General features: G+C 48.8%; 1 protein-coding gene and 1 pseudogene across 6 annotated transcripts; one reads left to right on the top strand and one right to left on the bottom strand.

Annotated features, from left to right (window-relative positions):
* Positions 1-9,305: 9,305 nt before the first annotated feature.
* Positions 9,306-115,900, bottom strand: CTDP1 (CTD phosphatase subunit 1). 6 transcript variants are annotated; one of them, XM_037805668.1, is made up of 14 exons: positions 115,050-115,678; positions 97,019-97,102; positions 96,588-96,681; positions 87,544-87,672; positions 84,023-84,173; positions 80,230-80,320; positions 77,069-77,235; positions 75,467-76,280; positions 75,219-75,343; positions 53,905-54,046; positions 52,724-52,954; positions 43,588-43,750; positions 27,254-27,435; positions 9,306-10,089 (listed from the first exon to the last, which is right to left on the bottom strand). In XM_037805668.1, exons 1-14 carry the CDS (start codon positions 115,361-115,363, stop codon positions 9,960-9,962), a joined length of 2,817 nt encoding a protein of 938 aa, XP_037661596.1. In that variant the 5' UTR covers positions 115,364-115,678; the 3' UTR covers positions 9,306-9,959. The 6 variants fall into 6 exon arrangements, with proteins under 6 accessions (XP_037661596.1, XP_037661599.1, XP_037661595.1 ...); XM_037805671.1 differs by lacking the exon at positions 115,050-115,678 and adding an exon at positions 115,882-115,900 and having other exon boundaries at positions 75,219-76,280; XM_037805667.1 differs by having other exon boundaries at positions 75,219-76,280; positions 115,050-115,675.
* A 5,335-nt stretch (positions 115,901-121,235) lies between these two features.
* Positions 121,236-126,693, top strand: LOC119511870 (annotated as a pseudogene).
* Positions 126,694-144,179: the final 17,486 nt, after the last annotated feature.

The raw sequence follows: 144,179 nt of genomic DNA on the forward strand, positions 1-144,179 counted from the left end.
CTCAGGGTGAAGTCGTGTCATCTTTCTGTCGTTCCACATTGGTAGCTGCCTCCAGTCCAGGGCACACGGGGTGTCACAGCTGCCGTTTTGAAGTCCATCAGCATTTTATAAAGAAATGGGAAAAATGAGGCGGAGTTAAGGTGAAACGCTGGATTCTTGGGAGAAACGTCCCCGGCCTCAGGCCTTTGAGAAACTGGCCTGGGGGAGCGGGCTTCAGGATGGGGGTCCCGGACGAAGGAAGCGCGAGAGGGGAGATGACATCCTGCAGTGCTTTCTGAGGCCGGAGGTGTGCCACGGAAGCCCTCCTCTCCTCCCGGATCGGGCCCAGGCGGTGCTGGGCAGGGCGGCCACGCACGTGTTGGCCCCGTGCTGTGCAGCGCAGGAAGGAAGCACTCACTTCCCCGCTGCCTGGAGACGTGGGGCCGGGCTGCACCTTCCGTCTGTGCCCCCACGGAGGGATCGCTGGGGCTGGATAAGCTCTCACAGGAGCCTGTGGTCCCGGTCCGGGAGGTCCACCCAGGGTCTAAACTCGGACATGCGGCCTTCTACCAGGACAAGGACGGGGCTACTTTCCAGAGCTTTGCCTCCTCCAGGCTGCCTGCCGGTCTGTGATGGCGCTCGGCATTCCCGCCTAACTGGGGTGCACCTGCCAGGAAACGGCACCTGGCAGCGTCCGTCCGTGCCAACACGAAGCACCTGGGCATTCGGCACCGCTGCGTGACCAACGGCGTCTTCCCAGGGAACGTCCGGGAACGAAGGGGGATGTGAAAAGACACTGAACACTCCTCAAAGCCGCTTCTCTCCCCTAGTTGCCTGTCTTTTCCCTGTTTAGGGCGTAAGGCAGAAGTCACCACTTTCTTTCCCCTTCTTTCCTGATTCTTTCAAATCACTGTAAGAGTTTCCTGGAGAATTGTACTTTTTAAAGAAATTGCCTTTGAGAAATACATAACCCAACCCGAGGTTTTTAATCTTTGACAAAGACGGCTCACCTCTGAATCATCACATCTGCTCTGACGGAGCCTATTTCTGGCTCTCTGACAACCCAGCCCTCCCCAGGGCTCCCAGTGGAGCACCTGTCGCCTCGTGCTCAGCCGTCTCGCCTCTGACTCGGACTCTCGAGTGACATTTAAAAGGCAGAGGCTTCTCGGTGGCGCCTTCGTTACTGAGTGGTGATGTCACTTGCTTGCTGACATGCCTTTCCTTCTTTCTTTGCTGCAAAATTTAAGAAGGGATTTTTAGAAACTAGTTTTAACAGGAACAACAAAAATGATCCTGGAGGCTAACCCTTTTGGACACCTGGTTTCCCCTCTCTCCCAGCCTTGCAGAGCTGGGGCATGTGAGTTGGCGCTGTTGTCCTCTCTGTACATCACTGTTGCCACTTGGCCAGGGCAGCCCCGGGTCGGGGTTCTCTCCCAGGCTGGTGCTTGGCGAGGGGGGCTTCCGGTCTGGGATGCCAGACTTGAGGGTGCAGACTGCCAGCGCGTCCTTCTGTGGAGGCCTCTGGGGGCCAGGAACGGGCAAGCGTGTTGCTCACGAGGAGGCAGGAGGCCCAGTTGCCAGCTCCACGGTGCTTTCGGAGGTGTTTACTAAATCCACAATGGTCTCCAGACAGCAGTTTCGAGGCACGGGAAGGCCCTGGGGTGTGGACCCAGGTGTCCCCGTGCCTGAGGCGTGTCCCCCGAGGCCTGCTTTGGAATAGTCTCCAAGGGGGGCAGGTGCTGTCCCTGCAAAGGGCGAGGCCGTTGTTGGCAGGCTCTGTCCTTGGCCCCATCCCAGCTCATTCCCGTCCTCAGGAGGGTGCCCCTCGTCTGCCGGCCTCTCCCATCCGCAGCCCCTGCAGTTCCCCCACGACTCTGTACAAACACAAGCAGGAACAGGGCTGCACAATTTAAACATCAAACCTGTCTGCAGCTGTGAATTATATAATACGAAAAGCAAAAGGGGAAAACGAAGCCTCTTTCCTGAGTCTCCACCATGAACTGTAGGCCGGGCCCAGGGGCCCAAGGCCTTCGCCTGCGTGACCCTGCGTCAGGCCTGGATGTGTGCGCCAGCGCCCCTTGGCCCCGGACCCTACCCCGCTGAAGACTGGACCTGGTGTGGGCTGGACCCGTGGGGCCCCTGCCTGCGTCCCCTCCCGCCCCTGGGCCCGTGGCCCGGCCACACTGTGGACACTGCGGATGTCTGGCCGCCCCGTCCACCACCGTCTGCAGCTCTGGGTGTCAGGGCTGTTTCTCCACATAAAGCAGAAACGAGTGACTGATTCCAGCCGACCGATGGAGATGGAGGGTGTGCATGGCTGTCATTGAGGCTGCGGGGAGGATCTCGGCACCGCAGCGAACAGAGCCACGAGGAGACGAGCCAGCTGGGCCCAGCAGTCAGGCCTGGATCCAGTGAACCTCCAAACGGATCACTAATTTAAATGTCAGGGACAGGAGAGCTGCTCAGCAACAGCAGGGGTGGGGTGCAGGGCGACCAGCAAATTCCAGGCAATGGAAACCTTGTAGGACAAACCCCCCACTTCTTCAATAAATAAATCACAATGGAAAAGAAGAGTCTGGGGCAGAGACTTGAGGGGTTTATCAACCACATGCCAAGTATGAACATTGTTCAGATACCAATTCAAGCAGAAAACTGTAAAAACAAAACAAGATATTCATGACATTTATGTAGTGATTAAAATTTGAACATCAATTAGATATCTGATACTAAAGATTTATTGTAAACTTTTAGTTGTGAAAGTGGGATTGTGGTCATTTTCCTTTTAAAGCAAAGGTCCTTTTCTTTTTCCATGCATGTCGTACTCATCTGTCCACACATTGGGTAAAGGTGGGATCAGCCACGAGGTTTACACAACCGCACAGTCACACGATGAAAGCTGTAGAGTTATACAGTTATCGAGGATCAAGGCTACTGGTGACAGTTCAACAATTTCAGGTATTTTCTTCTGGCTCTTCTGATATGCTAGAAATTTAAGAGAAAAACCCGTATGATGAGTCAGCAGTCCTAGCCGTTTGTTAAATCCTAACTTGCTGTTACAACAACTCCTCTCATTTGATCTTTCTCCCAGTCTTCAGGGTTATCTGGGCAACGACCTTTTTAGTTTCTTCATGCTGAAAAGGAGTCGAGGAATGAAACTGGGTGATGTTCTTGGAGAGGCTGGGACTTCCAGGTTTCAGGGCTTATCTGGTGTGAGATCAATCTGGAATGTCCTTATTTTTTAAAGATACAGAAACATTTGCAGATTGAATGGTGAGATGTCTAGGTTTGCTTCAACATAATAGAGAATGGGGGAAGTGCGTGAGGGAAAAATAAGACTGTTCTTAGATTGACAATTGTTGAAGTTCAGATACTATTATTTGCTTTTGTGTATAGCTGAAATTTTCCAAAATTAAGAATGTTTGAAAACCCCAACAGCCACTCAGACAGAGCCTTTGCGACCCTTTTTGGGTTCTGCATAGAGGGGCTTCCCTAGGGGGTGTCATGGCTTGCTGTCCTGAGGGGCAAATGCACCAGAGGGCCGGCGGGGGGAGGGGGGCATGGGGGATCGTGGGGGATTGGGGGAGACTGGGGGTGCACGTGAGGGGGTAATGGGAATGGTTGGGGAATGGAAGGGGGTTGTGGGGGGCATGGGGGTGTCTTGAGGGCGTCTGACAGTGATATGCAGGGTTGTGGGGGACACAGGGACATGGGGGGACGTGATGGGGCAGGACAGGCGTGGGGGGATTGAGGGCCCTCGGCCTGGCCGTCCCTCTTACCCGGGCTCCGGTCTGCACCCCTGCAGCCGCCTCGCAGGGAACTTGCCCCCGAGACCTTCCCGCCTCCCACCCTTGAATGCAGGGAGCTGAACCTCAGCGGAGCGCGTGGCCCCCAGGGGACACATCCTGGCTCTGCGGGAGGCTCTGGCTGGCTTGGAGACGCAGTGGGTCTCGGCTGGGGGCCTTCCGGGATGGGGGCTTCAGTGGGGTGGGTGGGGGGTGTCAGGCAGTCTCACTCGGGGCCTGGGAGTGGCCCCTGCCCTGCCCTGTCCCACTCTGCTCAGCCAGACCCCTGGGGCCGGTCCTCTGGCAGGCCCGCGGCGGGCACCGTGTCCACTGGGGAGCTGCGTGGCCCGCACCCCGTGGAACATCGCAGAAGAGAAGCTGCCGGCAGCGCCAGGTGGGGCACGGCACCCAGGCCCTGTGCACGGCCGGCTGTGGGGCAGCTTCCAGTACAGCTTCCGTGGCAAGGGGCAGGGGCAGGGACACTGGCAGGCTGCTGGCGGGAGCAGGCTGGTGCCGCACACGTACCCGGGAAACAGCTGGCACAGCCTGGATCCAGGAATCCTACTCGCTGCGTCTGACCCCGGGGACCTGTGTTGCCGGCACGAGCGGACGTTCCCTGAAAGCTCCACTCGTGGGCAAGGACTGGAGGCAGCCACATCAGTGTCCACTGCCAGAACCAACAAACCAGGGTTGGAGTACTGGGGGCAGAAGACATTAACGAACCACAGCCACGTGCATGGCATGGACAGATCTCAGAAACTTAATGCTAAGCAAAAAATAAAAGATTCTCTCAAATTCAAAAACAGACAAAACTAAAAAAACATTATCACTCAAAGATACACACACATACAGTAAATCTACGAGAAAAGAAATCAGCAACTAACCTGCAGTTCGGGATTCGGCCGTCAGCGCAGCGGGGGCCCCTGTGCACGCGGAGGTTTTGGGAGCGCTCGTTTCTCAGGCAGGTGCCGGCCCCAGGTTGTCTTGTGCACTTAAAGGACACGCGTGTGTCTGTACGTGAGAAACAATTCACAGACCACACGGTTCATCCCTCTCAAGCGCACGTGCAGTGGCTTTCAACGTCTCCCGTTTGCGAAACCATCGCCATGATCTAATTCCAGAACACTTTCATCATCCCAGTGGAGACCCCGTGCCATCAAGCAGTAACGCCCCAGCCCCAGCCCCTTGCGGCTTCCAATCTACTCTCCCTGTGGCGTTTTCCAGACTCTCACATGGCCGGAACCGTGGCCTGGAGCCTGGCCTCTTCCACACAGCACGTTTTGAGGTTCATCCACATTTAGCAAGTGTATTAGCCAGGGTTCTCTGGGGAAAACAGAACCGGCAGAATGAATATATTTATGTAAAATTTATGCATTATATATATCATGAAAACGTTACGAGATTTTTTTATAGGAGTTGGCACACATGTCTGTGGGGTGGGCAAATCCAAGTTCCGTGCGGCAGGCTGCGAGCTGGGAACCCTGCTGGAGGTTTCAGTGAGCTCCCCGGGAGAAGCCGAGGGGGAGAGAGAAATTCTCCTCCCGACTGCTGAAACCCTCACTTCTCCCTGTAAGGCCCTCAACCGACGAATGAGGCGTCTCTCACTGCTGAGGGCAAACTCCGCAGCTGATTGTACTTGTCACCATCCACAGACCCTATCAACTTACTGACGGTTTAAGTCCACGAGATACAGTCACGGTCAGGCCAGGGCATGCTTGACCAGACAGCAGGACACCTCACCTGGCCAAGCAGACACACGACCTTCCCATCACAGCAAGTATCAGTGCTTCATTCTTCTTTCACGGCTAAATGATGCTCCACGGTGTGGAGAGACCTCACTTGATTTTTCAGTCAACTGTGGAAGGATACATGGGTGTTTCCACTTTTTGGCTATTACGAACAATGCTGCTACGAACGTTCGGATACAAGTTTTTGTCTGGACGTAGGTTGTGGATTCCATTGGTATATACCTAGGAGCGTGATAGCTGGGCACACACAGTAACTCTATGTTTAACTTTTTTGGGAACTACCAGACTGTTTTCCAAATTGGCTGCACCATTTTACATTTCCATCAGCAATATATCCTCACCAACATTTTTTGTTTTATTAATAATAAACGTTTAAAAACAAAATTTAAATGCATTTAAATTATACTATTTATAATAATTTTGTCATCTTTATAATTAAATATGCCTACTTTATTATAGTGTGGTTTTAATTTGCATTTCCCTAATGCCTAATGTGTTGAGTATCTGTTCACATGCTTGTTGGCCATGGGTCTCTTCTTTGGGGCAATGTCTATTCAGAATCTGTTGAGGATTCAATCATGTCCCCCCAAAAGGCATGCTCAAGTCCCAACCCTGGTCCTTTGGGAGTGATCCCATTTGCAAATGGGACCATTAGAAATGTGCCTAGCCCAAGCCTTGAAGTTTTACCCCTTTTCTTCTAAGAGTTTCATGGTTTTTGCTCTTACATTTAGGTCCTTGGTCCACTCTGAGTTTATCTTTGTTTAGGTGAGTAGGATCCAACGTCGTGCTCTTGCACATGGTTGTCCAGTTGCCCCAGCAGCATTGGTTGAAAAGGTTTTCTCCCCACTGAATCTTCTGGACACCCTTACTGAAAATTAATTGGCCATAATGCTAAGGCTTTACTTCTGGACTCTGAATTCTGTTCCAATGACCTACAAGTCTAGCCTATGCCAGTACTACACTGTCTTGATTACTAAGTTCTGAAGTCAGGACATGTGATCCCTCCAACTGTTTAAGATTGTTTGGGCTGCTGAGGGCCCCTTGCAATTCCATATGAATTTTAGGATTATCTTGTCAATTTCTGCAAAAAAGACAGCTGGGATTTTGACAGGAATTGCACTGAATCTGTAGGTCAGTTTGGGGAAAACTGCCATCCCAACAGCGAGGTCTTTCCATTTAATCAGGTCGCCTTTAATTTCCTGCAACAATTTTCTTTAGTTTTCAGTGCATGTGTCTTGTACTTTTGTTAAATTTATCCCTAAGTATTTCATTCTTGTTTCGATGCCATTGTAAACGGTATCATTTTCTTAATTTCACTTTTGGATTGTTCATTGCTGGTGTTTAGAAATACAACTGCTTTTTGTATACTGATCTTGTACACGGCAATCTTGCAGAACTCCCTTATTAGCTCAGTTTCATTGTGTGGATTCCCTAGGATTTTATATTCAAGACCAGGCCACCTGGAAAGGTAGTTTTATTTCTTCCTTTCCAGTCTGAATGCCTTTTATTTCTTTTTCTTGCCTAACTGCTTGATTGTTTTATTTACTTTTATTCTTTGAAGAGCATGCACATTTCATATATATAGGTGCTTCTGCATGTCTTATGTTTCGCATCAGACGACGTAAGACCTGCAGCCAGCAGGAGGGGCTCCTTGGCCATGCGCCCACCCGCCCACCTCCCCGCCCCGGACAGGGGCTTTGGGCCAGCCTGAGCTTGGTGTGAGTGAAGGTGGGGAAAGGGGGGCTCCGCTGGAGGGTGGGACAGGAGCTGAGCTGAAGGACTGTAGGAAATCCTGGAGGGAGCCGGAGCGTCCGACAAGCACCTGCAGGACATGGGAAAGGGGCACTTGACTCCCTCAGCACATTGGGTGGAGCACGAGTCACGGGCCAGGCAGCGTCCCTGCTGCCACGGAGCTCAGTGTGGGGAACGGGCCCCACAAAAACACCCTCCACCCCCCCCATGAGTGGAGCCGGTGACGTCTCCCAGGGAGGGCAGGAGGAACCCGCCTGGCACCTCCAGAGCCCCGGGAAAGGGGCTGAGGGGCTGGCCGGGGCCGCTGCACATCCCCAGGCCTTCAGCTCGGCCGGTGCAAATCAGAGCTTTGCTGTTATTTGGAGAAACCTACCATGAAAAACTGATTGAATAGGAAATCCCTTCATGTTATAAATCAGCATTACATTTCTCAATAAAAGAAAAGGAAGAGAAATTTTATTAACCAAGCGTTCCAGATTTTTGAGTGTAAAGACATGGTTTAGAATTTACTGCCTATTTGTGCAAATAAGGTTGCTGTGGACTTCGATGAATAGCTCTTCAGTTTCTTAATGTCTTGATCAGAAACTCTGACTGCAGAAAACATGACCCATATAAAAGTTACGTTCAGGAAAGGAACTTGAAATTTCTTACTAGAATTTCTGAAAACGATTTTATTTGGAATAAAGTATTTTGTGTTTCCTGTCTTTCCTGAACTTGGTTCTCACGCAGCATGAATTACACGGGGCAGGTGTCCGCTCCCCTGCCCAGCCCCCAGGTTCTCAGGGTGCCCCCGGCTGTGGCCACACTGGCACCGCCCCGGGCAGCGGAGGAAGACACCAGCCCTCACCCCCGAGGCGGCTGAGCCCACGGAGGGGCTGCGGGTGGGGGCGAGGAGGGCGGCGTGGCCGAGCGCTGGGGGCCCGGGTCACCGGGGGGCAAACCGCAGACAGACAAGGCCAGGGGCACTTGGGAACGCAAACGTCACTGCTCGTGGCTTCCAAGGTTTTTTGCCTGTGTTAAAAGAACTGTGGTGTGGGTGCACAGCACCCCCATGGTGTCCTCTGCGGAGGGAACCCTGTGGGGTCCGAGCAAAGGGGAAGCAGAGCAGCCCTGCTGGGGGTCCTGGGCCCGAATCCTGGTCCCCGGGGCCTGTGGTCGGTGGCCCTCACTGCAAGTGGTGACCCTCCCGCCGCCCTCTAGCTGGTCTTTAACGTGTCCCCCGGGGGGAGTTCCAGTCCCCTGGGTTCAAAAGAGGCCTCTTCTTCACCGGGGCCAACAGGAATGGCACAGACATGCAGTGTGATGTCAACAAAGTCAAGCAGAGGTGAGGAGGGGCAGTGTGAAAACGTTTGTCCAGATGTGCATCTCAGGGAGCCAGAGAGGGTGGTGGGGTGGCAAGGACTGGGCAGCTGCTGGGGGGCACGGGAACCCGAGGCCAGGACCCCGGCTCTCCTCGCTGTTCTGGAAGATGCAGCGCCTGGGTCATGGCCCCCTGAGGTGCCCACTGCCTCCCTGCAGCTCCTCCCTGCCACTCCTGGGACCCCACTGGCCCCGTGGCCCCCACCCACCCATACTTACGCTTTCTGTTAAGAGGAGGCCGGGCCAGCTGAGCAGTGGGGGCGAGCCCTTCCTCAACTGCACCCTGAGCCCGTGATCCTGCCCCACGGTGGAGTTACCCTGGGGCAATACAGACCCCCTCAGTCCTCCCCAACAAGGTGCCCACTAAGGGATAAACCAAACAGCACACCACTTTGCTTTCTTTGGGATGAATATTATTCATAAATTTAGCTTTTGGCCAATTCCCCTGAGATGTCGGCCCCGGGCGCCAGTGCCCAGGCCCCCGCTCACACGGAGAACTTCATGCCCGCGATGAGGACAGCCTGACGGCGCTTTTGTTTGGACAACGAGTCTAAAGCCGTGAAGAGCATGCAGCGCGCACCGACTGCTCCTGCGCCCATCCCACCCAACAGCACGCGGCCCATGGCTGGGGCGCAGCCGCGGGGGTCCAGGGAAGGGGCTTCATGCTGCAAAGTGCCAGAGGACAGAACTTACAAAAAGCATTTTTATTAAATGAAAGAAGAATCTGTTCGGTGGGTCAAGTACGAAATAGGTGTACAAAACTTGACGTCAGCTCTCGAGGGGGGAGAACGCTCCCTCAGGGAGCCCCCCGGGAGACGAGGTGCCGGGGCTGCAGGTGGGGACCCCCGGGTGTCACACCTTCCCCCGGGGAGGTCGGGGGTCAGGGGGTGCTCATGGGGCATCAGTATTTCATCCACATATAAATTGTTCTGTTCCATTTAAAAACCCTTTAATATGCTGGTAGCTTTAGCTGTGAAAAAAGCATTGACAAAAATATGAGGTTCTTGCTACATCATTTTTTATGTCTTGTCTGATCCCTCAATTCTTTGCCCTAAATATTATGCTGTGATATTCAAAGGGAAATACACCCCCCCCCCAAAAAAAACAAAAAAAACCCCAACCACTCACTCCGAGGACCGACCCCAGTCTCGCTGCTGGTGACGTTCTGCTGAGCTGAAGAATCTTTGGCGTGGCACACCAACTCCCCCGGAATACTTCTGTCATTTAAAAAAGTATACTTTCCTGTAGTAAAATTTCTTAAAAACACCCACTTCTGTAAAATAACGTGTTTCTGTGTGTGGAGCCCTGGAGAGCGGGAGCCCCGGCGGCGGCTGACGCGTCACATGAAGTCCCCGAGCTCGGCCTCCAGCGCCGCGGCCATCTCGTCAGCCTCCGAGCTGCTGCCGTCCCCGTCCTCGCTGCTCGAAGCGCTGGCGGCCTCCTCCTCCCTCAGCTTCCTCTTGTGGCCTCTGCAAGAGACACGGATGCGTGAGACGCGAACTCGCTCCCACCCGTGCTTTCCGTGCGGGAAAGAGGGGCGACCCCGAGGCCGAGGACGCGCACGGGCCAGCGGACGGGGCAGCACCACGTGGCCCGCTCAGGCTGCCGGAAAGCTCCAGGGAGCTGCGCAATCATGCCAATGCATCTCTCCCTCCAAAATGCTCTCGGGGAGAAAATACACATAATTCTAGAGGGCATGAGAAAGGGAAAATAGCCCCGAAAGTTAAAATGAAACTAGTGATCAACTCGGTACACAGAACACACCTTTCATGTCCTGAAACTCGGCTCAGCAGATGCTGAGGCCAGCTGCCCGGAGACGCGGGGTGGGGGCCCACGGAGGAGGGGGCCTGGGGGTGTCAGCTTCAGGGTGGCCGGCGCCCGGATGCTGACGGGCGGCACCTGCCAGGTGAGCCGGGCGAGGAGCAGCTGCCGCCGGCGCCGTCTGTCCCACTGCGCTGCCAGGTGGCCCTGACTGGTCTCCACCCCAGACCAGACACAAATCCTTTCTTTGCCTCACAAAGCTCAAGGCACTGACAGACTTTGGTCAACGTAAAGAAGCTGCAAACGCATGAACACGTGCAGAGCACTGGGCTGTCTGTGATCATAACCCTGAGCGAAGCACCTGGAAGCCCCGGGGGTCCCTGCAGCGACCCCCCGAGCCTGCGCCCCACCAGCACCGGGTGAACCTGACGCAGCCACCGGCACAGCCACGAGAGCAAAGGCAGGGACGCTGGCAGCATCCCGGGGGCCTCGGCAGCCACTGGCCTTCGCTCAGCAGAGAATCACTCTACCGCCTCCCCCCACACAGCGGGGTCGGTTCGAGCACCGCCGAGGACTGCGCGGGCAGCCCGGGGCCCTCGGAGAGGCTGTCGGCCGCCGCCAAAGCGGCACAGGCGGAAACCATGGGGAAGCCCATCTCCGGCCGGCGCCTCTCCCACCCACAGGGGAGCCTGCTCTGTGCACAGGAGAGTCTTAGTCACTTTGACCTGACGGTTTCCTCGTTCACCTTTATCCCATTCTCAGGCTTGTTTGTAGCAACGGGGGAAGAAATGGGAATCGATGCTCAAATCGCCTGTGGGTGCCGGGGAACGTGCCTCCATACAAGGCGATTCCAGAACAGGGGGACACGAAGGGCAGGGTGGCCTGCGCAGCTTCCCAAGCCCCAGCTCTCGGTCATCTCCAGCCCCCTCCCGGCTCCAGGTGACCCCACCCGGCGCAGGGTGGGTCTGGGGGCCGAGAAAGGGTGGGGGTGAGGACTAGGGTGTGCCTCGTCTACCCCCAAAGCTTACGAACCTGCTGCACTCAGCGAGGGGTGCGAGGGGAGCACCCTTGCCGTCCCAGAGTTCACACCCCCTTCCCCCACAGCAGCCCGGCAGCTCAGAGCGGCCTCCAGCCCTGCCCGCAGCCAGGAGCCAAGGGGACGGGGACCAGGAGAGGATGCCCTGGCCGGGCTCTGAACCCCGGGCTGCTCGGCTCGGCACAGCGTGGAAAGCTCCGAGATGCCCTCCTGTCCACGATGTCGTTTGACTGCACTCCCAGGACGTCACCACCCAATCCTGGCATCCCGGGCCAAGCACCCCCACCCTCACTGGGAAACGCGGCTGCCCGCCCTCGACAGAGCTGGGACGCTCCTGGGCCCCAGGGGCTGGCGAGTGCCCATCCGCAGCGAGGGCAGGACCGGGGTCAGCAGTTCCTGGGACCCAGAGGCACCAGGCATCTGGCACCTGCCGGGCATCCCTTCCCGAGTCTCAGCTGGGCCTCCCGGTACAAGCCAAGGCAGACATAGGCAGGCCAGGGGCCGCGTGACACGCCGATGCCAAAGCACTCGGCAAACGTGAAACCCGGACTTGCAGGACGGCCCCAAACAAAAAAAAGATGTTATTAGGCACAATCTGAAACTGCTTAGACGTTCTCCCTTTATCAGCTGACAATAAAGACAGACTTGGAAAGTAAACATACACAGCTAGAAAGTAAATCCAAAAAAATACCTCATGTAGAACATCAAATGGCCATCTAATTACGTAAAAGGTAATTAGAAAATAACCTAAAATAACCTAACGGCAACTCTAATGCCCTCCACAGGCCGAGCTGCCGCCCTGCACGTCCCCCAGGCTGTGTGTCCATGGGCCCCGCGGTGGCACCTGCCACAGGCCTGGGCTTCCCTGGAGACGACGCGGCCAGCGAGCAACCCGCTGCCGGAGGAATGAAGCGTGCCCTGGGCGACTCCTCCGAGGGAGATTCTGCTTGCTTCCTTTCACTGTAACAAACGGTAATCCCGAGTAAATCAGCCTGGAAGCCCGTGAGTCCTAGCAACTCCCACGCCTGAAGGGCTCTTGGGGTGCCCTGGCCAAGTACCGGGGCGCCCGTGGGATGTGCTGCCGCGTCTGCAGGCACCAACGCCAGGGCCGAGGGACCTGGTAAAATGCGGAGCTGGGCTCAGACGCCTGGAACGAAGCAAAAATGCTCACATGGCAAAGACTTAAAGATGTATGAACTGCTCCCATCTCTAGGAAAGAAAGTGGGTGCGGCCCCTTCCCTGGGTAGAGCTGCTCGCAGAGGGGACATGCAGGCCACGACCCCTCAGGGCCTGCAGCTGAGCCCCTCGGCACACAGAGGCCCCTGGAGATGGGCAATGTGGATCAGGAGCCTGGGGAAGGCCCAGGTGAGCAGGGAGCCAGAGATCGCGCCCCAAGTGGGAGAGGGTGAAACAGCTGCAACCCAGGGGAGCAGCAACTCTGGAGAGAGGCGGGAGCAGGAGAAGAGGAAAAACGGCGACGGAGGCTTGGGAGCCAGGAGGGTGTGGGAAGAGAGACCAGGGGAGCAGAGAGGAGGGAGGAGGGGTCATCGGTAAGAACAAGTGCAAGCAGAGGGCTTCCCGAGGGGGCAGCAGGGCCCGGGGGGAGGGGGGAAGCAGGGCACAGATTTGTAGAAAATGCTAACAGCCTTAATTTTGGAAAAAATGGAACACTTGAAAAATCATGCCAAATTCAATGTGGAATAAAGCAAGAACTTGGAAAACAGACATATGACTTTCTCGCAGGATCTCCCATTTTCTGAGCAATGTTGCCACGGCACAGATGAATTAGTGCCGAAAGTCTGCTATCCAACCAGGTACACGGTTATTCCAGTAACTACGGCAAATAAACAGGCATCTAATCCAATGAGAATCAAACAAAATCCACAGAGTAGATATTTTCTGATTGCTGCTTGGTTTTTCTGGAAGAGACAAAAACCAGCTGTGCTGCACGCAGAAGGGGCAGGGCCGCGTGGCTGGACAAAAACCAGCTGTGCTGCACGCAGAAGGGGCAGGGCCGCGTGGCTGGAGCACCACGCAGCGCTGGGCAGGGTGGACGCTCTCCCGTCTCCACGCCCCGAGAAACGAGCCCAGACAGCACGCGGCTCCCTGGGGCAGCGACGGGCACCGTGGGCAGGGCCAGGGGTTGAGGGCCCACGACACGGTCGCCCCCCCCGCTGACAGCCACAGGCTTCCCGCCCCGTGGATCCTGAGCACAGAGGGGGCACAGGAGAAAGGGGGGCCGCAGCCAAGCGCTCCCTGAAAATCCCAACTTTCCCCGCAGGAGAGGCAAGGGCCTGCTTCAAACACACTTGATTTGACTCAGCAACTTCTTGCTAAGATTCTAAACGCAGAGCACCTTGGCAGAGGCCCCTCACGGCCAGGAGACACACGCTCATGAGTCCAAGAAAATACGACGGAGTGACCGTCACGACAGGAGAACCAAGGAACCATGTGCAGGGAAGAGAAGACACACTCCCCGACGGAGCCACACCGGCGTGAGACCCGGCCAGGCCGGGCTCTCAGTGCGCTCGTCCGGGACGCAGGCCACAGTTGCTGCAAGTGACAGGACAACAGGACAGCCTGGACCCAGAAGGCTCGAGCCGCAACCTCAGGCGTCCGTCAGTCTGTCCCCAAGAGAAACTCCACGCCCAGGCAGCTCCCAGGCCTCGCCCCAGGGATCCCTCGCTCTGCGCTTGAACAGACCCATCCACCACGCCTGCGAACGGAAGGAAGTCTGCGGCCGAGCCCCCAGGTGCAATGCGCCGCGATGTCCCGGACGCCGCCATAGCAGTGACTTGGTAGAGAGCTCAGAAAACGGGAGCTGGCAAGACCCAGCACTGGTGAAGCTGCCGAGGACTAGTTGCTGGGAAAGACGTAAGGGACTAGTTGAAAGTAAACACCACGAGTGCCTCGCAAATGGTTCTGGAAACACAGTGCCCCTTCCGTGGAGACAGCAAACCGGCCTGGGAAGGGAGATGCCGGGTGAGGGCGCCCCGGGCTCCGGGTGCTCGGCCCGGCTGGGAGGCTGAGGGCTGCGCACACCGAGAGCCGCTCTCCAAGCGCCGCCGCGCTCCAAGTCGAGAGGGATGAATGACCGCTGCCTTACTTCACTAAGATGCTGGGGTGGAAGAAAATGGACATGGAAATACCTTACAGGGTAAGAATGACGGAGAGATCTTTCTGTAAAAGACGGCCCATGAATTCCCGCCTGAGCCCCGGCAGGCAGGCGGGCAGAAGAATACTCAAAATAAACCTGCAATGCGGCCTCGGATCCTCCTGCCGGGACTCGGAAACCGCGAGCTCCTCCGGACGCCTTCCTGGCGGGAGGCCCTCGGCGCAGTTCTGGCAAACACCAACACGCCCGGCTCCGAGCTTCCGCCCGTTTACACCGTGATCTGAGCAAACTCCGCACGAGGCGACGGGCTGGGACGGAGAGGACCTCGCGAGCGGGGCCGTTCCTGGAGGCCGGGGGCAGGCAGGAGACTCAAGCCCGTCTGCGCGGTGACACACCTCTCGTTTTGGGAACGAGACTACAAAACACCCGTTTCGGTCTGGAGACAGAGTGGTAAAAAGCGATGTGACTAAAATTAGAAAAATGGTGCCAAATTCACAGGAGGAGAGAAACGCATTTGCTCACCAAGGACCAGAATGAACACTGAACCAGGGTGTGACTCCCGAGGCCGAAAAAGGACCACCCAGGCCACGGGGCACGTCGCTCGGCTGTGCACCCGGAAAGCACCCAGGGGCTTCCTCAGGGAATTCAATAACCTTGGGGTAACAGACAAGTTATTAAAGCAAACTTGGCTTTGGGGCTGAAATCTCACAACAGGAACTTTCTGTCACTGACAGAATAGGAGAGTTGGGCCCGGGCAGCCCCACTGCAGCCTTTGACCTTCTGGATGTGCTTCACACGCCTGGCAGTGCACCCATTCCACTGGTTTTTAATACAGTCACAGAAATGTGCACTTCAACAAGAAACCTGGGGCTCTTTAACTATCTTCCCCACCCCCCAGCACCGGCAACCACCCATACTCTCTGTTCAGGATTTGCCAGTTCTGGTCACTGCACAGAAATGGAATCACACCCCGTGACCTTTGTGAGCAGCGTATTTCACTCTGCATCGTGTTTTCAACGAGCATTCAGTGCGGCAGGGTTCAGCATTCATTTCTTTTTATGGCTGAATGATGTTCCATTGCAGAGAATCTACATTCTGTTTATTCACTCATCCGCTGATGGACATTTGTATTCTTTCTACTCTTTGGCTATTATGAATAAGCTGCTATGACATTCAGGCACAGGTTTTTGCATGGATACACATTTTCACACCTCACGGGTACATGCCTAGGAGTGAGTGTAACTCTGTCAGATGGTAACTCTGTCAGATGGTAACTCTGTGCTTAGCATTTTGATAAGCTGTCAATTGCCAGACTATTTTCCAACCATATTCCATTCCCACCAGCAAAGTACATGGGTTCCAACTTCGCCACATCCTTGCCAGTGCAGGGTTTGTCAGTCTTTTTGTATAGAGCTGTCCCGGTGGGTGTGAAATGGTACCTTGTGGTTCTGAGTATCCTGTCATATGCTTCTTGGCCATTAACGTTTTTTCTTTGGAGAACTGTTGTAGTGGCTTGGAACTATGTATCCCAGGAGAACACACTCTAACTAATGATCTAGTCCTATGGGTGTGAACCACCTGTAGCTAGGAACTTTGAAGGTGTCACTAGTTCCAGTGCCCAAACCGAGTGCGGGTGCCTGATCCAATGTGGCTGGAGCCCTCACACGCAGAGGCCGTGGGACCCGGAAGGAGAGGCTGGAAGTCGGCAGAACCTAGAGGAGAAAAGCAACGCTATGTATGCACCGCCAGTGATGGCAAAGCCGAGGTGCCCCAGAACGCCAGTCCTCAGGCCTGGCGGACACTTCACCTGTGGACTTCTCTTGGCCTCAAAACCATGAGCCTAAATTCCTGTTACTGGAAAGAATTTGTTTCAGCAGCTGGAAAACTAAAACAAGTATCTATTTGGATCGTTTGCTCACGTTTTTGTTGGGTTGTCTTTTTACTGCTCGGTTGTAGGAGTTCTTTATTCTACATACAAATCCCTTATCAGATATATGATTTGCTAATATTTTCTCCCATTCTGTGGACTGTCTTCTCAATTTCCTTCCTGATAGTGTCTTTTTTTTAAAAATTCAGTTTTACTGAGATATAGTCACATATAATTCAATCACCCGTGGTGTACAATCAACTGTTGATAGTCTTCTGAAGCACAGTTTTTAATTTTGATGAAGTCCAACTGATATTTTTTCCTTTGGTTGCTCATGTTTTGGTGTTATAGCACAGAAACCATTGCCTAACACAAGGTCATGAAGATTTACTATGTTATCTTCCACTAATTTCGTAGTTTTATATCTTACACTTATGTCTTTGATCTATTTTGAGTTAATTTTTACTTATGTTGTGATGTAGGGGTCTACCACCATTCTTTGGGATGCAGGTATCCAGTTGCTCCCATATCATTTGTTGAAAAGACAATTCTTTCCCCATTGAATGGTCTGGATGTCCTCGTGAAAAACCCACTAACCAAAGACATGATGGTGTATTTCTGGACTTTCAATTTAATTCCACCAGTCTATAGGTCTGTCTTGATTACCGCAAATTTGTAGTAAATTTTGAAATGGGGAAGGGTCCTTGCATTTCCATATGAATTTGAGGATCAGCTTGTCAACTTCTGTAAAGAAAAGACAGCTGGGCTTTCGACAGGGACTGTGGTCAGTCACCTGCGGATAACGCCACCTCATAACAGTAACCCTCTGAGCCACGAACATGGAACATCTTCCCAAGTATTTGCATCTTCAATTTCTTTCAACAGTGCTTTGTGCTTTTCAGAGTACAAGCTGTATACTGTAAATGGATGGGTGTTCTAGTTTGCTAATGCTGTCAGAATGCAAAACACCAGACATGGACTGGCTTTTATAAAAAGGGGGTTTATGTGGTTACAAAGTTGCAGTCTTAAGGCCATAAAGTGTCCAAGGTAACGCATCAGCAATCGGGTACCTTCACTGGAGGATGGCCAACGGCGTCCGGAAAACCTCTGTTAGCTGGGAAGGCACGTGGCTGGCGTCTGCTCCAAAGTTCTGGTTTCAAAATGGCTTTTTCCCAGGATGTTCCTCTCTAGGCTGCAGTTCCTCAAAAATGTCACTCTTAGTTGCACCTGGGATATTTGTCCTGTCTCAGCTTCTCCGGAGCAAGAGTCTGCTTTCAACGGCCATCTTCAAACTTGTCTCTCATCTGTAGCTCCTGTGCTTTCTTCAAAGTGTCACTCACAGCTGCACTGAGTTCCCTCTGCCTGTCAGCTCATTTATATGGCTCCACTGATCCAGGCCCACCCTGAATGGGTGGGGCCACACCTCCAAGGAAATATCTCTATCAGAGTTATCACCCACAGTTGGATGGGGCACATTTCCATGCAAACAATCTAATCCAAACATTCCAACTTAATCCCCACTAATATGTCTGCCCCACAAGATTGCATCAAAGAATATGGCTTTTTCTGGGGGACATAATACATTGAAAATCAGCACAATGGGTTTTCTTAAATTGTATTTTCAAATTGCTCACTCACAGTTTACAGACATACAATTGACTTCCATATACTGGTATCATGTCCTGTACCTTGCTGAACGCGTTCTAACAGCTCTAATTGTTTTTTAACTGATCCCTTAGGACTCTGTATAAACAACATCATGCCATCTGCAATAGTTTCATTCTTCCTTTTTAACCCGGATCCCTCTCTTTTCCTTTTCTTGCCTAATTGCTCTGTCTAGGCTGCCAGTACAATGTTGAATAGAAGTCGAAAAAATAGACATCCTTTTCTTCTTCCTGATCTTAGGGGAAAACATGCAATCTTTAATCATTAAGCACAATGTTAGCTGTGGGTTTTTAAAAAAAATTTTTTTTATTTAGACAAACATTCCCCCACCCGCATTCCCAGTAACCTCTAATCTGCTTTCTGTTTCTGAAAATTTGCTATTTCTCATCATCTCTTGTAAGTGATATCATATCATACCATTTTTGTCCTTATGTATCCTGCTTATTTCACTAACACAATGTTTCCAAGGTTCTTCCATATTGCAGCCCGAATCACTGCTTCGTTTTTCCTTAGGACGGAACAACATTCCATGGTGGGGATGTACTATGCTTTGCTCATCCACTCATTTCTTGACGGACATTTGGGCTATTTCCAGCTATTGGCTATTGTGAATTATACCGCTATCAACACTGTTACACAAGTATCTGTTTGCGACCCTGTTTTCATTCTACTGGGGTATATACCTACAAGTGGGATTACCACATCAAACGTTAATTCTGAGAAACGGTAATTTTGAGGAACCTCCGTATTGCTTTCCACAGCGGCTATGCCATTTTACATTCCCACCAATAATGTGCTTTAGTCCCAATTTCTCTGTATCCTCTCCAACATTTATTTTCCACTTTTAAAATGTCAACCACCCTTGTGGGTGTGCAGTGCCATCTCATTGTGGTTTTAATTTGCACTTCCCTAATGGCTAATGATGTTTAACATCTTTCACCTGTTTATTGGTCAACTGTATCTCTTCACTGGAGAAATGTCTACTTATGTCCTTTCCCCATGTTTTAACTGCATTGTTTTGTCTTTTTGCTGTTAAGCTGTAAGAGTTCTTTATATATTCTGGATATAAAACCCTTATCTACTATATGGTTTGCAACTATTTTCTCCCATTCTGTAGGTTGTTTTTTCACATTCTAGATAATTTCCTTTGATGCACAAAAGTTTTTAATTTTGATTTAGTTCAATATAACTATTCTTTTTCTTTTGTTGCTTGAGCTTTTAGTGTCATATCTAAAGATCCATTGCCAAATCCCCAAGTCATGCAGATTTGCTCCTGTGCTATCTTCTAAGAGTTTTACAGTTTTGGCTCTTATATTTTGGTCCTCGATCCACTTTGAGTTGATTTCTTTTTTGTATTTGGTATGATGTAGAGGTCTAACTTCATTCTTCTGTATGTGGATATCCAATTTTTCCAACACCATTTGTTGTAGAGACTATTCTTTCCCCACTGCATGCAGTTAGCTTTCTGTCAAAAATCAACTGGCCACAGATGTGCAGTTCTATTTCTAGACTTTCAATTCTGTTCCACTGATTTATACGTCTATCTTTTTGCCAATTCCACACTGTTTTGATTACTGTCACTTTGTATTACAATTTGAAATAGGCAAGTGTGAGTTCCCTAACCCTGTTCTCTTTCAAGACTGTTTTGGCTATTCTGGACTCCTTTCAATTTCATATGAATTTGAGGATCAGTCCTTTCTGCAAAAAACACTACTGGAATTTTAATAGGGATTGCATAGGGTTTTTTATCCTGCTTTGTGTAATACTGGCATATTAGCCAAGTTAACTCTTCCAACCCATGAACATGAGATGTCTTCATTTAGGTCTTTAATTTCTTTCACCAGTGTTTTGTAGTCTGCAGTATACAAGTCCTTTGTATCCTTACATTTATTCCTAGTTATTTTATTCTTTTAGAAGCTATTGTAAATGGAATTGTTTACTTAATTTCTTCTTTGGATTGTTCATTGCAAGTGTATGGGAACATACTTGTTTTTGTGTGTTGATGTTATACCCTGCTTCTTTGCTGAATTCATTTATTTAATAGCTTTCTTGTGGATTCCTTTGGGTTTTCTGTATCTAAGATCATGTTGTCTGCAAAAAGTGATAGTTGTAGTTCTTCCTTTCCAATCTGGATACTTTTTGCCTTTTACTTTTAAATTGCTCTGGCAAGAGGTTCTAGTATAATACTGAGTAGTTCCTTTCTATTCCAGTTTGTTGACTGCTTTTGTCGTGAAAGGGTACTGGATTTTGTTGGATGCTTTTTCTATGTCTATTGAGATGTCTTTTCTCATTTTGATATGGTGCACTGCATCAACTGATTCTGGGGCGTTAAACCAACCTTACATTCACATGTTGCTGAATTCTGTCTGCTAGTATTTTGCTGAGGACTTCTGAGTCTGACTTCAGAGGGCATGTTTATGTCATTTTCTTTTCTAGTGACGTCTTTGGTTTTGGTTCAGGGTAACACTGGCCTCCTAGGATGAACTGGGGAGCATTCCTACATCTTCCAAACTTCGGAAGAGTTTGTGAGAATAGGTGTTTTTTAAGTGTTTGGTAGAATTCATCAGTAGCCTTCTATAGTGGACTTTTCTTTGGAGTTGTTTGTGTTTTTATTTTATTTATTTTTACTACTATTTTTGTCTCTCCCTACCGGTTCTATCTTTCCTCTGATGAATTTTTCATTCAGTTGTTGCACTTCAACCCTGGAACGTTGGTTTGGTTCTTCTTCTACCTTTTACTGATGTTCTGTATTTGAGGAGACACCGTCCTCACAGCTTCCTTCCGTCCTTTAAGCAGGGTTTCCTTCAGTTTCTTGGACCAACGTACACTGGTTCTTTGAAGCCTCTGTTAAAATGTGACGCAGCTACTCTCACAGGCAGTTTCTGATGCCTGGGTCACAGTTTCCCGGGTGTTTACCGAAGGCCCTTCGGGGTGGGGAGCATCTGCCGAGGCACCTGGAGGATGCAGCCTTGAGCGCCGCACAGTCCATAAAAGAAACAGGAAACACCAAAGCAAATTAAAACGCAATGATATTCTTTATCTGTCAGGTTGCCAATGGGCAAAAACTGTGTGGGAAAACGAGCACACTCACAAACTGGGATTGATCTCTGTGGAGGGTGACTTGCCAGGATCTGTCAAGTTAAAAAGGCAAAAGCTTTCTGATCCAGCAATCCTGCTTTTCGGAATTTATCTCATTAATATATCCACACATGCAAAACAAGCTATGCACAAAGACATTCATTAAACCACTGTTTATAATAGCAAGAGACTGAAAACAATTTACAAGTAGGTTAATCAAACTAGGATACACACATACAGTGGAAGACCAGGTATCCATTAAAAGGAAAAAGAATGAGGAAGTGCTTAGAAAGCGTCTCCAAAGCGTACGTGTGATGCAGCCGTCTCGTGAGGAAACAAGAAGGGATGTGTGTCTTACAGCATCCCGAGTCCCAAGCCTCCTCTCCCTCCAGGTTCAGCAGAAAAGCACCTACTGGGTGAGGGCCAAGGGTTGGGGGAAGAAACAAGTGCCAAACACTTACACTCTGGCCTAGCACTGCCAGCTCTGCTTGTTGAACGATGAATTATCACAAAACTGTGTTTTCTCCATGTATCTTTCCCAAGCGAATCCCTCTGGAATTGGAGTGAAATGGACACACTCCCCCTCCAAGAAGGAGAGGACGTGCTGGAGGCTCCTGCGCATGGACGCACAACACGTACCGGCGGAAGGAGCAGCTGCCGCTGGGGCACTAATTACTATTGTTATTTTCCTTACGTGTTTGTCACTGCATCGGATGGGATGGGGGAAGTGCCAAGACTCAAATTTCTAGTACTTAAAAGAACAGCCTTTGGGGAAGAAAAAGAAGATATCATCACTGTCATCGGATAATGAATCACTGCTACCTCTTGTGAGAATGAGATTAAGTTTAGCTTTCACACAGGACAGATGTGCCTAGCAGGGTGGGGCAGTTAAGGAATTGGTAGAAGGTTAAAAAAAACAGTGATCCACAGTCAGTCCCCCTGCTTATCCGCCCACTATCCACAGTCAGTCCCCCTGCTTATCCGCCCACTATCCACAGTCAGTCCCCCTGCTTATCCGCCCACTATCTATTTTCCTTGCAGGGTGGAGCCTCGGAACAGAGGTTCTCAAAATAGCCTCATAACTTGTTACCAAACTAGCCCCTCCTGGCTCTAAAGAGGCCTGGGCATAACCACTAGTCAGGGGTGGGGATTTGTTCCAACAGTTCCTAATGTTGCAAATTTGCAGGCCAGAAAGGTATTTCAAATGTTTCCAATTTGGGCTGGCTGCATGTTTCAAATTTGCGTGGGCTAGTTAGGCTTGTCCAATAGAATGTGACCTCTGGAGTATCCAGCCAATGGAGAAACAGGGGAGGGACTTGCGGTTAGGTTTAGGGAATAAATACTGCTGAATCTATTGTTCTGGGCGCCAACCCACATATTTGGTTGGGCACCCCTTCTTGCAAGACCGTGAATAAATTCTTTTCTTCTCCACAATCGGGTGAGCGTTTATTCCTTTTTAGGAATAGTGCTTGTTTCTCACACACTGTCCTTTTTAATTTTCTCTAACATAGAAGTAACCAACTACCCTATCCTGTACTTTTGGGCAGTTAATTAAATATTGTCCTTTTCACTTCCCAACAAACTCTAGAAACAACGTGAAGGAAAAGACCTTGTCTCATGTCTTCAAAACTGCCCACGGCCAGCCAGGACTTGTCCTCCCACCAACAAAAGCAGGAGGCACGGGACAAGCTCTCACTGACAGATGGACTGGATGTTAATGATCTCAGATACTTTGGGCCAGTGCTGAGTTTACTCATTATTTGAAAATAGTGGTGATGATGTATCTGCCTGGTATTTTAAACATTTTGAAGATATCTTGTTTGGGCAAATATTTTAAAAAAGATACTGAATTTCTCCCTAGAAATTTACTCTAGGGCATGAAAGTGCCCAGAAAATTGCCTTGTATATAACAGATATGTAATGTTTACTGGTTTTTTGAAAGATGAGTGAATCCACCATCGGAAATCATTTTCAGGTGAATCAAGATTCTGTAGAACAGCTTGTCCATGTGAAATCAGCAAGATACGGAGCCAGCCAGACACTTATGTAAAAAAACAAACCTTTATTTCAGTACAGAACGCATCGTAGCGCATGGGGAGAATCACAACGATCCTAAATGTTTTACATGTAAAACCAAAGAAACCAACAAAAAACCCAAGCCATGTGTGATGGTTAGGTTCATGTGTCAACTTGGCCAGGTGATAGTACCCAGCTATCTGGTCAAGCAAGCACTGGCCCAAGAATTGCTGCAAGGACGTTTGTGGCTGGTTAGTAAACCAACAGGCTGATTGATTAAATTATCAGTCAATTGGCTGCAGCTGTGACTGATGACTCACCAGAGGGCGAGTCTTCTGCAATGAGAGAATGCAATTGCCTCGATTTAATCCAATTAATCAGCTGAAGACTTATAAGCGAGACAGATAGAGGACCTTCTTCTTCGGCTGCCCAGTGAAGTGTTTCCTGAGGAGTTCGTCGAAGTTGCCGGTTTGTTTCCTGAGGCGTTCATCGGACATCTTCCTTGGAGTTGACAGTTTGCTGACTGCTCTACAGAATTTGGACTCGTGCATACCCACAGTTGCGTGAGTCACTTTTATAAATTTTATAGTCACAGATAACCTCTCATTGATTCTGTTTCCTTAGAGAACCCTAATATACCATGTGTTACCTGATTTCAAATAAAAACACTATTATGTAAAAAAATTTTAAAAAGCCACACATGCAAGTCTGTTGCCTACGAATAACCAGAGAACTGTAATCACTGAGTTTCCCATTTTGGAAGGAGAAAGATTCCACACCTAAGAGACCTGACACTGACAAGTGCTCATGGGCCTGGCAGCTTCTCCAGTCACGGCTAGAGCCAGCGTCCACGTGCCCACTGGAGGTCCCTGGCAAACACTCGATCTTCGTCAGATACAGGAAAAACGGATACATACATGGCAATGAAGGGAAAAAGCAGGTTCTTCTTACAATGAATTGCTATGAACTGAATCAGACTTGGTGACAAACAAAAGGAAGCTTTGTAGTAAGGTAAAAGCTACGACAGGGCTGTATAAAACAAAGCTTAATTTAACCAAGCTTTTAGGGTGCTTCATTTTTCGGATCTCAAATTCTACAAATCACCAAAATCAAACACATAAAACGTAGAGTCAGCGTACAATTAACAGTCTTAGAATTAGTCAAGTGTTCTCCAGAGAAAACAGAACCAACCTGATACCTGGGTATGTGTTTACACCTGCGCACACACAAACACACCCAGAAATATTTTAATATTCGGGTGTGTGTTTACACCTGTGCACACACAAACACACCCTTACACACATACAGATTTTAATATTGCAATAGGATTGGTCTGCATGTCTGTGGGGCTGACAGGTCTGAACCCCAAAGGGCAGGCCCCAGGCTGGAAATCCTGGTGAGATGACACTGGAGCCCTGAGTCTGATTTCTTGGGGGAAGCCCACGGGGTGGCAGCTCAAGGAGGAGGGCACTGCAGTCCTGAGGCAGCCTCAGCTCTCCGCTCGCTAAGGCCTGGCTGAGGCTTGCCCGCATTTCTGCCCTTAAAGTCAACCGAGGTAGGTGCCGACCCATCTACAAACAACTCCACTCAGTACCCAGGCTGGCATCCGACAGCCGGCCAGGCCCTGACCCAGCTGCCTCTCCAGGAGCATGTCCATTCCACTGCCCACGTGCCTGCTAGCTCCGCACCCTACCACTTCAAAACCCCAAGGAGACATAAGCAGAAACTAGAAATGTACCATTTATTCTTTATTATTAATAATTTGATTTTCTAATATCCAAACTAAATCCCTGTTTACACTTTCACCCCTGTATAAATAAGCTTCAACTTTGAGATGATCGCTGCTTGTTCTGACACGTCCCCTCTCAGGCAGGAACGTTTTCTAATAATGCACTTCATTCCACTGACGATTATGTAACAGGGGAACCTTTTATGTAACAAATCAGGAGATGAAGACAAGCACTTTTATTAAGCTCTGTGGGAACGTAAACGTTTGCCTCCAATTAACTGACGTCCTCTTTTCTAAAAGCCCTGGGTCCAGTACTTTCCGATCCCCAAGGTGCCCATCTCACTTTGGGCTGTGCTCCCCACCCCCTCCCACGCATCCACAGCTGGAACCACTAGCGACTGGAGCAAGGCCCAGCACGGGGCCGAGGCCCAAGCAAAGGAAGAGGGAAGGAGCAGGAGGGGCACAGGCAGGCGGCTCATCCGCGCCCCACCCGGGGGCTATGAATACGCACTTGGGGGCATCAGCACCTGTGTGACCACAGCGCCGGCTGCCATGCACCCTCTTGGAATTTCAGACAGCAAGGATGGGATAAAACTCCTGAAGTCTCCAGAGAAAAAAAGACACCAGGCTCCTCGTCAACAATGTCGGAAGCAGAAAAAGATAGCACCAGGCCTTCAAAACGAGAGCAGGGCGCGTCCTGCTGATGACCAGTCAGACACCCAAGGGGGCTTCTGCCTCTCAAGTGCGCTTCTGTGAGGCTTTGGAAGATGCGCTCACCGAAACGAGGAGCAAACAAGAAGGAGGGTGTGGGACAAGGAAACAGGGCCTGCACCCAGAGGCAAGAGCAGAGTCTGTAGGGACCCCTCAGGGCAGGCCACAAGGGGGACGCACAGCAGAGGACTCAGGAAAAACGGAGCCGAGAAACTACTTTAACTGCATGGAGAACTGAACTGAGAGGCTGTTGAGGGTGTGGGACAACTTAAAGATAAAGCAAATAAAATCGACGTAATTACTAAATCCAAGTAAAACAAAAGAGGACAAGGAAGGAAATAAAATCAGTGTCTTAGCTGACTCAGTAAACCTTTTTAGTTATAATCAAGAAACTATAGAGTAATCCCACTGCCTAGAGCTGGGGTTTGCTCATACAGGGGGAATCGAGGGCATGGAGATGGGGTTCACTAGAGCTGATGCCCACAGCCAGAACCCGCAGGATGGAGAGCTGCCCCCGGGAAACGAGCTCAGGGTTCCCTGTGGAGGGGGCAGACTGGCAAGTGGGCACGGCGCAGGGAGGGCGCCAGAGAACACTCTTTTCCATCAGCCTTTAGTGTCTGCAGAGTTCACTTGTGCTCGTGTCTCAGCTGCACAGAAGCTTTTTAAAAAAGGAAACACTTATTTATTTGGATTATATTTACAAGCACATACACACACACACACACACACACATCCTACCATTTGATTCTAGCACACGAAGAGATCAAAAGAACAAAAGAGAAAGCTTTATAAAGAGCCCTAGGTACATGGGGAAATGTAACTTATAATGAAAATGGCATTTCAAGTTGCTGAAGAAAGATAGATTCTTTAATAAATTGTGATGGGACTATCACCTACCCAGTTGGGAAAAAAATACAGCTGGATCCCTATCTTATTTTACTAAAATACATGGATCTTATTTTACTAAGATATATACGAACAAAAATAAAACCATAAAAGTATCAAAAGAAAATATGGGAAATTAAGATTCTAGCTTGGGGAACAGGTCGGTAAGTGAGCCCTAAAACCCCAGAGCCATAAATGGAGAGAATGATACATGTGATCATTAAACTTTGGCATGGCAAAAACATCATAAACATGAAAAGGGGGAAATATGGCATGTGTGCCAAAAGGGAAAGTTTCTTTACACTATGTAAAGCTATCTCACTCAGCAGAATGAAAACCACTAAGCAATCGTTAGGAGGAGGGCGGGAGGGCTCGCGGTGAGGGCGGACAGGGCAGCGCGGGACCAGCGCGGACCCTTCCACGGGGCCCCCTCGGAGGAGGGGTGCGCGCGGAGCGGGGCGCGCCCCCCAGGCACCCCCGCCTGGTCCCAGCGCAGCCTCCGCGGAGGAACAGGGGAGGGTGGCAGGGGCCAGGCAAACGGACGGGCCGTGTGTGGGTCCAGACCGTGCCGTGCCGGCGCGGAGAGCGAGAGGCGGCCTCCCCGCGCACCTCACTGCCCGGACGCACGTGCGCTGAACTGCCGCTCGGCAAACACGGGAACCGCGCGGGGGACACACGCCCAGGCTGAGGGGGTGACCCGGGCGTCAGGAGCCCACCATGCGCCGCAGCAGAGACGGACACCCCGCCCCGCGGGCCCCTGGGGCGCTCACCTGGACGTGCCGCCGGCCGCGCTCCTCTCGCAGCCTGCCCCCGCAGACCCTGCCCGCTGTGCCGGGGCGGCCCCCCGCGCCGGGCTCCTGCCGTCCCGTGCCGCCTCCTCCTCGTCCTCCTCTTCCGGCTTCTTCTTGTCGCTGTCGCTATCGTCACTGCCTTCTCCTAAGATGTCGTCGACCTGCGGGCAGCCCAGAATCAGCATCTCTCCAGTCACCTCCACCGCCCCGCCCACCCCAGGGGTCACAAACCCGCCGCCGGCGCGCATCTGGGGCCGGGGATGCCCCAGCAGGGACCATCTCCCCTGCACTGGTGGCTGGTTCCGAACCCTCAAGACCAGCGGCCTCCGGGCCAGGACCTCCCACTTCTCACCACTGTCTGCCCCGGAAGAGGACCTGGCAGTGCGGGGAGCCCACCGCGTGGCCTCCAGCAGGCCCAGGTCACCCTCTGCGCCGGCTCACCCAATTCAATTATTTCCTGGGACATGTCGGGGCAGGGGGAGGCCCAACTAATAAAGTCGTGGGGGAGAAGGCGGCAGGCTTCGCATAACGTGTGATGACGATGATCAGGGACAGAGGGGAAGGGAAGGAAATGAACAAAAAGGAGGAGTCTGGACAGAAAACAGGACAGAAGTGGGGAAGTGGAGAACCTGGCCAGCCCGCGGCCTGTGCAGTGCCATGTGCCGCGTGGGGCTCCCCTCCCAGCTGTGCCAGACAGCAAGGTGCGGGGCGCGTGCACTGCGCAGCTCTGCGGACGTTGTGGGGGGGCTGGGTGCCGGCTGGGCCTGCGGCAGGGGCTCTCCCATCAGCGGCCCAGCTCCCGAGAAACGGACCAGGGAGACCGAAGACCAGGTCCAGGGCAGGCCCTGTGTGTGACCTACCTGATCTTGGGAAAGAAATCTCTTCCTTTCTCTAAGGCCTCTGTTGGTTCAGGCATAAAAATCCCACCATCTTCCCAAGAAGGCACTGTTCACAGGCCAAGAGGAACTGCTTCCCCTTTCTTTCTCTAACTTAACACCCAATGGAAACACCCTTGATCCTGTGGCACTGGGACCAAACACGGCGCCCCTTATGCCGACAGCACCAGGCCCCGGCCAGCCCGAAGCAGGGCAGTGCGCTCGCCAGCGGCTGACGGACACGTGTGCTGCACTGCGGGCGCAGGTCCTGTTAACATGAACCTCTGAGGCGGCAGAAGGGTTTCGAGTTACCGACAGCAACTTATTCAAAGGGCTGAGAAAACTGCGAGTTGAATGTAGCGCCGGCCACGCTGGAGGTGCTGGCCGAGTCAGAGCCTGCCGGGGCACAGCAGCTGCCAAGGATGAGCAGACAGCAAACACGGGCTTTCTTCCAGAAAGATTTATACAGAGAAAGGAATACTAATATCAGCAAGTCCTTGGATCGCAGTTATTTAGCGCGTGACTGCCCGTGAGGCTGCTTGTCCCGGGTGAACACAGGGCCTCCCAGCTGATCCACCTCTCAGCTTCAGCCCAATAAGCAGGTTCTACGATTCAGTCCAAAGACGCTTACACAAAAGCCACTGAGCTGCCCTGGACAGAACGCACTGAGAGGCTTCTCCACTGTGCTCTCTAGCTGCTGCGAGACAAAGGCAAAGCCCTTTAAGCAGAACCCCACGCGGCATGGGGGAGACATGGGCAACTGTGAGTAAAACTGACATCACACTCAAGACCCTCAGAAATGACGCACTGCAACTCGATTTGCAGCAGCAAAAGATCAAATACCTCCTAAAATACCCATTGACAGGGAGCTGGTCTGGTAAGGCAAGGAGCACGCCCAGGAGGGAGCGTAGCGCAGCCCTGGAATGGTGCCCACTTCTGCCAGGAGGAAGTGGTGGGAGAGGGGCACGTGCCAGCCTGTGTGCGACGACACAAAGTGTCTGCGGAAGGGAGGTGAGCTGGGGGAGGGCAAGGAGAAGCCCCCCCACCCCAGGCACCTTCTCAGCTTTTTGAACTTTGAACTGTGAGAACTGTCTAAAAAGTGAAATAAAAAAAAATACTTTAAGTTTGGAAAGGACGGGGTTTTCACCTTATTTCAGAAAATGCACAGAAGAATGCTGTTAGAATATGTTTAGCCAGAAGAGAACTTTGAGTTCTACCCATGAAATCACACGTTCTCCCAGAAGGAGCTGATGGGCAGAGGACTGGGCTGGCTGAGGACGCTGCCCTGGGGCTGCCTAAAGCCGACGTGGCATCAAGCTCTGGTCGGAACTAAAGCCCGGGGTGGGGACCCCGTTACTCCGTGGCCACCGTCCGGTGCTTTGCCGATGAACCTCCTGCAGCCTCTCCCCAGGCGCTCAGGCACCCCCTCTGCCCACCTGCTCCTCCTCCGGGCCTCTCGCTCGGCCCCACCTGCATGGCACGCACCTGGCAGACTGGCCCCCACCCCTGCCGCAAGGGACAGCCTCAGCATGGCCCCTGTGCCAGTTTGAGTGTATTGTGTCCCCCAAATGCCATTATCTTTGTGGTCTTGTGTGGGGCAGAAGTTTTGGTGATGGTTGGATTTGCTTGGTATGTGCCCCACCCAGCTGTGGGCAGTGATTCTGATGAGATGTTCTCATGGAGGTGTGGCCCCACCCATTCAGGGTGGGCCCTTATCGGTGGAGCTATATAAATGAGCTGACTCGGGGGGAAGAAAGAGAGTGCAGCTGAGAGTGATGTTTTGAAGAGAAGCAAGCTTGCTGGAGAGGAACGTCCTGGGAGAAAGCCGTTTTGAGGCCGGAGCTTTGGAGCAGATGCTAGCTGCCTTCCTAGCTAACAGAGGTTTTCCGGAGGCCATTGGCCATCCTCCGGTGAGGGTACCCGATTGCTGATGTGTTGCCTTGGACGCTTTGTGGCCTTAAGACTGTAACTGTGTAGCGAAATAAATCCCCGTTTTATAAAAGCCAATCCATCTCTGGTGTTTTGCATTCTGCAGCATTAGCAAACTAAGACAGATTTTGGTACCAGAGAAGTGGGGTGCTTTTGCTGCTGAGTTTGCAAATACCAAACATGTTGGAACGGCTTTTTAAATGGATAAGGGGGAGTTTCTGGAAGAGTTGTGAGGAGCTTGATAGAAAAGGCCAAAACTGCTTTAAAGAGACTGTTTGTGGAAATATGGACTCTAAAGACACTTCTGATGAGGACTTGAGCAGAAATGATGAATGTGTTGTTGCAAACTGGAAGAAAGGTGATCGTTGTTTTAAAGTGGCACAAAATTTGGCAAAATTGAGTCCTGGTGTCAGATGGAAGGAAGAATCTGGAAGCAACAACCTGGAATACTTAGCTGAGGAGATCTCCAGACTACGTGTGGAGGACATATCCTGGCTTCTCCTTGCAGCTTATAGTAAAATGCGAGCAGAGAGAGATAAACTTAGAACTGAACTCTTGGGTTCAAAGAAACCAGAAGTTGATGGCTTGGAAAATTACAGGCTTCCAGGGGGTGGAATCCCAGAAGCTGCAGCCCAACCTGAGGACAAGCCAAGATTGGATAAGGAGTTAAGCAGAAAGGATTTGTGGAAACTCCTATTGTCTGATGGCTTTGACCCCTGCATGCTTCATGCAAAGCCAACAGAATTTTTGCGAGATCTTTATAGACGGAGCCATTGCCGGTCTGGACTGGAGGAGACAGACAAGGAAAAAATTAAAGGAAAAATCTCTTCAAAGACAGAGCCATGGAGGTTGAGGTCTGGAGTCAAGAGGTTTGGGGCTGGGAGAGCGGAGCAGCCCACATGCATGGAAAGGGTGAGTTTGCCCTGGAGGTCGAGGGCGGGCTTTCCGCCTCGATGCTCTGGTAGAGTTTTGCCACCTCAGGTCCCAAAGAGGGTGGAGCACATTCCCAGGGAATTGAGGAGAGCCTGGCTGCCACCACACTGTTCTGAAGGGGTTGAGCGTGTGCCCCGGAGATGGAAGGGAATCCGGGAGCTGCCCCAAGGTTTTAGGAGGGTGGAGCCGAGAAGGTGGTCTCCCCAATGTGTGGAAATGTTGGAGCACTCACCTAAGTGTTTGGAGAGGAACGGGCTGCCGAAAAGGCCCTTAGGAACGGTTAGGCTCCCGCTCTCTCAAGCCCCAAGGATGCAACGTCGTTCTGTAAATGACTCTCAGACTTTGAAATCTAATGGAGTTTGTCCTGCAGGTTTTAGGAACTGTTTTGGTCCTGTTAACCCTGTTTTCCTTACTGTTTCTCCTTATGGCAATGGAAATGTTTATCCTATGAATGTCTCTCCTTTGTATACTGGAAGCACATAACTTGTTCTAGGTTCACAGATCCACAGCTAAAGGAAAATTATGCCTTAGAACTGACCAAGCCTAAACTGATTTTGATGGGATTTTGTACTTAACTTTTGTTACTGAAATGATTTAAGTTTTTGTGATATTGTGATGGAATGAATATATTTTGTATTTGGAAAGATAATGTCATTTTGGGGTTCAGGGGGTGGAATGTGCCAGTTTGAGTGTATTGTGTCCCCCAAATGCCATTATCTTTGTGGTCTTGTGTGGGGCAGAAGTTTTGGTGATGGTTGGATTTGCTTGGTATGTGCCCCACCCAGCTGTGGGCAGTGATTCTGATGAGATGTTCTCATGGAGGTGTGGCCCCACCCATTCAGGGTGGGCCCTTATCGGTGGAGCTATATAAATGAGCTGACTCGGGGGGAAGAAAGAGAGTGCAGCTGAGAGTGATGTTTTGAAGAGAAGCAAGCTTGCTGGAGAGGAACGTCCTGGGAGAAAGCCGTTTTGAGGCCGGAGCTTTGGAGCAGATGCTAGCTGCCTTCCTAGCTAACAGAGGTTTTCCGGAGGCCATTGGCCATCCTCCGGTGAGGGTACCCGATTGCTGATGTGTTGCCTTGGACGCTTTGTGGCCTTAAGACTGTAACTGTGTAGCGAAATAAATCCCCGTTTTATAAAAGCCAATCCATCTCTGGGGTTTTGCATTCTGCAGCATTAGCAAACTAGGACAGCCCCCCGGGACCCCGGAAGGGACACGGCATGAAACAGCCACGGATAGCGCTGCAACTGGCAAAGCCACCCCCGACAAAGCAGCACAGGCTCCTTCCAAAAAGGCCTTTGGTTAAATTAACGAGAGAAACTCAAGACAAAGAAGCTTGTATCAGAAAGCGCTAGCCCAAATAGAGAAAGGGGTTTACAGAAGCAGGGGCCATCGGCCCCCTTTAGCGGTGCCATTTCCAAAAGCAACTCAGAGCTCATACTAATCCTTCAAACACATCACCATGCGGTGCAAGAAAAACAACAAATGCACCCTGAGCTTAATGCTAGAACACACAAACACTGTAACAAGGTAGTTAAATACAGCAATGGCTTTGCTGCTGTGTCATCTTTAAATGTGACCCATCTTACTGGGGGCATGCTTAAGTGAAAGGCATTTAATAAAAAGCATCTTGTTAATTCTAAGTTACTGAAAATTTACACTTCACCACTACTGTTTAATTAGCTGTACTCTTTTTTGATAGCAAAACTCCTATTAGAATACTCTATTGCAGTTTAACTCGTAGTAGAATATTCTATTACAGTTTACACTGAAAATACTTAAGGCCTTTAACTCCACATCATTACCTTTTCAAGAGGGGCAAAGACTTTTTTTTTCAATCAGTTATCTTAAGTCTAAGAGCCAAACTATGCAATCAACACAACTCAGGGATAAATAACCTAGAAATTGTCATCTAAGACCGATAGGCACACAAGTTCGTAGTGTACCTGACTTGAAAAAGGATTCAAATAATCATCATAAATATCTTTCATTTGTCAGACAGCCGACCAATGTATTCCTTTGTTGGCTGAAAAACTGTTTTAAAGATTTAGAGAAATATTTGGTATAACCAAACAAAAATCACAGATTTAACTCTAAAATTAGACTTAGTATCTGTTCAAGTGACATATATCTTCCCAGGATTTTGTTTTACAGAAAGGTAAATCCACACTATTTGGAAAACAATAATGTGTCATGGAATATTTACTTTATAAATCTTTCTAAAAGTGCTATGGTAAATTTCTTTTAAATCTTAAAGAAAAAATTGAAAGCAAATTGTAAAGAGATACAAAACCCAGTTTACACTGGAGGAAGCACTGAGATCTCTCCACATGCAGACAACAGGGACAGTGCCGTCACCTTCCTGAGGACCGAGGCGGGGTCGCGAGTGGAACGAGAACTCCCGCAGGCCTCGGCCTCCGTGAGGGGGGTAATGCCCTGAGAAAGACGCAGTGGACAAGGGTGAGAGGGGAGAAGTGAAAAGAGAGCACAGTGGAAAAGGAGGAAAGCGCAGGAAGCAGGGCAGGGGAAAAGGGCACGCGGGGCCCCCACCCCTCCCAGGCGCCAGCGTGGGGCGCAGAGCAGCCTGCAGGCTCCGGCCGTGTCCCTTCACGGGAGGCTGTGCCAAGGGAGGTGCCCGACAAATGGGGTGCACTTTCCCCCCGGCCTCGCAGGAACCTGGCATCCAGTGGTGAAAGCCCATGCCTGGCGATCCCGGAGAACCGGGAGAGACGGGCAGATGCATGACGGGTGCACCATGTGGAACCAACCCCGACCCGGCTCAGCACTGCGCCTCTCTGAAGAAAGACCAATCCCACGCACGGAAGCTCCAGCCTCAGGACACATGTTCCTATTAACTCTTAAGTGACACCAGCTGAAAGGTATTTGGAACCAACATAAATATATTTCTCTTTGGGCAAAAGAACATCCCAGCCACTCTCATTAATTGAACCATTTATAGATACATTAAAACTAACTTTCTCCAATGAAACTTTCCAGTGATGCTGAAAACAGGGAACAGAAGGCAACATTCTAAAAACCTGTTTGTGTACCACAATTTATCCGAGTTATTAAACTCAAAGTGGACAACATGGAAAAAAGCCTGCTCGTTCAACTAGCTGAAACGTGGCACGGGAACGGGAGAGCTGCCGCGTGGTGCCTGGCGCCTGGTTCCTTTCACACGCACACTCCTCCTCCACAGGCTCCCACAGGAAACACGTGGCCCAGGGGGGCCCGCGACGTCCCCCTCCTCGAGGGCGCAGAACTGCGGTTGCTTCCGAGTGATGGCGCCCGGCAGCGAGGACGGGACAGACGGCTCCCACTCGAGGGTCTGTGGAGAGCGAATGCGAGAGGGAGCCGCCTCTCGCCCGGGGCCTCAGTCCCACAACCGCAAGGAACCGGGTTCTGCTGACAGCTTCGAGAGCAGGGACCCGCAACGCCGTGCCCAAGAGAGAAAAAATGGGGGTTGTTGTAAGCTATCAAATTTGTGTTAATTTGTTATGTAGCACAGAAATAAATACACTGGTTAAATGTATTTTTTAAAAGAAAACTCATGTCAATCAAGATATTTTTATGAACACAAAACTTCAAAGATCAATGAGGAAATTTTTGACATGTGAAAAAGACTTGGAAAACAAATTTGAAATATTCAGAAATTCCTTCTCAAAGGAGCACACTCATGTCATGTGGATGGAGACTCCAGCTGCTGGCTGTGGGACGCACACGTTCCCAACCATCCACGCAAATGAGGTACTCCAGACAAACTGAGAAATCTCTCTACTTAGAGGTTATGAAAAATCATTTATAAAACAAAAGGTATCTCTGCAGCTCTTCCTTAAATACATTTTCACATACAGCAAGATTTTCAACCGCTAGCTCTTCAATAACCCACATCTTCTAGGAATAATGCTCCGAGCCCAGAGAGAGACGGCCGCGACCCGGGGATGCACCAGCGCGGCAGCCGAAGGACATGCAGAACGGACAGCATCATGCCCACGAGGGTCCGAGGGGACCAGGCTCTCGTTTGGGTGTTTCTACTGATTCTCTCCCCACCCCTAAAGCTCTGAGGTGACAAACTTCCCATGAGACTCCTGCCTGGAGGTGAGGGGAGCCACGAAGCTTCCATTGGGCCCCCAGAGCAGCCCTTACCCAGGCGGCTCCCGCCTGGGCACAAGCACAGGGGAGAAGCCCCGGCTCTGCTTTCGGCGCCATCCTCCCACCCAAGCACCTCTACCTTACGCGCCCATGCCAAGTGCGGAGAGGGGTGCAGATGCTGTCGGGCCAAATGCCCGTCACGGGCTCCCAGCCTCGGCAGGCAGAAGGCACAGGAAAGGCCCCTGCCCGGCGGGGTCTCCAGTCACAACGGGGAAGGGTCCCAGGCAGAAGGCACGTGCTCTGGAGGGAGGAGTAGAGCGTGCGAAGGTGCAGACCTAAAGGTTGCAAAAGGACCTCTGGTGCTGGCCACAACGGCACAGGTGGGGTGGGGTCCAAGCCCCACCCTGCGGCTGCCCCCATCGGGCACGGACCCTGCATGCAGCCGGCACACCACGTGGACGCACAAGGTGGACGGGCGAACCTGAGGATGCTAACACTTACGAAGAACCCCGTAAGCATGCTCAGGGAACAGGAAAGAATAAAACTGCTATTTGCACAAAACTGACCTGAAAATGAACAAGTGGCACTCATTACTGGAAACATGGAACTTAAGTGGAACTTCACCCCCTGCCCCCCATTATTCCTCACACATAAAAATGGAATGAGCAAACGCCAAGCAGCACTTAAACAAAAATGGCCATGAAAAGGCACCAGCAACTCAACTTGGTGATCAGAAGCCACGCATATTCTCCCTTCTCTCTTGCTCACACACACTCAGGACGCAGAGTGAAGACTGCACTGTGGCTCCGTAAACAGCAGGCTGTCCATGCCCGCTTTTCTCAAGGGGTCGTGGGGACAACGGGCCAGAATCCCGTGGTGCGGAACGGAGGCTGCGGCCGACCCACCCAGACCCACAGCAAGGGGAATCCCGGAACTGCTGACACAGCTGCCGGGAAGCACGGACACTGGCCCGTGGCCACCTCTAGCAACAGGGCACACGGACGCTTCAATTTAAACCACGCCATGGTCACCAGCTACAGGGCAAGCCTCCCCAGGCAGAGCCACGGCTAACGGGGGTTCAGGGCTCACCTCTCCCACTTCTCCCCACAACTTCTAGATGCCTATCATTTGAAAAGTGATTTCATCACATCAAAATTTAAAATTCATTTTTGCCAGATAAAAGCACTCTCACACAGAACCAGAGTGGAACATTTAGGGTATAATAAAGTACAAACACCCACACTTACTTTTAATAATACAATTACTTACCTCCCATGACTTTTAAAGTGAAATAAAGCTTAGTTTCTGAATGGTTATGTAACCATATTTCAAACACTGTTAACTGTAATTTCACGAAACAAAAAGAAAACACTTCTATGGTCTAAAACCTCACCAAGGCATTTCTCAACACACGGGAACCCGAGAGGTGGCAAGTCACTCTGCATACCTGATCCGGTCGGTGTTTCTCAACCAACCTGAGGCTGCGAGGTAAGGAGCGTCCCCATCTACGCAGGGAGGCCCCCGGTCCACCCGTGCCCGTGGGCGCCGCACCGGAGGCAGCGGGGAAGCTGCGCAGCCCCGAGAGCATTTCCTGACTACACCGTGTTCGCACCTGGGCTTGGGCTTTCAAGCTTTAGCACTGACGGCACCGTGAGACTACAGACCCTGCGTGCGAGAGCGCTGCCTTCCAGGTGTTCAAGCACAAAACGATACAAGCCACACGTACACGTGCCTGGGTTCTATTATATTCTAAACAGAACGGGTTCCTATAATCAACCCTTCTGAAAGTAATGCATAGGAAAGGAGTCTTCAAAGTTCTGTCTGGTTTCCAAATCAATCTCCCAGGAAAAGCCGACCCTGGACGTGGTGATAGCAGAGGATGGGCAGAGCAGGTTTTTCCCACGACGTGATCCAGATCATGGAAGGAAGCAAAGTCCCACGCAGAGCCCCCCACCTGGCTGCAGACAGAGCCACGGAGAGCGTCCGAAATCCCTGCGAATCGCAGCTCCTTCCCTGGACCGGCTGCCTCGGCAACTGCCACCCTTTGCAGCCAGCCAGGTCCATTCTGGAATAACCTCCTGGCTCACCGAACCCGGCTCTGGAGCCCAATTTAAAGCTACCTAACCCCCTGTATTTCTGTGTAGAACTCCACACAAAGTTCGATCCAAGTCGAACTCTACCATGTCTGATCCTGCCTGTGCTCCAGACTGGCAAGACGAAACCGTTTCTGTTTAATTCTCCCTCCGCGGGGCCCACTCGGATCCTTGGCGAGTCCGTGTCTGAAGAACTGCTCCAGGTGGCTGCAGCAGCGGTGCCGGGGTCGATGGAGGACGCACGGGCTGCAGGTATTCTGGGCTCAGGGCTCCATGCCCGGGCCCAGGCCCACGCTGACGGACCCTGGGTGACCGTGCCAGGCAGCCAGCAGAGGCTTCAGGTTACAGGAGTGGCACAGGGGCTGCGCCCACTCACCCTTGAGCTTGTGGCTGCTCCCCCGAGCTGTGCGCCCTCAGCGATGGGGCAGTCGCGCATCCTAAGCAGGCAGCTGCTGCATGGTCAGGGCTGGAATAACTTAAATTCTGTTTTCTCCAGGATATGCCCTTCCCTTCTCATGTCAGCAGTTAAAGGGAGATGGGGACTCTTGCCCCTGTTCAGGTACTGGTACTAAGAATGACACTGAGCACTGGGCCTTGTGAGCACTGAAATCAGCATCTAGTAGCACCCCCACCGCAACCGTTCTGACGAGGGAGCAGACAGACAGACTTGGTACTAAAACAAAACAAGGGAGACACAAGTCCCAGCTTAAAAGAGGAAGTTTTCTTTAGGAACTGGCTGCTTCTGCACATTATCTTTAACAGGTAAACAGCCAACTTCACACTGTTGTATGAGAACTGCTCAGGAGACAGCCTGTCTTCCCGGCAGCTGCGTTTAACTGGAAGATAATGTCAGCAAGCAGAGCAGGGTCTCGGGAGCTCAGGGGTCTGCAGCCCCACGCGGCCATCTCCGGGCTCCCTCCGGATTCACCCAGGCTGGAAATAGAAAACTACAGGCAAGATGTATGTCGCTTTACATCTCCCTGACTAATAAATAGATCTGCTTTCAGATTTCCTCAATACATTTTCAGATAAAAGTTTACTGATACCTAACCTGACAATATTTAGTGCTCTTCCATATGAGAGCACTGGGTGGCATTAAATCAACCAGCATATGGACAAAAACATCAGAAGCAACAAGGTAAATGGAGCAACTTTTAAAAAACAGTAATGATCCAGAGGGTGGAGTTCACTAGTTGTACAACACCCAGGAGCATCAAATGAAGAAGAAATTCCAAATGTATGTCTACTGGGTGGTATGAGACAGGGACACAGTTCCCCACAGAAAGGACCTCAGCCTAACCCATAAAACATTAATGAACGTTTAATGCATCTGAAGAATTAGGGTAGAATAAGGTTCCTATGGGGAAACGAATTCTAGAATTTACGCGAGGAGCACATGGCACCAACCTCAGGGCCGCTTCCTCTTCTGGTGAACCCAACCCTCCAAGAGCCTCCCTTCCTCGCTGGAGCAAGCGGCCCACATGCAACATTCTACCTGCTCCAGGTGGCGCATCCACAACAAACTGAGAAGAGCACACACATGGCTTTCCTCTGCGTGGACCTCTCAATTCCACTTCCACTCTTAGCCTCACTGCCCTCCTTCCAGAACCTTCTGCCGCTTTTCCTCTTCTACCTACCCTCAGGGAGGAGCTGGCGACGTGCGGGGCCCACCCTTTGCCCTCACAAAGACCATCAGGGCGTGAGCTTTTCTGCTGCTGCCACGGTCGCTGCAAGCTGAGGGGTCGGCAATGCACACGCGTCCTGATGACGTGGGGGTCTCGCCGAGCTGCCTCCCGCCTGGAGCATGAGAACCGGTCTCCTCACCTGCCAACCTCTGCAGGAGCCCACACGCCAACCTGCATGAGGGGCCTGGCCCTGGTCCAGGGTTACACCACTGTGTGACCTGCAACTTGTTTTCCAGGCAGCCGGGGCTCCTCTGTGGTTTTCAGAACGGGTGTCAGAGGTGTCTGTCTCAGGATCCAGTGGGACAAGGCCTGGAGATGCCGCACTAACGCCAGCTCCCGGGAGCAGAGGTGAGGGGCAGCGATGACCCCCACCCTGCTCTCTCCTTCCCACCTCGGGGCTCCTGGGCCAGCACCAGGGAAAGACAGGCCTGAGGTGGGATCCCCAGTGGTGCCACAGCAGTGAAGGCTGAAGGACCCCACAGGCTCGGCACTGCCCCGAGGTACAATCAGGTGTGCAGCAAACAGGACTTACTCCCTGAAAATGCCCAAAAAGGATCTGATGTGGTGGCCTCACTGCCCAAGTAAGCTGGCGGGAACGACAGAAGCGGCTTCCACGGGAGACGTGCTGTCTCTGAGTGGCTGTGGGTGTGTTCTCGTGGAGAGCCAGGAGGGACCCAGCACAGCCCCTGACACAAGGAGCTCGGGGGGTGGGGGCTGGGGAGTCCACAGCAAGCACCTGCCTTACAAAGCAAGACTTTTAAATATTTCACACTAATGTGGCCTAGAAAGGGGAAATCCACCTCCAGAGAATCCGTCCTGGGCAGCTGGGTGCGAGTACATTACAAACCAGGGAGGGATTTCCGTGGAGACCCCAGGGTCTTCCCTTTGTCAGCTTATTAACACAGCTGAATACTTTAAATACTCTGAAGTTTTAGATGATCTAGTTAAAAGAAAAATGTATTCAAAACGTATTCTAAGGAATGCACTTACACTAAAATATAAAGGAGAGCCAATGATTTGGTGGAGGAGGAGACTGAAATGTTCTTCTCTCAAGCACTGTTTTCCTAACTTTTTAAAAGAAATATATCAAATGACAAAAAACAGCTGTCTGCATGCATGTGTATCTTTTTCTTGGAAAAAGGAGGAGAAAGTTCTCAATTTTTTTGAAGCTTGTGGGTTGAACTGTATCCCCCCCAAATCTTGCGCCTGTCCTGCCAACTGGTGAACGCGACCTTGCTTGGAAGGAAGGCCTTAGGTGAGGCCCTCCCGGACTCGGTGTGGGCCCTGAGCCCTTTACAGGGCAGATGTGGGGTGCGGAGAAGCCACCAGGGCGGAGGAGAGCCCAGGGTCCCAGGGGATGCAAGCCGCCACACCTCGAGCCGGGCCTTCCGGCCTGCGAAGGGCGAGACGATTCACCCCTGCTGGTTTGTGGTCGCAGGCAATGAAGACATCTTGTCTAAAAGCAAGTGCCACACAGGCTCTGCATTCTCCCCTCCACATCCTGAGGACCTGGGGTGCAGCTGTAGACGTGGGGGGCCCGAGAGCAGTGTCCAGCAAGACCCCTTTCTTCAGGCCGAGACCCGGAAGAAACTGAGAAATTAACTAGCTCGCCCGAAGTTAAGTCCTGGCAAATTTTGGATTTTTTAAGGAGTTCTACTCTGCACGACAGCTTTCATTACAAGCATGTGGACGGCCACCAGCTGGAGGCCGACGAGAGCTGCCATGCCTCAGACAAGGCGACCGAGGCGCGGTAAGGTTGGCTAGCTCCAGGGACTCTGCTCGTAGATTATTTGGAGTGGATTTTCTTGTTGGGTATAAAATAATTCTTTATACTTTTAATTTATTTTTTAGCCAAGATCTACCCAGATGTCCGCTGATTTTTAATGATATCACTTGGATTGTGGGGAGCCAGTCTTGGATCGGTTCTGCTCTTTATTATCTCCATGGGGTTTCCATTCCCTCATTCCAGTGATTACCTTTTCTTTCATCGTGGTCTGCTCTTTCCATGTGGCTTTCTGCTCCTGTCCCAAGTTCAAGAGAATTGATGGTCATCAAGCCAGCTCTCTGGGTGCAGGAGGCATTCTTAGAGGCCTCCGCGCTGGAGCACAGGCCACCAGGTGCCTTTCTTAAAACAAAGAACTGAAAACCTACTCAAGATGACAAATCTTCACGCAGCTGGAAACCCACCACAAGGTGCTGGTTCTCAATGCCCAGAGCAGGACCCAGGAGCTGAGGGTTCCACCCAGGTGACCGTGACGCAGCCGGCCGGCTCCAGCAGTTCTCTAGAGCTGCTGGCCACCAGGTGCCCCCTCCTGCTCCTGCTCCTCCAAGTGATAGCGGGGATGGGTGTCCACCTCTTCTCAAAGTGGCCATGAGGTCTGCCTCTAGGAAGCCCAGCACCTTCCTGGATGGAGGCCATCCCCCTCGAGTGAAGCCGAGGTGCCTGCCTCCAGGAGTGCTGACGAGGGACACTGCACTCCCCAGGGATGCAGCAGACCCCAGCCACAGAACGCAGGGCCAAGCAGGCCCAGGGCGTGGGGAGGGACTGTCCGGGGAGGGCCCACGTGAGCCCACGCGCCAGCGCCAGCTCCCTGCGACTCTGGTGAGTCCATGGCAGGTGCAAGTGGCACATGGCACTGGTGGCGAGCCCCTGACCATGCCATGCCACCCTGCTCACCATTTCCCTGTGGCTTCCTCAGCAGGTGAGGACAGTGCAGCATCGAGGGCAAGGGGAGGAGGGTGCTCTCAGGGTCTCTGGGGCCCTGGGCCTGCTGGCCACTGTAGGAGGGACGCTGAGGGTGCAGGAGCACCAGCGTCAGGGCAGCCTCCGACTCCACCTGGCCAACTGGGGGGCCGGACTTGCTGGCGCTGGGGCCTGGGGTGGGCACACTGCCGCTTTCTCTCTTGGGGCCCAGGGCACCCCTGGATATCAAGCAGTGCTTGGAAAATATGCACAGAACCCAAATTGATCCCCACTGCTGTTACAGAACATGCTGCGCTTGCTGGGCAACACTCCAGGCCTGTGCGTCTCTCCTGAGGGAACTCCTGCCCCTGGTGGGCCAAATCTAAGATTCCAAGATTCACTTTTATTTCAGAAGGAAAGGGACCAGATTTCAGAGCAACCAAAAGCTGCTGTATGCATTTAAGACTTACTTCGCATTCCCATTTCAGTTCCCTTCTGTATCAAAAGGAAAAGAGCAGAAGTTGTCACCTAACAGACTGGACATGTTGCCTGCCTCGGGCCCATGGGCAAACCAGAGCCCATCACGTAAAGTCTCGGGGCTGGTGGGGTGGGAAGGTGGAGGGGGGCAGCCGGGCGGAGGAAGGGCAGCCAGCCGCTCCTTTTCAACAGAACTTCCATGTCCCAGACAGACTGGGATGGCAGTAAGTAACAGTAATAGTTGACTATGTTCAACTATTAGTGTTGAACACAGTCAACTAGTGAAAAAAGTAGCATGTGTTCAAAAAAGGCAGAAAAATAGCCAACAGAGAACTGAGCAAGCTGAAAGATGAGTTTAATCCTAACAGGTAATTACTGTCTGCAGAGAATAACCTGAGTTATGCTCTACACCGAGGAGAAATGTTTGCAGTCGTCTGCTATTGATGAAAATAAACTGAGTTTTCATTGTTCCCCCTTACATGCCCTCCACAGCACTCCCAGGGGAGTCAGAGACTGTTATTGATCTTCACAGTGCCAAATGGGCGAAGCGGACAAGGATGGACGGGCTGGTTAATTGAGGAGGATGAAGCCCTGGCACAGAGCGGCCGGTACATCCTGACTGGGGGGCTCTGGGCAGGGGTGTGGGGTGTGCCATGTTTTCCCACCAGGGTCCTTCCAGAGAACAGTCCACAACCTACGACAGAGCACGCTGTGCAAACACCCACAGAAAGCAGAGACGCAAGGGCATGAGCCCTTCCCCAAAGGGCCTGGCCAGGAGGCAGGTGAGGGCACGGGGCAGGCTCGGCCACCATCAGGCAAAAAGCAAGACCAGAGGCAGGTAGCAGCACGGACTTGAACACGATTTTAGGCTCCGTTTGGCTTTGATCCTAGGGAAAATCCCAACTGTATTTAGTTTCCTGTTCAAAATGGATGTGAGGTCCTATTAGCATCATTCCCACAATTCAGCAATTGAAAGACCACTAATTCCACCCAGGTTGCCTAAAACTATTTGGTGTTGAAATAAGGTAGGACAAAAAAACTGCTGGCCAAAATCTGTCTTAAAAAAAACGATGCAAGCCCAGGTTTCTCCATGTCTGCACTGCTCGCTCTCAGTGGGGTCAGCAGCCCCCCAGCCCCCCGCCCAGCCAGAGCCAGGACCTGCCCCCGAGTCACGGTGCCTACAGATGCCCCCGACAGTGCCCGGCGGAGGGCTGGAGGTGGGGGTTGGGAAATGACTGATGGCATCAACAAAACCTGCTTTACAGTGTACTTCTGTGCCAAATTTCACTGACATCACTTAGTATTACTGTAAATCTTTTCGTAGAAAATGTTCTGTGACAAACAGAAGTTTTAGTCCAAAACAGCACACATGCACGCGCACAAGTGCGTGCCCCCTATGGGTTCAGGGTCTCAGCTCTACCTCCGAGACACTGACGAAAGCCGGGCAGTCCACGCGCCCCGTCTCCAGCGGTTCCAGTGCACAGATGCCAGCGAGGTCCCTGAGGGCCCCGCGGGCCGGCCGCCAAAAGCAGGTCAGTCGCTCACCTCTTTATCCATACTCTCTAAATCCTCCTTACAAAGCGTGTACAGCGGCAGAGTTTCTGACATGCTGGGCTGTCGCTTTCTTCTAGAAGGACCAGGCTGCTCTCCATCTCCGTTATCTGGCAATTCTTCGCCAAACGTCTGCTGTTGGTGTGGCTCAACAACTCTGAAATGAATTTTACAGGTCCCACATGAGGAAAGTCAGTTTGAACTGTACCTTTTCAGCACCGAATAAGATTCCTGACTCTTGGAATAGGTTAGCAAACGAATACATACAAGCAGAATATTTTAGTTCAGAAAAAAATAGGATGTTTTCCCAATATTGCCTACTTACTATGCTTTATCAGAGTTTACTTAATACACCAAAGTGTTGCTAGTTGAGCAGCCTGAGTGACAAATCCTGCTCGTGCTGACTCCTGCTGAAGGCGAGCACCTACCTTTTTTAATCAACAAAACCAGCAAAACCATCTATATCCTATCAATAGCATTTAAGAGATGTGAAGTTACTCAGGCTACAAAAACAGGCAAAAATATAATGGTGAATTTAAGAAACAGACTTCAAGTAGCTGAAATTAAAATAATTTGTTCACGAAGGTAAGGAAAAGACAATTTAGGATTATGATTGTATAGTTTCATTAAACTGTTAAATATTAATCTAATAAACCAACTAGCAAGGAGCAATCTTCTGCCCCATAATGCTTCTGCCCTACAATGATTAACATGCTCATGCCACGTGATTCTTCTAGTATGCTGGAATTCAAGTTCCATTTGAAATTGTTTCTTACAAGTTTCCTCTCTGTATTTACTTTAATCTCAATGTCAAATCTTACTGAGTCTGCTTTTTTACCTATGTTTACGGCTGTGAGAATTTAGGCAACCCTTCTGGACACTGGCAGTTACGCTTCTGAGTTACTTCCAGCAGTCAGTTCCTCTCAGACACAGACGACCCAAAGGGCTTTACTCCAGGGACACGAGGCTGCTCCGACATTCAAACCCAATTAGTGAAATCTAAAGAACTGCCGCGCACGTCAATCAATACAGACTATCTGACAAAACGCAACACCTGTTCATTGTAAGTGCTCTCAGAAAAGCAGGCTTCCTCAGCTTTATCAGGAGCATCTGCAAAGAGCCCTACAGCTGACATCACACTTAACGTCCCCGAACGACAGGACAAAGGGGCCCATCTGCTCCACCGCACTTACTCATGACAGTGCTGGGAGTGCCAGGGCTGCCGCAAGGCGAGGAAAGATCGATGAATAAAAGACACGCACCGCAAGGGGAGGCACGGCCGCTCCTGCCAGCCGGTGGCACGACTGCCGACCCCGTAAATCCCAAGGGCCCCACACAAAGCCTCCGGGACCATGAGGGGCTCTGCAGAGCACAGGCACAGACAAGAGTATTCTGACATTCACACGGAGCGGCAGAGGAGCCAGGATGACCGGAGCCATCTGAGAAGGAAGAAGAGGGTGAGAGCTGGGCCCCTGCTTTCAAGGCTGGTTCTCTGGCTGCAAGATCTGGGCAGGGGGTGCGGCAGCAGCTGGACGAGGAAACACAGCCTCTCCACAGATGGCAATGGAGCAGGGAGACACCCCCAGGGGAGAGAACGAACCTGGACTGTCTCACACCTGAGTCAAAAATTAATTCAAAATAACCACAAACTTAAATGTAAAACTTTAAAAATCTTTGAGATCCAGGGCCAGGAAAAGCATTCTTAGACTTGACACCAGAAGCACAATCCATGAAACAAAAAACAAACTGAACCTCACAGAAATTAGAAACCTTGGTCCAATGATGACTCTGCCAAATGGATGAAAAATCATGCTAGAGACTGGGAGAAAATACCTGCAAACGATGTATCCAGCAGGGGACTAATTTCTAGAATATATAAAGAATTCCCAAACTCAGCAGTAAAAACTAAACAATCCATTTAGAAAATGTGCAAAAGACACCCCCAGACCTTTCAGTAAGAAGACAGGCCGACGGCAAAGGAGCACACGAGGATGCTCAACACCATCCGCCACCAGGGAAATTCAAACCTAAACCACGAGGAAGAGCCACCACACAGCCATCCGAACGGCTGAAAACACAGTGATGAACCCAAAAGCTGGCGAGGACACAGAGAAACCAGGCCACTCATCTGCCGCTGGTGAGAAGGTCAAATGGTACAGCCACTCTGGAAAACCATTTGGCAGTTTTTCAAAAAACTAAACATGCAACCACCATAGGCCCCAGCATTGTGCTTCTGGGCATTGAGCCCAGAGGAAAGAAAACTTAAGCTCACGCAAAAACCTCAACACGTGCATCAGCAGCAGCACGTGGCACCACACTGGAGACTGATGTCCTTGAGCGGACGGACGGTCGGACCCGCCCGGCACCTGTGAGCCACATGGTGCCCCTTGGCAGCAAAAAGGAGCTCCCGGTCACATGGCCCAGCGGAATCTCCAGAGAGTCAGCTCAGTGAAAACTCACCGACCGTCCATCTCATTCACACGACATTCTAGAAATGACCACACGACGGAGAGGGAGCAGCTGTGTGGCTGCCGGGGGTTCCCTGCGGGCCGGTGCTCTCACCTCGCTGCGATCCTGGCAACGTTACCCCAGGGGTAAACCATTGCCACTGGGGGCCCCAGGAAAGGGGCACACGGGGTCTGTATTATTTCTTACAACTGCACGCGAGTCCACAATGACCCCAAATAAAATTTAATGAAAAAAAAATCCAGTGTTCGTAACTGGTACCTCACGGCACCGTGGGTGCCCGGGAAGGAGCGTCTCCCCAGGGCGGCCGCCCCCTTCTGCTCGTGGCTTGGCCGGCAGGGCTGCTCCGGGACGCCCAGAGGCAGGCTGGCCCCCTCGGCCCCCACCCTCAGGGCGCTGGCGGAGAGGACCCAACAAAACCAGCTCCGGCTGGGAAGTTCAAGGTCCTCTCTTTCAGTAGTGCACACTCCAGGACTCTGTCAGAGACACGGCAGGTTCCTCAAGGCCTCCCTTCCGGTGCGAAGTCCGCTGCCTCCCCCACCTAGGACCGCTCATTCCCAGGCCCCGGAGTAAGCCAGGACTCGGGCCCAGAGCCAAACATGTCAAAGCGAGGATTACAGAAAAACTTACAGTATTCACAACTTTAAAACTTACAGTTTTCACAACTTTAAGTCAAAACAAGAACACAGGAATGAAGAAGCGCCCACAGCATCCAGAACCCTGTCATAATAGGGCTGCACAGGGTTCCACAATCAGAACAGGGAGCGGCCCTGCATGGGGGGGTAGAAGGGAGGGGGAGCGAGAGAAGGGAGGACAGCAGAGAAAGGGGAGAAGCGGCGTGAGAGGGGAGGCCGGAGGAGGGGAGGTGAGAGGTGAAGGGGAGCAGTGGAGCGAGAGAGGGGAGCCTTCACAGAAGCCGAATCGCCACAGACACACAGGTTTCCTTCGGGCAGGCAGTTCCGGTGGAACCAGCCACTGCCAGGGACGTGGGTGGCCGGGCGAGGTGGGCTGTGGGCAGGCCCCGGGAAGCGAGGGCCAGCACCCGCCCTGCCCGAGGACGCAGGACGAGGCTGTGGCGCTCCACTTTGGGCGTCCTGCCTTTGTAAGGTCTCTGGGCTGTGCGAATGGAGAAGTTCTGGGGTGGCCTGGACATCCGTATGTGATCAATGAATGAAAGATACGGACTAGTTAGCATGAGATGCCCCATGTACAACATGAAATCCAACCAGTAGGAGGAGGCTGTAAGTTTAAATTCAAGAAAAATTTTTACCCTATGTGAATCAGATGGAACATGTCAACTCTCCCCACCTCAGGGGAAAAAGTCAAGTACACATGCACTGGGTTACGGGCGGAGAGCCCCGGAGGAGCAGGTCCCACGGACACAGCCTCCTGGGCCAGAGGACGTGCCCTTGGCCTGGAGCCGCAGCTCGGTCCCCAGTGCTGGGTTTGGAGGGAAGGGGAAGCGCTAAGGGAGAATTTCCTTTTTCTCATATAAACTGGTCGCTTCATCCAGTCTGAAAACAGAAGCATCAACATGTAGCACCAACACTCATGAATTCTGAACACGTATTTTCCTATATATATAAGTATGGAGAACAATGAAATACGATTGATTTAAAGTGATGAAGGTTATTTAGAAAAAAAAAATCCATTTCTTCAACACAATAAACATACACTGGTTTGGATATAGCAAAGCTACTTTCCATTACAAAATTTATAGGACTAATATGATTTGGTAAGTCCTGTTAATATTGTGTCTACCTACAAGGGCTGGTAATACCTAAAATATTTCAATGTAAATCACCCTTCCAAATTTAACAAAACATTTCATCACAAGTCAACTTGTCAGAATAAACTACAGCCAAAGTACATTTGTTTTCCTCAGAAAAGACTTGGCCTAACTGAAACATTTGTTTCTTTATAGTCACTTGCAACTGAACTGCTTTTCACATAAATCACATACTTTTTAGAACAAATAATGTGGTTATTTGATGCCATATTATTAGCATTATACAAGTAAAAAAGAAGTGCTTGACTTATTCAAGTTCAGCTCACCATCTGCAAGTCTGTTTTCAGACAGCACTTCATTATTTCCTCGTGTGTCTTACGGACTCCCAGCGTACTGCCACCTATTTCAAGCACGGCTGAATAATTCAAAACCAATTTTGTATCTAATTTTTAAACATTCCATATAGTTTAAAACAATAAGCCTTTGTTTTTTACATTTAAGAAAAAAACAAGTCTAAGTTTATGGTTTTAATTTCAACAACCTGAAAAAGAGATTGCAGGAAATACGTACTGTTCACGCAAACACCACAAAGCATCCAGCCTTCACGGCTGCTCTAAATTGCGGACGCAGCACCGTAAGACTCCAGTGTGAAAACCCATCTCAGCGGTATCTTCATGCAAAGTTCTCTACTGTCATCATGCTTCCACTGAGACAGCAACACACCCAGAGCAGAAACCCAAACACGCGAGCACTGAGATGTTAGCTACAATTTGACTAACTGCTGACACAAGCCCCTCTCTATGTTCCCTAACCTTCAAAATGCTAGAATCGATAAAACACTTCATTTGCAGTGTGCATGTCAACACGTCTGTGGACTAAAGCCACAGGCCAGCACGGGTGGGCTCCGCAGAGGGCCTGAGGGTCGTCACCGTGCCCACCTCACAACCAACCCTGCACCTGCTTGGCCGCCCTCTCCACCACGTCTCCCATCCGCCCGGATCCCTGAGGGCTCCACTCACGTCTCCATGTCCCAGTTCTTCCAGTGGTGGGGAAATTAATTTAGAGGGTCAGCAGTGCTGCTGTTATAAAGACGGCACGGAGAGGAGCGAAGCGAGAGATTGGGAAAGCAAGTGCAGCATGTGCAGGAAAGAGTGCGTCCAGGAAGGTGTTTCGGCGACACGGTGACGGTGACGCAGCCTGTGTGCTCGGCTGTGGCCCGACCCTCCCCGCCTGCAGACCTGCCCCAACCAGGCCTCGGGGCCAAGTTGGTCCTGCACCCCCAGCCCCTTCCTGCCCCCTCACTAAGCGCTCTCCTCGCGCTGCATACATACATCCCTCCCAGGTATATCCTCTCCCCTGAGCCATAAGGGTGAGGAAGGTAGGGATGTTTCCTGAAGTACAGAGCTAGACACACAAGTTGTAATAAATTCATACTGCTCACTAACCACGATACACATCTCCCATTCTCACTGCTGTACTCCACATTCCAGGCAGGAGACCATCTGGGGTTTCAGATTGTTAAAAGCATTAAGAGGTCCCAAGCCAGGTGGCGAGCGGACATCAGCTAGGTGGGCTGTTTCCTATGGGGCGTGACCAATAGGCACTGAGTAGGCCCTCAAACCACTCTAGCAGTGGCCCCTCTCCATGCACCAACTGAGCCACAGCTCCTTCCACCCAGGAGAAAGCCGACTCCTCAGAGTTCCGGAGACAGCTGGCACTCGCACTGCGTTTGCCTGCAGGACGTCCAGGCATCCTCCATTAGCGGTTTCCACAACCCAGAACTTCGGCTCCTGCCCTCCACACCCTGGGCCTGGTCTCTTCAGACCACGGGGCCCTAATGCTGCCCTCACGCTCATGTCCCTCCTCTCCCCGCCCGACTCCCACTGCTCTGTGCCACCTTGGGTTCTCTCATCCTTCTGGAGCATGATCCTGCGGGCGACACGTTCCTGGCTTACTCTCTAACCCAGGACACTTGTAAGGATGACCCAACCATTTAAAAAATCAACACACAACAAATATGCTCTAGGGAAAGAAACAGAAAACAGAGCTGGTCTTTATATTGGAGAATCGACATACATCAAAGTTTTAAGACAACAGACAGTAAGTTCAGAATTTAAAAACCAGTCTACCTCTGAGATCCCTTAGAACAATAAAATATACGTATAGTGTTACAAACCAAAACCCAAATTTTTTGTAAGATAACATGAACTGGAGTTATTTTAAAACAGTGAAGAACTGTTTTTGCTCTGATTACACATCCTCCTACATGTTTTTCTGAACCTCCTATGCGTTTAGCGAGTAGACTGCAATAGGGACACTCACATGTCTATGCCATCCTGGGTCCTAAGGTTGGACTTGTAAACATACGTAGAATTTATCTGAAATAGTATTATATCTCTCCAGAATTTTATAAAAAGAGGGAAAAACAGAGTGAATCCATTGTGACAAATATTTCAATAACAATTTTATAGTGAATATTATACAGAAGCTAATTTGACAAACATTGTTTAGAAATGTTTGTGCCATAGAGACTAACTACAAAGAACAATCCCTAACGTTCCCTATTTTTAAAACAAGGGTGAAGAATACAGTGTAGTTCAATAAGAACCACGTGAAACATTGCTGTCGACACAGCCGTCTCCTCCATACAAGTGGCACGTATTTTCTTCAGAATATTTTTCTAACTTACACTAAAAGTGCCCCAGAAGGGAAAAGACAGAAAAGGGGCATAAAAAGGACATAAAACGGCGGTCCGCTGAAGTGCCAGCAAACGGCTGGTCACACATGCAGGGAGACCACCCCCAGAAACGGCAGCTGGCCCGAGACCCTGTGCCCTCATGTGCCACAGACATGTCCGACTGACACCCAGCGCTCGGGAGACGTGAGCAGACTGTATCTCCTGGGTGGGAGGGTGAAGTGCAATCAACTTCTGAGAAAATAACCTGGCACCATCCACTGGTGACCTGTAGCTCGGCCGCCTGCCTATGGAAAGGACTTCAGCAGGAACGAGCACCACTGAACACCCCAGCCGTGCCCCGTCGGTGGCAGCAGCATTTTGGAAGGACCCTGAAAGCACATTGGGGAGAGCAGCTGGATGCTCCTGTGTGCCCACACAGTGGGTGACGTGCAGTTCCCGAGACGAGCATGTCTCCCTGAGGGCTGCGGTGCGCGGGAGGACGGCCCCATCGTGGAGACCGCGCAGCAGCCACCTGTCGACCCAACCAGGTCATGGGCCGGGAGGAGGGCGGGGGCAGAGCCCGTGCCGCGCCTCGGTGGGCCTCACTGGTAGTGCTGTGACTCAGAGCCTGCACAGGGCAGCCACACTGTCGACGACGTGTCCAGTTTACACTAAGGCACCGAGGAGCTCCGGGAGCCGCATCCGACTGCGTGCCCACTGGTCAAGGACCTGGCCCGCTCCGGCCCTGTGGCATGGGGGATGCCGGTGTCCTTGCCGCCGCGGCCTCAGCCCGTGGTAACAACCAACAAGCATTTGCTACATTGGAAGCACTGGTCTTTCTACGGGGAAAACGACTCAAAAAGAACATGGAGCCCACTTGTTAACAATCAACTGGAGGGGAAAGGATGGTGGTTCTAGCACACAACAAAATGGGAAAAATAAGGCAAGTAAAGAATGACAAAACAAAATCCAAGCAGAAAAACAGAAAAGAAATAAAACGCTTCTTCTAAGGATGAAAAAGGGGACAAAAAAAGCCCCACAGCAGCACAGTCTCCAGACCCGGGAGGCCGGCCTAGCTCTCAACTGGGTCACGACTACAGCATCGGCTGCAGGCGAGGCGCCTGAGGACTGGCCCTGAGCAGCCCCCACCTCCCCAAGGCCCAGATGCCCCGGCACGTCTGGAAGGAGGGTGACCCTCCACCCACCTTCGAGCAGAGGTCTCGGCGGATCTCCACCAGCTGACCGTGGTCCAGGGGGCATTTGGTTTGAGTGACTGCCCACCCACCTACAGCTGCCCACATGGGGTCACTGATCAGTGCAGGCCCCTCCAGCCAGCTCGGGGAGCTAAGGGGAGAGCCGGCCCTCAGCCTCCGGGACTGCAAGAGGAAGACATGGCAGGCCTATCAGAGGAAGGGGGGACGTGGAAAAGTGGCCCACAAATGCCATGCCACAGGAATCTGGAAGCAATGCTCACCTCACGAAAGGAACATTGGAGACTCCTCATGTACAGCACGAGGGATCTCCAAAGGCGAGTCACAAGGGGTCTTGCTCTGAGGGCTGATCTCGAGGGGCAGGGAGCTCCCACGCCGGGGTTGCCTGGAGGCCGGCCCGGCCAGCACCTCCTGCAGCTGGTTTAGGTGCCGTCCTGAGTCGACCACGCTGCTCTCCAAGTGCCCCTGGGCACCGACAACCACTGCCCGCCCCTCCGTGAGCTGTGTGTGGTGAAGCAGGCAGCAGGTGGCCGAGGGAGGGGAGAGGAAGGCCGAAAGCACGAGGCTGGAGACAGCTCAGTGTGCGGGGACAGAGCTTCTGACACTGGGAGCCTTAACCGCAGGGTAAGTTCCCTCCATCCGGCTGAAAGGGAAACACCGAACACGGAAAACCAGAACTCGCTCCCCAGACGCACTGCCTGTGCAGCCCCTTGACAAGATATCTGCTCTGCGTTGATCAGACGGCAACACCAGCGTCTTAACCACAGCCCACGGCATTTGTCTGTCTGTCCATGCACCTGTGCATGCCCAGTCAACCAGGGAATGGTTTAGAGGCTGAACAAAGGGCGGAATCAGGTGCAGTAATGGGATCAAACTCAAGGAGAAGGGAACCAAGCGCAGCAGGGGGCAGCCCAATTTGAACCCCAAACAAAATTCCTGCGCTTCACACAAACGGTGCTGGTGCCTTCGACAGGCACTGTAACACTGCTTTCACACCTCAGAAGCAAGCCCTGACAGTAACAATCGCTCATAACCCCTCCGCCGTACCTGAAGGTGGTGAGCTCCCCGTGGACCGGCAGGGGGACAGGCGGCGCTGGCACCTGGTCGAGGGCGGGCGGCCCCGAGCCCGGCGGGCGCTTCCTGATGAGCTTCCCGGTGTGAGAGTCGTAGATGCGAACCTCGGGGCCGGGCTGGCTCCTGGGCTGGGCGGGCGCGGGGGGCAGGATGACAGCCGGAAGGGCGCTCGGCCTGTCAGGGAAAGCCGCGGGGCCGCTGTCCCTGTGGGCGAGAGCAGTTTCATGGAGTGCACCAGCAACACTGGTGGACACCAGCCCCTCTGCCTGTCGGGCTGCGAAATTCAAAAGCCCCTTGGTTCTCCACTGACAGCTTATCCAGATGGACTCAGGAAATTCTCCTGAGGCTTCTAGAGTACAGTAAAGCGAGGGAGTAATACAAATCTTGCGGCTGTAAAGAAATGACTATTTTTCACCCTCGGATGAGTTCCGATGGAGATCCATCAAGTGTCGAGGGCGTGACAGTGGCGACACAGCTCCTGCCAGGCCCTCGACGCGTGGCTGCCCCTTACTGGCAACTGTTCAGACCCTGTGCCTGTCTCGGAACTTCACCTCTAGACAACACAGTCAAGATTCTGCCAAAGCACAGTAAAGCGTTTCCGAGCTTTTCTTACCAAATACAGGCATCCTTTTTTCTTGCTCCTTTTCCCCGTACATTACATAAAGATGAAACTTCCCCCTCTTCTTCACACCAACATGTTTGTGCTCTTAATTTCGCAAACCTGTCCCCGTGCTCTCCCACCCTCCCCCTTGTCGTCAGTTGAGCATTATGTTCTCTAAACCATCCTGAGACTGCGCAGTAACCTAACGCAGCTACTTCCCAGACACGCGAGAACACGCCAACTAAGGTTCATTATGAAAAGCCATGCGGCGTTTCTTTTTAGAAAAAGAAACCTGACTTCTTTTTAGGTGACACCGGTCATGCAAGTGCTTCTTTGGGTAACCTGCGAGTCAGCAGGATCAAAACTGGGGACCACGGTGCCGGGCTCGCTTCACAGTGGGGCAGAGGCCACCAGCAGGGGCTGACTCGGCCTCCATGTCCTTGCGACGCCTCTGGGATTCTGACGCCCTGGGAGGTGGGTGTGAGCGCCAGGCTACTCGGTGTGTAGGGGCCGCCTGCAGCACCACCCGCCCACGCCCGGGGTGAGCCCTCACCTCTGGGCCCCCAGGTAGTCGTCCTTCAGTGGGAAGAGCTGCTCCTCCACCCGCTCCCAGCGCTCCAGGCAGCTCCACAGCCAGTCGGGGTTGACCACATGCACGTGTGCCCACTCCTGGGCCTGCCGCACCTTCTCTGTGCCTAGGGGTTGAGAGGGCACCAGTTAGGGGGCTCGAGGGCCCGGGCATCACCAGCGTGGTGGACAGAGCCAGGGCCGCAGGGGGCCCATGCCCCTCTCTTCCAGGCACAGTCCCGAGGGAGGAGAGGCCATCAGTGCTGGAAACCAGAGGGAGAACTGCAGTTGCAGCTCTGATTAATAAACCCAGACTGCTGAACAAAACTCCAACCACAGATAAACTGAGACCAGACACCGGAGAATCTGGGAGCAGTCAGCCTGGCAGAGAGGAGAAAGGGCTAGCAAAAACAGCAATAAAAACCTCCAAAATAAAAGCAGAGACTTTTGGAGCTGGGGTGAACCTAATACAGAGAAGCGCTGGGCTCAAACAGAATCGGGCACGTGTGCAAATCCGGCCCTGTGGCCGCCCTGCCCCTTCTACACCCTCTCCAGATGGCCTCCAAGTCCTTGCTGCCGAGCTGGACAGAGCACCAGACGCCCAGAGGTAGCTCTGACTCCTACCGCCAAACCGCAAGTGGAAATCCTGTAACTGCCCCGACACTTCCTCCCTCCTCACCTGACCCCCAGCCTTAACCTATCGGCGAGTCTCGCCAGCCCACCTCCCAGAGACCCACAGTCCGGCCCTCTCCTGCCGGCCTCACAGCCATCTGCACGAGGCAGCAAGCTGAGCAGTCTCCCCTGGTGCCCGCCTTCCAGCCTGCACGACTGCAGGAGCTGTCCTTGGAGCTTTCTCAGCCGCTCCCTCCGCACCCTGGGTGCCCGCCTCTATATGGGCAACGCAGCGTCGGGTAACAGCCTGAAGGTCCCTTCTGGTTGATCCCTGTCCCCTTCTGTGAACCCCCCAGGTGTTCTCACGACAGACAACACGAGCCCCCCCAAAGGTCTTGCTCACCCTCGGATCCTGTGGCCCTCACAGGATGATGAGGTCAGACAGAAACGGGGAATGACTGAATCCTGTCCACAAGGCCAACAGGGGACCCTGCCTCTCCCCTCCGAAGGGAACTGAGGCACACGCCTCCAGCCAAGCTCTCCAGCCACCTCTTCCCCTGACCCATGTCCCAAACACCCCCAGGCACCAGCACTGTGCCTCCCTGATTCCAGCCAGCGCTCAGCCCCAGGTCGCTGTCCCCACTCCTGAGCGGCTCCTCCATCACTGCCACAGGCTGAGCCCACCACACCCCTTCTCTCGCTGGAGCCGGCCTACACCCCTCTGCTGAACCAGCACATCCAAACCCAGCCCCGCCCATCCAGCACACCCCTCTTAAGCCCTCCCCAGCTCAGCCGGCGCAGCTTCCAGGCAGTAACCGGGAGCTGTGGGTTGATCACAAGAAGCAATGAGGCCTTCCACTGAATCCAGGAACTCAGGTGAGGGCCAGGCAAGACCGGGAGGGATCAGACCAAAGCCACTGGAAGAGTCCAGAAGATCCAGCGGGGAAGGTGTGAGGAGCCAGTAAGGAGACACCGCAGCCTCGGGAACTGGCCGCACTTGGGTGTCTTTGGAAAACATGTTTTCCCTCCTGGAGACACATCTCCTCGGCAGTTAACTGAGCACAGGGCCTCTCTGCCTACCACAGGCTCTGAGAGGGCCACATGAGAGTGCAGAAGGGAGCACGGCAGAGGAGCACAGCAGAGAGGCAAGCTGTAGCTGTTATCACCTTCGCTGTCGGTGAGGACGAACCAGAGAGAACTGAGCCGTCGTGACGGGGCCCAGACGCGTCACTACACTAAGGGGAGAGGGGCCCAGGCGGGGACAGTGGACAGGGCGGCCGCTCCAAGGAGGCCCCCACGGACTGCAGAACCCACGATCTGCTCAGCCTGCAGGTCCCCGCGCCCTCAGGCATGCCCTCCTCTGGAATCCCGGCGGAGGGCCAGCACCCCCAGCAGCCTGCCTCTGGCCTGCGTTCACTCTTCTGACATGTCACACCCAGACGGAACCTGGCATCTGCCCAGGGACTCATGCGCCATGGAGAGCCTGAGTGTCCAACACCACATGACACATGGAGGCCCCTGACCAGGCTCACCCCAACATGCCGTCCTCACCCTGCAGGTGAACACGGACCTGGAAGCCCCAACTCAGCAGAGCAGCCACAGGAGGGACAACCAGAGGAGGCCGTGAGTAAGCTGTACTTGGGAAGATCTAAACTGCTTGTGAGGAGCATTGTTTAAAGTAATTAGCTCTTGTTTTAAGGAACTGTCAAGCATTCCTTTGTATTTGTCCATTACTGAAGTTTCCTTTTACTTGGCTAAAATCTCAGAAGTGAAAAAGCAGCATGCTGAGGTGTGGGGCAAGATGGCAGAGTGGTGAGGTCTAGGTTGTAGTTACTCATCCAGGGCAGCTGGTAGAAAGCCAGGAACTGCATGGAGCGGACACTGCAGAGGAATCTGAGATTGGACCAACTTCATACAACACTCAGGAACATGCAGAACAGCTGAGATCAGTGAAATCTGTAAGTTCTCCCAGCCAGGGGGCCTGCGTCCCTCCCTGCCAGGCACAGTCCCGTGGGAGGAGGGGCCATTGGTGCTGGGAACCAGGAGGGAGAATGAAAGCTGCAACCACAGATAAACTCAGAGCAGACACCAGAATATCTGGGAGCAGTCAGCTCATTGGAGAGGAGACAGGGCTAGCAAAACAGCAAAAAAATAGAAAACAAAAGAAAAACAGACTTTTTGGAGTCAGGTGAACACAATACCGAGAAGGGCAGGGCTCAAACAGAATCAGTCGCATATGCAAATCCAGGGAGGGAGAGCCCTTCTCTGAAGAGCCAGGGTTTCTCTGCTTTCTTGATTGCTCCTTAATCACCCTCAACTCCTTGTCTTTTAGCATTTCAATAGCTCATCAGAACTGCAAGGACTGTAAATAGTCCATACTGGGCCCTTCTTTTTCTTTTTCTTTTAAATAACTATGCTAAGAAGCCCATTACAGAAGCCTCAAAGACTTGTAGTTTGGGCCCAAGCAAGAGCAGAGCTTCAGTCAGCCATATCCCCGACAAGGTCAGGGTCACCAGGAGAACTAAAGGCTCCAGGTCTCCTTACCCTGGTGGGGGAGCTGCGGGCTGGCAAGTGCCACCTGCTGGACAGTACAGGAGAAGCACAGAGTCTCGAGGCCTCACAGGAGAGTCTCATTCTCAGGGAAACTCCACACCCTCCTCCCGAGACCTGGGCTCTCTGGACTAGGAAAACCTGACTGGGGTTGACAATATCTGAGATCACCACATAAAAAGGCTACATAGAGGCAGGGCAAGAAACAGAAAAACAAGAGGTGAAAAACTTGGATCAATTAAACAGAATCTAAGTTAGAGGCCCACAATAAGCTGAACTGAACACCAGAGGTTAGGGAACAAAGCCAACCAACAAAAAACCCCTAGGTAAAAGAGTGAAAACAAGCTCCAGAATAAACTAATCAAGAAAGTCCGATACCTAGACAGCTTAAGATAACAAGCCATATGAAAATATGGAGCAGCCAAGAACAAACTAATAGTTCAACTGAGATACAGGAGTTGAAGCAATTATTGCTAAATCAATTCAATGAACTGAAGGAAGAACTAACTGGACATATTCAAACAAATCTAAATCAATACAAACATCAAGTCAATGAACGGAGAGAAGACAAAGCAAAAGAGATGAAGGATATAAGAAGTACACTGGATGACCATGAGAAGAATTCAAAACTTGAAAAAAACAAATGACAGAACTTATGGGAATGAAGGGCATAACGGAGGAGATGAAAAAGACAATGGGGGGATACAACAGTAGATTTGAACAGTCAGAAGAAAGAATCAGTGAGTTGGAAGATGAGATATCTGAATTCACATACACAAAAGAACAGAAGGTGAAAAGAATGGAAAAATATGAGCAGGGTCTTAGTGAGCTGAGTGATAACACAAAATGCACAAATATACGTGTTATGGGTGTCCCAGAGGGAGAAGAGAGGGAGAAAGGGACAGAAAGGATAATGGAAGAAATAATCACTGAAAATTTCTCAACTCTTATGAAAGACAGAAAATTAAGAGATTCAAGCAGTACAGCATACCCCAAACTGAATAGCCCCAATAGATGCACTCCAAGACACTTACTGATCAGATTGTCTAATTTCAAAGACAAAGAGAGAATTCTGAAAGCAGCTAGAGAAAAGCAATCCATCACATACAAGGGAAGCTCGATAAGACTACGTACAGATTTCTCTGCAGAAACCATGGAGGAGAGAAGACAGTGGTATGATATATTTAACATAGTGAAAGAGAAGAACTGCCAACCAAGAATTCTATATCCACCAAAACTGTCCTTCAAAAATATTTTCAGATAGACACTGAGAGAGTTCGTGAATACAAGACTGGGGTGCTACAGGAAATACTAAAGGGAGTGCTACAGGCTGATAGGAAAAGACAGGAGAAAGAGGTTTAGAGAAGAGTGCAGAAATGAAGATTATCAGGAAAGGTAAAAAGAGAGAGGAAAAAATAAGGCATGACATATAAAATCCAAATACAAAATGATAAAAGAAAGCACTGTTCTTACAATAACACTAAATGTTAATGGATTAAACTCCCCAATAAAAAGACACAGACTGGCAGAATGGATTAAAAAACAGGACCCATCTATATGCTGTCTACCAGAAACTCACTTTAGACACAAGGACAAAAATAGGCTGCAAGTGAAAGGTTGGAAAACAATATTTCATGCAAACAGCAACCAGAAAAAACGGGAGTAGCTATATTAATATCAGACAAGGTAGACTTCAAAAATAAAACAGTTAAAAGAGACAAAGAAGGACACTATGTATTAATAAAAGGGTCAATTCATCAAGAAAACATAACAATCATAAATATTTATGCACCAACCCAGAGTGCCCCAGAATTCATGAGGCAGACACTGAGAATACTGAAAGAAGTAGGTAACTCCACAATAATAGTTGGAGCCTTCGATACGCTGCTCTCTTCAATGGACAGAACATCTAGACAGAGGATCAACAAGGAAACAGAGATGTCGAATTGTATGATAAATGAACTAGACCTGACAGACATTTATAGAGCACTACACCCCACAACAGCAGGATACACATTCTTCTCGAGTGCTCATGGTACATTTTCTAGGATAGACCACATGCTGGGTCACAAAGCAAGCCTCAACAAATTAAATAATATTGATATTATAAAAAATACTATCTCAGATCATAATGGAATGAAGTCGGAAATAAATAACAGGCAGAAGATTCTAAAATTCACAAATATATGGAGACTAAACAATACACTCTAAGAAAACCAGTGGATAAAGGAAGAAATTACAAGAGAAATTAGTAAATACCTTGAGGTAAATGACAATGAAAACACAACATATCAAGACTTATGAGATGCAGCAAAGGTGGTGCTGAGAGGGAAATTTATTGCCTTAAATGCCTATATTAAAAGAGAAGAGAGAGCAAAAATTGAGGAATTAACTCTACACCTGGAGGAACCAGAGAAAGAACAGCAAATAAACCCCAAAGCAACCAGAAGGAAAGAAATAACAAAGATCAGAGCAGAAATAAATGAAACTGAGAACAGGAAAACAATAGAGAGAATCAACAAAACCAGAAGCTGGTTCCTCGACAAAATCAACAAAATTGATGGACGCCTAGCTAGGCTAACCAAAGAAAAAAAAAAAAAGAGAGAACAGATGCAAATAAATGCAATTAGAAATGGGAAAGGAAATATAACTCCTGACCCTGCAGAAATAAAGGAGATAATAAGATACTATGAGCAACTATATGCTAATAAACTTGACAACTTACACGAAGTGGACAACTTCCTAGAAAAGCATAAACAACCAACATTGATCTGAGAAGAAACAGAGGACCTCAACAAACCAATCACAAGCAAAGAGATTGAGTCAGTCATCAAAAAGCTCCCAAAATAGAAAAGCCCAGGACCAGATGGCTTCACATGTGAATTACACCAAGCATTCAAGAAAGAATACCAATCCTGCTCAAACTCTTCAAAAAAAACTGAACAGGAGGGAAAGCTACCCAACTCCTTCCATGAAGCCAACATCACCCTAATACAAAAATCAGACAAAGATACTACAAAAAAAGAAAATTATAGACCAATCTCTTTAATGAATATAGATGCAAAAATCCTCAACAAAATACTCGCAAATCGAATCCAGCAGCACATTAAAAGAATTACACACTATAACCAAGTGAGGTTAATTCCAGGTATGCAAGGGTGGTTAAAAATAAGCAAATCAATTAATGTAATATACCACATCAATAAATCAAAGGAAAAGAACCACATGATCATCTCGATCGATGCAGAAAAAAGCAATTGACAAAATTCAACATCTTTCTTGATGAAAACACTTCAAAGGATAGGAAAAGAAGGGAATTTTCTCAATAAAATCAAAGCAATGTATGAAAAACCCACAGCTAACATACTCAATGGGGAGAGACTGAAAGCTTTCCCTTTAAGATATGGAACAAGACAGGGATGCCCATGTCACCATTGTTATTCAACACTGTGCTGGAAGTTCTAGCTAGAGCAATCAGGCAAGAAAAAGAAATAAAAGGCAACCAAATTGAAGAGGAAGAAGTAAAACTTTCACTGTTTGCAGATGACATGATTCTATATGTAGAAAATCCAGAAAAATCTACAGCAAAGCTATCAGAACTATTAGAATACAGCAAAGTGGCAGGCTACGAGACCAACATGCAAAAATCTGTAGTATTCTTATACACAAGTAATGTGCAACAAGAGGAAGAAATAGAAAAAAAATATCCATTTACAATAGCAGCCAAAAGAATCAAGTATTTGGGAATAAACTTAACGAAGGCCACAAAAGAAAGAAAATTACAAGAAACTGCTAAAAGAAATTGAACAGGATCTAAAAAAAATGGGAAAACATACTGTGTTCATGGATTGGAAGACTGAATATAATTAAGATGTCAACTCTACCTAAACGAATTTATAGATCCAGTGCAATACCAATTAAAATCCCAACAACTTACTTTGCAGAAACAGAAAAACCAATAACCAAATTTATTTGGGAGGGCAAGGTGCCCCGAATAGCTAAAAATATCTTGAGAGAGAGGAACGAAATGGGAAGTCTCACACTACCTGACTTTGAAACATATTACAAAGCTACAGTGCTCAAAACAGCATGGTACTGGCCTAAGGACAGAGATATTGACCAACGGAATTGAATCAAGCGTTCAGAAATAGACTCTCACATCTACAGACAACTGATCTCTGATAAGGCAGTCAAGCCAAATCAACTGGGACAGAGCAGTCTTCAATAAATGGTGTCTGGAGAACTGGATATCCATTCCCAAAACAATAAAAGAGGACTCCTACCTCACACCTTATATAAAAATTAACTCTAACTGGATCAAAGACCTAAACATAAGCGCTAAGACCACAAGACTCTTAGAAGAAAACGCAGGGCACTATCTTAAAGATCTTGTGATAGGTGGTGGTTTCCTAGACCTTACACCCAAAGCGCAAGAAACCAAAGAACAAATAGACAAATGGGATCTCCTCAAAATCAAACACTTTTGAGTATCAAAGGACTCTGTTAGAAAAGTAAAAAGGCAGCCTACACAATGGGAGATGATATTTTGAAACCACATATCAGAAGAAGGTTTAATATCTCAAATATATAAAGAAATCCTACAACTCAACAACAGAAAGACAAACAACCCAATTAAAAAATGGGCAAAAGACATGGACACTTTTCCAAACAGGAAATACAAATGGCTCAAAAACATATAAGAAACCGCTTAACTTCACTGGCTTAGGGAATGCAAATCAAAACCACAATGAGATACCATCTCACACCTACCAGAATAGCCAATATCCAAAATACAGAAAATTACAAGTGCTGGAGAGGATGTGGAGAAAGAGGCACACTTATTCATTGCTGGTGGGAATGCAGAATGGTGCAACCACTCTGGAAGACAGTGTGGAGTTTCCTCAGGAAGCTAAGTATAGATTTGCTATATGACCCAGCTATTCCACTGCTAGGTATATACTCAAAGGAACTGAAAGCTAAGACACAAACGGACATTTGTAAACCGATGTTTATTGCAGTATTATTCACAATTGCCAAGAGATGGAAGCAGCTGAAATGTCCATCAATGGACCAGCGGATAAACAAACTGTGGTACATATACATGATGGAATATTATGCAGCTGTAAGACAGAAAAAAGACATGGAACATATAATAATGTGGATGAACCTTGAGGACATTATGTTGAGTGAAGTTAGCCAGAAATAAAAGGACAAACCTTGTCGGGCAAGATGGCAGACTGGTGAGCTGTATGTTTTAGTTACTTCTCCAGGAAAGTAGGTAGAAAGCCAGGAACTGCGTGGACTGGACACCACAGAGCAATCTGACTTTGGGGATACTTCATACAACACTCATGAAAACGTGGAACTGCTGAGATCAGCGAAATCTGTAAGTTTTTGCAGCCAGGGGACCCGCGCCCCTCCCTGCCAGGCTCAGTCCCGTGGGAGGAGGGGCTGTCAGCTCCGGGAAGGAGAAGGGAGAACTGCAGTGGCAGCCCTTATCGGAAACTCATTCTGCTGATCCAAACTCCAACCATAGACAGACGGAGACCAGACACCAGAGAATCTGAGAGCAGCCAGCCCAGCAGAGAGGAGACAGGCATAGAAAAAAAACAACACGAAAAACTCCAAAATAAAAGCGGAGGATTTTTGGAGTTCTGGTGAACATAGAAAGGGGAAGGGCAGACCTCAGGCCCGAGCTCAGGCCCTGAGGCGCATATGCAAATCCCGAAGAAAAGCTGATCTCTCTGCCCTGTGGACCTTTCCTTAATGGCCCTGGTTGCTTTGTCTCTTAGCATTTCAATAACCCATTAGATCTCTGAGGAGGGCCCGTTTTTTTTTTTTGTTTTTTTTTTAATCCTTTTTTCTTTTTCTAAAACAATTACTCTAAGAAGCCCAATACAGAAAGCTTCAAAGACTTACTATTTGGGCAGATCAAGTCAAGAGCAGAACCAGGAGAGCTCTGAGACAAAATGCAATAATCCAGTGGCTGAGAAAATTCACTAAACACCACAACTTCCCAAGAAAAGGGGGGTGTCCGCTCACAGCCATCATCCTGGTGGACAGGAAACACTCCTGCCCATTGCCAGCCCCATAGCCCAGAACTGCCCCAGACAACCCAGTGTGAAGGAAGTGCTTCAAATAACAGGCACACACCACAAAACTGGGCGTGGACATTAGCCTTCCCTGCAACCTCAGCTGATTGTCCCAGAGTTGGGAAGGTAGAGCAGTGTGAATTAACAAAGCCCCATTCAGCCATCATTTCAGCAGACTGGGAGCCTCCCTACACAGCCCAGCAGCCCAGAACTGCCCTGGGGGGACGGCACTCACCTGTGACATAGCACAGTCATCCCTCAACAGAGGACCCGGGGTGCACGGCCTGGAAGAGGGGTCCACTTGCAAGTCTCAGGAGCCATACGCCAATACCAAGGACTTGTGGGTCAGTGGCAGAGACAAACTGTGGCAGGACTGAACTGAAGGATTAGACTATTGCAGCAGCTTTAAAACTCTAGGATCACCAGGGAGATTTGATTGTTAGAGCCACCCCCCTCTCCCTGACTGCCCAGAAACACGCCCCACATACAGGGCAGGCAACACCAACTACACACGCAAGCTTGGTACACCAATTGGACCCCACAAGACTCACTCCCCCACTCACCAAAAAGGCTAAGCAGGGGAGAACTTGCTTGTGGAGAACAGGTGGCTCGTGGACGCCACCTGCTGGTTAGTTAGAGAAAGTGTACTCCACGAAGCTGTAGATCTGATAAATTAGAGATAAGGACTTCAATTGGTCTACAAATCCTAAAAGAACCCTATCAAGTTCAGCAAATGCCACGAGGCCAAAAACAACAGAAAATTATAAAGCATATGAAAAAACCAGACGATATGGATAACCCAAGCCCAAGCACCCAAATCAAAAGACCAGAAAAGACACAGCACCTAGAGCAGCTACTCAAAGAACTAAAGATGAACAATGAGACCATAGTACGGGAGATAAAGGAAATCAAGAAGACCCTAGAAGAGCATAAAGAAGACATTGCAAGACTAAATAAAAAAATGGATGATCTTATGGAAATTAAAGAAACTGTTGACCAAATTAAAAAGATTCTGGACACTCATAGTACAAGACTAGAGGAAGTTGAACAACGAATCAGTGACCTGGAAGATGACAGAATGGAAAATGAAAGCATAAAAGAAAGAATGGGGAAAAAAATTGAAAAACTCGAAATGGACCTCAGGGATATGATAGATAATATGAAACGTCCAAATATAAGAGTCATTGGTGTCCCAGAAGGGGAAGAAAAGGGTAAAGGTCTAGGAAGAGTATTCAAAGAAATTGTTGGGGAAAACTTCCCAAATCTTCTAAACAACATAAATACACAAATCATAAATGCTCAGCGAACCCCAAATAGAATAAATCCAAATAAACCCACTCCAAGACATATACTGATCACACTATCAAACACAGAAGAGAAGGAACAAGTTCTGAAAGCAGCAAGAGAAAAGCAATTCACCACATACAAAGGAAACAGCATAAGACTAAGTAGTGACTACTCAGCAGCCACCATGGAGGCGAGAAGGCAGTGGCACGATATATTTAAAATTCTGAGTGAGAAAAATTTCCAGCCAAGAATACTTTATCCAGCAAAGCTCTCCTTCAAATTTGAGGGAGAGCTTAAATTTTTCACAGACAAACAAATGCTGAGAGAATTTGCTAACAAGAGACCTGCCCTACTGGAGATACTAAAGGGAGCCCTACAGACAGAGAAACAAAGAAAGGACAGAGAGACTTGGAGAAAGGTTCAATACTAAAGAGATTCGGTGTGGGTACAATAAAGGATATTAATAGACAGAGGGGAAAAATATGACAAACATAAACCAAAGGATAAGATCGCTGATTCAAGAAATGCCTTCACGGTTATAACGTTGAATGTAAATGGATTAAACTCCCCAATTAAAAGATACAGATTCGCAGAATGGATCAAAAAAAATGAACCATCAATATGTTGCATACAAGAGACCCATCTTAGACACAGGGACACAAAGAAACTGAAAGTGAAAGGATGGAAAAAAATATTTCATGCAAGCTACAGCCAAAAGAAAGCAGGTGTAGCAATATTAATCTCAGATAAAATAGACTTTAAATGCAGGGATGTTTTGAGAGACAAAGAAGGCCAGTACGTACTAATAAAAGGGGCAATTCAGCAAGAAGAAATAACAATCGTAAATGTCTATGCACCCAACCAAGGTGCCACAAAATACATGAGAGAAACACTGGCAAAACTAAAGGAAGCAATTGATGTTTCCACAATAATTGTGGGAGACTTCAACACATCACTCTCTCCTATAGATAGATCAACCAGACAGAAGACCAATAAGGAAATTGAAAACCTAAACAATCTGATAAATGAATTAGATTTAACAGACATATACAGGACATTACATCCCAAATCACCAGGATACACATACTTTTCTAGTGCTCACGGAACTTTCTCCATAATAGATCATATGCTGGGACATAAAAGAAGCCTCAATAAATTTAAAAAGATTGAAATTATTCAAAGCACATTCTCTGACCACAACGGAATACAATTAGAAGTCAATAACCATCAGAGACTTAGAAAATTCACAAATACCTGGAGGTTAAACAACACACTCCTAAACAATCAGTGGGTTAAAGAAGAAATAGCAAGAGAAATTGCTAAATATATAGAGACGAATGAAAATGAGAACACAACATACCAAAACCTATGGGATGCAGCAAAAGCAGTGCTAAGGGGGAAATTTATAGCACTAAACGCATATATTAAAAAGGAAGAAAGAGCCAAAATCAAAGAACTAATGGATCAACTGAAGAAGCTAGAAAATGAACAGCAAACCAATCCTAAACCAAGTACAAGAAAAGAAATAACAAGGATCAAAGCAGAAATAAATGACATAGAGAACAAAAAAACAATAGAGAGGATAAATATCACCAAAAGTTGGTTCTTTGAGAAGATCAACAAGATTGACAAGCCCCTAGCTAGACTGACAAAATCAAAAAGAGAGAAGACCCATATAAACAAAATAATGAATGAAAAAGGTGACATAACTGCAGATCCTGAAGAAATTAAAAAAATTATAAGAGGATACTATGAACAACCGTATGGCAACAAACTGGATAATGTAGAGGAAATGGACAATTTCCTGGAAACATATGAACAACCTAGACTGACCAGAGAAGAAATAGAAGACCTCAACCAACCCATCACAAGCAAAGAGATCCAATCAGTCATCAAAAATCTTCCCACAAATAAATGCCCAGGGCCAGATGGCTTCACAGGGGAATTCTACCAAACTTTCCAGAAAGAACTGACACCAATCTTACTCAAACTCTTTCAAAACATTGAAGAAAATGGAACACTTCCTAACTCATTCTATGAAGCTAACATCAATCTAATACCAAAACCAGGCAAAGATGTTACAAAAAAGGAAAACTACCGGCCAATATCCCTAATGAATATAGATGCAAAAATCCTCAACAAAATACTTGCAAATCGAATCCAAAGGCACATTAAAAAAATCATACACCATGACCAAGTGGGGTTTATTCCAGGCATGCAAGGATGGTTCAACATAAGAAAATCAATCAATGTATTACAACACATTAACAAGTCAAAAGGGAAAAATCAATTGATCATCTCAATAGATGCTGAAAAAGCATTTGACAAAATCCAACATCCGTTTCTGATAAAAACACTTCAAAAGGTAGGAATTGAAGGAAACTTCCTCAACATGATAAAGAGCATATATGAAAAACCCACAGCCAGCATAGTACTCAATGGTGAGAGACTGAAAGCCTTCCCTCTAAGATCAGGAACAAGACAAGGATGCCCGCTGTCACCACTGTTATTCAACATTGTGCTGGAAGTGCTAGCCAGGGCAATCCGGCAAGACAAAGAAATAAAAGGCATCCAAATTGGAAAAGAAGTAAAACTGTCATTGTTTGCAGATGATATGATCTTATATCTAGAAAACCCTGAGAAATTGACGATACAGCTACTAGAGCTAATAAACAAATTTAGCAAAGTAGCGGGATACAAGGTTAATGCACATAAGTCGGTAATGTTTCTATATGCTAGAAATGAACAAACCGAAGAGACTCAAGAAAAAGATACCATTTTCAATAGCAACTAAAAAAATCAAGTACCTAGGAATAAACTTAACCAAAGATGTAAAAGACCTATACAAAGAAAACTACATAACTCTACTAGAAGAAATAGAAGGGGACCTTAAAAGATGGAAAAATATTCCATGTTCATGGATAGGAAGACTAAATGTCATTAAGATGTCAATTCTACCCAAACTCATCTACAGATTCAATGCAATCCCAATCAAAATTCCAACAACCTACTTTGCAGACTTGGAAAAGCTAGTTATCAAATTTATTTGGAAAGGGAAGATGCCTCGAATTGCTAAAGACACTCTAAAAAAGAAAAACAAAGTGGGAGGACTTACACTCCCTGACTTTGAAGCTTATTATAAAGCCACAGTTGCCAAAACAGCATGGTACTGGCACAAAGATAGACATATAGATCAATGGAATCGAAATGAGAATTAGGAGATAGGCCCTCAGATCTATGGCCGACTGATCTTTGATAAGGCCCCCAAAGTCACTGAACTGAGTCATAATGGTCTTTTCAACAAATGGGGCTGGGAAAGTTGGATATCCATATCCAAAAGAATGAAAGAGGACCCCTACCTCACCCCCTACACAAAAATTAACTCAAAATGGACCAAAGATCTCAATATAAAAGAAAGTACCATAAAACTCCTAGAAGATTGCGGGACACTGTTATCGAGTTCCAACTTGGCGGGCCTGGGCCAGGGGAACTGATCAGCCCCTAGGAAAGGTAGTGGGCACGGACAGTACTATCCTCCACGGCCCCCCGGGCCTGAGAAAGTGGAGCCGGATGCAGGCCCCATTTCCTCACCCCAAAGTACAACTGTCAGGGGAAGCTTGCCGGAGAAAACCGCCCCCTTTACCTTGCCCGCCCACTCCCCGTTACCAGAGCAACTCCCGCCCTCCCCGTTGCCGGAGCAACTCCCGCCCCTTTTCAAACGACCTCCGCGCCCTCTCAGAACCAATCCAAGCCTTTAACCTCTACAGCTACCCCGCCCTCTAAACCGCCCGATATAAGCTTGTACTCTCCCCTAATAAACTCTCTTGGCTTTACCCTCCTGAAAAAAGCGTCCCGCCTGTTCCTTTCTCGCCGCCCTCCACACCTTGCACGCCACCGCCGGGGACCTGGCCAAGTCCCCCGCCTCGCCCTCGCCTCCGGGAAAGAGCCCCCGCCGCCGGTACCCTCCGAGCAACGCTGAGAGCCGAGGGTTCAGCAACCGGCCGCCCCCCCCCCAGACGATTTAACTGAGACTGCAGAAGATAATGTAGGAAAACATCTTCAAGACCTTGTATTAGGTGGCCACTTCCTAGACTTTATACCCAAAGCACAAGCAACAAAAGAGAAAATAGATAAATGGGAACTCCTCAAGCTTAGAAGCTTCTGCACCTCAAAGGAATTTCTCAAAAAGGTAAAGAGGCAGCCAACTCAATGGGAAAAAATTTTTGGAAACCATGTATCTGACAAAAGACTGATATCTTGCATATATAAAGAAATCCTACAACTCAATGACAATAGTACAGACAGCCCAATTATAAAATGGGCAAAAGATATGAAAAGACAGTTCTCTGAAGAGGAAATACAAATGGCCAAGAAACACATGAAAAAATGTTCAGCTTCACTAGCTATTAGAGAGATGCAAATTAAGACCACAATGAGATACCATCTAACACCGATTAGAATGGGTGCCATTAAACAAACAGGAAACTACAAATGCTGGAGAGGATGTGGAGAAATTGGAATTCTTATTCACTGTTGGTGGGACTGTATAATGGTTCAGCCACTCTGGAAGTCAGTCTGGCAGTTCCTCAGAAAACTACATATAGAGTTACCATTCGATCCAGCGATTGCACTTCTCGGTATATACCCGGAAGATCGGAAAGCAGTGACACGAACAGATATCTGCACGCCAATGTTCATAGCAGCATTATTCACAATTGCCAAGAGATGGAAACAACCCAAATGTCCTTCAACAGATGAGTGGATAAATAAAATGTGGTATATACACACGATGGAATACTACGCGGCAGTAAGAAGGAACGATCTCGTGAAACATATGACAACATGGATGAACCTTGAAGACATAATGCTGAGCGAAATAAGCCAGGCACAAAAAGAGAAATATTATATGCTACCACTAATGTGAACTTTGAAAAATGTAAAACAAATGGCTTATAATGTAGAATGTAGGGGAACTAGCAATAGAGAGCAATTAAGGAAGGGGGAACAATAATCCAAGAAGAACAGATAAGCTATTTAACGTTCTGGGGATGCCCAGGAATGACTATGGTCTGTTAATTTCTGATGGATATAGTAGGAGCAAGTTCACAGAAATGTTGCTATACTAGGTAACTTTCTTGGGGTAAAGTAGGAACATGTTGGAAGTTAAGCAGTTATCTTAGGTTAGTTGTCTTTTTCTTACTCCCTTGTTATGGTCTCTTTGAAATGTTCTTTTATTGTATGTTTGTTTTCTTTTTAACTTTTTTTTCATACAGTTGATTTAAAAAAGAAGGGAAAGTTAAAAAAAAAAAAAAAACAAGGAAAAAAAAAAAGATGCAGTGCCCCCTTGAGGAGCCTGTGGAGAATGCAGGGGTATTCGCCTACCCCACCTCCATGGTTGCTAACATGACCACAGACATAGGGGACTGGTGGTTTGATGGGTTGAGCCCTCTACCACAGGTTTTACGCTTGGGAAGACGGTTGCTGCAAAGGAGAGGCTAGGCCTCCCTATGGTTGTGCCTAAGAGCCTCCTCCCGAATGCCTCTTTGTTGCTCAGATGTGGCCCTGTCTCTCTAGCTAAGCCAACTTGAAAGGTGAAATCACTGCCCTCCCCACTACGTGGGATCAGACACTCAGGGGAGTGAATCTCCCTGGCAACGTGGAATATGACTCCCAGGGAGGAATGTAGACCTGGCATCGTGGGACGGAGAACATCTTCTTGACCAAAAGGGGGATGTGAAAGGAAATGAAATAAGCTTCAGTGGCAGAGAGAATCCAAAAGGAGCCGAGAGGTCACTCTGGTGGGCACTCTTACACACACTTTAGACAACCCTTTTTAGGTTCCAAAGAATTGGGGTAGCTGGTGGTGGATACCTGAAACTATCAAACTACAACCCAGAACCCATGAATCTCGAAGACAGTTGTATAAAAATGTAGCTTATGAGGGGTGACAATGGGATTGGGAAAGCCATAAGGACCACACTCCACTTTGTCTAGTTTATGGATGGATGAGTAGAAAAATAGGGGAAGGAAACAAACAGACAAAGGTACCCAGTGTTCTTTTTTACTTCAATTGCTCTTTTTCACTCTAATTATTATTCTTGTTATTTTTGTGTGTGTGCTAATGAAGGTGTCAGGGATTGATTTGGGTGATGAATGTACCACTATGTAATGGTACTGTAAACAATCGAAAGTACGATTTGTTTTGTATGACTGCGTGGTACGTGAATATATCTCAATAAAATGAAGATTTAAAAAAAAAAAAAAAAAGGAAAGGGGCCTGCAACTACCCAGGAGACTTACGAATACACTGAAATTTTTTATCCCTGTATCTTTGCACCGTGTCACCAAATGGAATTTGCAAAGAAATATTGAATAAATCTTCGGCGAAAGTAAATTTTTTTTTTAAGTTTATAGTTAGCAATGCGCTATACAGACAGATGGAGTGAAAGGCAGGTCTGTGTCGGCATTTAACCCAACGAGTGCGCTTCACATAAGGTTTTTTGTGCCATGTGTTTAAAAAAAAAAATACTAGAACCGAGAAAGGCAGGAAATAGAAGTTTGAATTATAATGTTGTGGAACGACTTAAAGAGAAGCGTTCACTTGAAATTTATTAGTGTAAAATTTGGCCTCGGGAGTAAAAAGTAAGCTTTTCAAACTTAAAAGACTTAATTTTCACTCTAAGCTTCCAAAATAAAAAAGCGAATTTTCTGGTGTGTGCCCAGCCTGATGGGCATCCCTGCCCCCAAACCTGGTTTAAGTGTGACGATGATGTGTTTCGCTGAAATCATGAATATGAAATGATACTTGTGTATCCATAAATGTGAACTTGCGATTTTTTGATCTCCCGCTTTTTGTGTGTGCTCCCGGAGGGGGGCTGCAGAAGTGGAAGCCAGCGATCGGCTCCAGAGCTCCGAGAAGGATTTGGGCTGGGGCCAGGGGAACAGAACCAGAGGATTCCCTTTCCGGAGACCGTCGGGAGGCCCGTGTCTTGTCTTCCCCTCTCCCTCGTTGGCGCTGAGAATTTCAGAACGGTTTCAGCAGCCTGTGGGTAGGCCTCAACACTTAGAGTCATCACTTTAATGTCTGCACATTTGGTCCTTGTGTCAAGTAAACAAAAACTTGGGCAACCCAAATAAATGTGGTTTTTGGTAAAAAAAAAAAAAAAAAAAAAGGACAAACCTTGTATGGACTCACTAATATGAAATAACACTAATGAGCAAATTTTGAGAGTTAAAAGCTAAAAACACAGGCTAACAGGAGATAGAAAGAGGGTAAAGATCAGGAATTTGATGCTGAAGGACTAAAGAAATGTTCAGCAGGATTGACTGGATAGATTCAGACAGATAGCATAATACTGTATAATGGTAGCACAATATTGTAAGTACATGAAAGAAAGATGTCTGTGAGTAAAGCTGAAAGAGGTGGGATAGGGGAATGTATGACACCAGAGGTAAAGAAAGATGATGAAGACTGGGACTGTAAAACTTGGCAAAACTGGAGTGGCCAATGACTGTTGCTAAATGTACAAATATAAAAATGTTCTCATGTGGGAGAACAAATGAATGCCAACCATGCAAAGTGTTGATAAAGGGATGGTATTTGGGAAAAACATAATCAAAGTAAACTGGAGCTATGGTCAACAGTAACATTCCAATATGCTTCCATTAAACGTAACAAAGGCAATATACCAAAGTTAAATGTGTATGAGAGGGGCATATAGGGGAGGGATATGGGATTCTTGGTAGTGGTGCTGTTTTCTGTCCTTACTATTGTACTGTATGACATTTGTTTTTTCTTTTTATTATCTTTTTGATTATTCACCAAAAAAAAAAAACCTTTTTCATAATAGTCAATATGTTCAAGTGCTGACTGTGGTGATAAATGTACAACTATGTGATGAAGCCATGAACAACTGACTGTCCAGTGTGGACGGCTGTATGTTGTGTGAATATATCTCTATAAGATTGTAGGGAAAAATATAAATAGAGGTAAAAGTGCTGGAGAAAACATGGAGAGAGGGATGTACCTATTTACTTTTGATGAGGAGGCAGAATGCTATAGCCTTCCTGGAGGTCAGTGTGGTGGTTCCACAAGAAGCTAAGTATGTGGGGCCATAAGGTTCTACAACCTCATTATGGGGTATGTACTTGGAAGATCTGAGAGCAGAGACATGAATGGACATGTGCACATGTTTATGGAGGCAGTATTCATGATTTGCAATGGGTGGAGGTGGCCTAAGGGTACACTAAGGAACAGAATGGTGAACTGTGGTGTATGCATGCAATGGAATATTGAGCAACTATGAGAAGGAGTGAAGGAGTGAAGCTGTGAGACACCCAACGAGGTGAATGGATCCTGTAGACCGCATGATGAGTGAAGTATGCCAGTAACAAAGGCAAACACCATAATGCCTCACCAATATGGACTAACTACAATGTGTAAACTCTCAGAATCGAATCTTAAGAGCTCAGCCAAACAGGGAAAGGATTATTATAATGGTCCCTAGCTCCTACAGCAGTCAAATCTATTCCTGAATTGTAATGGCTATCTCCAAACTCTGAGATGTTGATCCCTTAGTGTATAACCTGACTGGTCTCTGGAACATTGGGTATCTGTGTTATACCTGAAACTCAGAGCCAGAGCTCGGCAGATATGAATATCAGTATTAACGTATACAGCAACTGTCAAAAAAAAAAAAAAAGCTAAAATAGAGCCCAGACTTCAATTAGAGATATAAATAAAGCAGAACTGGTTAAGACTAGAGGAAATCGGGCCAAAGGGTAAAGGCTGAAACTGACTGTGTATTAAAACTTCAACTTCCTTATTGCTAAAGGAGTATGGGTTTTGGTCTGGGGCGATGAAAATAGTCTGGAAATAGTGGTAAAAGTTACACGGTCTTGTCTATGTACTTAATGTCAAAGAACTGTCCACTTCGAATGGTTAAAATGATTTTTATGTGATGTGCATTTGACCACGAAACACAAATCTTATTTTAAAAATAAAAAAATGAATTTTGGAAAAAAGCAAAAACAAAACAAAACAAAACCAAAAAAAACTTCAACTTCCATGTGAGACTAAGTGAAGAGATGTTTATTGGTGTAGGATCTATATTATCTAAACCATATAACTTCTACAGTCAGTTTGTTCAAACACTACAATTACATGGACTTTGAATAAGGAATGAGCTACGGTAGGTTGTATAGATTAGAATGAAATAGCAACACATCCTAAAGTAATTTGGGTGGAGAATAAAAATATACATTTGGGGCCCCCCTGAAGAGCTGGGGGATGATGCAGAGGTGTTGAGCTTCCTTACCCGGATTGTTGCTGATGTTCTCACAAACATTGGGAACTGACAGTTTGATGTACTGAGCCCTCTATTTTGGGGCTTGCCCCTATGAAGCTTGTTGCTGCAAGGAGAGGCTAAACCTGCTTATAATTGTGCTTAAGAGACTCCCCTGAATGCCTCTTTGTTGCTCAGATGTGGCCTCTCTAACTAAGCCACCTTGGCGGGTGATCTTGCTGCGTTTCCCCCTACCTGGGACCTGACTCCCAGGGGTGTAAATCTCCCTGCCAAGGCAGGATATGGCTCCTGGGGATGAATCTGGATCCAGTATCGTGGGACTGGGAACATCATCTTGACCAAAAGGGGGATGCGAAATGAAACAAAATAAAGCTTCAGTTGCTGAGAGATTTCAAATGGAGTCGAGAGGTCACTCTGGTGGACATTCTTATGCACTATACAGATAACCCTTTTAAGGTTTTAATGTATTGGAAAAGCTAAAAGTAAATACCTGAAACTATCAAGCTCCAACCCAGTGGCCTTGACTCTTGAAGACAATTGTATAACAATGTAGCTTACAAGGGGTAACAGCGTAACTCTGAAAACCTTGTGGATTGCACTCTTTTTATCCAGTGTATAGATGGATGAGTAAAAAAATGGGGACAAAACCTAAATGAAAAATAGGGTGGGATGGGGGGGGCGGTGATCTGGGTGTTCTTTTTTTATTTTTATTTTTTATTCTGATTCTTTCTGGTGTAAGGAAAATGTTCAGAACTAGACTGGGGTGATGAATGCACAACCATAAGACGGTACCGTGAACAGGTGATTGTCCACCACGGATGACTATATGGCATGTAAATATATCTCAATAAAAATGAATTTAAAAAAAAGGAAGCATACCTAGTCTGAGCATCTGAGGAAAATGTGACTGTTAATCTACCACTTCTCCAACTTGAATAAAAGTATGTATTTGTTCCAGATGAACTCTCTGAGCTTGGTTTTCTAATTCAGAAGGTCCGTCACTGTCTTGCCCACTGCTAACACAAGGACCGTGCTAATTCCGATGCGCTCCCCGTCAGCCATGCACACCGACTCACCACGGTTCCTGCCGCCATAGCCCATTCCTGCCTCTCACTCATGGCAGGAAACTGATCTCACGAACAGTACGAGGAAAACTGTGCCATGGGCCCACGATGTACTGATGTTGTGTAACATCCTATACAATAACAGTACATGAAGGTCCCTAAAATGTGCACAGGAAAAGAGAAGGGTAGCCAAGTTAGAATGTCATTACTTTATCGTTAGCAATGTATTCTCTTGAAAAGGTAATCATTTGGGAAAATATTTTGGAGAACTCAAAGTGGAAACAGCAAGGAAGGAACACGGTGAGACACGCAGACGCCCCAAACGTTTCAGAAGCATGCTGCGCTTCCCCCCAGGGAGAGGAGAGGTGGGCTCACTGCAGCCCCACTCACCGGCTCTGGCAGCCACCAGGTGGGTGGCCCTGTCGGTGGCATCTGAACTTGGCACCAGCTCCGTGAGGACCTTCGCCCCGAGAGCCGTGGCGTGGTAGTGCTCCCGCGTCTTCTCCACGGGGAAGCTGGTGGGATGCAGCCCGCTGAACACGATGGCCACGCCCGCCAGCACCCTACGCCGGAGCTCGGGCACAATCCTGCGCACGTCGGGTGCTTCCGCAGCCTCCGGGCCCAGGTGCCTGTCGTACCTGGTGTAGTAGTCGGCATGAACGCGTGCCAGGATCTCCTCCAGGTGCACCAGGTGGTCATCGTGGTCCGCAGCCTCCTCCGCAGCCTCCTCCTCCTCCAGGCTCTGGTCCAGCGACTCCCCTACAGTGATGCCTGACTGCTCGCTGTTCTGGGACTCGGTCTCTGCCTCCTTGCGGTCTGCACAGCCGTTCCCCAGCCCGCAGAGGCCCTCCTGCTCGCTCTCCCACGGCCCGTCGGAGTCACGGCCCCTGCACCCCACCTCCCCGGGGCGCTTCACCCCGCCAGGCCTCTCCCCATGGGGGTCGGGGGCGCCTCCCTGCGGAGGGGTCCCCGCCCTGTCCTGGGGGGCAGCAGACTGTCTCTGGCCCCCCCTCTCCTCGCTCTCGCTCTCGGAGGCTGAAGAGGCCAAGACTTTCTGACCGTCTGGTCCGCTGCTACTCTCACTGTCGCTGGATAAGTCAAAATCCAAGTCGCCACCCGGGGGGCCCGGAGCAGCAGGCCTCTCTGGCCATGTTCGCGCCTCCTGCTCAGCGGCAACCCTGGGCTCCTCCGTGGTCGGCACCGCGCCACTGCTGGTGCTGCCAGCCGTGGGGTCCGGGACCACGTGTGTAGGGTCCCTGCTGCCCCCTTTCTCGAGTGCGTGCAGAACCCCTCTGGCAGAGTCGCTGGCTGCAGTGTCGCTGCCGTTCAGCACCCTTGAGGACTTCCCGAGGCCGTTGCTCTGCGCCACTTCGGAAACAGGCTTGCCCTCCTCAGGGTCTTCAACTGAAGGCGTGTGTTCTGAGACGTCGATGCCTTTACAAGAATGATTTACTAGACATGTACACAACAGAAAAAATTCCCATTACTCAACGTCAAATATCAGGTAACTTAAAATTAAAACCAGCATACCTCTCCATGACTGTTTGAATCTGAGAACCTTCTAGAATAAGGGCAGGCAAACATTTTCTGTAAAGGGCCAGAAAGTAAATACCTTAGGCTTTGTGGGACATATATGGTCTCTGTTTTGTTTTTTTACCCCAACATTTTAAAAACTTAAAAGGTTTTCTGAGCACAGGCAGCAGGCCCGACTGCCTGCAGACTGCAGCTCGCCAGCCTGGGTTCCAGGCGGCTCAGGGACTTGTCATCAGCTGCTGGGGGCCTCCGCCTTCCATGGGCCTAGAATCCCACACCCTGCTCTAGGGGATCACCGCAGTAACTGCTTGACTCAAAACATTTTATCTGAATGCTGAACATCATCAGGAGCCCTTTAAAAGTTTCTACTTTCCATGAGCTGGCTTTGCTTACTGCCTGCCTGGCAGTGCCGAGCTGGGCAGCTCTCTGAGACCAGCACACGGGGCACAGCAAACCTTGGCTGGGCGGCACTCGCGGCATTTCCAAGACACAGACCCACCACGCCCCACACTGCACCCTACAAAGACCACCATGGCCAAGGGCTGTGCCGGGCAACTGGGCTGACAGGAGTACCTCCAAGTATTAAATTCAGCAGCATCCTTCAGACTTCAGTCAATCAGGAAGCCTGTTTAGGTCAGTATTACTTAACAGGACCTTGAGCTTCTAGCAGCCAGGACACAGACACGAGCTGAGAGGAGACAGCCCACCTCTCCGTCGCGCCTGCGGCTCCCGGGCCCCGGGCGGGGCGTGGATGTCACCTGTGCCCTGGAAGTACACGTATTTCTTCACAGTTATCAAGTTGGGGGCAAACTTCCAGACATCCTCCCGGTCATCAATGATGCAAACCATTGAGTCTCCACAAGGAAAGAGATTTCTAAAAGTGAAAACGCACAGTATTATTAGCACAATTTAGAAAAAAAATACTTAAAAAGTGGAACAATCTTTCATTTTGCTAAGCATAAATAAATTTAGGATTCCTAATCAGAAACAGACAAAATACACTGAATGGCTTTTGTTAAGCTCATATTTAAATTCTGAAAATTCCCAAAGAAAGTAATATTAAAGTAGCTGTACTTCTCATATTGCCTTTGACACCCCTTAAAACAGGAGCTGGCAACCCTTTCCTTAGTGGTGTCACAGGGTGAAAGCAGCCAAAGGCCATGGTGAGTGAATGGGTACAGCTGTGTTCCAACAAAACAAAACAAGACGGGCAGCGAGCCCACCGGCCAGCGTGCTGACCTCTGAAAGGGAAGGGACTCCAGTCACGGAGAGGAGGGCACTTGGCCCTTGGCGCACAGAGGCAATGCGCTGTTGTTCCAAAGGCCGCCGGGCAGACGGGGCGAGCGAGGTGGGGGGCAAGAGCCTTTGGGTGGACACAGGCACAGCTCCCCCACCTCGGGGGGCCTCGATCTGATTTCTGCCCACACTTCTGAGGTCCAGATAGGCAGGCCTGCAGCATTCAACACTCAGAACAATGGCTGCTTCCCCCTGCCTGCACACCCAGAGGTGCCCACCATGCCCCAGGCCCACAGGAGCTGGGCTCCCAGCTGCTAAGAAAGATGACACACACCCAGAAAAAATGGTCAACACTCAAGCTCTATTAACATCACCTTCTGCCAAAGGCTATCTCTTTCCACAAGGGATCTGCTCTTAAATACAGGGCAACCAAACTGATCTATGTAATTAATGCTTTCTGGAACGTTTATTTCCAGATGAGGGAGATGAAAACCACACCTAGACTGGGAAGACCAATCCAACAGCCCATTTAAAACATGCAAAACAGGCCACAGATACAGCCCAGCGGCTCCAAGTGCCCTCTCGGAGGCCCCTGTCCTCTTGCACATTGTCTTCAGGTGTCCCCCATCCCCAAACACTAACAGCTTCTCTTAGTCTTTACTTTCACCCTCAGCAATTGGCTCAGTCCAAAGCTAACTAGTAAAAAGAATCTGTTTTTGAAACAAGAACTTCCCTATTCTCTCCTTAACAGCACTAACCTGACTGGGCCACACAGCCTACGGGGGCTTCCAGAATCTCAGGGGCCAGCATGAGCTAAGTGACCGGAACAGCAGCTGCTGTCACCCCAGTCTCCCCAGGATCAGGACTCAAGAAAAAGCACTAACTGGTGTGTTACTGAAACGGCGAGGACCCATCTCTCTGTGTAGATGTGGGAAACTGCTCATCAGGACGCACTCTTCAAGCACAGAAACCGGTCCCTCGAATGGGGCAGGGGGCATCACAAAAGCCCAGGGGACAGGACAGGAAGGCGGAGAGGTGGGGAACAGCCACGTAGCAGCACAAGTCAGGGTTTTATAAACCGTGCATGCGATCACAGCACGTCAGCTCCTAAGAAAATCGTAAACCTGAACTGCCAGGGCTGATGCCAAAGAAACGGAGTGAGCGGCTCACACAGCAGCTTCAGTGAAGTCCCCCCAACACCTTCCACGGCTCCTCCTCCCCACCCCCCACGCCACTGTCCAGTCCCAGAGGCCCGTGAAGCCCTGGCCTTTTCCCAGGCTCTCCTGATCTCTGGAACGTTATGGGAGCTGCCGGCCTGGGATGAATTTAAACAGGAGCAAGAGAGGTCTCTGGATGAGAACGAGGACCTAAAAGCAAAGCCACTGGAATGATCAGCTACACTGTTTGGCTAAGAAAACAAATACAGGAAATACCTTGGCAATACTAAAATAAAGATTTTTTTTCTTTCATTAAACATTACTGCAGTGCTTGGTTTTGCTTTTTTAAGTAACATAGTTTACAAAGATTTAAATATCATGCTTATAATCAACAAGAAAAAAATTCAGTAGTCACAAAAGTAACATAACTGGCTAACACTGAAACTGTGACCCTTATTTGTATAAAATCAGAATACCATGCGGCAACTTTAATTCAAACAAAATTTATGAAATACCTATACTATGTGCTGAGCTACGGGAATGAATCGATAGCCTCTTGCTTGAAGCATCTTACTTTCTAGTAGAGAAGGCAGAATATAAACATATATATAGCAGAAATTAATACGTGGTATGACAGCATCAATGTAAGAATGAATTAAAAATCAAGGACACCAGTGAAGAGATGACTCCTGCACAGAGACAAGGATGCGTCGAGGAAGAGGCCGAGGCCCCCCCTCTGTGCAGGGAACCATGGAGATGGTCTCCGAGGGAGGGGCTTTACCAGCACAACAGGCGGGATGAAAGGGGGCCACCCCCCAGGGCAGACAGCCTTAATCCACACCCCACTCCAAGCCAAGCACCTTCTAAACTGTGGCAGAGGGAGTGCTGCAGCCAGCCTGTGGCGACCTGGGCGCCATAGTGGGGGGCGCAGAGCCTGAGGCCCACCTGCAGGGCCATCTGTGGCTCCAGCATCTCCGTGCTCAGCCTCCTTGTCCACAGAGATCACGAGAGCTCCTGTGTGACAGGGCTGCTGTGCACAGCGCTTCCCCAGGGCTAGTCCTCTGCAGTATCACACCTCCCTCCATGGTTAGATGTGGTCGGGGCTTGCTGCAGGTGGCACACTGCAGGAGGTAGAATCTAAAGTCCCAGAAGCGAGCTGTCCAGCCCCGAGGGACCACTCGGCAGGAGGGAGGGGTGCGGAGAAGACGACACTTCAAGGTCCCAGGAGAGCCACAAGAGGGCAAGGACCAGTGTGGGTGGGGTGGTGGGGGTGGTGGACAAAATCCCGCTTAGAAGATACGGGAATTTTCTAAGTATGCTGAAGTTAACGCCAAACACCAAACTAGGGGGGAGCAAGGGGCCATTCCCAGAAAACGTTAAACACAGAATTAACACTGTAACTGTCAAAAGGCAGTTTGTAAAATGGGAGCCAAATAAGCAACCCGTCCCAGTGACGAACACGGCCACATACGTACCTGAGGTTCCCTGTTTTAGAAAATGGGTCAATACATTCGTCCCTCGATAATATTCGGTGAGAAAAAAGCTTCTTCTCAGGGTCTAAAAATCCTTTTAAAAAGAAGAAAGGACAAAGTTCAAACATGTGACCTTCACCTCTCACCCCAGACAGCGCACGTCTAACCCGTCTCCCCGGCACCTGCCAGGTCCTGCCCCTCACAGAGTCAGGTGCGAGTGGAAGGCCCCGGCCCTCGAGACTCACTGCTGAACGGCCTGTCCGGAGGACATGGAAATCGCTCTGGTGCCAGGGACAGCGTGGCTGCAGGTCTCGAGAGGCCTCGCTGTCCTGCGTCACCGGATGCTGCACCTGGTTCACCCAGCCTCACCTCACACAAGCCTCTGCAAACAGGCAGCGGGTATGCCACTGCCAGACGGGACGGGTAGCAGAGAAAACGCCATACATGAAGGCTTTCTCCTGTCAAACTACATCAGCGGATTTCTACCGACTCACGTGCTTTGTAGTAGAAATACACAGAACTGTCAGTGCCAGTCACTTTTTGCTGTCATACACATTTTCAAAGTGCCGTAAATTTAGGCAGCATCATGGAAATTTACATCATAAAGTCAGGTGCGATTACTAATAATGTATTTTATACCACACACTAAGCAGCTGCAGAGAATGCAGTTTCCTAACAAATAATTACCTGCTTATACTGTATCTGATGTGCTATTTTGTATGACACCTATTAATTGCAAACTCTAGTTTAATTTTTAAAAAGTAACTCCCAAAAGAGCTTGAAGTACTTAAGGACAATAATAATAAAAGCACATCTGCTTGAATACCTTAAATAATGCTATTTGCAAAAACACCTTTTGCTTTGCAGAAGTGACAACAGCGACAATCCAAACAGGCCAAGAGCTCTCAGGACCATGGTGTAGCCGACCCTCAATTTGTAAATGTGAGTAATCTTCTGAGCTTAAGGCCTACGGTCTAATCTCCTAAGGCTGCAGAGCTTTAATTTTACGTTATTCATTTAAGAGCACCCATGTTTTATAACAGACTAAAGACTCTAAACACTAATATAAATTGCTCATTTATATACAGTAAACCTCTCACGGTTTGTGAAAGTAGGAGCACTAAACGAAAACAAACAGCTGTTAGCACAGATCAACACATGCCTTTCTGCCCATTTATTCTGGTAGTACAATATGTTAAAGGGATGAAGTCCAACGTCAGCTAACCAATTTAATTTTACCAACCATTTAAAAGATTCTGGGGGGAAAACCCGCTGCAATTATAAAGCCTCAGAAAGAAACATTTCAACCATACACCACATAAGAACCTGAAAGCGTAAACTTAGAGATGTCAAACTGGAATTCTACCCCCTTCAGGGCTAAGACACTGCAGCCAGCAGTGTCCGATCGCCTGGAGCTGTGCTAGGAACAGAAGATGTAGGAACGAGCACAGCCCAATTCTGCTCTCCAGAAGCATACTGTGGGGGCGACCGATGGGGCAGCCACTTCTGCGCCTCGGCATGGGAGGGCAGCCTGGAGGTGACCTTTCTGAACTCAGTGTAAACACAAATGCGATATAATCCATGCTTTCTAAGGACTGGAATTTTTAAGTCAAATCTTACCTGTCTAAACCAGTGTCCCCAAATATCAGACATCGAAGCACCACCTTTGGAATGTGACACCATGTCCTGACTTTGCTTTTATTTCATCAGTGTTTTTGCTTGCACTGGCTTCAAATCGCCCACTCCTGCACCCATCCACACCACCCCTTACCGTCTGTGAGGGGTTCCATGGGATCACAGGCCTTACACATGCATCTCTAACACAGGCCGAAATACAAAGTGGGCTGCGACCTATAGACCCCAGCGCCCACGAGTGCCTGGCGCAAGGTATGGGGAAACTGGAAACGAAGGTGTGGCCCAGGGGACACCAACCCACCACCTGCTTCTTAAAACAAAACCCTCCTCCAGCCCCCACTTAACAGGCTCCCGAGCTGCTTCCAGGTGCCAATCCACACGGCAATGCGATGCCCAGTCAGAGGGGACGCTCTCCCAGCTGGCAAAGTAACTGACTACATAACCACAGCTGCAGAAAGCCACAAAGAGATCTCAAAGAACCCCACACCTCACTGAAAATTAGAAAATTGCCGGTAAACATACAAAGGCTATGGCAGGAAAAGAAGAAAAACAGCTGGCAAAAGACATGGGAAAAGGCCCCGTCTTGCCCCAGTCGGACCAGGTGCTCCCCCACACTTGCAAAGCTGGCCAGGCCGCCATGGCGAGGAGCCTCGCGACACCTGCCCACGACAGCAGAGTCGCTCTCAATTTCTCCCACAATCATCTTTCCTTTAGAAGCTTGTCTGGTGGAACTAATCCAAAAGGAAGCAGAAAAAACCCTATCATGTTTAATGTTCAATGCACTATTTCTCATATGATGAAAAACCAAAAATAATCTAATTGGCCAAGAGTAGAGATGGTTACTAGGCAGTCACTCAGACGATGGTTAAAGCATCAATAAATGCAACCAGGGATAAACTCTCCAGTGGTGTCATCTCCTACAGAAAGAACAGGAGATAAACTATGCACAACTGCACAGAACAAGGAGGACACAGGGAAATACACAGGGATGTGGTGATGGTGAGAGGTCATTTTGAAGTTTTTAAACTTTCCCTGACATCATCGGAAAAGTCTGAGCCAAGCAAGGGCGCCTGCAGCTGGGACGCTGTCTCTGTCGCCTTCCAGGCACCTGTGCCTGTTCCCCGCTTTTAGGTGGGTGTCATGTCATGTTATTTTACAGGAATCACTTGCGATGCCCAGAGGTGCCTTGGGTACAGGGGATCTGGCAGCACCCCCAAGCCCCTGCACAGTGGCCCCCAGCTTCACACCTAGAGGGACCCAACACACCCGTTTTCACGCCAGAGCCTGGTCTCTCAGTTCAGGAACGCAGGCAAGTCCATGTGACTAAGTTAGGAAACCTGTTTTCAAATCCTGTCTGTCAGGCAGCCATGCAGCAGCCACACTAGGACACACAAATACGGTGCACTTTAGTTACAACATAACTTAAGTATAATGTGCTGCTTACTGACTGGTTCATAACTAAAATTTCCCATGAAGGCACTTAAAGGAGGGTTCAAAAGTCAGGTCTCCCTCAACAACAAAAGACCCAGGCCAATCTGCAAAGACGTGTGAATTGTGAAGAACCTTGTCTGCAGCGCCGTGCCTGGTCTGGATGCTGCGGGGGTGCCGGGCCCAGGTCCACTCCAGCAGGACATACCAGGGGGCCGCAAGCACACAGGCTCCTCTCGCTCGGTGCTGCACAGATGTGCGTCCCCATATGCGCACACACAGAAACCAACCTTGTACACACACCGTGCGCACCAGAGCTGCTCACTTCCAGCTGAGAGATCCAATTTGTCTGCGCTTAAGACGTTATGTGCAGACAAGCAGACATAAGCAGAGGCTGCCAAACTACTTCCAAACCCTTAATAAAATGTTAAATATACATATATTTCTGTAGAAGGTTTCCACTCCTCACAGGCCCGGGCTCCTGACCGGAGTCACCGCGGGGCGGGACACCCTTTTCCCTCCTGCCACCAACCACCAGCCTTGAGACCGAAATTAAGGCTCAGGGAGAGCTGTGAGCTTCCTTTCCTTAATCTTTAAGAAAACATCATCAAAAACGGACATAAGTCAAGCCTGCGACCCACAATATTGACCTCCTGGTGACAAGAACCCCTCCGGACGGCCCGATCTGGCTCCCAGACCTCCTGAAGCCCCCGGCGGCTGACGGGCTGCTCACCAGCAATGGTGTGCGCGTACAGCCTGCTTCCGAACGTGAAGACGTGCAGCTCGTACAACTTGGCGATCTTCTCCAGGAACTCCTTGCAGTGAGGACGCAGGCGGGTGTGCAGCATGGGCTCCCCCCGGCCCAGCTGGAAGTGGAATATGCCCTGAAAGCAGAGAGGGACACCGGTCAGAGCACCACTGGGCACTCCAGCCCGGCCCAAACCACGCTTCTCGGGCCATGCGCCCCCCGGGAGCGGACGGGCTTCCTGCTGTCAAAGCACAGTGTTCAGACAGCCCCGGGGGCCCATGGGCACTGTGCACTCCACATGGTTCTGCCAGAGAGCAATGGCATCGGCAGGTCCTGACGCTCCCCGGGCTTTTGTTCCGAACCGCTCTCCTCACAGGAGTTAGTAAGTGCCCTAAAATGTCCACTCAGGCCTCTGCTTCTCCCACCAGTAGTATCTGCCGAATAGGAGAGCCACCGCAGATGGCCTAGAACACATCTTGGAACATGCGAACAGTATTTTACTGTTGCTGATGGAAGTCAACAGAATGTTCCCAAGTAACTCAATCTGAAGACAGCAAACTTTAAAATGTGTACACTGAAACCAAACCAAGAGTCAGATCATCTTGTTAAAAGTCTAACTCATGAACTATTTTAAGACACAGTTTTACTAACTTTCAAGTCCTATGCTGGGGCTGAAGCAGAATTCTGAATTGCCTTTAGTCGACACATGAAATTAGTAATATCACCCTGTGTTTAGTCATGACTAACACGCAAATAACCTTATTTCCCTCAGGAAGTTAAACTCTGATCCTTTTAACACTGTTTATCATTAAGTTTCTCAGTAAAAAAAGTTACCATTCACAACAAATTTTTAAAAACATAAGGTAAACTTGACCTTAGGCCCAAGTTAAATTTTTACTTGCTCTAAATTAGTGAAACCCCTCATGTTAAAATATTTAGGAGTGTGAAATTTCATAAACAACCTTTACCCTACTCGACAGTAGAAAGTCCAATAGTTGGACCTTCCTTAAAAATGTAAGTTCAGTTTTCCCAAACTGAGGCTTAAACACATGGTTGTGGCCGTTGTGAGTGGGTTTCTGGAGGTGGCGACTAGGCCAGGTTTCAGGGGTGTGGGGTGAGGGGAGAGAATCCGGAGTAAAACGTGGCACGGCTCGTTATCAAGCTCTTACCAGCACAGGACGGACACTGCCGTGGGCAGGCAGCAGGGTCTGTACACAGTGCAGGGAGAGGGGACACAAACACGTGAAAGCCCGCACAGCCCAGGGGTCTGCACCCACCAAACCACATGCGCAGCCCTCAGGAACCCCCTGCCCTCCAGATCACACAGACCAAGGAGTTCAACGCGTGCATCATGAATAGCTCACACTGTCTCTTAAAACCAATCACACATGCCAACTTCAAAGGCCCAATAAAACACAAATAGCCAAGGCAGCACAGAGAGGTGCGCACATGCACAGAGTACTTTCACAAAGCCCCTGAACCTTGCAACATTTAGTAAGTAGAGGAGTAGGTATGAATGAAACAATCTGAGAAAACTTAGTAACAGCCTGCATTACACAAAAGACCAAACAATATCCAAACATGAACATAATTTAAACACATAAACTGCATTTTGAGGGTGACAGAACTGAATTCTAGCCACACAAAGAACCTCGGTGCTCATGACAGAGAAACGGCACACCGCTGCAATTCAACGGAGCTGGCAACTCTGGGGTTGCCCATCACCACGCAGCATCACCACCAAGGAGTCTCTAGGTTTGCATCGCCCGATACACTAAGACAAAACCGGCACAGCCAGACCTCTCATGGGTGAAATTCATAACTACGCTTCCTTTCTGGTTCTTGTTCATTTGTTTCCATCAGCTCGCACACATACTCACGTCACCACGCCAGTGCTGCTGAAGAGGGGGGTCTTTCTGGTTTAAATGCCCAGCAGGGCAGAGGTGAAGGGACCCTGACTCTGCCCCCACGCCCTGGCCCAGCCCAGGAGGGGCTCAGTAATCTCCGCTGAGAACGTCCCAAGGCTGGATTATGCGGCCTCCTGGTGCTCAGGAGTCACTGGGAGCCAGGGACCAGCGGCCTCTGGAAAGCAGTCCACAGACTACCCGTTCAGCAGCCAACACTGCTGGAAACCTGCCGACTCTCAGCACAGGGAGCACGCTTGGCATGAACGACAGTGTGAACGGCTGCAAGCCTTGGGACCAGCCACTTGTAATGGGCATTAAAAATCTTCTGGTCTAAGTGTGATGGTGAAAACCTTGTGGACCACACTCCCTTTATCCAGTATATGGATGGATGAGTAGAAAAATGGGGACAAAAACTAAATGAAAAGTAGAGTGGGATGAGGGGATGATTTGGGTGTTTTTTGCTTTTGTTTTTTATTCTTGTTCTTGTTCTTTCTGGTGTGAGGAAAATGTTCAAAGACAGATTGGGGTGATGAATGCACAACTATATGATGGTACCGTGAGCAGTTGACTGTACACCATGGATTACTGTATGGTATTTGAATATATCTCAATAAAACTGAATTTAAAAACCAACAAACAAAAAAAAAACAACCTTCCCCACCCTTCTGTGGGGCCAGGCCTCTTCCTGCGACGGCGCCAGCAGCACCACACACATCACAAAATCAAATCAAACCATCAGCTGAAACACTGTTGGTCAGAAGATTAAAAAATAAAATGTTGCCTAAGAAAGTAAAAAAAAAAAAAAAAAATCTTCTGGTCTATAACAAATGCACAACACCAATACTATGGGTCAATAATAGGGGGGACAGAGGGTACGGGAAAACTTGCATTTTTATTTTTTATTTTCATTTCTTTTCTGGAGTAATGAAATGTTCTAAAATTGATCACGGGGTTATATGTACAACTATGAGATGACACTTTGCACCAGCGATTGTATACTTTGTATGGCCTGTATGGTGTTTGAATATATTGTAATAAAACTGAAATGAAATTTTTTTAATTAAAAAGAAAGTCTTCTGGCCTAAAAACTTCTCAGGCTGCAGACTGAGGAAATCATTGAAATATGAGGAAAGTTTTATGTATACCAAAACAGGGACTCACCCTTGTAGCTCCCCGCTTCACTTCTCAGTCTGTTTTCCCCGGAGCCCCCTACCCAAGGTCGACCCTCAAGCTTTACTCCAGCCCAGCTCTCTCCATAAGATGGACACAGGAAGCCCCCTGCCCCTGTCCAGCTGGTGGTCCGCAGGCATCCGGAATCCGACTCCTCCAGCCGTGCTCCTCATGCCAGGCGATGCCAGGCTGGCACTGAGCCCCACTGCTGACTCTGGAAAGGCGCCCCCAACCCACCCTCCTTCAGCCCCCCACGCACACAGCCTGGCTTCCGGCAATGGCCCCTCTCCCAAGTTCCACCCCACCCTGCATGGCAGGCCCCCCAGCTTGCCCAGGGGCACCTGCCGTGCTGACCGAGGTGACGGGCAGAGGCGGGTGGGGTGGTGGCTCCACGGAAGGGGCAAGACGCACGGCCCGATGGGGCCCCACCTTGTTGGACATCCGCGGGCAGGGCTGCTCCGTCGTGTGGATCAGGGTCTGGTCCAGGTCCACCATGAGCACGAGCTTCCGGTTCCGATGCAGCCGCTGCTGGTCTTCCCTTGCCAGCCGCTCAGCTTGCTGAAGTCAGAAACAGGAAAAGGAAATGACAAAGCCAAACTGAAATGTAATTTTGTTTGAAGAAAAGGAAAGCGAAAAACAGGAGCTGAGGGGTTCTTACACCCTTCCCTCCAGCTCAGCAGACGGGCCCTGGTGGACGCGGGACACACACCACCCAACACGTGGCACGCAGCTGGCGGTGGGTGTCTGGTCTAACCCTGTTCACAGGGACTTCCGGGAAGACGGCGGCACAGGTGAGGCAGAGCAAGCCTCTCCTCCATGCAAGAAACTCGAGAAGGCGGAAAACGCCCAGGACAGCAGTTGTGTATTCTACAATACACAGGGGGAGTTGGACGAAAATTGGAGAAACTGAGTCTCAGAGGACAGGGTGAGTTTATTCACCGGGACCACCCCCAGGGTCTGGCCACTGAGCAGGGAAGAGAGCGGCTCTCCACTCCACTCCCGCACACTCGCTGCAGCAATTAGCTGGGGGGTGACCCTCCACAGCCAGACGGCCGGCCGGGTGCTCCCGTGAGGGAGCAGCATCTACTCTCCTCCCACAGAACTCCAGGACGTGCGCCGGCAAGAAGCAGGGACAGGAGAGAGCACCCCACCAGCAATCGGGAGCCCCTCCCACAGCCCAGAAACTCACAGGCACACAGCAGGCAGAGAACCAGCAGACAGGGCCCACATCCCACCTGCGGGGTGCCCTTAAGCAGGCTCCCTGCCCACCTGTTCAGGGCCCAGGCTGCAGCCCCAGGATCGGGATTCCCCAGAGCACAGGGAGATCAGGTGCACTGACTGCTTCCCCACTCGGTGTGGACTCTGCCCATCGCCCAGGAGAAGTTCAGGGAAGCCCTACTTAAGAGCACCACCTGCTGGTAGACAGGGAAACTGCACTCCAGCAAGCTGTAGCTCTCCCAAATGATAACACAAGATGCTCAAATAATCCTGCATTTTCCAAAATAATCTTACAAAATAAGTAAATGTCCTGAAGTCAACAGAAATCATAAAACACCTGAAAGATTTAGAAGACATGGACAAGCCAAACAAACAAATTAAAAAGTGGGAGGAGACACAAAATTTGGAGCTACTAAAGAAGTACACACAAATCTCCAAAACAACTTCAACAAGATGGCTAAAGATATAAAGGACATCAAGAAGACTCTAGAAGAGCATAAAGAAGAATTCAAAAGAGTAAATAAAAACAATAGCAGAACTTATGGAAATAAAAGATACTGTTGATCAAATTAAAAATATACTAGAGACACACAACAGCAGATTTGAAGAGGCAGAAGAAAGAATAGGTGAACTAGAAGACAAGGCAATCAATGCAAATGCAAATGCAAATGCACAAAAGAACAAATGGTGAAAAAAACTGGAAAATTTGAAATGGATCTCAGGGAAATGATGGCCAATATGAAGCACCCAAATATAAGAATTATTGGTGTCCCAGAAGGAGAAGAGAAAAGGGCTAGGAAGAGTGTTTCAAGACACAGTTGGGGAAAACTTCCCAAACTTTCTAAATGGCATAAATATGCAATTAAGAGATACCCAACAAACTCCAAATAGAATAAATCCAAATAAGCCCATTCCAAGACAAATACTGATCAGATTGTCAAATGTTCAAATGCTGAAGAGAAGGAGAAAGTTCTGAAAGCAGCAATGGAGAAGCGATTCGCTATGTACAAGGGAAACCACCTAAGACTAAGCACTGACTACTCAGTGGGCACCATGGAGGTGAGAAGGCAGTGGTATGACATACTTAAGATTCTGAGAGAGAAAATTTGCCAGCCGAGAATTCTTTATCTAGCAAAGCTCTCCTTCAAAACTGAGGGAGAGTTTAAAATTTCCACAGACAAATGCTGAGAGAATCTGTTAACAAGACCAGCCCCGCAAGAAATATTAAAGGGAGCTCTACCAGCTGAGGAAAAAAGGAGAGTAAGGTCTGGAGAAAGGCACAGAATTGAAGAGTATTAGTAAGGGTAACTTAAAGGAAAAAAAAAAGAGATGGGGGGAACAGATCTGACAAATAAAAACCAAAGGATAAGACGGTTGTTCAAGAATGGCCTTCACAGTAATAACATCGAATGTGAATGGATTAAACTCCCCAATTAAAAGATACAGACTGGCAGAATGGATTAAAAAGTATGATCCATCGATATGCTGTTTACAAGAGACTCATCTTAGACCCAGCAAAAAATATACTCCACACACGCTGCAGCCAAAAGAAAGCAAGGGTACATATTAATATCAGACAAAACAGACTTTAAATGCAAAGATGTCATAAGAGACAAAGAAGAGCACTATATACTAATAAAGGGGACAATTCACCAAGAAAAATGCTTATGCACTCAATCAAGGTGCTCCAAAGTACATGAGACAAACATTGGTGACACTGAAGGGAGCCACAGATGTTTCTACAATAATAGCGGGAGAATTCAATTTACCACTCTTGTAGGGAAACTGAGAACCTGAACAACGAGAAATTGACAACAAAGCTACCTGAACTAATAAATAAATTCAGCAAGATGGTGGGCTACAAGATTAATACACATAAAACAGTAATGTTCCTATACACTAGAAAATGACCTAACTGAAGAGACACTCAAGAAAAAATTCCATCCACGACAGCAACTAAAAAAATCAAATACCTAGGAACAAACTTAAACAAGGACATAAAAGACCTCGCACCAGTTCTATGTATCATGTCCCCCAAAACGCCATTATCTTTGATGCAATCTTGTGTGGGCTGACATATTAGTGTTGATTAGATTCTGGAAGCCTTTGGGTGTTTCCATGGAGATGTGGTTCAATCAACTGTGGACAAGACCTTTCGTTGGATAATTTCCATGGAGGTGCTGCCCCACCCATTCAGGGTGGGTCTGAAGTAAATTACTGGAGCACTATATAAGCTCAGACAGAAGGAGCAAGCTTGCTACATCCAAGAGGGATGCTTTGAAGAACTCACTGGAACTCAGACAGGAGCTTCAGCTTACAGAGACATTTTGGAGATGGCCTTTGAAAGCAGACTTTTGCTCCAGAGAAGCTAAGAGAGGACAAACACCCCAAGAGCAACTAAGAATGACATTTTTGAGGAGCTGAAGCCTAGAGAGGAACGTCCTGGGAGAAAGCCATTTTGAAACCAGAACTCCGGAGCAGATGCCGGTCACCTGCCTTCCCAGTTAACAGAGATTTTCTGGACACAATTGGCCATCCTCCACTGAAGGTACCCAATTGTTGATGCATTACCTTGGACACTTTATGGCCTTAAGACTGTAACTGTGTAACCAAATAAACCCCCTTTTATAAAAGCCAATCCATTTCTGGTGTTTTGCATTCCGGCAGCATTAACAAATTAGAACAGACCTCTACAAAGAAAATTACAGAACAGTACTAAAAGAAATCAGAGGACTTATATAGGTGGAAAGATACTCCATGTTCATGGATAGGAAGGCTAAATGTTGTTATGATGTAAATTCTACCCAAACTGATCTACAGAATCAACGCAATTCCAATCAAAATTCCAACCTACTTTGCAGATTTGGAGAAGCCAGACATCAAATTTGCTTGGAAGGGAAAGGGGCCTGAAATTGCCAAAAACATTTTAAAAATGAAGAACCAAGTGGGAGGGCTTACAATTCCTGGCTTTAAAGCCTTCTATAAAACCACAGTGGTCAGTACAGCACAATACTAGTACAATGATAGACATACTGATCAATGGAATCAATCTACAGTTTGGAAACAGACCCCCAGATCTATGGTCAACTGATTTTTAGTAAGGCCCCCCAATCCGCTGAACTGGAAAGAACAGTCTCTTCAACAAATTGGGCTGGGAGAACTGGACATCTATATCCAAAAGAAGAAAGAGGACCCCTACCTCACACCCTATACCAAAATTACATCAAAGTGGATAAAAAACCTCGATATAAGAGATAGCACAATAAAACTCAGAAGATAATACAGGGAAGCATCTTCAAGGCCTAGTAATAGAAATTAGCTTCTTAGACCTTACACCCAAAGCACAAGCAACAAAAGAAAAAATAGATAAATGGGAACTCCTCAAAATCAAAAGCTTCTGTACCTCAAAGGAATTTGTCAAAAAGGTAAAGAAGCAACCAACTCAATGGGAGAAAATATTTGGAAAACATATATCTGATAAGAGACTGATACCCAGCATATATAAAGAAATCCTAAAACTCAATGACAATAGTACAAACAGCCCAATTTTTAAATGGGCAAATGATATGAAAAGACATTTTTCCGAAGAGGAAATACAAATGGCTAAAAAACACATAAAAAAATGTTCATCTTCACTAGCTATTAGGGAAATGTAAATCAAGACCACAACAAGATACCATCTCACACCAATTAGAATGGCTGCCATCCACGAAACAGGAAACTACAAATACTGGAGAGGATGTGGAAAAATTGGAACTCTTATTCATTGCTGGTGGGAAGGTATAATGGTACAGCCACTGTGGAAGAGTTTGGTAGTTCCCCAGAAAACTAGATATCGAGTTACCCTATGATCCAGCAATTTCACTTCTCAGTATATACCCTGGAAGATTTGAAAGCAGTGAAAAGAGCAGACACTTGCATACAGATGTTCATAGTGGCATTGTTCACAACTACCAAGAGATGAAAACAATTCAAACGTCCTTCAACGGATGAGTGGATAAAATAAAAATGTGGTATATACATACAATGGAATACTATGCAGCAGTAAGAAGGAATGAGGTCTTGAAACATATGGCAACATGGATGAACCTTGAAGACATAATTCTGAGTGAAATAAGTCATACACAAAAGGAGAGCTATTGTATGTTACCACTAATGTGAACTCCCGGAACAATGTAAAATCAGTGTCTTGTAATGTAGAATATAGGGGACCTAGGTACAGACAAAAACTACTGGGGAGAATGATAACCTAATATGTACAGACATGTTAAGGAGGGTGAAATTAAAGGTATGGTAATGGATAGGGGTGATGATTGTTTGTTAATGGGATTATAAAATATCAGAGCTGCACTGATGGTGAACAGGATTGAAAAGGGTTGTTTAAAGGCATGTTTCCTACAGATCAGCACTACAAATATAGATAAGTGCTTGCATGATATATTTCCAAGGCATGACACTAGTATAGAGAGTTGACACCAGAATGGTATATGGGAAAAATCTACCTATTGCATACTTGGAACTATAATTAATAGGAATACCTTATTAGTACCACACAAATACTAGGAATAAATAAATAAGGGGTGTTTTGTGTTATAAGTGTTTAAAATGGAGAGTGATCATGATTGCACAACTAAGTGAAGATAATGTGAGACACTGACTGTTTATCTTGAACTGAATATATGTTATATGAAATTAGGAACCCCCTACTTAATAAGTTGAGCCTCGATCTTGAGGCTTGCTCTTGTGAAACTTAGGGCTGTAAACAGGAGGCTAAGCCTTCCTATAACTAGGCAAGGAGTCACCTCCAAAGAACCCCTTTTGTTGCTCAGATGTGGCCTTTCTCTAAGCCCAATTCTGCAAATAAATTCACCATCCTGCCCCCTACATGGGACAGGACTCCCAGGGGAGTGAGTTTCCCTGGAGATGTTGGACATAACTCTGAAGAATGAGCCTGGCTCTGACATCACGAGTTTAAAAATGCCTTTTTGACCCAAAAGGGGTAAAGAAAGTTAACAAAATATAGTTTCAGTGGCTAAGAGATTTCAAATAGAGACAAGGGGCTATCCTGGAGGTTACTCTTATGCAAGCTCCAGCTAGATATTCCAAATGGCCACCATATGCCAAACTCTAATCAACAGTAGTCCCGAAAATACTAAAGAATACCCGGGTCCCTACCTGAGATTCTGTAAGTTTCACTCATTAAGTTTACTTTTCAGAAACTTAAATCCCCCAGAGTGTTCCTATACCAGGTAAGTCCGCAAACCCAGAGGCAACAGCCTCTTCAAGAACATCAACCAGATGCACAACACCCTTTTTAATATGAACAAGTTAGGGTGGTCACTGCCCAGACATTCCTGAAGATCAAGAAAATGATCAAAGGAGAGAGAGGGGTAGCAACTGACAAGATAGGACTCAACAAAGGATTACAAATACTGATTCTTTACATAATTTTTTTTTCTTCAGTTTCTAGGGTACTAGACTAGCTAGAAGGAAATAACTGACATGGTGGATTTGTAACATATAACATGCTTTGAAATTTGCTCTATAGCTACTTGTTAATGCATACTTTGAAAGTTATCACCTTTTTGCATATATTTATAGTTCACAATAAGGAAATAAGTGAAACTGTGGAACTGTAACCCAAAACATTCTTTGAAATTTGCTAATTACTTGATCAATCATACTTTCAAAGTTATCATTTTTCTATATATACGTTATATTTCACAATAAAAAATGTAAAAAAAAATAAACCTGTTTACAGCCATTTGGCTTGTGACTAATCATTTGTAATCTAATTCAATACGTAAACAAATGAAAAAGGAGAGTAAAAAGAAAGCAATTGTTTCTATAAATACTCTGTTGAATGCCATGGAGCAACTCAATACAGTGAGTTACAAGACTATAAGGAAAAAGGCATAGTCAGGAGCAGAGCAGACACTCATGAAGTACGGGGTTGGAGACTGTGATTTTGCACCCAGAGGCCTTCCGCCCGCCCCACTCTCGGTCCACTTTACAGAGCCCCGGGGAGGGTGCAGCTGCGGCAGCACGTGGGGACCGCCGGCATCAGGGCCTGCCCTGTGTCCTGTGTTTCAACGGGCACTAAGCTGCTGTGCGGGACACGCTGCGGGTCCTGCCCAGGCCAGCCCGGAGGACACAGGGACGGGCCAGCAGCTAAGTGTTCTACAGTGCAACAAGGGGGGATCACTGTCCTCTCTTTTTACCCTCAAACTTCCCGGTTTTGTTTGACGTATATTACACACACACACACACACACACACACACACACACTCTCTTACGTTTATTTAAAGTTTAGTAATTCAAAACTCCCAGAATCATTTTTTACCTGGCATTTGTCTTTCTCACAAAAAAAAAGACTAAAGTAGGTATATGTTATTTTAATAAAATGATAACCATGAAAATGTCGTATCTAACTATTTTTTTTTAAATGTACACTCTGGAACTGTGTTATAATAATATAAAATTAGGTTTTTAATAAAAGAGGCCACAGGCACCCTGTGAAAACACGGCCCTATAGCCGAGGTCTTTGGTCCCTGGAGCAGACAGGTTTTCCTCACTCGGGGCCGGCACTGGGAGGGCTGCGTGCACTGCCTGGGAGACCCCTGGCCTCACCCATGACCAGGACAGCTGACCTGGGAGACAGGCGACGCCCAGACACCTGCCAACCAATAATGCTCTGTGTGACTCTTGAATATATGAAAAGTTAACAGACATTCAAGAGAAAAGACCCAAGTTTCTTGGTATTTGAATACGTAGTCCTTTTTCCAAAGTCACCTTTCCTTGGCTACTAACGTGGAGCCAGTGCCCAGACAGGACACTGCAGGGACAGCTGACCCACAGCCCTTCCCCGCCCCACACTCCCCCACCCACCTCCCCCGGGCCCAGGCCAGGCCCCAGAGTATCCAGACAAGGCACAGAGGAGCACTGCAAAGCTTTGACATGTGAAATACACACCACTTGTGCATCCAGAGAAATCATCAATAAACTTTCAATTTTCAAGCAAAATAGGAAGGATTAAGAATCAGCATCCTTTAATGCCACATAAAATATGAGATAAAAGCAACAAAGCCATGTAAATCTTGCCTAATGAGAAAAAAGTGTAATTCTCCAAACTTTTTATCATAACATTTTCCCACATACCCAACAGGAGGTGGAATTACAAAACGTCCCTCCTGTAAGCGTCACCCAGCGTCCAGCGTGGGCCCTGGCAGCCAAGCCTGCTCTCACAGTCACTGTCGCCCACCCACTTCTCCATCCAAAGGCACACACCGCACACCCAGACATGCTATTCCATCCGAGTCCCCACCAGATTCGCTCCATCAGGAGTTGTTTTCAATGGCAACAGCCTCTAAAACCATGGGACTTGGGGAGGAGGGGGGACGCAGAAACCACTGCTACCCCAGCCTCAGCCCACACTCGAGCTCGGATGCCACAATCCACCCAAGAGAACACATGAATTGCATCAGTTTATGCAGCACTTAAGGACACTGATGCTACATTTCCAGCAGCAGGGAATTTGAGCACCTGTTTTTCCTTTTTCCCTCTAATTTCAGGTGTTTAAAATTCAAGGGCCACTGTGGTTATACTGCACTGGTTCACAGCAGCCCCAAGGTGTCACAAAAACAACACAGAAACACAGGCACGCAAAACCTTCGGCGATTTCCAGGGGCAGGGAGGACCCCACGAATCCTGCCCCAGATGCCAGAGGGAAATGAAGCCGTTTACCCTGAATCACTTTCAAATGGTCTTTCCTCTTGCTGCCTGTGTGCATGGATGTGTTTGTATCCAGAGGCGCCGTCCCGGGGATGTGCTCTCCTGTAGGGCCCCCGACAGCAAGGCCCTGGCCAGAGTGGCACCCAGCCAGTGCTGCAGGCACTGACCCTGCTCTGCTCCTCCCTTCCGCTCACACCTCTGTCCTCCTCTCACCCCACCACCTCCCTGCGCAAAGGCTTTCCCAGGGCTCCAGAACGAAGCCGACAACCCGGCAGGGCTGCCGTGCAGCCCCTGCCTCCCTGCCCTCAGCTGGCCTTCTCTGGCCGCTGACTCCCTCCTGCCCGCCGCCCCGCTCACCTTTCTTCAGAGCACTCCCCGCAGCCCTGGGCAGCAACCACACTGAGGGGCCTGAGGCCGCCCACTCCGAGGCGCATGGGTAGGAGAGCAGCTCTGGAGGGGAAAGAACCATCGCGGGCAGCCTGAGCCTGCCAGTGCCGACCCGGGCTGGTGGGCCCTGCACTCACCTCGGAGCTCACCATGAGCTCGGGCACGCTGTGCACCATCGACACGGTGGCCGTCGACAGGGGCGCGCGCGGGGTGCCATTCTTGCTCGGCAGCCTTTGTGAGCAAAGAAGAGGCAGCTCAGACAAACGCATTTCCAAGTGCATTCGTTATGTGTCGAGAGAACACGTTTAACTGTAAGTAACTGGATCCTAATTTCTACTTTAACTAGCCTATACCGCAAGCTGAGTAGTTTTATTCTGTTGGCAACTCAATAAAAAGAAATAAAAATGAAAAGAACTGCCTTCCGACGAGACTAATCGGACTGCCATATGGCTAAAGACAGGGAATGGCTGCTGTCTCTAACCAGAGGGCAATCCTTTTGCCTCAAACCCTTCATCTCTTCTTACCCATGAACCAACAGCCACGGGCCGTCCCCGGGAGCAGTACTTACTGGGTTAAGTCTTGGCCGCATTCAGCACACAAGCCCTTCATCACCACTGGGTGGCTGCATCCCTCCAGCCTCAGCAGGACAGCGCTACAAACACACGAAGAGAAGACGCGTGTTAGCGGTGGAGCCACAGTCTCCCGGTTTATCGTCATGTGAACAGAGCCTGGCGTGGGAATAAGAGCAGGGGCTCAGAGCTGCCCCTCTGTGGCTGGCGTAACGGGGCTGCACGGGGCAGAGCTCCCTCTCCGCCTGGAAAGTGAAGGGACTGAGCCACTTCACCAGGTCTTGCTGGCAGGTCTCTTGCAGGCAAAAACAAAACCCCCAGGTTACTCCCAGGCAGCCCGGAAAACTCAGGATGTGGGACCAGAAGAAACGACTAGGGACAAAGGAAAATGGCCAAAACGCAGCACTTGCATATGGCCTCGTTACACACACTTCTAACAAAGAATCTGTAAAAACTGAAACTGTTAATTAAATACCACAAGTGACAACTTGAGATAATACCAAAAATTAATAAATTATCACCTCCTCATATATTATCTCTGGTCTAGAGAGAAGCTATGATTCAACCAAATTTTTCTGATACAACTATCAGAGTATACTTATTTTCTATACACAGAAGTTACTATCTTTGTTATATGCGCCCACTGAGCTCTGCTCATCTGGCAACATTGTCAGCAGGGAGGCTCTTGGCACCAACATGTACAAGCCACAGGCGCGGCCCCTCACAGCCTCAGCCGTCCCCACCCGGTCTGCTCCCCACAAGCTGCAAACTGTACAGAGCTTGTTAGACTCACCCCAAAACCAAACGCACACATTTCTCTTAAAGGAGGGGCACAGGTGCCCTCCCCTTGCCTAGCCAGGGGTCACGGGCACAGTGATGCCAATGCTACATCCCAATTGCCTTTCTGAAGAACCAACCCGACTCTAACACTGCTGCTTGGGTGTGGGCTGCTTCTCTTTTGCACACAGAATAAAATTCCTTCTCCTCACCACAGCAATCGAGGCTCTGAACACGGCCGGCCCACCCCCAGGGGAGCTACTCTCCCCACACGGGCCTTCTGAGCCATCCAGGGAGAGCCTGGCCCTCAGGGGACATCAGGTACTCTCCGGGCTCAGGACGTGGCACACACGATTGAGTCGAGAAAACCGTCCCGAACACCACACACAAGGTGCTCTCCGAAAGACTAAGCACCCCAACCAGAACACTGCATCTAAGAGAGGCTTCACAGAGACACGGAAGGACATGGGCTCGATCACCACGACTCCCACAAGCTACAGAAAGGGATTATGAACACAGTTATGAGCTAATCTCCTACCAGACACAAGCAGAGAGGAGCGTGTGCAGCAACGAGAAGAGCTAACAGCCGCCCTGGAGGCCCAAGGGGTGCCAGGCTCTCATCAGACCCTGGCAGCACCGATGCCCCCAATCCCTGTTGACACCACCTGCCTGCCTCCAAGTGCCAGGACACCCAGGCCTGAGAGCCAGGGCTCCACTGCAGCCTCCAGAGGGACAAACCAGGATGGGTGTGGGGACTTGGCCACCTGCACATGCACACACCTGTGCACACACGTGTACCCAAACATGCACCTGCACCCACACCTGCACCTGTACACACCCACACATGCACACATACGTGTACCCACACACACCTGCACACCCACACTTGCACCTGCACACACTCACACCTGCACACTCACCCTACACCTGCACACACGTACCCACTAGCACCTGCATACTCCCACATGTACACACCCCCATACCTGCACATGCATACCCACACTCGCACCTGCACACATATCCACACACCCACACATATCCACACTTGCACAAGCACTCACACATATACCCACGTACCCACCTGCACCTGCACACACCCACACTTGAAACTGCATACCCATACTCACACCTGTACACTCACACATGCACACACCCATACTTGTATCTGCACTCATGTACCACTCACCTGCACTCACACGTGTACTCACTCATACCTGCACCTACCTCCCCACTCACACCTGCACCCACACTCACGTTAACACCTACACTCACACCTGAAACAACTCAAAATGGACCACAAGCTTAAATGTACAATGATAAGCCTTTCTAAAAAAAGAAAAAAAAAAATGGCCTTTTGACATCTAGGGCTAGGCCGAGTCCTTAGACTAAACACCAAAAGCACGATCCATGAAAGGAAAACCAGATAAACTGAACATGTTCTGTGAAAGATCCTTTAAGAGGATGAAAAGACAAGCTATGGACTGGGAGAAAATATTTGCAAACAACACATTTGATAAAGTAGCAATAGGTAGAATATGTAAAGAACTCTCAAAATTCAACAGTAAGAAAATCCCATTAGAAATGGGCCAATGGGCCAAAGACATGAACCTATGTTTCATCCAGGAGGACCCAGAGGTGACAAAGCAGCACCTGACAGCTGTCCCACAGCACTCACTGTCCCTCAGGGAAATGCAACGCAAAACCACGAGACACCGCCACACGCCTAACAGAACGGCTAAGTCGGAAGTGAGCGACCACACCAAAGGCTGGCAAGGGCGCAGGGGCTGGTGGGCAGGCGAGTAGGACAGGCACTCGGGAGAAGTCTGGCAGCTTCTTACAAAACAAAACCACCACAATCGGTCACAGAGCAGAGACACCCTGAGAGCCACGTGACCAGCCTGAGCACGTCCCACGGATGAAAAGGGACGGCCCTCCCTCACGCACACTAGCCCTAAAGGCTCCTGGGCCTGCTGCTCCTTCCCACGGCGGGCAGAGCAGACAGGGGTGAGGGGCTCTGCCCACCCCCAGCACTGGCAGCTGTCTTCCCCGGAGTCCTGTCCACACCTGCTCCTGGGCTCGCTACGCCCAACGCTCCCTCCAGAAACTCGCTCCCTCAACTCGCCCCTTCTCTCTCTCAAATATCATTTTAACCCCTACCAAAAAATTTGCTCAAATTTCCCTAATTAGGAAGGCGGAAGGGAGAAGGGAACCGTCCTCTGCTGGACCATGCCGCAGCCCCTCTCCTCCTCTCAGGGCCTTCCCCGCTTGGCAAGCGTGGGCACAGACTCGGCCACAGCCGGCGGCCAGCCAACGGACTCCACGGACACCAGGGCCAAGGAGCTGGGCAACCTCCCCAAGGTACCCCGCCAAGTCACCGGCCCCACACCACGAGCTGTGCGCCTCTGCCCCTCAGGCTTCCGTGGAGGCCTTCCCTCCACCCTCCACGCAGGGGCGGGGCTCGGAAAGACCCTCTCCCCTCGGGTGGCTCCACACAAGGACACCTGCTTCCTGCTCCCGCATGAACGAGGCTCAGAGCACCAGGATCTGTTTCCTTTCCTCTCACGTCACTGCTCACCCAGTCCCAGCAATGGAGCCAGCATGAGGCTGTCCACCCCCTTCCTAATCCTGCCACTGCCACCCAGGAGACCCCACTTGTGTCCGCTTCCTGCAGCTCAGTCTCCCAGGAACCAGCCCTCATTCCTCACAGCTGCCAGCTGAATTGACACACAGTCCCCCATGCAGAATCCAATGTCTTCCAGAGGATGGCCCCAAACGACCTTCCGAGACCCGTCCTCCACAAGCGAGTCATGGTCATGTCTCGAAAGCACGCTTCTTTCCCTCTGTGCCACTCTGCCAGCCCAGACGCCCTTTCTCGCACGGGCAGGGGAACCAGAGTTGGAAAAGCTAAAAAAAAATGCCTTATGTGAAGTTGTGCTGGCTGGTTCGACACTAGAAACCTGAAGCTCTTTTCCAAAAGTCGAAGGGCTTGCTGGTGAGCGGGGCCTCTGTAAACCAGGAGAGGAGCTCTACCCGAAAACCTGCGTTTGCCCCAGGAAGCACCGGGGGTAGGTATTACAAGAAATAGGGTAAACCAGCCTGTTCGACAACCTGGCATGTCACCAAGTGCTTGTGCTGTGTGCAGGCCAAGCCAAAGGTGGGAGGCCTGGCCGGGCCCTCGTGGGCAAGCCTGTGGCCACAGGGCGCAGTGGGAAGGCAGGACGGGCCTGCTGCAGCCTCGGGCAGGGCCAGGAGAAACAGGACTTTAATAAAACTTACACTCGGGGTTATCATTTCAGGAATCTCCAAAAATATCCTGGAAGGAGGACTTTACTGAGGAAGACGTGCTGCTGTACCTCCAGCTCCATGGAAAACAGCCCAGAACACTTGGCATGGTGTGTACTTTGCAAAGATTTTCTCCAATCTCCAGTTTCCCTCTTCATTTTCGTAACAGTGTCTTTTGAAGGTTGAATATTTTTAATGTTGATGGAGTCCAATTTATCAAAATGTTTGTATTCTTTATGCTGTTAATTAGAAATCCAAAGTTTCTAAGATTTTCTTCTGTTTTCTTCTAGAAGTTTTGAAGTTTTAGCTTTTATATTTGCTATTTTGAGTTAGTTTTTTACATGGTATAAACGTCAGGATTTTTTTTTGTGTGTGTGGCACATGATTGCTTTACTTTTCTATTGCTTTTGTAATGAATGGCCACAAATCTAGTGGCATACAAACATTTTAATTCTGTAGGTCAGAACTCTGTCAGGGGCTTCACTGGGCTAAGATCAACGTGAGGACAAGACCGCATTCCTTCTGGGGGCTCGTGGGCAACCCACCCTCCCCCATCCTCAAAGCCAGCAGTGGTGGGCCTGGGCCTGCTCACACCGCCATCTCGTCAGCTCTCTTCCACGGCCACCTCTCCCTCTGGCCACAGCAGGAAAACCCCAGCTTTAAGGACCCGGTGACCAGGCAGGTCCACCCAGATCACCAGGACAATCCCCATCTCAAGGTGGCCACTCAGCCCCACCCGCGAAGCCCCTCTGACGCTTAGGGAACAAGTTCCCAGGTTCTGGGGGTCAGGATGGGGCATCGGGGTGGGGCCATTATTCTGCCCGACGTGTGGACACACAACTGTCCCAGCACCATCTGCTGGAAGATTCTCTCTCCCCAAGGAGCTCCTGTGGCTCCTGTGTGGAAAATTAACTGGATTCCTCTGTTCTTGAGGCTTACTCATCTACATGTCTGTTTTTACAGCAATACCACTCTACCTCGATTACTGCAGCCTCGTACTAATCTTGAAATCAAAGAGCGGAAGTCCTCTAACGTAGTTCTTTCTTGGACCTGTCTTGGCCCTTCCAGGTTCTCTGTACTTCCACATAAATCAGAGTCCCTGGTCAATTCCCAGAAGAGCCGTGGGGCGCTCTCTGGACACGCTCAGGCAGCGCAAGGAGCCGAGGCACGGATGAGAGGCCCTGCCCCGGACACAGGCCCGCTGCCTGCATGGACGAAAAGCGGCTCTTCGTAAGTGTGCTCTTCAGCCCTCTCTGCCTGCTGTGGATTACCCATCTACCCGGTTGGAATAAAATCAGATGTGCACGGCTCTCCCAAGCCTCCATTTCTACCACCCCAGCAAGGCTCCTGAAGGTGCTGCTTCCTGCGGGGTCTACCAGTGGGGGTTCTCCCCTGCTCCCCAACTCTCTGCATTCTCCACCAGAAGGCTGCGTGTAGGTGAGATCTGGCATGGCAGTGCTGGGTCGCGGCCAGGGGCACCAAGCGGAAAGCCACCCCAGAGGTGCCCCCCATCAGCGGCCCCGGTCTCACTCAGCACACAGGTCAGTGCAAGCTGCACCCCTAACCCAGAACTCCAAGCAGCACCACACTGGGTGGTGGCTGTGGAAGCAGGGCCAGCCAAAACTGGACTCCTCTCTGCGTCCAGTGCTCCCTCGGCCACAGGCCGAGCTCCAGAATATCTCACCCCACAGAACTATTTTCCCAAAAACTGGGTAAGTACATTCTTTTGGAAGTGTTCACTTACTATCACTTAATCCTATAATAAACTGAGCAACAAGTAACCGCAATAGTATTTGAGGTAGAGGCACTGGAGGAGAGGTAAACTGGCAGCAAGAATAAAGAGCAAAAGCGTTGGCCACTTTGAAGAAATACTGCCAGAAATTGAGCACTGCCCTGCTCTCAAACAGCTCACACAGCTTCAATACGTGCCAAACAAAAACAAAGTGCTGGAGGAGAGGCATAATGTACAACAGGAACCCACAGAGTGGGGTGACTAATTCTACGTGAAGTGGAAGAAAGCTCCCAGGGCAGCCTCACAGAGGAGGCAACATCCAGGTCTTGACATATGACCGGGGGCAGCAGAGGAACGAGGGGCAAGAACGAATGCAGAGCGCAAAGAGAGCATGTGGCAGGGAGCAGCACACAGGGCAGGGGGCGGCACACAGGGCAAGGGAGTGGCTCACAGGGCAGGGGGCGGCACACAGGGCAGGGGGTGGCACGCAGTGGGGAGCAGCACAGTGGGGAGCGGCACCCGGGGAAGCAGCACACGGGGGAGAAGCACACAGGGGGAGTAGCACAGGGGGAGGAGTAGCACACAGAGCAGGGGGCGGCTCACAGGGCAAGGGGTGGCACGCAGTGGGGAGCAGCACAAAGGACGGGGGGCGGCACATGGGGGAGCAGCACACAGGGCAAGGGGCAGCACACCGGGCAGGGGGCGGCACACAGGGCGGGGTGTGGCACACAGGGCAGGGGTTGGCACACAGTGGGGAGCGGCACAGTGGGGAGCGGCACACGGGGAAGCAGCACACGGGGGAGAAGCACACGGGGGGAGTAGCACACGGGGCAGGGAGCAGCACACAGGGTGAGGGGTGGCACACAGGGCAGGGGTTGGCACACAGTGGGGAGCGGCACACGGGGAAGCAGCACACGGGGGAGAAGCACACGGGGGGAGTAGCACACAGGGCAGGGAGCGGCACACAGGGCGGGGGAGCTCTAACGAATGCTAGAGGAAAGAGGAAAGAGAACGGCGGTTTGGGGGCGGGATGGTAAAGAGCCACGAGTCCCTGGGCCAAGGCAGTCGAGGCTTCTCTAGCTGTGGGGAACCTGCCGCAGATTTCAGCCACCTATGACAGGCCTGCACCCACAGGAATGGACTAAAAGAACATGGCCTTTTCTGGGGTCCACAGTGCTTCAAACCACCACACACGTCCTTTCTAATTTCTTGTGTTCTTGTGTGTTGGTTTGTGGTCAGCTGACTTGGGGCATGAGCTACTAGCAGACTCACGTTGGAGAGCTCTAGCTTAAATTCAGTAAATACAAACAGGTTTAAAAATTTTTTTATGCATATGAATTTTTGTATTCTTAACACTCAGAGGTAGAAATAAGGTCATATGAGAAGAGCAATACTTTTTTTCTAATTCAAGGCATTTTATGAGGGATTAAATTGATTTGTGAGTTAACATATTATGTATTCCTTAAATATTTTGCATATGACAATTGAAAACAGTATCACCAAAGAGTGAATACTTATGGAGGCTGTGCACAGAATTCATTTTTGTATGATACTCAGTGTTTAACTTTAAATATTCTCTTCCGATTTGGGGAGTGATTTCAGTTGTCAAATGTATCGTTCATTAAGCAGGAGCTATTGCATATGGATTACAATTCTGGTTGAGTGTTCTCTTCACCTTCATTCTAGCAACTGTCTTCTCTGGGGAATGGATTGTTCTGTAGGATTTTGAGAAAGGCTACCCTACTAATACATTCAGCTAGTGGACTAGCCCATTAGAAAAAACTTAAAAGCAGATAGCCAATCTGTTATTATTTATACCAGGGTTTCTCAACCTCGGCATATACTGGCATTTTGGGCCAGATAGTTCTTTGTCGTGGGGGATGGCCCTGTGCATTGGAGGATGTTTCGAAGCATCTCTAGCCTCCACCCACTAGACAAAAATGTTTCCAGCACTGTCAAATAATCCCTGGATGGCAAGATCATCCCTGGCTGAGCTCTGAGCCATACTACAGAATGAAACAGGCAAAGCTTTTTTGACCCCGTAATATAGGCGATTACACGACTCTGTTAATATAAATGTAGTATGTGAAAGATTTTCTAGGAAAGGCATGTGCTCATTCAATGTGTTCAGCACATACTGCCGAAAGTATACTGAATTCTTGACTTGTGTGCGTGTTCGTTCTGCAGACGTTTCTCTGAGAGCTGCTGAGGTGCCGGGCTCTGCGCTCAGGCCAGGCACCCTGGTCTCTCCTCGCCCTCTCAGACGCACCATTTGGCGGGAGAGAGGATAGTGGCCTTCAAGCTGTAACACTCGCTGTCAGGGCACAGCTGAGGCAGCGCAAGTCCTGCCAGCCGCCCGGGGGGCCCTTGTCCCAGCTGGGGGCCTGGAGAGTGGACCTCCGGGAGAAGGCGCGTTCAGTGGGGCTTGAAAGACAATCGGGAGTATTCGGGCAGAGGAATCGGGCAGACTGGTGATTCGTGGTGTGGTTTAGGCAGAAAGACCCTCAGGTGCAGAGCACAAAGGTGGGCAGCATCAGGCACTTGAGGACCCAGGTATGTGAAGGGTGCAGCTGGGGGCAAAGCAGCTAGGGGCTCATTGGCAGCCTGGGTGGGAAGAGGTTCTGGGCAGTGGCCCAAGTGAAGCTGGGGAAGAAGGGATGTTCATTCTTTGTCAATACGACCTGTATATGCTACTGTATTGTAACAGTCGTGCGTTTGGTCTTTCATCACCCGAGCAAGATGTTCAAGGAGGCTGAGGGGAATGATGGTGTTTTTAGATCTGGGCGGATTAGCTACCTGGCTGTTTGTTGAATGTTGCGAATGTTGTAGAGAGAAGACAGGGAAACTGAACTGGCTCCCCACCTCCTCTAGTAACTTCCTGTCCCCTCTCCTCCTCAGCCTGTGAGCCCACTCAGTGTCCTCTCTCCTTAAATCTGCTCATCCATGCTGCCCTCATCTCTTATCAGCCCTCTTGAGTCTGTCCTGCTGCTCCTGTTCTGCTGAAACGAGTTTCTGATATGTCACCAACAGCGTCCTAATGGCCAAATCCAATGGGAAACTGAGCTTTCGGAAAACGAGTCCCCAGAGAATAGAGCCTTACATAAGGGAAGTATTTTGCATATGGAAAGAAAATGTCTTTTCGAGTCCAGAAGTGGAATCCATTCCTGGGGTGCAGCCCTGCTGTAGTCGGGACCTTGTGATTTCAACATGGGATGTGACCCACCCCATTCAAGAGGGCTAATCATGCACACGGGGACGATGAGACAGCCCAGGGCAGAGCAGGGCTCCATAGGCAGGTCCCCAAACCCCTGGATAGTGTGTGACCCTCACAAGCATAAAAAAGACAGGAAGGTTCAGCTAAGCCCACGAATTCTGTTTGCTCCACCCCCAGCAAAACTGCCATGTGGCCCGGAGAGGACCGTGAGTACGGAGGGTTAGAAAGTTCCTGCATGGTATTTCAAAGACATTCTAAGTCCAAAGTAAAAGGAAGGGAAAAGGGACTTTTGTTCTCTCAATTACGTAAGAGCAGTAAAACTGCCGGCAGGGTCAGAGCTAAGCATGCCTCTATCACAGCACACTTTCCTTCTGCATCTTATTTTGGATGGCTAAAAACTCTCTCAAAAAAAAGTGATGGAATGCTGGGGGTGGGGAGGAAATAATGGAACAGCAGTGTCGGTTTTCAGTCCAAGATGGTTTTATCCTTCACCTTTGCAGGTATCGACCAACACAAAACAGGAGTAAAAACCACTGAACGGATTTTGGTGTTTTCAGCTTCAACCCACTGCCAGACCCCCTACTACCAAAGGGGGACAATGCATTATGAATTCTAAACGCAACCATTTTCCTGTATGCTAATACTAGCACAAATACAAAAACATTTTAACCAAAAATGTCAAATCAGTCACCAATAAATGTTAACTTTTTGAGTTTGTCCTTGAAAAAGAAATCCACTCAAAAAACCATAAAAGGCAACTTATAAACAAGTTATGATTTTTCGGAAAATATAAACATAAAACTCTACTGGATTTTTTACTCATTGAACTGTGTCTGCTTTTGCTTTCTAATAGGAAGATGAGACAGTGCGGTATTATCAGAAAGAGCAAAGCCTGGGGGACCGGGAGACCAAAACTGCTGGAGAAACTGCCACTGCTAAGAATTTGCCCACAGGTGGGGCCTCACTTTCCCTCCTTTCACAGGTTCAGGGACCTCAAGGATCTCCTCTAAGCTCTAACATTCTGAGCACAGAAGTGTATTGTCACCTCGAGCTTGTTTTCAAACACCATCCTCCTTTACAAGGAAGCAGAACTTCTTGGAGAAACTGTGGCATCCGCGGCTGGGGCTGGGAAAGCGCTGTGAGGCAGATAGGCCGCGTCAGGAGGGGCCTCACTGCCAAACCCGGAGCATGTGGGAACAAACGTCAATAACAACAGTGAGCAAGCCGATCCAGCGAACAAAATAAGAACCCCGGTGTCCGTACTAACAAAGCATTTACCTTCCTTGTAGGAGAAGGCCAGTCAACGTACAAAGAACGAGGGCACTGCGAGTACCAACACTGGGCAGCCATCACCAGCACAGACGCAGACGAGCTTCAGCAGGCGCTACAGAAGGTAGCTCGGACTCTGGTGGGAATGGAAGATACTGTCTCTCACAAGACACTCGGCAATGAGAACAGAACTGGTAACCTTTCAGGATGGGATCCCGGCAGACACCGGGTGACCTACAGGTGACACGGCTGGAGTGGGAGAAAGGGCCAGCTTGAGAGGGTGGACTCAGGAAACACATCTTCACTTATGGATAGCCCAACCGAAAACACAAAACCAGTTCCAAACGGACGGACGTTTCAAAAAATAGCGGAGCAGAACACTTCAAAGACATTAACGTTAAGAAAAAGAAAGAAAAGACCGAGAAGCTGCTCTAGACTAAAGGACACCAAAGAGATATGACAACTGAATACATCATATGACCCAAGCTTTTCTTTGGCTACAAAGGACTATCAGGGGAATCTGATAAGGCCTGCAAGGCAGAGAATAACTGAAACAGCATTTGGATAACTGCATGGTGGTTATGAAAGAGAACACCTTTGTTTTTAGGAAACTGAAGTGTTGAGAGGTGAAGTGATGCCACATGTGAAACTTACTCCCAATCTGTTCAGAGAAACAGTGATGTGTTTGCAGAGGGAGACAAGGAAAAAGTAAACCTGGTAAAACGCTCACGTGTGGGAAAACTGGGTGACGCTACATAAGAATCCTTTGTGCTTTTCTTGCAACTTTTCTCTAAGTCTGTAACTACAGCCAAAAAAAAAAAAAGGTGAACAGAAGAAAGGGCACTCGTTTGACTGGAGCTCCAGGGGTGAGGGTGGGGGTACCGGAGCTGGGCCCACACGCTGCAACCTGCCTCCCGGTCAGCAGCAGAGCGTGGGGACGGCCATCCGGCAGCTGGCTCTGAGCCCTCGGAACCGGGGGTGAGGCCGGCCCAGGGAGCAGCCGGCAGAGGAGGGCTGGCAGAGGCAACCGCATCCCATGGCCGCAAAAGACAAAGCACAAAGCACCTGCAGAAGAAGAAACCGAAACAAGCATGGGCTGGCCCAATTCCCAATACCAACAAAAATCTACATTATCATTAACTCATTAAGGGTCTACAAAGGAATTCATTTCAGATTTCTTTAAATCGTACACATTTCCATTGTGGCCTGGAGTGACTTATCTTGTAAAACTCTTATTTTCCCAAAATGTATCAAAAGCACATGTCATACAGAGACCACACTACATCGTAATTCCTGCTTCCACTCTGCTGAGGCCACAGGCCCCCAGGATCACATCAGCACCCCCAAGCCAGCCCTGGAGAGCCTCGAACATCTTCAAATTAACATCCAACAATTTTAAACATTCCAACCTTAAAGAGCCATAACCTTCCCTGTTTTATGTTTAAGATAAAAAGGCAGTACTGTGTTATATAGATATCAGCCAATGGTTACATACTGCATTTCCAAAAATTTGTAGCCAACACAAAAAAAAATGCATTAAAATAAAATGGTACTGCTTTTCATGAAGATGGTGCCAAAAGCGAAGAAGGAAGCTCCCGCCCTCCAAAACCGAAGCCAAACCAAAGACTTCGAACACCAAGAAGGCAGCACGGAAAAGCATCCACTGTGACGCACAAACAGACCACACGTCGCTCAGCTGCTGGCAGCACAGGAGAAACGAGCTTGACCACCAGGCCATCACCAAGGTCCCCCAACCGCAGAGTCAGCCACGAAGAAGATGGAAGTGGCAGCCTGGGGTGCACTGGGGACGCCAAGGCCGACAACACCAGCTCAGACAGGCTGCCAACAAGTGCATCTGTCTTCTAAGATAGTATATGAGAACCTTGACATTGTTTTGTACCTTTCCTCCAGACTCTCTCTTCCCTAAACACAAAAAGCATGCTTCCCGAGGCAACTGACATACTGCAGTTGTGTTGTTGTTCTCAGCTTTCACGTGTGCATTGTTTTAAAAACCATATCGAAAACTGAAGATGTGCCCATTCCTACATAGCAGGTATGTGGTATTTCATGATTTCATACAATCCACTTTAGAATTAACTTTAAAGAAAACATGAAAATGGAGATAAATTGGGCAATACACACAATTTCTTAAAACCTACATATTTTCAGGCAGATGGGCTTCAAAATCCATTTACACAGTTCAGAGGCCTTTATTGAACAGATAAGATCAGAAATACTTAAAAATCAAAAGAACTACAACAAAGGTAAATAATATATGCTCACAGAACTAAGAAAGTGAAAAGGTCCCATGGCTTTCCATTAAGTAAAAAGCAGAAGAAACAAAAACCCATCTGAAATACAAATTACCAGTTTAAAGGATTCAATTAAAACAGTGATCATTTCCCAAGTTTTAGACTTAAATGTGTTTTTAATTGAGTAATTTTTTACACGGTGCAGATGTCAATAGTGAAGAACAAAACGACTTCACTAAAAGAACCTACTAATTCATCTTCTTGATATTAGGATGAAAAAGTAATTTCCTTCCTTACAAGACAAACTTTCAGTAGACGATTACTTTAGGGCACTGCCTGAACTGTGTTTAGAATTTTAAAAACCTCTCACTACCTAATTTTAGAACATCAAGTTGGGGTACTAACTTTAGATTGTATTCTATTCCAAGTTCTTTCATTACAGTTCCTCTAAGATTTTTAATTCTAAAATCTACAAAGCAATAATGAGAGTACTACGATTATTACTGGAATGATTTTCATTCTCTTTAATAACTCTTTTTTCTCCTGCTTTTTAGAACCCCCATGGAATGCCAGCCAACACAGACATTATTCTAACTAAACTATCAGGGTAAAGACAAAGCTATTCAGACATCACTTAAACACAAGCAAACACAATCCCCCACACCAACCCCAAGGGGCAAGGTAGCCTGGGACACTGTTTTTTAGTCCTTACCCTATTACCAAACACATTCCCTAATTTTTTTTTTTTAATCTTCTCTCTTTGGGGAACTGCAATATCTCTCAAAGAATGACAGACAAAAAAAAGCAGGTGCAGTGGGGAAGAAGGAAATCATTTGATAAACTAATTCAGATCTACTTTCTGACAGATGTCACCTTGTCAGAATATTTTCAAATCAAACTAATTTTATACCACTTGGATATTATCTATACCACCATTCTATGCGCTTCCCCGACACTGGTAATCTCTAGGATGGAACAGCCTACGGAGAGGGTGCAGCATGGAAGAAGGGGACGTGAAGCCCAGGGGCAAGCCAAGGCTCCTGAGCACCTGAGTGTCCTCCCTCGGGTGTCAGGTAGGACAGCTCCCGCGTCACCTGACCTCGGACAGTCGGGATGACTCCGGCAGACGGTGACTATGATGAAACATCCATGGTGATTACAGCTGACAGGCGTGTGCTGCTGCTGGTGTTCAGCACGGCCTCCCACACACCTGCTGTTTACCTGGCAGGCAGGTGCACAGCTTCTCTCTCCCGCCACGCCACGCTTCAGTAACTAACATCAAAGCTGCACAAGCTGACACATACCAGCACGGGATTCGACTTTTCCTTGAGAACATTCCTTATTGTAGAGCCCGTTTGTGATTTAATGCTCCAAGCTCTTTAAGGGCAGGCTCACAGCTGCTTCCTTGTTTCCACACTGGCCAGCACAGAGCCTGGACTGGAAATGTCTGAATTAATAAGGGCGCTGACCACAGGTTACATAAACCACCAACACACCTACAGTCTCAACAGTAAATAGTTATTTGTCAACCTACAGCCATCCTGGCTAAGAGGGTGCCACACAGTCCACACACTAGAGCTCAATACATTACCAAGTCACTTGAGGCCCTTATTGCCATAAATTCTTTAGGTCAATTTTAATAAGCATTAATTATCTTTCTTCAAAGATACCACGCTTCATTCTTTAAAAACCAGTATTTTTACAAGCCCCATGAAAAAAATCAAGATGAAGGAACAATAACAGATAAAGAAGGAAAAAAGCAGAATCAAAGAGGCCAAAGAGGGAGCTGACCACGAGGCAAGGGCACAAAATGCACTCCCTGCACAGAAGCAAAGGCCCTCTGGACAAAGCCTCTGCTCCTCCGGAAGGTTCCGCGTGCCACAGTCAACAGTGTCCTCAACAACAAACAGCCCGAGAGGAAATTATTTCATCAGACTTTCTTCAAAAGCCCCTCACCAGCCAGCAATAAGGCCAAAATCACTGCACGAAGGGCTCAGACGTGGCCCAAGCACCCACGGCGCCAAAGGGCTGGCCCAGCTCAGTGCGAAGCTGGCGATGTTCACTCTCCGACAAACCGTGCGCACCAGGCACTCCTCCGGAGGCCCTCGACGGCACCTTCTCTAGGCCACACTGTGATCACGCAGCGGCGGTGGGCGCCGCGCTCTCTGGCAAGGGCTGCAGGTTCTCTCTGGCAAGGGCTGCAGGTTGTCCCTGAAGGTCAGAGGCTCCCGGGGCTGCCGGGACGCTGGTAAGCAGGGGGCGGCTGCCCCCCACCACACAGGGTGTGCCCAGGGCAGGGTCACGAGTTTCCTCAAAAACAGTTCTATGTACTTGTTGTCACAAGTGTGTGTTATCTATAAAACTTCAAGAGAAGGTTCTCTAAGGATCTATACACAATAAATCATGAAAGCAGACAATTTAGTCCAGAAGTGAGTAAAGCAGATGCTAATCAAATGCCCACTCTCCCATAAAAAGATCTCCAAGGACTTGTAACTCCAGGCAGGAAGACTTCCTGGAGGTTGTAGAGACAATCCATAAGTGTGACTCTGTGGACTTGCTGAATAAAATACTCAAAATCTGGGGCTTTCTAGCGGAAATACTGCGGGTTTGGGTACAGCTCCTCTGGAGTGTGATATCCTGGTTTTCTGGTCTCTACCTGGAGCCATCAGGACTGCAGAGCTGCCGTTGGAGATGGTCACACTAACAACTTGCAGGCAAAGCACCCGTGAAAGAAACACAGGAAAACAGCTTTTTAAAGTGAAAGTATTGTGGTCTAGGGCCCGTCAGAAGAAAGGAAACAGCTCTTCACTGCTGCAGAGCCCCAGAGGATCACAGAAAGAATAACTAACGCTCCTAAGGATCACCTCACAGCGTAAGATTAAATTAATCCAACAGTCTCCATTGAATCACATGGGGAGACACAGAGAACCCATCTTAGAAAAAGTCCCAAATACAATTAAACAGTGAGTAAGGACCCACTTGGCTGAAGAGCTCACTTCCTGGAGGAACTCAATGGCCATCCGTGGGTGAGGAGCCAGGGCTGTCTGTTTCCAGGGCTCTCCAGGAACAGGTACCAGAGCCATTGGCTCGCCACACTGCAGGACACCAGTCACATAACAGAGGTATTCAAAAACAACCTACTAGTAAATCGTCTTTTTTTAAAACACTTGTGCTTTTCAAACTGTGTTCCACAAAGGAGCCCAGAAATAGGAGAACGGCCCCTCCACGGTGGTTCTAAACACCCCTCACGACAGTGGGGGGAAGCCACTCGGATCTGCGCCTGGTGCAGTGGAGTCTGCCGGAGGAGCGGCGTGAACAAGGCCTGCAAGCCACTGACTCCCTGCCACAAAATACACGTATGGGTTTCAAAGAGATAAGGCGGCAAAAAGTCATTAAACTTATTCCAAACAAATGATTAGCACTGTCAAGGGAAATGCCAGCAGGGCCTTCAGATAACGCTTTGCTAACTATTCCCACCCGGCCCTACCACAGCGTGCCGTGGCGTGTGCCGTGGCGTGTGCACTCGCTCACAGGGCACCACTGGAAACTACCCACGTGACATTACTCCAGCACTCCCTGGAGGGGTCACAGAAACACCAGTATGAAAGGGGGGTGCGTTTTAAATCCCCCTCAAGGTAACAGAGTGTACTGCTCTCTCTACATCAGGGATTAACCTGAGGTATACGATCCACGAGAGAAATGACATGACTCTCATCAGTTTCTCAAAGAGACTGTCATGAACCACGGCTACAAGACACACCAAAATTCCAATACATCCAACTACAAAAAAGAAAAACATCAAGCTACCACACATTCTGGGAACTTAACTTCAACTTCACTCAAATACTTGATTGACCGATGAGATCAACAATTTGGATCTATTTGTTTAACTAGATTAATGAATCTGATTAAGAATTGAACGTGGACATTCTACCACAATTTGGGTCTCCACTGCCCTTTCTGTGCAATCAGAGAAATAGAATAAAACAACAGAAGGTCTCTTAAATTCAGTGGTTTTCTACACAGTCGACACATTGGCATCAGACTTTTACCTATATAATCCATGGTTTGACAACCATGGCCTGCTAAGTAAGGGTCAAGCAACAGTAAAATAAGATGAACCTTCAAAGAAATGATTGATAATACATTTTTTTCTGACACGATTGTGATACCCATGCAATCACAGTACCTACGCAGACCTCAACCCCTTCTGAAGGAAGCTTTGCAGAAGGCTCCCGTGGAGGGCACCCTGGAGAAGCAGCCTCTCACCCCCACCCCACCAGCATTTGGTGGGCCAGCAGGGAGCCCTGAGCCCAAAGCAACCAATTCAAAGCATGACCATGTTCCCAACGATGAGCCGGGCCACGCTGTCTCTCTGGGAAACAGGTACCAGGAAATAGAGACAGACCACAAATGTAAGGAGCAGAGAGATGACGGAGAATGAGGCTCCGAGGATGCGATGAAAAGCGGAGTCTTGTCCTATTCATCAGTCTATCTGCAGAGCCCAGCACACAGCACATGCTCAACAAACGCACTGGGAAACGAACTGCATGCCAAAGGGAGCATGGAGCAGAAACCACTAGAAAGCTGAAGCTATGCAGAGAAGAGACAGAGTAAGCAGGGCAGGGAACCAGCAAGCAGCTAACAAAAAGAAGCCAGCTGAAGCCAAGATTATGTTGGTAGTAGTCCATAGTAGTCCACCAGAGGGATGCTCTCACCCCAGACCCACCCTAGGCAGGCCCTGCCCTCTTGAGCAGGAAGGCTCACCTCTCCCTCTCAAAGCATCTGGGTTTCTGTTCATTACAACCCAAACCACAACAATCAGGTACATACACGTGTGCACGTGCCAACTCAAAACTAATTTTAACATCATGATTTCCAATTTCAGACAACAACATTGGTAAACTCTGAGAGCAAAAATTTTCTTTCAAGCATTTCACAAAGGGAATAAAATCCAATTTGTTACCTTAAAATGTGCATATTTACAGCCTTGGAGTCTATTCCACGACAATTTACTATTCTGTCACCTTGAATCGGTCTTTGAGAACCTCTGTTGCTGTCAGTTATGTGGTCACTATGCAGAAACCACGAGGGCGGTGTACCAGGAAGGCTAAAACCTGGTTCTGTCTTCAGTTAGGACTGGAAATGTATCACGTTTTTACAACTGAGCTTCACGAAGTTTACAAGAACTTACTACTGCACATGGCTCATCAGTTCGTATTACAATCACAAATCTGGAGTGTGCCCGTCACTCCCGAGTTTTCTTAACTCATGGGGGAAAAAACCGCCTGTCACAGAAGAAAACGAATGAATAATTAGTTTTTCACCCAAGAGACCAACTTCAGAAGCCGAACAAGAAGCTTAAAAATTCCTTCCGGTGGGTAAAACCACTAGTGGTGACTGCCCAGCTTTAGAGACAAGCAACACCCGGCCGCCTGGGTCCCCCTTTCTGCAAGTTCCCGGGGGCGCGCCCCCGCCCCGCCCACCCGCGGCCGCCCACTCACCCGGGGGCCACCACCTGGCCCGGCTGCGCGCACAGCTCCCGCACCACGCCGGCGCGCTCCGACCGCACCCTGCGCGTTGCCCCCCGCTCGGCGCGGAGCGAGGGCTGCCCGGCGGGCGGCGCGGAGGAGGCGGCCCCAGGCCCGGCGGCGGGCAGGCCCACGGCCAGCACCGAGCCGATGCGCACCGCCGCGCCCGCCGCCACCTTCCACTCGAGCAGCCGCAGCGGCACGGGGCCCGGCCACCGCACCTCGGCCACCGCCGCGGTCGCGGGGGCGCTCTGCGCGGGGCCGCCCTCCCGGGCCGGCGCCGCCATCCGCAGCCCCCTCCGGCTCCGGGTCCGCGCGCTAGAGGAGTCGCTATGGCAACGCGCGCGCCGCGGGCGGGCCGGGCCCGGCAGAGGGGCGGTGCGGCTTCGGGACGGCGGGCAGAGGTCGGAGACGGAGGCGGAGGTGCCGCGCCGGCCGCTCAGGGTCCGGGGCCCATCACAGCCGCTCAGGCAGCCGCTCGGGAGCCGCGGGCCTGGGCAGCAGCGGCGCCGTCGGCAATTCCCGCTCTGTGAGCCCGGCGTCCACCGGCCAGCTCGGTCTGCGCCGACTTCCTGGAGAGCGCGCTGACGTCAGGGGGCGGGCTCCGGAGACGCGAGCGTGCGTGCGTGCGCGACCGACGGTGGCCCTCGTGTAAACGCCGAGGCCCACACGAAGGCCGGTAACGGACACGCCCCAGTATCAAACCTCGTGGGGCTTCAAACTGCGGAAACTGTACTCCTTTACCTCCCGAAGCCGGGCGCCATGGGAACTGCGACTCCCAGCATGCAAGGAGCGCCGCTTGTACCTTCATTGTGCGCTGAGGCCCGGCGTTATGGAACTACGAGTCCCAGCAGTCACCGCAAGGCACGGGCGCCCTGGGTGTGGAACGGCGAGTCCCGGCATGCACCGCGGGCCGCTGTCCTGCAACTTTAGTTATACCCTGAGGCCGGCGCCATGAGAACTGAGAGTCTCAGCATGGAACGTGGGCCGCTGTCCTACAACCAAGGTTAAGCGCTGAGGCCTGGAGAGTCCCGGCATGCAACGCGAGGGGCTACGGCCCAACGCTGTGGAACTACGAGTCCCAGCGTGCAACGCGGGCCGCTGCGGTACCCTCCGGTTCTGCGCCGAGGCCGGGCGTCGGGGGCGGCAGTCCCAGCATGCCGCGCGGGCCTCGTCCGGGACGTGGGGAGGCGGCTCGGGCCATCTCCCCCGCGTGCTTGCGGCCGCGCCCTCACCGTGGGCGCCGGGGGCGGGCCTCTGTGGCGTGGCCCTCGAGGGCGTCAGGAGGCTGCGCCGGAGACCTCGCGGTCTGAAGCGGGAGAGGCGGTGTTCGGTGCTCCGGGACTGGGCGCGGTGTGCCGCGATGCGACGCTTAGGGTGAGGAAAGGGAGACGCAGAGTAAACGGACAGAAATGGTGGTGACCTGAGCCGTGAAGTCAGCGCTGCCGCTGTGCCGTCGTTTTTTAAGAAGAATCTACTTGGTCAATAGTTAGGCACGGGGCGTGGCTCCGGTTGTGGTTGGTGTTTGCGCTTTCGAGGAGCTCTCGAGACACGGGGAAGCGCGCCAGAGAGCAGCCTTCTTTCAAGCCCGGGGAGACGCTGTGACGACCGTGGGCGTTTATCCCCCGCCGGTGGCCGCGTCGGTGGAGGAGCCGGAGCTGGAATCCAGGCCGCTGGGCTGGGTTTGACTTCAGGGGTGCAAGGTTTCCCCATGTCCTGAAAGATTTCTTCCAGTTAGTCCTTGTGCTTGATATTCCACCGTTGAGGGTTCACTCCTCCTTGCATTAGAGTTATTTTTACCAAATATGTCCTCTGTGAAAGTGCTCCTGCCCCTAGGAGGCTGCTTAGCCGCCTGAGAGCCTGGTCACTTGCCTGCCCGGTGCCCTTGCCCCTCTTCTCATAGCAGCACCCCCTTTTCCTTTGGGGAGTCTCTCCTTCTGTTAACGGGATTGTCACGGCCCAACAGGGCTTTTGGGGCCGAAGGACTAAAGAAAGCACCTGACACGTTCTGAGACAGGAGCTTTCGTTGGGGGCTGACCCACGGGTGGGAAGTCCTCACCTTGCCCTGAATTCAGGAGCTGCTGTGAATGGCGGCGCGTTCAGAGCTCAACGTGAAGCTGCTCCACCAAAGCAGGGGGTGCACGGAGAGGTCTGTAAGGGTTAGGGCCGAGACGTGCAGATGGGTGGGAGCGGGGGTCTTGTGAGGTCAACAGGGAAGAGGGAAGGACATGGATTATCTTGTAGATAGTAGTGTCTTGGGGGTTTGGGGGATGAGGCAGCTGTAGATGACATTTAGCCCTGGAGGCCTGATTCTCCGGGGAGAGTAGGGCAAACCTTAATTGACCTAGGTCGTGCAGACTGCCGTGTGCACAGGTTCTCAGGTGAAGCCTGTGTCTCTTCCGCGGCATTGCTGAGGTGGGATGGGAGATGCCCGCGGCTCTGCACAGCCCCCACGGCTCACCAGGTGCCTCCCCAGCCCGAGAGCAAGGCTGCCGGCCAGAGAAGCGGCCGAAGCCACCAGGCCAGAACAGAAAGGAGCCCGAGGCACTGGCAGCTGGAGTTTCCCAGGCCAGCTCCACCTGCGACTTCCCGCTTACAAGGGCTGACAGATTTTTTTTTTGTTTAAGCTACTTTCAGTTGGGTTCCCAGCTCTTGTGACCAAAAGAGCCCTCACCACTCTGGTTGCAGGGTTATGTGGGGTGAACAGACGCCCTGGCTTCCCTCCTTCAATTTTTTTATTGCCTGCATTATACATGTGAGAAACAAAGTAACCTTCAACCCACGGTTTGTTTCAGTTTCTTCAGAGACCTGCCTTTCCAGAGAAGCCAGCCTTCCCGCCAGCTTCCAGGCTCCACAGCCTTCCCCAACCCCGGGACGTCGCCAGGTGTCCCCTGGGGGTGTGAGGCGGGAAGGCCTCCATGTCATTATTAAAGAATTACATATTCTTCACAGAAATTTGGAAAACAGCAGATTGAAGAAAAACATAAAGCACACCCATAATGCTAATACGTGGTAATTATCACTGTGAACTTTGCGTGTTCCTTTTTTCTACTATCCTTACATATATAATTTTACTATGCAATTGAGACCATGCTATATATTTTTTCACTTAGATATAAATGTTTTGTGTGTGTCAGTAAAAATTTTGGAAACAGTTTTAATTTTGTAATTATATAGTGGCAGCAGAATGGATGAATATAACTTAGCAAATTGCCACCTTTTGCGATTACAAATACAATTTTTGTGGTTGCAGATTTTTGTATATGCTTCTGCCAGCTTTCCCCAACCTCTGTTCTAGGACTGCAGGAGAACTTGCTGGCTAGAGAACTTTCTGGAGTTTTTTAAAAAACGGATTATGGGAATATGGTGGCAGCAATGACATAGTTTTTCCATCTCTCTGCATCCACACATAAAAACAGAGCAACTAGATAAAACTAAACATATGAACAATTCTTACAGCAAAACTAGGTGGTAAGGAATTCCCGTGAACTCCAAATACAAGTGGCGAAGGCAACAATGGCCACAAGACCTGCGAGTTACCTGGGTCTGCGTGAGACAAAGCAGAGCCCCCAGCAGCTAGTCCCAGCCTGGGATTTACTTTAAGTCTCTGGGAAAGTTTGCACCAGTATTTATTCCCACAGGTGATATATGACCTTTGGCTTTTAAAAACATTTCTTTGAAATGGGAAGGACCATGCTTTTATTAGTGACTTTGAAATATGGACCTCATTCATACAATTGATGGAAGGAGAGGGATAGATAGGTGATCAGAACCTTAACCCCAGGAACATGCCATGTAGTCTTGGCATCGGTTCCAATTAGGATATGCCGTAAATTAAACTTAAGATACCTTTAATTGGTGTGCCAAATTTCATTAAAAACAGCTCTCTTACAAGTATCATAGGACAGAAAAAAAAATATCAAATGAGTTGAAACACAGAATTGTACCTCGTTGGAAAGAATGGGGTACTGTTTTGCAGGAAGTGACATCACGAGCAGGAAAATTTGCATAGGTCCACAACCCTTTATTCAGAAGTCTTAGGACCAGATGCGTTTCAGAGCGCAGCGTTCTTCAGGCTTTAGAAGAGCGATGTGTGTGCACGTCAGATACCTCCCAACCTCCCCAGTGGGGTCTAGGGCAGCACTTTGATAAAACCCATCAATATTTCTGCAGCAAAATGAGTGGAATAAATAAGAGCACAGATAGCCTCATGTGAGGTCAGGTCAGATTTTGCTGCCAAATGAGTTATCCAAAACTTGCCATATTTAGATTTTTTTTGTTTTGGAATTACAGATAAGGGGTTATGAACTCATAATGTGCATTTTAGTGGCGAAGAGGGAAGAGGGAATCTGGCTCTCCTAAACTCTTTAATTCTATCTTTCTGTAGCCTGGTTTTGTTTAAATGGAAACATCTAAAGGATTCTTTCTTCACTTTTCTTAGCTACGGTATGGCCGTAGATTGAATTATGCACCCCAACAAAAACAAGTGCTGAATCCATGCTCCCATGGACGTGCAGTTTGTCAAGTCAGGCCCTTTGAAGATGTGTTGTCAGTGAAGATGTGAATTCATCTGTGTGTAGGATCTTCTACGATCCTATTTAGGGGTGGCCCTACTAAATTGGCTTGGGCCTAATCTATATGGCTGGAGCCCTTTATATGCAGAAGAAATGCGAACGTAGTCAGGGAAGGCTACGGGAAGAATCAATTTACTGGGGACCAGAAGAGCAGATGCAAAGAGAGAGAGATCACCACGTGATTTCAGGCCAATTTACAGGTCCGGGAACCCCAAGGATGGCAGCGAGCTTACACCGAGACACTACATGCTCTGTGGAGAATGCGGGAGCTCGCTGATGCTCCAAAACCATGAGAATAAATTTCTGTTGTTTGCACCAGTGCCATTGCATGGCATTAGTCTTAGCAGCCTTGGCAAATGAAGGCGCAGTTCCTTCAAACTCACTTTGTAGTTAGTATAGAGACTCGGGTCAGTGCTGGTGAGGCCAAACCAAGAGAGAAGATGACAGGCAGAGTACAGGTGTGGGTGTAGCATCTCACCTTGAAAAGGGCTGAGAACTGCTAGGTCCACGTAACTGAATGGAAACTGCAAATTTGTGACTATACTTAAGGACTTTAAGTATCAGATCAACATGTGGCCTCAAGAAGAGCTACCAGAGAGAGGCCACATGTACTGTTTGGCAGTGTCCTGTTTAACTTTTGGCATAATAAAATAAACATTTCCTGTAGTAACAAATGTTTCTGAATCAAATACTTTGGGAATGAGCTCTTTCTTACTTCATAATGTCAATTAGTATACTTGAAAAGTATGGGGCTAGATAATGGGAATTAGATACGTAAGAAAAATCAAATCCCAGTCCACTGTAGATGCCTTTTAGAGATCTACTACCTGTAGAATCTCTCAAAAATAAAGTCATGATTTCTAGGCCAAAAAAGAAAAACTAAGAAAATGAATGTCAACCAGTTTTTACTCTTCTTCATTACTTTACTTTTCTTCTTCTATTGATTTCTTTTGTGAATTCCTCCCTAAGTTCCCATTCAAGCAAAATAGGGACTTGCCTTCGGTTTTAGCAACACTGACTCTTCCTCCTGGTAATTCTGTTTACCTTGCGTGGACCGCAGTGACAGGGCTAGCACTTACCCATGTCAGGGGTGACTTCTGCCCTCTGTCCTCCATGCGTTCCTGTGCCCAGAACCCACCCACCCGCCGAGCCAGTGGCTCTTGTTCACCTCTTGGTGGGTGAGGTGCCCCGAGCCCCTGATGCGGATGCCAGAGACAGGTGGCCCGGCTGCAGCCCCCACCTCCAACCTCCAGTAGAGATCTGCAATTAACTAGGGGGCCGCGCTCCAAGGCCCTCAGAAGGAAAGTACCTGCTTTTTAAGAAAATACCACTTATTTGAATAATGTTGAAATTACGAATGACAGATGTAACATAAGAAGTTTTGCTTAATTTTGTTATTTTTCCTAGTGACTGGGCAGGGGAGGGTTGTGGCCAGGCTAGACCACTAGACTTTGGACACATGAGAATGATAGTTTAGTCTGGGCTTGAGCTAGCACGTGCTTTGGCCTAGTCCTGAAGTACCAGAGGAGCTGGCCAAGGCCCTGGTGAGTGACGTTGCTGGAGGCCGTCGGGCCCACCTAGCCCCATGCTCGTGGGGTGAGGTTTCGCCACAGCAGAACAGCAAGGAGGTGCGGGCTCCGCTGCAGCCCCGTGTGCTGTCGTGTAAGGCAGAAATTCTGCCCCTCAAGGGGTTTCCCCCATCCGCCGAAGCCAGGCTTCCAGTCTTGACCTCTGTGCTGCCCCTGTGGCAGGGCCGCGGCCGCCCACTTTGTCCCCATCGGGGCTTCCCCGGGCCGCGGCCAGCTGGCCCCCCATAGGCAGCAGTTCTGTCTTTACGTTCAAGTGCTGTTCGACTTGAAGGCGTGTGACTCCCACCATGTGCATTTAAACTGAGCCCTGGCAGTGGCCTGCCCCTGCCCAGCCCACAGCTGCCCCAGGACTCCCCGCTGCAGGTGCAAACCTGCGCGTCTTCCTGGACCTGCTTCCCTTTGCTCAGGCCGAGTTCAGAAACATTTGTCATTGCAAGGCCCTGCGTGGAGCCGTGCGGGCATCCAGGGAGAGAGGCTGCTCCTGCCCCTGGAGCGAGCCTGCTGTCCCCAAGGCCGGGAACCCGCCCCAGCTTCCCTGCTCGGTGCCTCCACCGGGCCCTGCTCCTCCGGCCCTGACTCCGGGGCCAGCCTGCCTGAACCGCCAGCCCGACCCTGAGGGGCGATGGTCGGTGTGGACAGAGGTCCGCCAGCCGGTGCAGCAGCAGCCCCCTCGGGCTGTGCCACCACCACAACCCTTCCTGCCGGCCTGGGACGTCTGCAGCAATCAAGCCAGGGGCGCCCCTGCCTGCCTGGGCCCCCTGCCGCCCCGGCAGCCCCTGCCCCCCTCTGGGACCCGGCGACACCCCAAGATGCGCCTTCTCTTCCCACGCCTGGCCCCCAGCACGGTCGCCTGGTGCTGTCGTCCGGGTTCCAGGAAATCCCAGGAAGTGATGTCCTGTCATACTTAATTTTGTAGCCCTTTGGCTTGAATAGCACACAGTAGGGACTTCATGAATGAAGATGATCTGGCAGAGATTAGAATTATTTAAAAGGCATAAGGCCATACAAAGCAATAATTATAACAAGATATCATTGGATTTTAATAGGGGGATAAATAGGAGGATGGATGATGGATAGGCAGATACAGATGTAATATGTGAAGCAGTAACAGCACCCTAAGGAGGAAGGAAATGGAGCTCTACGCAGTGAACTTTCTGTATCTTACTGGAATTAAGTTAGTATAAATCTGACATAGCTACTGATAATGTAAATTGTATATTGTAAGCTCTATAATAACCACTAAGAAAATAACTTTTAACAGTATAGTTAAAAATTATTAAAGGAATTAAAATGATACCCTAGAAAATATCCAATTAATACAAAAGAAGGCGGAAAATGAAAAACAAACAAAAAAAGGCTTGAGACATTTAGAAGACAAAAAGCAAAACAGCAGATGTAAATCCACTCATATCATTAATAGTATTAAATGTGAGTGGAATAAACAACCAGCCAAAAGGCAGAGATTGGCAGATTATAAATGAGAACTGATTATATGTGGTCTCCAGGATACATAATTTAGATTTATAGATGCAAATGGGTTAAAAGTAAAATGATGGAAAATATATATCATGCAAACAGTAATCTTAAGAGAGCTGGGGTTGTTTTACTATTAGTAGACAAAACAGATTTTAAAATAAAAAATGTTACAAGAGATAAAGAGGGACATTTTATAGTGATAAACGGGCCAGTCCATAAGAAAGATGTAATAATTATAAACATCTCTGCATCCAACATCTGAGTTTCAAAATACATGAAATAAAATTCACAGAATTAAAAGAGATAGGCAATTCAAGTATAATAATTGGGAACTTCAATACCTTCGATTTCGACAGTGGATAGAACACCTAGGCAGAAGGTCAATAGGCTAAGAAGACTTGAACAGCACCACAAATCAACTAGACCCACAGACATCTAGAGAACACTCCATCCTAGAGCAGCCAACTGCAGATTCTTATGCCCGTATGGAACTTTATCTAGGATAGATCATATACCAGGCCAAGAAACAAGTCTCAAAAAGTTTAAAAGGATTGAAATCATACAAAGCTTGTTCTCTGACCACAGCAGAATTAAATTAGAAATTTACAAAAGAAGGAAATTGAGGAAATACACAATTGTGTGGAAATTAAACAATACACTGCTAAATAACCAACGGGTCAAAGAAACCACAGAGAAGTCAGAAATTGCTTTAAGATGAATGAAAATGAAAATATAAATATCCTAAAACTTACAGGATGTAGCTAAACCAGTGCATAGAGGAAAATTTATGGTTGTAAACACCTATATTAAAAAGAAGAAAGATAACAAAATAAATAGTTTAGCCTTCTATCAGAAACTAGAAAATACAGTGGACTCTTACTTGGTTATGAAAAAGAATAAGGGACTGATGCATGCTGCAGTGTGAATGAATCTTGAAAACATTATACTAAGAAAAGAAGCCAGTCACAAAAGGCTACATATTTTATGATCCCATTTGTATGAAATGTCTAGAATAGGCAAATCTATAGAGACAGAAAGGAAATCCGTGGTTGCCCAGGGCTGGATGAGTTGGGGGAAGGGAGGGATGGAGAGTAACTGGTGATGGATACAGAGTTTCTTTTGGGGGTGATGAAAGATTCTAAAATTAGATTCTGGTGGTGGTTGCGTAACTCTATAAATATATTAAAACCCTTGAATCATATGCTTTAAATGGATGGATTTTATGGTACGTAAATTGTATCTCTATGATGCTATTTTAAAATACTTCAAGTACATTCATCATTGAAATAGTTCCTGGGTGATGCCAGTATGAGATGATGCCTACTATGAGAGCAATATTATTACTGTGTGTAAATGTTCATTGAACCCAAAGCTCAACTAGGCATGTGGGAAACGGGCTTATGCTGCAATACCATAGGCACCTTCAATTTTGAATTTCCTGACTAGGTGTCTTATTAGTTTAGTTTATGCCATTTATTAAAAGTGGAATATTTTAAAATGAGAATTACAGTTTTCTTTGCCTGAGCATCTTTCTATAAAGCTCTTTCTATACTTGAGTTGGACATAAAGTAAGAGATCAAATCTTGAAAAAATATGTTGACTTTATTTTAAGTAATAATTTTGCTCTGTAAATAATAACTTCTGTAGCATAGTCTCCCCCTTTCCAGACAAGCACATGTGATTCAGCTTCAAGTGCTCACAGAGGCCCTAGGCTAGTGCAGGGTTCTGGAATGCCACGCACCACGGTGGCTTGTAATAAGATAATGGAACTCCACAGCTGCCCCAGGTAGGGCTACCTGGGAACCCAACGAGATTCCATTACCAGAAGTGGGGAGGACAGGGAAGTAGGAGTGAAAAGGTAGACTCCTTCACCCGCCATTTACCGGGCCGTGCTCAGGTTGCGAATAAGGGACTGCTCAACTGGGAGTTTACCAAGAGGATCCAAATCTAGAAAAAAAGACTAGACCAGGTAACCTCTGCATTACTGTGTCAGTTTGAAACTGTTATGTGTCCCAGAAAAGCCATGCTCTTTTAAACCAATCTTGTGGGTATAGGCTTATGGTGGGTGAGATCATTTGATTAGGTTGTTTCCATGGAAATGTGACCACACCCACTCCCAAGATGGCTCTTAATTAGTTGACTGGAGTCCTTAAGAGCATTCAGGGAGACAGAAAACTCAGACACACACGCGCATGGAGAGAGAGAGAGAGAGAGAGAGAGAGAGAGAGCGAGCGAGAGAGCGAGAGAGCTCAGAGCCAACACAGACCCAGTTGCTTGGAGATGCAGAAGAAAAGATGTTTGGAGATGTTAGGCTAAGAAATGTAGACCAGAGTTTGCCCCGGAGAAGCTGAGAATCCAGAGACGCTTAAGGAGAAAGCCACTGGGATCAGAAGCTGAAAGCAACACAACCCAGAAGCAAAGGACCAGCAGATGCCAGCCATGTGCCTTCCCAGCTGACGGAGGTGTTCCGGATGCCATCGGCCATTCTTCAGTGAAGGTGTCTCTTGTTGATGCCTTAGTTTGGACACTTTTGTGGTCTTAGGACTGTCAATTTGTAACCTAAGAAATCCCCTTTATAAAAGCTGATCCATTTCTGGTATACTGCATTGCAGCAGCTTTAGCAAACCGGAGCAGTTCCTTCCCACCCCGAGAGTCTAGGCCCCCGGCGCAGTGTGAGAGCCGTCTTCCTGAGGTGAGACTCAAGCCTTCCCATTCTCTAATTCTAAAACAGCTCCTGCAAACCACCTGCTGGTTAAGAAATGTTTGTTTCAATTTTTCAGTCCTTTCGATGTTACTAGAAAGGAATGTTTTAAATATTCTGAAATGTAGCATTAAGTATGAATTTATTATGGGCCATATGCTGATAATTTTTATGCTAGGTGGCATCACATAGAGATTCATTTTACTATTTTTGTTTGAAATATTCTATAATAAAAGCATTAAGGAAAAAACTATTAAATAATGATGTAAAAGCATCAAAGGAAAAATGGAAACATGAAAACATCCCCGTAGTTGCTGGCGGCAGCTGAAGCGGCAGCGGAAGAGGGGAGAGGCCACCACGGAAGACGGTGTCCACCAAGGAGCTGGAGCGGTGGGCCAAGCAGCTGAGTGAGTGCAAACAGCTTAACGAGAACCAAGTGTGGACCCTGTGTGAAAAGGCTAAGGAAATTTTAACAAAAGAATCAAATGTGCAAGAGGTTCGTTGTCTGGTTACCATCTGTGGAGATGTTCATGGTCCATTCCATGAGCTTACAGAACTCTTCAGAACTGGCAGGAAATCACCAGACACAAGCTGTCTGCTTGTGGGTGACTACGTCAACAGAAGTTATTATTCCATGGAGACTGACTCTTCTTGAGGCATCGAAGGTGCATTATCCAGAACACATCACTGTATTGAGAGGAAACCATGAAAGCCAACAAATTACCCAAGTATATGGCTTTTATGATGAATGTGTACGAAAGCATGGAAATGCCAGTGTTTGGAAATATTTCACAGATCTGTTTGATTCTCTTCCGCTCCCAGCTGTGGTGGATGGACAGATGTTCTGCCTCCATGGTGGCCCTCTCCATCCGCGGACACATTGGGTCATAGCAGAGCCCTGGGACATTACAGGAAGTGCCGCATGAGGGCCAGTGTGTGACCTGCTGTGGTCAACCAGATGACCATGGTGGGCGGGGCCTTTCTCCACATGGTGCCGCTGACACGTTTGGACCAGACATTTCTGAAACGTTCATCCTCGCCAATGGCCTCGCACTGGATTCTCGCACTCACCAACTTGTAACGGAGGGACACACCTGGCGTGACAATGGGAAGGTGCCTCCCGTCTTCAGTGCACCCGATTATCATTACTGTTCTGGGAACCAGGCCGCTGTCATGGAGTCCGATGGCACTGTAAAGTCCTCCTCCCTTCAGCTTGGCCCAGCGCCTCGCTGGGGAGAGCCTCGTGTCACCTGGTCACCCCAGACCACTTCCTGTAAACTGCTCCTCAGGAAACCTGCCTTCCTATGTGGAAGTATACCTGGTCTTTTAAAAATATGTGTATTTAAAAACAAACAAAAATGGGATTCTTGCTAGTGGTGTTGTCTGACCCTACTATTGTATTGTATATTTTATTTTCTTTTTATTATCTTTTTTATTATTCATTAAAGAAACCTTTTTTTTCATAGTAATCAATATGTTCAAGTGCTAACTGTGGTGATAAATGCACAACTGTATGATGATACCATGAACAACTGATTGTACACAGTGGAAAATTATATGGTTTGTGAATATAGCTCTATAAAATTGTATGGAAAATATAAACAGGGATAAAAGTGCTGGAGAAAACATGGAGAGAGTGATGTATGTATTTATTGTTGATGAGGAGGCAGAATGGTGCAGCCTTTCTGGAGGACAGTGGGGAGGTTCCACACGAAGCTAAGCATGTGGGGCCATAAGGTCCTGCGACCTCATTAGGGGGCATTTACTTGGAGGATCTGAGAGCAGGGACATGGATGGACATTTGCACACTGCTGCTTATGGAGAGAGTACACACGATTTGCAATGGGTGGAGGTGGCCTAAGGGTACATCAACTGAGGAACAGAATGGTGAACTGTTGTGTGTGCATACAATGGAATATAGAGCTACTGCAAGAAGGAGTGAAGCTGTTAGACACATAACACCTGAAGATAGTATTTTGAGTGAACTACACCAGAAACAAAGGCAAATACTAAAATGCCTCACCAATATGGACTAACTACAATGTGTAAACTCAGAATTGAATCTTAGAGCACAGCTTATCAGGGGAATGATAATTGCAATGGTCCCTAGGGTGTAACCTCTTACAGCAGTCACAACTATTCCTGAATTGTAATGGCTATCTCCAAACTCTGAGATGCTGATCCCTTTGTGTATCAGCATCTTGGGGTAATTTTGGGTAACTGTGTGACACCTGAAACTTTGGGTAACTGTGTGACACCTGAAACTCAGAGCTAGAGCTCGGCAGATATGAATGTCCGTATTAGAACATATAGCAACTGTTAAAAATGCTGAAAAAGAGTCCAGACTTCAACTAGAGATATGAATGGAGCAGATGTGGTTAGGACTAGGGCAAATTGGGCCAAAGTGTAAAGGACAATACTGACGGCGTTTTAAAACTTCAAATTCCATGTGAGACCAAGGGAAGAGATGTTTAGTTGGTGCAAGAGCTATATTTCCAAAACAATTTAACTCATAAGTTTGTTCAAATACCATAATTACATGGAACTTTTAATAGGAAGTGAGACTGGTAGGTTTGCATAGGTTAGTGCGAAATAGCGACACATCCCAAAGTAATTTGGACAGGAAATAAAAATACATATGCAGGGCCCCCTGAGGAGCTGGGGGAAAATGCAGAGGTGTTGGGCTTCCTCACCTGGATTGTTGCTGATGTTCTCACTAACATTGAGGACTGGTGGTTTGGTATGCCGAGCCCTCTATCACGGGACTTGCCCTTATGAGCTCATTACTGCAAAGGAGAGGCTAAACCTGCTTATACTTGTGCCTAAGAGTCTCCCCGAGTGCCTCTTTGTGCTCGGATGTGGCCTTCTCTCTCTAACTAAGCCACCTTTGCAGGTGACCTCACTGCTCTCCCCCCAACATGGGACCCAACTCCCAGGGGTGTAAATTTCCCTGGCAATGCAGGATATGACTCCTGGGGATGACTCTAGACCGGACATCATGGGATTGAGAACATCTTCTTGACCAAAACGGGGATGCAAAATGAAACGAAACAAAGTTTCCGTGGCTGAGAGATTCCAAATGGAGTCAAAGAGTTCATTCTGGTGGACATTCTTATGCACTATGTAGATAACTCTTGTTGGGTTTTAATGTATTGAAATAGGTAGAAGTAAATACCTGAAACTATCGAACTCCAACCCAGTAGCCTTGACTCTTGAAGACGATTGTATAGCAATGCAGTTTACAAGGGGTGACAGTGTGATTGTGAAAACCTTATGGATCTCACTCCCTTTATCCAGTGTATGGATGGATGAGTAGAGAAACGGGGACAAAAACTAAATGAAAAATAGGGTGGCGGGGGATGATTTGGGTGTTCTCTTTTATTTTTTATTCTTTTTTTTTCACTTTTTCTGGTACAAGGAAAATGTTCAAAAAATAGATTGAGGTGATGAATGCACAACTATATGATGGTACTGTGAACAACTGTACACTTTGGATGATTGTATGGTATGTGAATATATCTCAAAATTGAATTGAAACAAACAAAAAAGCAACAATCTATGTGTTTCTGTAACAAATTGGGATCTAGCTTAGCATTAAACCATATCGTGAACCAAAATGTGTCATAGAGTGATGAGCATTTAGCACAGCTTGAGACTGAATTTCAGTACTGCATCACGTTCTAGATCAGTCTTAACAGTTTGTCTGCTGTATTTGTAGAAACCAGAAATGGTAACTAAACTCCTTTCTCTCAATTTGCACTTATTTGAAAATTTTAGTTATAGTGTTTAACTGGCATGCATAGATTAATAGAGTTGGAATTTTATTTTTGAGGAAAATTCACACAAGCTAACTTTGACTTACTCCATTATCACCTTTATTTTATTGAAATGTGTAATTAACTTAACTGAAGAAAAGATTCTTCTTGGGAATATGTCACCATAACATTTAAAGAGATTTCCCTTCATTTAAACTAAATTACTGTTTCATGTTGATCTGCATATTTCTGTATATTTATCATCACAGTGCTTGCATCTGATTTAGTGCACTGAGCAAATAAACTTTCCATTTTAAACAAACATTCAAAAAACAAGCAAACAAACAAAAAGAAAACACACCCGTACCTGCACACAGATCACAGCTGTTTTCATCTAAGTATTATCTTCCATTCCGGGACCACATATACAGTTTTTCAAATGGTAATAATCTTGTGCTTCCAATTTTGTATCTGGAATATATCTTGAGGATAATTTTTAGCGTATTTCCCGGTATCTACTTCTCATTGAGTTGTCAATACTTTTACAGCTTAAAGACCAACATCAAATGCTTGACCCTCTGGGCCGTGTTCCTGAGCGATTTTCTCACAGGTGAACCCGGAGAACATTTTTTCCCCTTCCCTGTTCCTGAGGCACCACCCCGCGGCGTCTGAGCTGAGTGCTTCGCTGGGCAGCCGCGAGCTCCGGTTCACCGGCCCGGGAGGTCCCCCTCCCAGCCCGTCCCAGCCCGTCGGTCTGGGTGTCCGCAGGGCCCGCGGCGCCAGGAGCAACCGCACCAGCTCCGCGTGGGGACCGCGCCCCTGCGCCTCGTCGTGCGCCCCCGCGGACGCGCCCACCCCACAGGGGCAGAGCTGGGGTCCCGCCGACCGGGCTCTGCCGCTGAAGACGGTTCCGTTTCCCTTCCTCCCGGAAGACGCAAATGAGAGTGATTCCCTCTGGTGAAAGAGGAAAGGAGCCTGAACCTATTCCTCATTTCCTGAAATATTTTAATGACTATTTTTGAATATGTCAAATGTTTGTCTGCATATTGAGATGATCACGTTTTTTCCTTCAATCTGCTCAAATAATGAATTATAATTATATATATTAGACGATGATGAATTATATTGATATAATTAAATTATGCATTCCTGAAATAAACCCCATTTAGTTAGCTAATATTTCACTTAATATTTTTATATCCATCTTTATGAGTTAGAATGGCCTGTAATTTTCCTCTCTTGTGTTACCCTTACTTAATTTGGTATTAAAGTTGTGTTGGCCTTGTGGAATGAATTGGGGAGTTCTCCCTCTGTTCTGTTTCAAGTTCTAATTTTGTAAGTTTTATAAGAGTGGAACAATCTATTTCTTAAAGGTTTTATATAACCCAACTTTAAACCTTTCTGGCTCGGTTATTTCTTTGTGGAATGATTTTGACCTACTGATTCAATTCTTTTCATAGTTGTAGGTATATTTAGACCCTCTATTTCATCTTGAGTCATTTTTTAATTAGGGAAGTTGTAGGTTTACAGAACAATCATGCATAAAATACAGGATTACCATAGAGCACCCTATTATTAACACCTTGCATTGGTGTGGAATATTTGTTACAATTGATGAAAGCACGTTTTTATAATTGTCCTATTCAACTTAGGGTTCATTGTTTGTATAGTGCAATTCCATAGATTTTTTAAAATTTATTATATTATTAAGTATACAATCTTACATTTCTCCTTTTAACCACATTCAGATATATATTTCACTGCTGTTAATTACATTCACAGTATTGTGCTACCATCACCACTGTCCATTACCAAAACATTTCCATCATTCCAATTAGGAAACTCGCACATTTTAAGTTCTAACTTCCCATTCCTTATCCCCACCCTGTCCCCCAGTAACCTATATTCTAGATTCTGGCTCTTTGAGTTTGCTTATTCTAATTATTTCATATCAGTGAGATCATACAATATTTGTCCTTTTGTGTCTGGCTTATTTCACTCAACATGATGTCTCCAAGGTTCATCCATGTAGTTGCATGTATCAGGACATCATTCCTTTTATGACTGAATAATATTCCATTTATTGGGTTGCTTCTGTCTCTTGGCAATTGTGAATAATGCCGCTATGAACACTGGTGTGCAAATGTCTGTTCGAGTCCCTGCTTGTTTCCCTTATGTTTGGTGCTCTTTGACTGTGAAGCATATTTGGTTGATGCTAATCTGCAGGAATCCTGGTGGCATTTGTGGGGTCAAGTTGGGAGCACTTCTGCATCCTTCCAGGGTCAAGTTCTAGAGCTCACTCTCCTACTGTACCAGGAGCCCAAGGCATACCCGCCCCCCCTCGACGATCTCCAGATGTTCTGACATTGGTGTGTTCTCCCACACACCTGCTTTTTGCATTTTATTACTGGATTTCACTCCTCTGTGTTTGGTTTGGAAGGGCTTATTTGGTTAGGGAGGTTTGAAGATGTCCCTAACTGCTTTCGAGCCCAGGACTGACATGCAAAGTTAAGTTTTATACAGGATCTACTTGTTTTGTAGTGTGAGGACCCTTCAGAGTTTCTAAGAGGGCCGTACTGCCAGACATGGAAATTCTTCTCTCTTCCCCCACTTCCACTGTTTATTTTTAGCTGGATCAACTGGACCAGAGGGGAAAACATTCCTTTCCCTCCCACCCCTGTTTCTCAAGACAGAGCTCCAATCTCACAGGAGTCATTTACCTGCAAGTCCTTTTACTCTGATGAGTGGGCAGGGGAGACGGTGGCGAGAGGGAGAGCCGTTAGGAGACGGGTGTGGTCAGGAAAAACATGCTCCTGAAACAAGAACTTTACGTCATTTTGGGGAGAACGTACCGTAAGATAAGGGGTTTACAAACAAAAAATGCATCTGCTTTCGGATGCTGTTAATGAAGGATTAACCAAGGCTCGGGAGGATGGGATCTTGGCCCCCGTGAAAGTCCGTCCTGCACGGCCGCTCGTACAGGGCAGTCGGAGCTCAGGCCTCTGCCCACGGCCCCTTTCACTGCCCCACAGACGTGACTGCACAATAGTTTACTCTCAGAAAAACGACTCTTTGAGAAGACAGACTCGGTAAAATATCTATGTTTTGGCTAACAGTTCATGCTACCTTTCTTCACTCCAGAGTCAGTAGTACACGTTGTGTGAATTTTGGAAAGAAAAAGACAACCGGGAAACAGGAACGGTGGCTGCGCGCTGCGGGAGGAAGGCAGAGCCTCCCGGAGACAGGCGGCGTCGGTGAGTCTGTCACCCGTGGGAGCCCCAGCGCGCCGCGCAAGCCTGGTTTGATAAAGGACAGAGCGCGCGGATCTCACCGCCAGTCAGAAACGCGACACTTCACCCCTCAGACCAACCGGACTCGAGGGCATCTCAGAACCCACGCGCACACGCTCCCGAGTCTTCTAGGGTGCGTTTTACGCTGAGAGCGACTGTTTCTCAGGAATGTTTCCTGGCATTTGTTTCAAACGAGAGAAGAAACACGGTAATTCTCCCTCCCTTTCCTGTGTGACGCCAAGCTCCCTAGCCAAGGGTGACGCTGTGAAAGCAGTGCTTAGTTCTCCCGGAATGTCCTGTGGGGTTATGAGTCTGGTGGCAGCACACTGTTAAAAGGATTCAATTGTGTCTTAGAATTTTCACCAGGTGTATTGTTAATTACAGTGTGGTAGAGACAGTGTTGGAAAGCTTTACTATTTGAGTCTTCTGTATGACTTGGGTTTAATTTTGTCATAACTATTAGAAGTCAGGCACTAAGAAAACATATTTTCGAGTGAATCTGAGTCATATTTCCAAGCCACAAGTTTTCATTGAAAACCTTACTTTACCAGATTTAGAACAAGATAGTGAGCTTTTCTACTAGATTGAGAGCTTCTGGGTTCCCCTTGGCTTTTCCAGCCCTGGGCTGTCACAGAACGACACTCAGCTGTGCGCCACGTCGGGGGATAAAGGAGGGGTTCAGACGGGTCGTCTTCTGCTCAGCAACGGCAAAGGGCTACTACTGACCACTGAAGAGTGGAATGTGTTCTTTGCCGCTGGAAAAAGTGTATTTTCTTGGGAAAATGAGCATAAGACTCATTTGACTGTAAATCATCAGATGGATCTAAAAAGGACTTTAGAAAGAGAACTCCAGGCTTTATGGGCTGACTGAAGACAGTCTGTGTGGCTAATGGGAGGATTTCTTCTCTTTACTACTATTTTAAAAATTCCTAGAGGAGAATTACCAAAGATATTTACTTGAATATAGTTTTAAGAAGAATTCTTATTTAGAGATACATGCTGAACTATTTACAGATGGAATAATATGATATCTTGGATTTATTAATCCAAAATAATCTGGTTTAGGGGCTAGCGGAGGTATGACCAAAACAAGATTGGCTGTGCTTCGATAATTGTTGAAGACGGGTAAGATGACTGTCTATATTTTGCATTTGTGTAAAATTTTCATAATAAAAAATTTTAATGTTGTTTTACAGAAAATAATCTTAGTGTATAAATTCCACATGGAATTTATGTACATATCACCCTCTAATTGGCTTCTCATCTTATGATTGCCAAGTTTTCATTACAGCCGCTGGAGAGAGGTTTATAAAAAGCCAGTCCGGAGATGACCATCTTAGTATGTTCAAAACACAGAATGGGTCCAAATCACTGATAAGCAGCACAAAATAGATACAAGAATAAACTGTAAGGTGAGAGACACCCTACTGGAAAGAAATCTCTCCAACATGCAGACCATGAACATCCTAGAATTTCAAGTTCCACTGATCTTTGTGCCAGTTCTTATGCTAATTCCAGATAATTTTGGTTACATGGCATTACAGTATGTTTTGAAATCAGGTAATGTAAATTCTTTTTGTCTTTATTTCCTCAAAATTGTTTTTGTCTGTTCTAAGCTCTTTTTCCTGTCCTTATATATTATAGGATCAGCTTGCAATTTCTACCCAAACATGCTGGAATTTTCATAGCAGTTGCATTGAATCCATAGCAATTTGTGGAGAACCGACATTTAAACAATACTGAGTCATCCAATCCATAAATATAGAATCTCTCCATTTATTTAGATCTATAATTTCTCTGAGTGATGTTTTATAGTTTTCAGTGAACAAATCTGCCACTTCTTTTGTTACATTTAATACTAAGTACTTCATACTTTTAATGCTATTATAAATGGAATTATTTTCTTAATTTCACTTTCAGGTTGTTTATTGATAGTATATAAAATACAATTGATTTTTGCATCCTGCAGACTTGCTACTGTGTCCTGTAATCTTGATAAGCTTTTTATAGCTATATATTGTAAGAAAAGGGTTGAGTTTAGCTTTCACATAAAGGTGACGTGGAATAGGGGAAATAGAAACTAAACACAACTAGCACCAACTGACTCTGTGATTAGAGGAAAAGAAAGGACCTCTGACAAAAGCTTATAGTTAATGCCAGTAACAACCAAGGTCACTGAAATGTGAAGGAATATGAAGTGTAGTCAAAGGCGGGTTGGTCAGCTCTCTCGGATAAACTGTAACCTCTGGAGTACCCAGCCAACGGGGAAACAGGGGAGGGACCTGAGTGTTAGGCTTAGGAAACAAATTGTGCTGCTTCTTTGTTTGGGGTGCCGACCATTCCATTTTCTTTTGGTTGTGCGCCCGCTCTTGCAAGAACGAAAATAAATTTCTTTTCTCTTCCACAATCAGGTGAGCCTTTGTTTTCTTCCAGGTACAATTCTGTTTCTAACATATATTTACTTTTGGAGATTCCTTAGGATCTACATACAAGATGACATCATTGTGAATAGACAGTTTTACTTCTTCCTTTCTGATATTTATGATTTTAATTTCTTTTCTTTTCTCTTGCTCTCTTTTTCTCCCTTTTGTTCTGTCCTCCTTTTCTTCTTCTTCTTTTTTTTTTGGCCTTAATTGCACTGCCTAAACTTCTAGCAGCACAATATTGAGTAGAAGTGAAGAGAACAGATCTCCTTGCCTTGTTCACAATCTGAAGAGTAAAGCATTCAGTCTTTCACCATTAACTATGATGTTTGTTGTAGGTTTTTCATACCTATCCTTTATCAGGTTGAAGGTGTTGTCTTCTATTCCTAGTTTGATGAGGGTTTTTATCATGAATAAGTATTGGATTTTGTCAGATAATTTTTCCCACATCTATTACTGATTGATTTTCAGATGTTAAACCAACCTTGCATTCCTGGGATAAATTCTAATTGGTCATGGCATATAATCCTTCATACGTTGTTGAATTTGGTTTACTAATATTTTGTTATGGATTTTTTTGTCTATGTTCGTGAGAGATATTGGTCTGTAGTTTCCTCATAATGTTTTTGTCTGGCTTTGGTATCAAGATGACATTGGCTCATAGAATCAGTTGGGAAGTGTTACTTCCTCTTCTTTTTTCTGAAAGAGTTGTGTAGGCTTGGTGTTATTTTTTCTTTAAATACTTGATAGAATTCACCAGTAAAATTATCTGGGCCTGGGATTTTCTTTGTGGGAAGATTTTTAATAATCAATTAGATTTCTTTAGGTTTCATAGGTCTATTCAGATTTCCTAATCCTTCTTCAGTGAGTTTTGATCATTTGTTTCTTTCTAGGAATATGTCCATTTCATCTTCATTGGCATGAAGCATAATCTTCCCTTTTAACCCTTTAATCTTCTGTGTGGTCAAAAGCAATGCCTCCTCTTTCATTGCTGATTTTGCTAATTTGCCTCTCCCTTTTTCTCTTGTCAGTCTATCTCAGGGTCTCAAACCTCAGCACAATTGACATTTTGGGTCAATAATTCTTTGCTATGAGGAGCTGCCCTGAGTATTGTAGGGTGTTTAGCAGCATGCCTGGCCTTGAGCCACCAGATTCCAGTAGCATCTGCCTTCACCACCTCCCCCAAATTGAAACAACTAAAAACATCTCCAGATATTAACAAATGTCTCCTAGAGGACAAAACCACTGACTAACACAACAACTGGCTATCTAAAGTTTTGTTGTTTCTATTGTTCTTTCCAACAATTGAATTTTTGTTTCATTTATTTTCTCCTCTTTATCTTTATTGTGTTTTCTATTTCATTGTTTCATTATTTTCCTTCTTCAGCTTGATTTGGGTTGAATTTGCTCTTTTTTTCTGGTTTCTTGCAGTGGAAACTTAGCTTATTGGGTTGAGATTTTTTTCTAATATACACATTTAAGGCTAAAACTTACTTCTAAGCCCTAGTTTAGCTGCATTCCTTTCATTTTAATTTGTTGTGTTTTCATTTTCATTCAGTCCAAAATATTTTCTAATTTCCCTTGTGAGTTCTCCTTTGATCTTGTGCAATTTAACTGTGTGTTTATTTCCCAAGTATTTGGGGGATTTTCCAAGCTAGTTTTTGTTGTTGCTTTCTAATTTAGTTTTGCTGTATTTTGAGTACATGGTTTGAGTGATTTCCAATCCTTTTACGTTAATTGAGACTTGTATTATGGCCTAGTATATGGCCTAACATAGAAGATGTTCCATGTGCACTTGAAAAGAACATGCATTCTGCAGTGGTTTGGTGGCCTACAGATGCCAGTTAGTTCAAGGCTGGCCATGTTTTGAGCTGCTCTTATGTACTACATTACTTCTAAAGGGTCACTAATGGCTATTGCAGAAGGAAGAAAGCAGGAAAAATGTATGAGTCCATGTGGAGATGAAAAGTGCCCCAAATCTGTTGGTAAAATAGACCAAAGTGCATGGTTGGGAAGTGACTGCATTTGTGCCAAATGCAAAATGCCACTCCTTGCAGAAAAATAAGGCTATCGGCTTGAATAGGGGAGAGCAGCATTTGTAGAACCTGTGGAAAAGCTGACTCTTCAGATGTTTTCATAGGCTTAACCAGTTATGCAGGAAGCTGCCGTTATCTCCTTGGTATTAACAGATTCCAAAGATTGCAGTGAAGTCTGAAATTTAAAATGTCAAATGGTTGAAATGGAGTGTGCGATTTCTCAGAGTGTGAGGAAGGAGGAAATGAGTGTTTACCGGCTATCGTCCATGTTCGGTTTGTGCTGCACCCACTTGTGATCCCACTCTCTCCGCCTCGGCTCTGAGAGCTGATGTGACCGTCCTCATTCCGAGGCCGAGAAGCCGAGGGACTTGTCTCCGGCGACAAGCTGGGGAGCGCTGAGAGATGTTTGTGTTCTTTGCTCCATCTTGGTGACACCCGGTTGTGATGGCTCATCGGGTGCTCACGGAGAATGCTTGCTTCCCAGGGGCTCTTCTGAGGGGTCAGCTGAGCCCCCATGCTGCCTCGATGCCTTAGGGACTGCCAGATAAAATACAGGATGTCCACCTCAATCTGAATTTCAGATAAAGAAAGAAAAAAACTTTAGTATAAGCATGTCTTCTGCAATATTGGGGACACACTTATCCTAAAACATCATTCGTTGTTCATATCTGAAGTTCAAATTTAACTGGGCACCTCATATTTTTATTTATTTTTGCTCAATCTGGCAACCCGGAGCCTGAGATCAACCTGCCCTCCTCTCTCTTCTGTATTTTAGCCTCTCCCTCTTTCCCTCTTCTTTTTTTAACCTCTCCCTCTTCTGCCTTAAACCATCAGCATGACCCAAATGCCCCCATCTTAAACAATCCCCACCCCACTGCCAGCTTATGCCCTCTCTCTATAGTCATCTTCAAAAAGACTGGGAGGTCCGTTAGCCACTTGATTTATTTCAGCCCTGTGGAAAGATAAATTATTTTTCAAGAGGTTGCCTTACATGGGAGTTTACTACAGAGTAAATGAAGATGTGAGAATTTGAAAAACTGTAAAACAATGCCACTCACTAAATATTTCCCATAAAAACGTGTTATTTATGTTAATACGTAATAGGCTTATTTTTGTAATTTTTGATTAAATATTAAAAACTTCTTAGTTTTAAATTCTAACATGTTAACTATTGATAGAAATAACCCCCATTATCAAAAGCTCTTTACTTGGGTGGCCTGGGTTATTCTGAAGAGCGTGAAGACACCGGAGGTCTGGGAGCCACTCCCCTAACCCACTAGGAGCAGCGGCGCGGCCAGGCCGAGAAGAAGCCGAGCCCTGGGGGCTGAGGCGTCCGTCCGCGCAGCGGCCCCTCCACAGGCTCAGCCTTCTCCCCGCTTCTCCCCGCTGCCCTCCTCAAGCAAGGGGCTCTTGCAGCAGCTCCAAGTCCGCCTGCCCCGTGGCACCTCCCCACCCCCTCGCCCGCCGGGCTGCTTCTGACCAGCGCTCCCCGAGCTGCAGCGTGTGCAGGCCGCTGGGGTCCGGCCGAATGCAGCTGCTGGGCTGCAGCTCTGGGGCGGGCCTGGGGCTCTGCATTCTGATGTGCTCCCGAGCACCGGGGATGCGGCTTCCCAAATGGAGAGGTGCTGGGAGTGGATTCCGACGGCTCGGTGCCAAGAGACATAAAGTTCATTCAGAAGTTTTTATTGGTTGCCTGTTGAACGCTAATATTTGGGTATATTGGGTTAAATGAAAGAGCTTGCTCAATTAATTCCACCGGTTTCTTTTCATGTCTTTTGATGTGGCTCCTGGAAACTCGTCCCTTCCGTGGCGGCTGCATCTGTGGCGCTGCCCCGGGGCGCCCGGCCTTGCCCGCGCTCCCTGCCCTGGGCCGGGCTCCGCCGCCCCCTTAGTGCCCTCTGAGTTTTCTGGCCGCCCCTTCCCATCGGTCGCCCTTCCTCGCCCTCCTCACGTGAGGCTGGCGACCCCGGGCTCTTCTCTGCTCACCCTGCAGGCCATGGGGGACCCCGGGGACGCTGGGACCCACCCCCAAAGCTGCGGCCCTGAGGTCTCTGCGGCAGCCTCGCCCGCAACCCCACCGTGCCCCGCGGACCCCGGGCGGCTGGACTGTCCCTCGGCCACCCCGGGCCTCCCCAGCTGCAGCGCCTCGTGCTTTGTTCACCTTCACAACCGCAATTCCTTCCAGGTTGCCCAGCCTCCCCCGACGTCCCCAGGCCCGAGCAGCGGGTCCAGGCAACCCGAAAACCTTCAGTGGCAGGAAGTCACGCTGTGCGTCAGATCCAAACGGCCTGGGGGGGCTGCACGTCTCCCCCAACGGCCTCTTCCTTCACCCCAGACCTCAAGGCCCAGGCCGGGAGACGCGGGCTGAAGGCGCCGGTGCGGAAACCTGGCTGTAACCGGGAGCGCGCGGCGGGTCCCAGCTGTGCCCGGGGGCCGGCGGGCGGGCGGGTTTCCAGGTGCAGGATGTGGCCCGGGGTGGGCGCCTGTGCAAGTCCAGCGTGGGGGGCTTCGGGGAGGCTCAGCCGGGGGCGCGGGCTGGGGCGCGGCGTCGCCCGGCTGCGGGGGAGGACGACCAAGTGCTGGGCGCCCCGGGTGCCTTCCGGGGGTCTGGGGGGTGCCGCTCCGCGCTCGCCCCTGGGGGGAGGGGCTGCTCCCTGAAGCTCCCGGATGGAGAAGAGCACCCCCATCCCCCCAAAGGCCCGGGGCCAGGAACCCGGCATGGGACGGGACACGAGGGTCCGAGCCTCAGCGGGGGTGGGGAGTCTCCTGGCAGCGGGGGGTGGGGGGTGGGGGGGTCTCCCGGCAGCGGGGGTGGGGGTGGGGGGTGGTCTCCCCCGCAGCAGGGGTGGGGGGTGGTCTCCCGGCAGCAGGGCGTGGGGGGTGGGGGTGGGGGTCTCCCGGCAGCGGGCCCAGGCTCGCCGCCCTCCTGCAGGCCGCGCCCACGACGCTGGCTTCCGCACACCTGTTGCTCCGTGGCGCGGGGCTGCGGCTCAGCTGGATCCCAACAATGATACTAATTACTGTTTCTGGTCATTTTGAGTCCCTGACAAAGGCCTGTACAGAGTAACTGCACTGATCCGGCCGCGCGAGGTGCGGGGAGGTTGAGTCGATGTGTGATGAGAACCTTGCGGGCGCGGCCCGCGGGGGTCGAGGGGCCTGGGCTGGGCCTGGCGGGGGTCTGCGGCCGCCCCTGGCCGCCCTGGACCGAGCGCCGCGTCCCTGCACCCCGGCCCCGCAGAGCAGCGCGCCCGGGCTGCGCCTTCCCCCTTGGCATCGAAAGCGCTTTATAGGGAGAAAGTGGCCTTAAAGAGAAACAACTTTTTAGAATATCAGATAAACAAGTTATGGAAAAATGGTGTTTGATAGGAACTGTGGCTGTGGTTTATAAAAACACAAAATGAAAAGATTGGCTTCTATTTGTAAGACTTGCAGGTCCCTAGATGCAAACTTCACCCCCCGAAACGCTGGCCACGCTTCAGACCTTTCGCTTCACCACCAGGAGGGCGACAATGACTTGTGTTTCTGTCCCTATGGAAACTGTTCATCCTCGTTCTTTCCTTGAAGGTCTAGACGTAACTCTCACGAGCACACAGTCCAGCTTTGAAGGGCACAGTTTAGCGGCCTCGGCATCTTGGCAGAGTTTGCAACCACCCACTATCCGCATCCAGAACATTCCCACCCCCAGGGACCCCGTCCCTCAGTGGAGACAGGCACAGGTGCCGTCTGGGGGCGTCCCCATCCCCTGCGGCCGTGCTAGGAGAGGGGGGGCCTCCGCCTGAAAGGCCGGCTTTGTTTCTAGACCATTTCCCAAAACAGGCCCCGCTCGGCCTGTTGGTGCAGGAGATGCCCTTAGGCAGCAGGCAGACGAATGTTTTGTTTTGCTAGTGATGTATTTGTTTCAGTCATTGTACATTTAAGTGTGCAATAAAAAAATATAAAAAGTATATTAAATCCATGTTGTTACACGTCTTACGTAGGATGGTGCTAAAAAAAAAGGATTACATTTAAAACTGTGAAAAATATTGACTAACTGATGGTCCAGGACTGTGGCCAGAACCTCACGGCAGTGCCAGACCTCCCGGCGGTAGCCCTGTGTCCAGCCCTGTGCCCCAGAGGCCGAAGAGGCACCATGCAGGGCCTCAGGCCCGGAGCGTCCTGTGACCCGAGCGCGAAGCCGGAATGGCGGGACCGGGCCACGCGTCTGAGGGGGCGGGGGTCAGCCAGGCCCTGGGAAGGGGCTTCGGGAAGAAGCGCTGAGCCCCCCCCGCTGGGAGCAGGGCCGGTCGGGGTCAGGGGCTCCGCGTTGGCCCTGCCCCGGCCCTGCTGAGGGCCACCCTGCGCCCTCATCTCCCAGCACTTCATGCCCTGCTTGATTTTGTGGTGATCCTGTGAGGTGAGGCGGTCTTCTTATCCCCATTTTCTATATGAAACGTGAATTCAGAGCGGTTAAGTCACTTCACCAAGATCAGCCGCCCGGTGTGGAGAGGCCAGTGCTCTAACTCCAGCCCCACCTTCCCCACGGTGATCCTTCCCCCGTTGCTTTCACCCAGGGAGATGCGCCCGCTCCCCGCCTTTCTGCAGGGGAGCTGCGGCCTTATCGGGCAAACATCAAAACGAAGCAACGCAAGGCGCCACGGGACTTCATAAGGGAAAGCGTTGCAATGTTTGTTTGTTTGTTTTGGTGGGAATTCATGTTCTAGCTAATTGCCTTTGTGAGGACAAATTGTGGTGTTGTGTAATCGTATTGTACAAAGACGGTATTATCTTCTGTTACGAAGCGTCTGCTTAAAAGGCTTGGAGAGGGATGAATAAGGCATTCAAGAAATAAATGAGTGAATAAATTGCATAATAAACATAGTACCTGATCTTAAAGAATTAACAAGCTCATAAAACCTTCCATCTAGCTTTATGAAAACCAAAGTTCTGTAAAAAAGCCGATGTGGAGCTAGTGCCACCTCTAATTATTTCCAAATCTTGGAGCAAACCAGTCACTGCACACATGGTGAGCCTCTCCGCCTTCTCTGTCACCATGCTGGACACAACTGGGTCTTCAAAAATTACGTGTGGAAGATGAAATGTATTTTTCCATGTACGTAGCATCCTCCAAACAGCAGCAGCAGAGCCTTAGGAAGCAGAGCAGGAAAAAGTCAGGCTTTAAAGAGCGGTGCACCGACGTGTTCCGCAGCGTGAACGTGGACAGCGGGGTGAGGAATGAGCTGGAACGCGGGGTGCTTAGCGGTGGGAAGACGGACAGCGGCGCGGCCGAGATGAGCCAGACGGACGGGCCCTGGCAGCTGGCGAGTGCTCAGATGGCACCCTGGGAGCCGGGGTCCGGAGGGCAGGCAGGGCCGAGTCTGTGGGTGAAGAGCCGTGACGGCCTACGTTAGGGGCAGCCGTGCTCGGGTGAAGTGGCCCGAGCATCCACGGAGCACCCAGGCCTTGGCGAGACGTGAAAGCTCCGAGGTGGGAAACGTAAGGAAAAGACGAAGAAGCGTCTGCACGGGTCCAGGCCGCGGATGCGTTTAAAGGTCCTGCGCTTACGAAGTCCCCTCTTTGAAGCTGGAGATTGTCGTCGGCTGCCACGGACGACACGCCTGGCCCCGAGGTCAGGTGACCTCGGCTGGAGCTGAGGCCTCTGCACTCCACGGTCACACAAGGGCGCGTGGGCCCCACTTTCGTGTTGCTGGTTTGTTTTAGTGGGAAGGGGGGATTCTAGAATACAAGTGAGGAGGGGCTGATGGCAGCGCGTGATAAGGGTTCCCGCTTAGCCAGATTTTAGGGTACGCAGGAGGCATGAGTGCCCTGGAGTGGATCCCCTCCCGGCCTCGCCCAGCTAGTCCTGCTTCGTGGTGGCACTGACCGGAGTGGGGGCTGCCGGCCCTTCTGTCCGTCCCTGCGACTCTGAGCCAGCCTGGCAGGCAGTGTTCTGGATCCCATGAAAGGACCCTCCTGCGTATTTTAAAGGGTTGTCCCTCTTTTACTTCCCAGTCCCATCAAAACAGCCGGAGGGTCCCCTGACTGTCTCCTTCCAGTGTGGACCCAGTGAAGGCGCCTGCGGCCAGGAGCCCTCCACCCGCGGCCCCGGCCACATGCGTCGTCCCCCAGGACACAGCCAGGAAGCGGCCGGCACTGGGTTTCGGGTGATGGGCAGGTTTGACCACTTTCACCCCACTAGAGGCTACTCACTACCACAGGGCCTGGGGCCCAGAGAGCAGGGCAAGCCCCCGAGCCCAGTACCCAGGGTCGCCCGTTGCAGGCCCCAGCTGCAGACCCCACTTGGCTTGGAAATAAAAAATAAGTGGGTTTTTCTTTTTTCCACACTGAATTGCTTAAGAAATGTAATTTCCCAAGTATTTTTATTAAACTTTTAAGCTTTAAAAAGTTTGAGGTCATGGTTCCTTATTTACAGAGACGTTGGCAAACAGGCCTAGGCCCCAGTGCCACCTTCGAGGGACTCGGGTGCACCACGTTTTTCTTTCTGAAACAAGTTTTGTGACGTTTGGTCACAGCTGTGAGCGGAGGTGGAGTCCCCGCCCCACGTCCCTCTCCCGCTTTCGTCTCGGTTTCCCGCTGTTCCCGCTCGCTGGGGTGTCAGCCCCCCTGGAGGAACCCGCTTCCCGCCGGATGGGAAGGCTTTCGGGCACGGAGCGGCCCAAAAAGGCTGGACCAGCCCTCAGACGTCAGGCTTTGTATGCAGTCGCGTTTGCGAAGTTTCTGGTGTGAGTTTCTGGGGTCTCCAGCCTGGAGACCCCGGGCTGACGGCAGCTTCAGGGAGGGGAGGCCTGAGAGCTCAGCAAGTAAAGGGGTGCCGTCAGCGCAGGAGGGGCCCCGGCTGCAGGCGCAGGGAGGAGGCCGAGCTGGGGGGCCCGTTCTTTGCCTCTGTGCACACACGCCCCCTCCCGCCTCCACCCCGGCCCCCCACCCCGCCCTCAGGGCCAGCCCCTCCGCGGCTTTCCAGGGAAGCAGCAGGGATGAAGCAGTTGAAACTTTCCCCTCGTGGTTTCTCTCTCTTTGGCCACAGGATGGCAGTCCGAGACGCTGTTTTTCCTCCAGGCCCTGTGTGAGCCTGTGAGCGTGTCAGTTAATTTCACAGAAAATTAAAAGCAGTAATGCCTTTTCCAGTTTGAAAACAGACGTCTGCGGGTGTGCCCAGAGCCGGCTTGGCTCCCCCAGCTGTGCCGGGACCGGAGAAGGCGGCGAGGCTGGTGCTCTGGCACCGCCCGATCGGGTGAAGGTTCTCTCCGGGCCTGCTGGCCGGC

This window comes from Choloepus didactylus, chromosome 16 (genome assembly GCF_015220235.1).
Source record: "Choloepus didactylus isolate mChoDid1 chromosome 16, mChoDid1.pri, whole genome shotgun sequence".
NCBI classification, from domain to species: domain Eukaryota; kingdom Metazoa; phylum Chordata; class Mammalia; order Pilosa; family Megalonychidae; genus Choloepus; species Choloepus didactylus.

Coding starts and splice junctions, on each gene's coding strand:
- CTDP1 (XM_037805667.1), bottom strand. CDS start 115,363: ATGGCGGCGCCGGCCCGGGAGGGCGGCCCCGCGCAGAGCGCCCCCGCG. Junction 87,673..96,587: donor AGCTCATGGTGAGCTCCGAG/GTGAGTGCAGGG, acceptor TTCTGACTTCAG/CAAGCTGAGCGGCTGGCAAG. Junction 76,281..77,068: donor GCCGCAGGCGCGACGGAGAG/GTGGGCTGTCTC, acceptor GTACATGTCTAG/TAAATCATTCTTGTAAAGGC.